The 144,179-nt window shown below is 45.7% G+C and overlaps 3 protein-coding genes across 6 annotated transcripts; 2 read left to right on the top strand and 1 right to left on the bottom strand.

The window, feature by feature from the left end:
* Nucleotides 1–1,562: 1,562 nt before the first annotated feature.
* Nucleotides 1,563–38,129, bottom strand: LOC142572581 (venom carboxylesterase-6-like). Its single transcript, XM_075681798.1, has 10 exons — nt 37,722–38,129; nt 23,390–23,548; nt 18,194–18,329; nt 16,327–16,512; nt 11,892–12,082; nt 10,468–10,615; nt 10,071–10,249; nt 8,203–8,377; nt 6,925–7,054; nt 1,563–5,665 (listed from the first exon to the last, which is right to left on the bottom strand). Exons 1-10 carry the CDS (start codon nt 37,977–37,979, stop codon nt 5,290–5,292), a joined length of 1,938 nt encoding a protein of 645 aa, XP_075537913.1. The 5' UTR covers nt 37,980–38,129; the 3' UTR covers nt 1,563–5,289.
* A 15,296-nt stretch (nt 38,130–53,425) lies between these two features.
* Nucleotides 53,426–99,762, top strand: Rpp30 (ribonuclease P protein subunit Rpp30). Of its 3 annotated transcripts, none has more exons than XM_075681796.1 (11): nt 53,426–53,444; nt 56,602–56,734; nt 57,999–58,063; nt 59,212–59,340; nt 63,562–63,630; nt 65,636–65,725; nt 69,729–69,845; nt 78,520–78,549; nt 86,672–86,709; nt 87,690–87,769; nt 97,197–99,758. In XM_075681796.1, the coding sequence occupies exons 2-11, from the start codon at nt 56,650–56,652 to the stop codon at nt 97,391–97,393; spliced, it is 900 nt and encodes a 299-aa protein (XP_075537911.1). In that variant the 5' UTR covers nt 53,426–53,444; nt 56,602–56,649; the 3' UTR covers nt 97,394–99,758. The 3 variants fall into 3 exon arrangements, with proteins under 3 accessions (XP_075537911.1, XP_075537910.1, XP_075537912.1); XM_075681795.1 differs by lacking the exon at nt 53,426–53,444 and adding an exon at nt 56,132–56,209 and having other exon boundaries at nt 97,197–99,757; XM_075681797.1 differs by lacking the exons at nt 53,426–53,444; nt 69,729–69,845 and adding an exon at nt 56,132–56,209 and having other exon boundaries at nt 97,197–99,762.
* A 6,429-nt stretch (nt 99,763–106,191) lies between these two features.
* Nucleotides 106,192–137,308, top strand: LOC142572578 (uncharacterized). Of its 2 annotated transcripts, XM_075681793.1 has the most exons (14): nt 106,192–106,567; nt 106,994–107,046; nt 110,039–110,242; nt 110,744–110,905; nt 112,667–112,758; nt 118,573–118,738; nt 120,280–120,452; nt 120,929–120,999; nt 121,727–121,843; nt 125,738–126,216; nt 126,748–126,874; nt 127,219–127,358; nt 130,614–130,961; nt 135,728–137,308. In XM_075681793.1, exons 1-14 carry the CDS (start codon nt 106,531–106,533, stop codon nt 135,983–135,985), a joined length of 2,427 nt encoding a protein of 808 aa, XP_075537908.1. In that variant the 5' UTR covers nt 106,192–106,530; the 3' UTR covers nt 135,986–137,308. The 2 variants fall into 2 exon arrangements, with proteins under 2 accessions (XP_075537908.1, XP_075537909.1); XM_075681794.1 differs by lacking the exon at nt 121,727–121,843 and having other exon boundaries at nt 106,194–106,567.
* The last annotated feature ends 6,871 nt before the right edge of the window (nt 137,309–144,179 follow it).

Below are 144,179 nucleotides of genomic sequence, written 5' to 3'. Positions count from 1 at the left end.
TCTATAATTTAGACAACAGCGTTCTATAACCAGCAGGGCACTTACATTTTCCCTAAGAATTTCGCTCTACGTGCGCAGGTGGGAGCGTGCGCACAAGTCGCATTATGAGCATCTATTCTTAAGGGCATTTAAAGGCCAGCTGCTACAAAATTTCACTCCAGCTAAATTCGTGATATATGAACAGCACGTACTACTGAAGCATTCTTGGGAAAGCTGCAGGGCTGGCATCGTCTATCCTTCTTTTTTATTTGGAGCCTGTAAGTAACACCTAAGCAGACGACGCACACACTTCGTGGGTAGTGGATATGACGTCAATCCCATACCGTCGCCTAAAAATTTATTTATGTTTTTTTTCAGTTCGCCTCGGACAGCCGGTCGCGGGCGCACCCTAAGCTCGAACGCGCACACCTTGGAGCCGCGCTCGTTCTAAACGTCCTGGGCTCTGCGCCACTTCCGTCGAGTTGCAATGATATCGTTTTCTTAATTTCCATTATGTAAATCGTCTAGCTTTGCGAGCTTCCCGTGGCACTCGTATTGAAAAAAAAGTAAAAAAGTTTGCGCCCAAGATTATATATACCCGCACAATCTGAAATTAGGCTTTTAGCGGGGTCCCGTACCCCGCTGTACCCGCCGCGGTGGCTTAGCGGATATACGGTGTTGCGCACGAGGTAGCGGAAACACATCCCTGCCGTGGCGGCCGCATTTCGACGCGGGCAAAATGCAAAAAACGCCCCGTGTCCCGTAGCTTGGGGCCACGTTAAAGAACCCCAGGGGGTCAGCATTGAGCCAGAGTCTCCCGCTACGGCCTGCCTCATAATCAGACCCTGGTTTTGGCACGTCGAACCCTAGAATACTAAACTCCGTTGCACTTGGCCTTGGGGCTTCTGGCGTTATGAAACCGAGTCATTTCACGAGCTGCCGAATGAAGCTTTTTTTTGTATAGTTATCAAGCGAACTTTCACCTTAGTCCTCGTGACTTACTATGCATGTAAACTTATGCTTCAGGAGCGAAGGAATTAGACAGCTGACCCGTATCGACGCCGAAAAGAACCGCGAGCCGGGGCTTCGCGTGCCACGACCAGGCGCCATCTTTATTTTCTTCTCATGCGGGTGGGTGCTCTCCGGGTTCTAGGCGCCGGCCAAGGGACGGCGCTACGTATACACATCGAACAAAAAACCAGGCCCGTACTCATTAAAGGAATCCGTATAACTCTGAACTCTTCCGAAGGGCGGGTAGTTGCGACGTTTGAGACACTAGCGAAGATGTCCGCAGCGTTGGTAACGTTCTCTTGGAAGTGGCGAACGAAAAGAACTCGGTGAATTCAGCCCATCATTTTTTTCCCTGCCAGAGGCCAAGCTTTACAGGTCATCATCCGCGCCATTAGGAAAGTCGAAATCACAGTGACGGCGCTGAAAGTAGCTATTAGAGAAGATAAAGAATCGTATTCAGTCTACAGCAATGCGTATCGGTGGGGGAAAAAAAAGAAATTCAGTCATTCTAGTTGGATGTGTACACCAATTATACGTTGCAGAAGCATCGCCATTAAGGAAACCACACAAAGGTAATTTGTTCTATCTGACACCGCTTTATTCTTCAATGCAGGGAAAAGAAAGCAATACCTTACACAAGGATTATAGGCTATCATGAAGACGATACGAGCGGTCCAGCCGCCAATCCCCTTTTGACTTTCAGCAGAACGCCATAATGGAGCAAAGCCGGCAGGGATCTAAACTTAGATTAGCATCCGCCAATCGGGAACCGGAACAGAAGTAACGAAGTATTGCTCTGGGCGATGTTACGATCATGAACGCGCGCACACACAAAAATAATGGCTGCCGTTTGGGAATGCTCGTATTAGGTCGTAGAAACGCTGGACCTGGCACAAACCGCATACCAGAGACTGTAGAAAAAGTAATCACAGTAGGTATTCTGGGTCTGTCTAAGACAACGAGCAAAATTACTTAAACAAACAATGGAGCTTTCAGCTTCCATTCCTTAAAAAGCTCCTCACCAGGCTCCACCGGAAATTTCGATTGTACGTCAGAAGTTGTAAAGCGCCGTATAGAGAGCGTTATGCCGCAAAAAAGAAAAGAAATTGTAAAATGATTAATTAGTAGGCGAGGTACAAACAAACGAAAAGTCATAAAGCAAAAGAAGCGAGGATGCGAATTAGCCTCTCCGCGAAAGACTCTCTCCCATTGCGTTGGCCGAGCAACCGCAAGCGAAGCTGTTCTCCTATAGCTGCCTTTTCCAGCATCGCAGCCAAGAGTACTCCTCAGTTTTTTTTCTTTGTTTTTTTAGGTGACCACCTTCGCCTCACGTAAACTCCACGGCCTCCGCTTTCTTTGTTTTCTCTCCTTTGTTTTTCTTTTTAATTTTTTTTTCCACGTGGAGCATTTCCAAGTATCCCCGAGTTCAAGCTGCTGCCGCTGATTATTTGCGCAGTGCAGAAGCCGTGGTTGTGGCGCGAAGGGCCACACGTACGAAATCACTTCGTGGGAAGGCCAAGTCGTCGATTCGAGAAGATGTGTTCTTTTTGTTTGAATTTGCAGTTGCTTTCGGTGGCATGCGTCGGTGTAACAAATGTGTACGCACGGTCTGCATCGCGTGATCTACGCCTCACGTGCTTCTGCTGCGATGTCCCAACCCTGTGAGAGGCTTTTTATTGAATAAATCGACGACAAAAACATTCCACTGTCGATCCTGAAAGTTCAGAAGAAGCACATCGTTGGATTTAAGAGAAAGCGACAGCTAGGGATCAAAATCACGTTCACGTCTTCATCTCAAATGCAGAAACTCTTTCTTGTGCAGCCGCTGAACAGGTGTTTTCAATTGTTTAGGAGGTAAAGCTGAACTAACCGACTGTCGGAAGTAGCGATTTTATTGAAGGCATCAAGATTTCGCAAGAAGCTTGACAAAAATTGATAAATTAGAATTTGAGAACCGAGTTTACAACTATAGTACTTCGCTAAATGGGATAGGTATATAGATACTATCACATTTCTACAAGCTGCAGCTATTGACTAAACCAAGTAAATACAATATATTAGTCAACAGCTTACATGAAATCGATCCGCTGCTTACATGTGCTTCGGGAAATTCATGCCAAAAATTATTGACACGTTTCAGTGCGACCAAAGGCATATATTATCCACTTTTGAAATCATAACTGATACTGTTCACTAATGTGGTTTTTGATTCCTCCCGAGTCAATAGAATTAAAAGTTGGCAGGGCATCTTTCTAGAGTTTTTTTTTTTCACCGCCATAAACTTTTGCAAGTTGGAAGCCTAAAATTAAGCATTTGCTCCCAGCAGTCAGTCGATTCTGATTTTCTCTTTCATATGTAACAAACATTAAAATGTGGCTTACTTTCTTCATTTACACTTATACAGGAAGACGCTTCTGAGCTGAAGCTCCCTCTTGTGCGCAAGTGCGAATTCCATGTCATTATTCTTGTGAGTGCTATAAGTACCACGGCTGTATGTCATATACAAGTAAAATGATATAAATACTATGTTCAGCGAAACCTTGAACGTGGGCAAAATAGCATGAAGATTAGCACTACCAAGAACACTTATAATATTTAAACACAATGCGCTTGATGACAGCAAAACATATTTTTCAAAAGAGGACACACATGATCGACGTAAAAACACGGCAGCCTATAGTTCCAACAACATTGTAATAAGTCGGCGAAAATTTATGCTGGCTCTCAGCGCTGGCACACAGGTGGATTTGAACAAAAGTTCGAATGCAAAAATATGATAACTAGCTATGAGAGCCGGTAATTCAGCCAAAGGCACTCGTTAAACAACAAACTCTTATCACTCGTCACTAACGCTTTGACGTTTGCAATAAAAACTGCTAGCTCTAACAGGACCTCTACAGAAAGGCTTCATTAGGGACAATTGTAAACAAGCGGTAATCATATATTTCGCCACAAAGCATCAACACAACCTACCGACGAATAACGACATCGAGGATGACTAGATATTGTTTCGACTGATTCAATCATTATTCAAAGAAAGAAAGTATGACACAAAAATACAGCCAGGTAGATGACGTCGCCAGCTTCTTTCAACACATCGAAAGTTTTACGACTTTTACAACGAGGATTAGTATCCCATCCACACGACGGGACAAATCTTGATTTCCGTGCCGGACGGAGTATCATTTCACTACACATCACGGATTGCTGTTGGCACCATCTAGTCCACGACGTACGCGGACGGAAAATGCGGAGGCATACCTGACATGCGGATATCAGCAGTCAAACTCCGCTAATTTGCCCTAGAAGGCCTTGTAAATGTGGCAACAAGTGCTGTTGCGTTTCCAGAAAGACCATTTTTGAGGAGACGAATACTCATCATCATCCAGTTTGGACAAAACAACATACATCGCTGTCAACAGCCCTTCCTTAGCGACATCCATGTAGACGCTACTCTCGAACCAGTCTGCCGCTAGCATTCGCGAAGAGGGGGGGGGGGGAGGTAGACAATAAAAATACGTTTCCAGCTCCGCTATCTGCTCGCCAGGGCCGTCGTACGTATGCTCTTCGAAGCCGGCCGATCTACGGAACTACTGTCTGCGGAACAGTCTGCGGAGCAGTCCGTTGTGCGGGCACAGGATGATATGGGAAGACGTCAATTTACAACGTGGTCGTCGGACAACGTCTACATAAAAGACTGGGTCATGTGCAGGCAGAGGAGTTGGGACGCTAACACAGCCCTTCTTCGCGATGGCGTCACGTTACGGCACTCAGGCGTGAAAAAAGTCACGCAGCGAAATTGCACGGCAGTTGACCGATTGGAAGTATAGGGCGATCGTGGCATTAACTGTTAGCCGTCACACTTTCGACGAAGCTGGCGTGCGAGACAGATGCTATTTAAAAAAAATGTTAATGTTTCAGCAATCTCAAACCGGCGCCCCACAGGCGTTACGCTTATGGTCTGGGCGCCTGATTGCCGCCTCTGAACGGCAGTGAAATGTGCTAAGCACGACTATGAAAACAAAGTAAGTCGCTAAATGCGTCGACTGTGAATAGCCAAGGCGATGGCTTTGCGAAAACGAGCTCACTCCTTCGTATGAAAAGAAAGTATGAAAGATGAGGGCGGTAAAGTAGCTGTGAGGGTAGTTGGCTGCTGACGCATTGCCTTAGTCAAGGCACTCTGGCCATTTCGTTGGAATTTCGCTCCTGCCCCACAGTGTTTCATTGCACGCATGTTTCTCTTTAGTATTTCGTCGGGCAGCCACGTACGTCGGCCGGAGAACAGTGGTAACCGCGGCCCTACAATTTCACGTCCTGCGTGACCGGTCGAAACTCGACGCCCTCTCGAGAGTTGAGCTTCCTCGACCTCTGCTTCTGTCTCCGGTAGACGAAGAAGGCTGCCAGCAGCCCGACGATGATGAGCACCAGCAGCACGACGAGCGTGGTGGTTCCCCAGGTGGCCGCCTTGAAGTGGGTCGCCTCGCGCGCGTTGTGGTACGACGCCCAACTGGTGCGGTTCAGCTCCAAGTGCAGGTCGGGCACGAAGTAGTTCCAGAAGTCCATCTCCTGAGGACGGTACGGCACGCCATCGGACAGGCCTCCAGGGTACGCCAGCGACATGTTGGTGTACTGGCGCAGAGCAGGGTTGATGGGCTGCAGAATTCCACCGGGCGCCCTGCGTGGCGGGCATTGTTCGTTAACGAAGCGCAAATCGAGCCGGCATTGAGAGCAGAGCGCGTAAATGCCGCGGCAGGGTGTACCGCGATGGCGCTGCTCAGTTATTTAAATAAATTTTGGGGTTTGACGTGCGAAAACCACGATCCGATTTTGAGGCACGCCATAGTGGGGAGCTCCGGATAAATTTTGACCATCTGGTGTTTTTTAATGGACACCTGATGCACAGTACACGAGCATTCTGAAGTATGAAGGTTTACATTGCCGTAAACCTAGTGAGTTTACTGATTAGCACTATGATGCTGATGGCGATTATACAGTAGGCGTAAAGTGAGAGCCGTGGAATATGTTTTTAGAGTGTAATTAGTTCTCTGCTTCACCAGGATAACTAACACCAGGATAGCATCCTAAACTTGAAGCAGGTCAGTCGGTAAACAAAAAGTATTTCATAATGGGACACTGCGATTGCGCACGCTGAACGTTGAGCGTTGCAAACAACTCGCCTGTCAAGATCATTATGACTAAACCACGAAATGTGGTTCAATTTCTGACCCAGGATAACTGAGCGAAAGGGCAATATTTGACAAAATGAGCGGCCAGAAAATGTATAGCTTCATAAATTTTTTAAACAATGCTTTCTCAGTTAGAGTGTGTTACGTTGCCTGGTCTGGATTTAACGAAAATTTCATTATGGGCTAATAAATGCCGCACGTGTTTGTATTTATGCATTACAACATGTTAAAACAAAGCTTGTTGGCAGAGTTAATGTTAAGGATTTGTCACGACAAAAGTTGGATGAACATCCCAATGACAAGGGTGCGCCTAGTTAATACGAATGAAAATGATTTTATTGCAACTTTACATTGTCTTCTGTCGAAATATATTGCTAGGGTCGACTGCATGTATATACACTGTGTTTGTCATTTCTTTCGAAGCATTCCTTGAAGAAAGTATTTCCAACCAAACAAGCCTCACAATTATGAATAACCCTAGTTCGGTAATATTTTAGCGAGGCTATTCATGCAACAGCGAAACACTGGTGTTAAAAATATATATATCACCTAATAATAGAAAATAGAATAAGGAACAAGGAAAGAAAAAAAAGCCTCGCCCTATTCCTAAACGCCACAAATTATTTTCCCATCCTTTCCAGTGCCGCATATCTTCAAGACGGATCATCGCCTAACCCGGGTTAATACGATGTCACGTCACGTTCAAACCACTCGACCCTGCATGCGACAAAGACACGACTGAACTCACTGTCCGTTGATGAAGGCCATGAAGAAAGTAGTCATGTAGCCAACAATGAGAGGGTCCCGGACGGTATCCGTCGTCAGCGCCAACCCTTCAGTGTTGACTGTGTAGAGCATGTCGTCCATGTATGTCGCCCCTGGGTGTGGAAATCGAGATGTCGCCAACGTTAATCACATATGTGAGCCTGGTAAGAATCCTGTTATCCACCAATACTGCAGATGAGCTGAATAATTTACGCCGCTGGAATAGTTAGGCCACACTTGCGAAGCAAACAGTATTGTAACTTCGAGTGTGATGAAATAATGAACGCAGGACCGGCGCTAAACACTTTACTGCGGTCTGCATACCTAACAGTCGTCTGTAATTAAGCTCCCTTGCTGAATCTTGTGTCAGAAAGTATGCCCTCTTCTTGCATCAGCTAACTGCGGTAATGTAGGACCTTTTCAGCAGCCGTCATGAATACGCGCCCACATGCAGAGGGGAAGTTGTCAGGGCCGGAAGCATTTATCTGTCACGACGCACACACGACGCACACACAGCAACAACTTCACGGTAACGTGCGCAAATGAAATAGATGTGTGCCTAAATGTATTATCACGGTGAATTAAGGGTGCTTAACCGGTATTGCAGTTGTAGGTAGGCGCCGAGCCACAAGCCGCGTCAATTTCATCCTGGAATCCCCGCCCTCCTGCATGGCACTCCCCCTTTGTATCGCTGCGCGTTCTAGCTTTTCCCGGAGAAGGTGAAGCAATGTAAGACGCTGGAGAGGACTTCGACGTTACCGTAGTTAGGATGATTCATTCGTCGAGTGTGTTTACGGTTCAAACGCAACACTGTGGCCAACACGGCGGAACACGTTCGTGGCGGCTCCAGATTAATTCCAGCAGCCTGGGGTTAGTTAATCTGCCCCTACATGCAAGCACAGCGAGCGTTCTTGCGATTCGCCTCCATCGAAATGCTGAAGCCGCAACCGGGATTTAAACCCTCGTCCTCGTGCTAAACAGCACAACACCACAGCCACTCAGCCCCCAACGGGGGTTATTTTCGTGGTGCTGACTGGGGCTGGTGCTCCTGATAATGTTTGGCGTTTCGGTGATGATTACAGGTGGAGCGCCATAATCGGGTAAAGTATCTAAAAGATGTCAACCTATAATCAAATAGATATGTTAAATAAAACGTCGCTCGTGTCCTCTAGCTCTCTAGACCAGTGTCAACGTGCTTGACCATGGCATACGCAAGCGTAAGAAAAAGGAGGAATGAGAAAGAAGGTAGGTTGTGCCTCACCGTAAAGCTCTCTGGAGCCCATCTGGAGGTTAGCGAAGGTCCTTGGAGCATTAGGTATTCCGAATATGTACAAGAAAGCAGGGTTTGGAGACGTATACGAGGTACTCTGTAGAAGCCGCAGGTGACCCGACAGAGCCATTTCGATGGGAGCACCCACAAGAAAGTCCGTGAGCATCTGTTTGGCAGAAAATAAATTGTGGAAAGGAAAGTTAATGCAATTCCGGTTGGCGAAAGGACCAGTAATTAACAAGCAGGTAGTAGTAGTAGTAGTAGCAGTAGTAGTAGTAGTAGTAGTAGTAGTAGTAGTAGTAGTAGTAGTAGTGGTAGTAGTAGTAGTAGTAGTAGTAGTATTAAGTGTTTTATTTACTGTAAGCAATATACAAAGCTCACTGCAGGGGCAGGGGCTAAAGGTAATCAAGCCTGACAAAGGTCCCTAAATATATAACCTACATGAACAGAGTGAGAGAATAATGGTAAACAATGTCCATTATGGCCAGCTTCCTAATAACACCGGTACATCGTGGGATCAGATTATTTTATAACACATTACTGTGGCTTTTGTCAGCACATAATCAGAACGCACAAGCAAAGTGGAAAATTTGTGGATTGAAAGTACAATTGTGGATTCAGAGTGGAACAAAGTGGAACAAAGTGGAACAAAGTGGACAAAGTGGATAAAGTGGACAATTTCTGGTCTAAGGCACATTCTCTTTTTTCAACACAAATGTTGCTTCACAGATTACGATACGTTGCGTCCATGTTTGTGGCGCAAAAAAGGCTGTTTCGGTCAAAAGAAATTCATAGGAAGGAATTAGTGCGTTTGTTGTTGTGTATTTCATTTTTTTCTAGTCTTCTTTGAGCTGCAAGGACGAATAGACAAATACTAGTTGAACTTAAGAGGAAGTTTTAGCTCAAGGACTCCTATATAAATACATGGGAAAGGAGAAATATTTTTTCTCGGCAGCCGCTGCACTAAATTTGATGAAGTTCGCTGCATTTCAAAGAAGTTAAAGTTTAGTGACTATTGCAAGCGGAATTTTTATTTAGGCTCTCAATTTTTTTTATAAAGGTTGTTGAAAATTGGAAGTGTTTTTCAAAACAAGACTAACAAATTTTGAATTGTGGAACTTAGTACTGAAATATGATATCTCCCTTATATACATTGCATCTAATAGTACATCTAAAGCGGACAAAATTGATGTATTATGCATGGCTCGAAAGGGCACAACTAATGTGTGCGTAGGAGTTTTGCAATACCCTTGTAAACATAATAACAAATTCTCATAAGAAATAAATTAATGCATCAAATTTGTCTGTTCTGGATGTTGTAACGGATGCACTTTACAGAACTACGATATCTCTTCCTGGTGCAGAGTTACATATATGTAAACTCTGTGTCTCTATTTCTTTTTTTTTTTTCAAACATGAATGTTCAGCAATTTCTATAAAAAAATATAAGTCCTAAATTAAAATTCAGCTTCCAAAGTTCACTAGAATTAAACTTTTATCAAATGCAACACATTTCATTGAAATCTAGTTAAGTTGTATCTAAAAAAAGCATATCTGCGTTTTACGTGTATATGAATAGGCGACATCGGAGTTGGCAACGCGTTAAAGTTAATGCAATGCTGTGCACTAACTTAGGTACAGTATTGCAAAAGCGGTGATTGTGTGCTGATGAAATGCAATGATTAGCCGGCATCCTCTCAGAATTGCAACGAAAAGAATGCTTTCCAACATGTTTTATACCGTGAAATATTTTGAATTCTAGGATGTTACGGTGTGTGCCGGTCCATACGTGCTGAGTCTGAATCAAATGCTTTGGTGGAAAGCAGTGAGAAGCAAAAAATCCGGACGAAACTACGTACGTTGATGGTGCTGATCGCGTTCCGCGTGGCGTTGGAAAGATTGCTGCGTGGCCTGTAATACTGGAACCTCACGGCTGCCGTGACGCCAACACGTGAGTCCTCGTCGTCGAAAAATTCGTTCAGGTAAGTTTGCACTATGTGGTCGACGATTTTTGGATTCTCCACTTGGTTTATCCTCTCTGAAAGATGAAATGCGAAGCCCATGTGTGCACAGATGATAAACAAATACGGGCACTCAAAACGCTTGATTACAAATTACAGTGGCTGGGTTCAGTATGGGGCCCAGTGCCCGTGAAAATTCGGAGGCCGAAATTAAGCTTATCCTAAGGGTGAAGCAAGTCACAATTGTGATTCCGTCAAATGATGGAAAACTAAACAAAACATGTGCTGCTCTCACCAAAGTAGCGCAGCGATCCAGCGTTTTTCGTGTATCCATATATTGTTGGCTTCGGCGTGAACCGACCTTGGCAGAACATCATCCGGGGGTAGTTTGTAAGGAACGCATTCGTGGTGACGTTCGCGTCCACAATAGGCAAAAATCTTATCTGGAGAGAGGAAAAAAGAAGGAGGCAGGACGGTCACGATGAACGAACTTCATGTTCCGGCAGTTTTCATGAAAACAATTGGAACATGGATGCGAGGGGCCTGTGATATCAGTCTTCGTCACTGTTACCCATCATCACCAGCATTTATTGTAATCCCCTTCCATCGGCTACACGAATTCACGTCAATTTCAAGGAAATCGAACAAGTAAAAAGAAAAAGTGTAGAAGATCAAGCATGTTTAAAAAGTCATTCCCGAGATGCGCTACGTCCATGCTGAAGAGTAAAATACTTTTTTTTAATTGGCTAATTTATCCCACAAGTGCAGAATATGCACCAACATTTATGAGAGGGGCGGCAGTTGTCGATGTACAAGCATTCAAACGTGGTTTAGGGCAAAACAGCCTGACCCACTTTAATGAGTTCGCGTTAGGAGAGTGAAAAGGAGAAAAAAAGTGTATACGTGTGAATTGAATGGGAAGCCGCTCTCGTGATGGTGGTCTGCTCCAAACCACGAAGAAGACGGACGTGCGGCGAGTGAACTACTAAGCAAGACTTTGCAATGTCGTTACGGCAGTTTAAATCATGTATCCGGGACCTCAAAGATTTGCGACGTTATCCTAATGCATTTCGCTCGCCTTTACCGCTAAATTACCACTGAAATTTTGTTATATCCTCTTTTTTTTCTTATTCTTATTTTATTATTTTTCTTATGTGCGGCTTCGTGTAAGAATTCCACGGTCAAACCGTCTCAGGCCTGCCTCTTGAACCTTGGCTCCCATGTCTGTAATGTTGAGCGTTTCTCTTTGCTTAATTTTGCTTGCTTCCGCCCTTTCGCGTCGCTTTTATGCGTTGCATATTGCAATCACTCAGTTCAGCCCTTGGGCGCGGCCGGGCAGCCACCATTGACCTTTAGGGCAACCAAGTGACGTGACGTCACGACAGCCGGAGGAAAAGCTGGGCCCCAACTCGCGCGGTCGCGCGCGGCCGCAGCCACCACGTGACTCCCGCTCCTCCCGCTAGGGGCGCTGCGCCGGCGCGTGACGTCACGGAGGAAAAGCTGGGCCCCAACTGGCGCGGTCGCGCGCGGCCGCAGCCACCACCTGACCGCGCAACATGCAACGCATTCTTGGCTTAACCAAGCTAAGCCTGGCCATTTTTTTTTACATTCTAAAGAAACAACATGCCTGTCTGGCCAAGGTTTAGTGTGTGACTCTTTAAGCGCCCCATCGCAGGCACACACACAGCAGAGCGTTGGGCGCATAACGGTCGTCCGCACCTGTTCGTAATGCGCCTTCTCGACGAGCTTGACGCCGTCGATGGCCCTGAGGCAGGCGATGAGTGACGCGCCGTCCTCCTGGCCGCAGCCGACGGCGCGTCCCAATTGACGGGCGTTCCTCCACGCGTTGGTGATCGTCGCCTCCGGGCTGGCGGCCGAGCCGCCCGACATTATTGCCCGAGAAAACAGAGCTGCGGAGGAAAGAAAAAGCGGGAAGTTTTAGCACTGTCGGCTAATTAATAAGCCAGGAGAAAAATCCCGCGAGAGAAGTGCACTACAGAGCGCATTTTCTTTCGTTGTTTATGGCGTCTTAGTCCTGGGTGTAACGCAGAAACCATGTAAAATGCATAGGCAACACATTTCTGGAGGGTACGGGGTGCGAGGGGGGGGGGCGCCACTCTTTGCTCCCTTCGCGTTGTCCCCGTGCAAAACATACGATTTGCTCTGTTCGCAAGAGCGCTTCTCAGCGTTGCACATTTGTCCAACAAACTGTGACATCTCAGAAGCTAGGAGAAAAAAAATTGGAGGACGCTTAAGCTTCGCCTTCAAGAGTGGAGCGCGACAGCGTTCCCGTCGACCCGCCAAGGGGTGTAAGACAATGGGCTACGGCGCAGCGACTGCGCGCCCCGCATCGGACGCGGTGAGCGTCGAGCAACGCAGCGTTCGGCGCGACAACGAAATGTGCGCCTGAGCAAGCGACGCACGCCTGAGCCTTAGAAACAGCTCGTTTCTAAAGCAACACCGCGTTCACTAGAGGCGCTTTTGTACCGCTTTGAAGCGTCGAACTCGTGGCTCAGTGGTAACGTCTCCGTCTCACACTCCGGAGACCCTGGTTCGATTCCCACCCAGCCCATCTTGGAAGTTGCTTTTTATTTATGAAGTGCCTGCCGTGATTTATCGCTCACGGCCAACGCCGCGGACGCCGACACCGACACCGACGCCGACGACACCGGCTTTTCTGCGACACGAGCTCCTTAACGCTATCGCGTTAAAAATTGGAGGACGCTTAAGCTTCGCCTTCAAGAGTGGAACGCGACAGCGTTCCCGTCGACCCGCCAAGGGGTGTAAGACAATGGGCTACGGCGCAGCGACTACGCGCCCCGCATCGGACGCGGTGAGCGTCGAGCAACGCAGCGTTCGGCGCGACAACGAAATGTGCGCCTGAGCAAGCGACGCACGCCTGAGCCTTAGAAACAGCTCGTTTCTAAGGCAACACCGCATTCACTAGAGGCGCTTTTGTACCGCTTTGAAGCATCGAACTCGTGGCTCAGTGCTTCCCACACTATTCTTATACCCAAGTCAGAAGATCCCGTTGCATTGCGAAGAGTAACTTCTTACCGCCCAATTTGTCTCACTAACGGAGACTATAAGATAATGATGAAAATCTTAGCAAAGAGGTTGCAGACTGTCATTGCGAAGCTTGTGGGGCCGCATCAAACGTGTGGCATTAAAGGCCGAACTATCTTCTCAAACATACACGTAGCACGCAGTATCCTCGAATGTTGCGATGCCATGGGTGCACGAGTGGCAATGCTCCAAATTGATCTCGAGAAAGCGTTTGACCGGGTGCCTCATGACATACTTTTGTGCATTCTAGATTATGTGAATTTGGGTAGAATAATTAGAGAGGGGGTTGCCATGGCGTACCGGGACTGCTCGACGCGGCTCATTGTCAACAAGGTGGTGGGAGCGCGAATCCAAGTTAAGCGGTCGGTGCGTCAGGGCTGCCCTCTCTCGCCGCTGTTGTTTTGCTTGTATATAGAGTCGTTTTGTTTGAGTGTCATGGAGAATGACTGTGTCCGCGGGTTTAAACTGCACGAGGTCGAAGTCCGCCTGTTGGCTTATGCAGACGATATTGCTGTGTTCTGCACTGATTTGGACAGTATAACACAGGCTGTCAAATGCGTTAAAAGTTTTTGTGCTGTGAGCGGCAGCGCGGTAAACTGGGGTAAGTGCCTGGGATTCTGGCATGGGGATTGGCGGGCGACCCCAGACACTTTTGCCAACATGAGTTTCGTTACGACTCCGGTGAAATACTTGGGTGTTCCCCTTCAGTGCTACAAAGACAGTGAGTCGTACTGGAGGAGTGAAGTGGATAAGCTGCGGGACACAGTAAACAAATGGAATGGCTGGAATTGGTCTATGTTTTCCAGAGCCACAATTTGCAACATATTTTTAGTCAGCAAACTTTGGTACATCCTTCAAGTCTTGCATTGCTCAAGGGTAAACATCCAAAAAATTCACCGGGTGTTCGCAGTGTTTGTGTGGACATCGTCTTGGGAGAGATCAAGTCGCACCAATTTGTTTCTTCGAGTTCGAAATGGAGGACTTGGATTGTCACATTTGTTTTTGAGACAGGTAGTCAATCGTTTTTTTTTCTTCAGGGATGCAAAAAACCCGTTTTTATACACTGTCTGCCAACTTCGCCTAGGCAAGCACTTGCCCGAAATGGTTGTCTCAGCGGGCAGTTTGCCAGGGGCTGTTTATGGTTTTCTACGTGAAGTTGTGGCTTCATGCAGGTTTTTGTCAGCGCGTTTTTCACTTCAATATTTGAGTGACGTTAACCGGAAAAAACTGTACAGGGACCTGTGTGATGTTGTTCTTCCCGTGCCTTTATATCGGTCTCTCTACAGAGCTAGCCATGGGCACAATGTTCTGAAGCGCGTTAAGGCGATGCTAGTACCGTCAGGCGCTAAGACGTTCTTTTTTGAATTGCACTCCGGAACGCTGACCGTCAAACCGTGGCTGGCTGAAAGAGGTTTCTTTGTTCCTTGGGGCACTCATTGTACAATTTGCAGGCAGGAGGAGACAATTGAACATGTTTTTCTGCATTGTTGGGATGCCGTTTTCCTCTGGGATGTGCTCCAGCGCACAATCAAAAAGGATTTCCCCCTAGATGCGTATGGGATTCGCTACTTGCCAATAGAAAGTGATGATGGTACCCCATTCGATGTGATCATGCTTATGGCCCTGCATAGCATTTGGAAATGTAGAATTGCTGTAAGGCATGCCGATCTCGATGCAAGAGCGGCTCGCCAGTATTTCAAAGAAAGCATACGGAACTTTGTAGAGGAACAAAAGTTGCTGGAGTGCATCCCAGAGTGGTTGCCACGAGTGGAATTATTATTGGCGATAAGGGAATTTTAGCACAAGCGCAGCCGCGCAAGTTCTGCGGTTGTTTTCAACATATTGTGAGTGTGCCTTTTGATTATTTGTGAATGTGAAATTTTTATCCGGGCCAACGACCGGCAATAAAGAAAAAAAAAAACTCGTGGCTCAGTGGTAACGTCTCCGTCTCACACTCCGGAGACCCTGGTTCGATTCCCACCCAGCCCATCTTGGAAGTTGCTTTTTATTTATGAAGTGCCTGCCGTGATTTATCGCTCACGGCCAACGCCGCGGACGCCGACACCGACACCGACGCCGACGACACCAGCTTTTCTGCGACACGAGCTCCTTAACGCTATCGCGTTAAAAACAGAACGCCGACAGAAGTTCCGTTGTCACATGGGTTGACATTTAAGTTTCCACAGGGAACATTCTCCACTCTGGTCCATTGTAGAAATGAAAATGAACTGCAAACTAGGCACACGTGACAACATTTCCATAGAGGGCTGTACCAGCCTGTTCTAGGCCAATCCCACTTAGTCGGTATGTGCCAGTCTTTGAGGCCGTCGTGATCATGATCATCATCGTCGTCATCTACAGCGCGGATAATGAAAAATAACACATCGGCAGGTTGGCACCCAAAGCATCTTGCCCACGGCTAGGTAAATTGCGTTGTTTAGTTACTGTGAACTAAAACCCAATCCATGAATGTCACTTTATATGCGCTCTTATGGGACGGCATCAAGGCTTCTTGATTTGTGGCAGATGATTTTCATTCTTAGGAAAATTGGGATGCATTAAATAACCTCTGAGCATGATCAATGTTCCCAATAAGCAGTACTGACGCGAAAACAAGATGCTTGCCTCAACGAGAGCCGTCCACTACTGTATCTACTACGCCAATTTCGCTGTTTCCCTTTGGAAATGTGCGGTTTTGACAATGATTTATGTGCTGGCAGAAGACGGGGCCGTAACATTCCATAAAATAATTAAACTATGCGTCACTGATGCATTCAAATGACCAGTCGACCAACCACCCACGCTCACTGACTCAGGCACTCACTCATACGCCATCCTATATAAGGTTTTTTCTGTCCGTCTGTCTGTCTCTCTCTCTCTCTCTCTGTGTGTGTGTGTGTGCGTGTGTGTGTGTGTGTGTGCGTGTGTGTGTGTGTGTGTGTGTGTGTGTGTGTGTGCGCGTGTGTGCGTGTGCGTGCGTGCGTGTGTGCGTGCGTGCGTGCGTGCGCGCGCGCGCGCGTTTGTGTGTGTGTGTGTGTGTGTGTGTGTGTGTGTGTGTTTTCAGCGCATCAGACTAGGGCTCACTTACCCGACGACGCAGCATTGAGCATGTGGAACGATACGGACATTGCTCCGGCGCCGAACCCCATGAGTGTCACCTTCTCCGGGATCCCTCCGAAGGCAGCGATGTTGGACTTGACAAAACGCAACGCCATTTGCTGATCCCAGAGTCCCATGTTTCCCTTCCCGTTCTCGTCTTCTGTGCTCAGGAAACCTAGAAAGGACGAATAAGAGGGGCTTACTGCCTCATCTGCTAAAGCACCCACGCACGGGTTTCCTGCACTCAGCACTGAAGGAATGACCAACAATGGTCGAACGAGGAATGTAGCTGGAGCAAGTGAAATAATTTTTTGTTCGATCGCCATGTGATTGCTTCAAGCCTTCACCTTACTGTGAACCTTTGTCTCTCTTGGAACGCGGAGGAATATAGTGGCACATACAGAGTGCTGCAGATAGTTAAAAAAAAACTCTTTCGCCTCCCTTTTCATTTCTCCCGGAACAGAGCGGCAAGCTAAAAATGTCTGCCTGAAGACGTCCTAGGTCGCTATGATGCATACATTCTGTTTGGTGGATTCTATTTATTTCTCATCGTGCACCATTCACGACGTGGTTGATCTGAGTGGTGACGCGGGTGGAGTGCCTCTCGCACCCTGACGAAGTGTGAAAAGTAATATCATTGGCATAGAATCGTCACGCAGGTCCCGTTCCACATGTCGGTTTCCTAAATAAAAAACTCCACTTCCTTTTTCACCGCGTAGCTATATTTTCGCCCATATTGTGGGGATAGTGAATAAAAAAAGCTTCATGACGGCACTTATCTGGCTCCTACATCGCCACAATCTCGCTGCACCGTTTCACCTGTCATGTGCGTCACTATGCTATAAAGTTCTAAAAAATTCCAAAGAGCTTTCCCAAACACATTTCCCAAAGTCTTATATTTATTCCTGCTTTGCATCACTTGCGCTCATCATAAACTTGTAAATTTCCCAGTCTCATCAGTTCGCTAGTAGCCTGCCTTTTTTAGAACGCGTCGGTCTTTGCATTGTAACCATTTTCTTGTTCTACTGAACCACTGGTTCTTGTTCTACACGTTACATAACTTTCTGACCTCAATCGTTATTCCTCGTGCCTTATGCTAGATAAACTTTCTTTATCACTTTCTTTCATGCCCCGTCTTTTTATTATATATTCGTACGGCTTTTACGTGGAGTACCATGTGGTTATATGTTGTTGTTAGAGAAAGTGGTCAGTCTACATTCTTTATTTACAGGACTTTTCACATATTTCACACTCTCTGCGAATTTTGTCCACACGTGCTTCAAACGTTGTTCTCCTTTTTTGTGATACTTCCGCTTGGGGCATAAGAAACGAAACAAATAAACTACAATGATAGCCAAAGATAGTTGTGAATCGCCGTCTCCCAAAGGAGTCCAAAGAACTCAACAAAATCACGAGATAGTGAAGTCCTCTGCACTCATAAACGTCGCACGAATTTGCCATTTCTTTCCTGCATTACTTCGGGCTTCAATTCCTTCGTCACCTGTCATTGTCGCTTTTGACATCGTGCCATTCAGTGCTGTTACTTTAAAATGCTACAGCGCGAAGCAACACGGGTAAGTAAATGTCAGGAATAGAATAAGACAAGTCGGAACTCTGTTTCTTTCTTCATCTGCGTTTCTTTCAGCTTTTCTTTTCCAGTAAGAACAAGCACCAACTGACCTGCCTGTGAATTCTACAGCACCAGTCATTAAACTGGATCCCTCTATGGGTCATTTACTCAAGCAGGAAAAGAAAGTGCAAAGCACGTGATAAAGCGACGAGTGCGGCAACAACGTTAAAGAATGAACGCCACCTTCAGCACACGGAAACGATGTGGTGGCACCTTACAGGCTTACCGAAAACACCGAGTCTGTAGTTGACGACTACGAAGATGTTTCTTGATCCAAAGTCGTAGCCTGGTTTGATTTCGTCTTTGCCACCGCTTTTGAAGTCGGGCCCCGGAAGAAAAACCACAACTGCAAGCTTTGTGGCCTGAAATTTATGTTGCAGAGAAACATAAGCTACATTGCTTGGTAGAACTGGCAAGATAAATTTGATTATATGAATATCAGTGAGTTGCTGACAGTCCAGTAAGTAATATTGTTTCTCTACAGTGTCAAACGGTCCATGCAGTTCGGCACGTAGTTGATAGAGTGACAAAGAACTATGACAAAGAAGTGAGAAGAGTCACTCCGTGAAACTGGCAATTAGCCAAGTCACTGGCAAAAGCGGCCCTTTAACGCGGCACCAGCACCAATGAACGCGCGGCGGCCGTTGAACGTGCTGAAGTGGAATAGTGTACGACTGTTTCTTGGTTCTCGGAAACCACATACAGCGGAATTGATTATTTATGAAGTAGGCCCTCATGTTAAGTGATCCTTGTATTAAAGCTAGATTTCAAGGACTACCGAAACAATAGCGCAGCAAATGGGCTTTGGTAAAGCACGTACAAATCTTTCCTGTGCAACACATCAAGCGTGTGACATATCTGTCTTGCTATACTGCAGCCACGACAATGGCATATTCGTCACCTGCTCGCCGAGTGTTCTGGGCATGCTAAGCACGTACGGCGTCTCGAGCGGCAACGTCACGAGATTGATCAAAATCGACTTTTCTAACTTGCCAAACTGTCGGGCCCATGGTCATCGAAGGTAGTACAGCGGAAAGCATTAATGTGCTTGAGCGTTTCTTTTTTATTTTTTTTGAGAAGGAGGCAGGGAGGGGAAGGGGGGGCGGAGGACAGACATACTCAAAACGTACTAGGCACTTCACTGGTGCATATTACATATCTGTTGCAGCGCCTAAATACGCAGGCAAGAACAAGAAACAAAGCACGAGCGCTGACTCTCAAGTGAAGGTTTCATTGAAAAAAAGAACGTATAGGCTAATTGCAAAACACGACAACAAAATATAAGGAAGCCGTGGTCAGATACATGAAGGCGAACAACTTCATCCTGCAGTTCGTCCGAAAAACCTCGCAGCGTTGGTCTTGCGTTTCTCGTCTGCGTCTTTTCGCGCTGCAACAAATATGTCGCCGTATCAACTCACTCAACTTTCGATCCTGCTCAATTTTACATAATGCATTGCGCCCCTAGTGAATGTGCTCTCTGACGCAGCGCGCAGCGCTGGATATATCGTCGTGTACAGTAGAGCCCACTTTCACTTCCTGTACCTGTACGCACGTATTATCTCATATGTGTGTCATCATCGCCTGTGTGTTCTCTCTACAGCGCAGCCCGTTTTCACCGTTTTATCTGTCAACGCATATTATCTCACCTGCATGTTATGCTTATCTGTGCGCCTATACACATTGCACCACATCGCAGCCTCATCTCTTTGGGACTCAGCTCATCCCGTTGTTGGACATTTCACATCATCATAAGTTCCTTTATATCTCGGACTACATCGCGATTTCATTTTCTTTAGCTGTCTTTGCGCTGATATTCTCAACCCGTAACGTTTTATTTTCTTCTTGAAGCTTGCCCCTACGGCATAGTTGCTTGAGTATAAGCGTGGAGGTCCCTCTCGTGTATCGAGTGCAGTAATGGCTTAGCGAACATATCGCGCTTGAGAGAGCACCTATAACGATCTGTATAATCCGTTCGTAGGTTGGCAGCTTTCTCGAGTAGCACTCATTTCTGGGCAGTGTCGTGACAGGCGGTGAACTTGCGCTGTAGAAAGCCTGAAGCAGCACACCACCTATACTGTCGTTTTCTTTCTCTTTCTCGCCAATATCAAAAGAAGGCGCCGTCACCGTCGTAATGGGCCCTGAACCTCGCTCTTTTCCTTCCATTTCAGTAAAAGAAAAGGGAACCCAGCGCCTTTATAGAAAGAAAGCCTTTCGCCGAGCGCAAACTTTTCGAGCTGGCATTTTACTTTTTGAAACATGTTTGATGGGGGCAACTATTCCTCAACAAATTGCACGGTCGCGTGCCGTGACACAAATCTTCAGTATTGTGTGTGTGTGGGGGGGGGGGAGTATTCTGTAAGAGCCCACCTAATGGACCTGTTATTTCGGCCGCTGCTGATTGGCTAGGGTCGCCCGTCTCCTCTTTGCTCATACAGCTGCATCCAATCAGCAGCGGCCGAAATGGACAGTCCGCTATGTGGAATCTTACAGAATACCCCTCGCCTCCACCCCCCCCCCCTTGATCCCTTGGTTTCCGTAGCTTTCCGCAAGTTGTGGCGCCTTCATACCGTGGACAAGGTGAGGTCAGCGAGAAACGCCTTTGTCGGAAGCTATCGGTCACTGTTCTGCGCAACTGCCCATGTCGTGATATCCGGGCTGCCACCTCTTGAGATAAGCGCCGCAATGCAGCCCGGACAGCTCTCGCTCCGCTCTTGTCCCTCGTGTATATATATAAGTGTGCCGCCAGAGCGATATTTGCATAAATGCTTTCGGACCGCAAGAGGGGGGGGGGGGGTATCAAAAGCAAATACAGAACAAAAGCAAACTATCGAAGGCGATATTCTCAGTAAATAGATGAGCGGAGTTATATCGACAGCACGAAATGGCTGCCACGCCGAACCTATTATCTCCTAGCAGGATAACAAAAAAGGGTTCAAGCCGTTAACGATAACGAAAGGATCCCCTTCGCGGAAGAGCGACTCCTGAAGGTGTGCCAAGAAGACGCTTACGATTCACGCGTACATTGACGAAAGCTGTCTCTATGTACAATCGCTGTCTCTTCAGGCCAATGACGTATGTCTAGAGAGGTACCAACCCAGGACATTCTTCTAGAATTGATCGACTGCTAGAAAGTTGAAGCAACAACGAATTCTTCAACAACAAAAAAAGAAAGGAAAAAGTAGGGGGGGGGGGGGGGAGTATAAAAGTAACGAACTGCACGGAAAGAGTTATCAAAGAATAAATCTCAATTTTATGCATGACCGTTGCAGGTATTCTATTTTTAACTACCTGAAGAAGGACACAAATTAGGGCGGCAAGTTTAACCACTACTACGCATGATTTGTCGTAAAACATCAATGGCAAGTATAACAAATGCCGCAATAGTGAAACTTCTTGGCCTCACACAGTACCATAGAAATGGGACGTGAGCAGAATGAAAAAAGATTTCTGATTATATTTTATGTCTCTTCTTATTCCTGCGTTTTCAACAGTGTCCTAAGTTAGGCCCCATCGCTGATGCAACCCGCTAGCACGGGAATAGATACTGCCGGAATGACATAAGGCGTTGAAAGACTTCCCTCCCTAATGGAAAATCCTATATGCTCTGTACCATAATGTTGCTTGTTCCTATATTGTTGATATAGGCAGCTGCATAGGTACATTGTACCTGGTTCTTTTTTTGTAGTTGAACCGTTTCTGTAGCTGTTTTGCGTGGAATCGTTTGGTAACATGCATGCACAGTAGTTCAGCAGAAAGTATTGTGGCTAGCAGCAACGTTGTATAAATATATATCTGCCCAGGGCACACAAATAGATGACGAAATAACATGGAAAGCATGTTCAGTTGGCTACCCTACACTTGGGAAGGAGTATCGGGGAGCGAAAGAGCGGTAAAGAGAAAATACAGGAGTGCATATAAATTACCTGCAGTAGACGAGGCGTAGTGCGCGTGTGCAAATTCGGTCGATCACGTCAGTTGGCAAGCAGTTCGCCAGTATGTGATAGTGTGGTCTTGGGTATTGTGAGGATGCGGTTGGAAGTATTCGCTTCCGGCTACTGAATTTCACATCTTAAAGGACACAGACATCTGATCGAGCCACCTACAGCTCGCCTCAAAGCTGGAGAATGTAAGCGTTGAAATGAGAAAGAGCGCATAGAAAGACAGGCGCAAGAACGATTACGAATGGCTCAAACAAGTAAAAGGATGAGCAGTGCTAGTGAAGCAATGGACGGGGCTAGTTGGTAGACGTTCATGATTGTACTGCGCTTAGTATTACACTGACGGAAGAACTAGAGAACGAACATAATAAAAAGTGGACGGGCGTACGTCTTTTTGTTCATTTATGTTCGTTCTTTAGTTCTTCTGTAAGTGTAACCCAAAGTGCAATACAATCATGTGTGTTAGTAAATGAGACGCACATACACTATTGATGCTTTGAAGCTTTGCCGGAAGTAAAAAGAAGCCTCAGAATGCACACAACACACTGTTTTCGACGTGTGTGAAGGAAACGGTCAAAAACTGGCAAAGATTAACTCAGTGGGCTGCATTTATCCGTAATATTGCTATTATAAAGTATGTAACTGTGTAACCAACTGGCACACCAGTAAACACGACTCTGTAAAGTGCTTTCATGTTTGTCAAGAAGAAATGAAGAACGAAGACATGCGCGCATAACTGCGTTCCAGTGCGGTATCATCTAAACAGCAGCACGCGAAACGCGGTAATAAAGGTCGCTGAAGTTTCAGATTACATTGACGAGCACTGAGGGAGATGGCTTGGCCACGCAATATGTCTAAGAGAAAAGTACATCGTCAAGAATGCGATGGGGAGGCAAGCTGAAGGCAATAACAGACAAGGTCGTTCATATAAGAAAACAGTAGAAGGGAATATGCGAAAACGGAGGACTTGGACCAGGAATCGATAAACCATACGGTAAAATAATAATGATAAAAGAAGCATATCGAGAACAACTGCTTCACATGAAAGAAACCATCAGGGGATGATTCTCAAAGTAAACCAATAGGTAAACATGCCAAGGTGTGCTTCCGGGGACACTTATTTCTTAGCGAGAGTTCGTTAATACTACGAGGCGTGTGGGTGCTGTGAGGTTGCAATGCCTCCAGTATCTGCTAGCGTTAACAGCCCCATTAAAGACTTTGCGAGGACGCATATAATGCACTGATATGAGAATTGGCCCACCGCAAGCCAACGCTTTTGATTGCACTGCCTCCATCACCGGCCAAGTTTGCTAGGCCAAACAGCCGTTCGAGAAAAGTGGGAGAAAGAGCACAAGAAGTCCTCCCATGAAAGGGCACAGTGTTGACGGAAACATTTTTTTTTTCGTCTCAGACTGCTATAGAGACTTTATTCTTTATTGTGCGTTTTGGTAGTTGCGCGCGCGTGCACCGCTCAGTATACTTACAGGCGTGGCGAAGTACGTGGCGGGCACGTAGATGTCCAGGTACAGGCAGTCCTCGTCCCCGACAATACGCTCCGACGGGAAGCTCGTCCATTGCAGACAACGTGGGCTCACTTGTACATTCTCGTTGAACGAGGAGCGCTGGTCCAGCGGTTCGGGGCGCTGCGCAGAAGGAAAGCAGCGCGAGGTAGTGAAGGAAAAGCGCGAAAGTCGAGACCTTGCGGGGTACTGCGCCAACACTGAAACATGCAGGATGTCGCTAGTCGATCCTGCATAAGCTTGAATGATACAGCGTAAAGTGCAACGCTGAGAAACCGCTTGACACTTTTCACATAGCGCAGTTCATTAAGTGCACCGTCAAGGGACCTTGCTATGCATGGCTAAGCGCGATTCCTTCAGTAGGAGACATTCGTCGTTGTTGGACCCGCACGAACAGTTCTTTAAACTTTTTTTTAATGAAATGGTTGGTTTGCATAGTGGCTGCCACAAGGAAGGCAAATCCCCTACGCGAATTTCCATGTATTGTCCGTCTATCAGCTCCAGCTGTGACATTCACCACAATGTGCGAATATCGAGTTTGCAACAAGGTCACAAAATTAACTCGCTTCCTTCAATGGGTTAATAATGCGTGTACACGAATAGGGCATCGGATTTGCCACTAGCCACTTACCGTGAGCTAGAACCTCTTGCTTAAGTACATGCCTTTGACGGCAGACATTTTTCGTTCTAATTACCGAATTCAGCTTCACTACCTGTGATAATTATGACAACCGACTCGCATGCACTCAACAGACGCGAAAATGAAACGTAAATGTGTGGCTCTTCGGTACACAACCCCGTCGAAAAGCAACTATACCATTGAATAAAATAAAACGTGCGCAAGCCATGTCGTCGCACAATTCTTTCCGTCTCCATGTGTTCTTGCACAGTACGTCATCTGTTATTGACTGCGTTGATAAAATGTCACATAGCAACACAAACTTCGATGTGTAAGTACTGTTTGTAAGCCTGTGCTCGGCCAGTGTGTTTCCTTCATCGGTTTCGACTGCAGATGCTGCATTTCTTTCCGCACTGCGGCGACCGAGAAAGAAAGACTTTGAGTCACTCGAAAACTTCATCTAAATTACGCAGTTCTCGCATCTAGGAGTTGCGTAAAGTTGCACCCAGATGATACAATTTGTTCTAACTAAGAGCTATACAACAATTACTCACCCCACTTCGAAGGATATATCGTAATTAAATGACTAGCTACCCGCTGCGGTTGCTTAGTGGCTTTGGCGCTAACTGACTAAGCGCGATGTCGCGCGATCAAATCCTGGTCATGGCGGCAGCATTTCAATGGGCGAAATGCAATAACACCCGTGTACTGGGCTTTGGGTGCGCGTTAAAGAACCCCGCGTAGTCGAAATTAACCCTGAGTTCCCCCTATACGGCGTGCCTCATAATCTGATCGTGGTTTTGGCACGCAAGAACCCAGAACTAAATTTAATAACCAGTTTCGAATGCGAACACGGAAAACTACTGCTCATTTTTTGATTGCACAAGAATGACGCAGGACGTGATGGCTCTTGCGCGCCACAACAAATCTTGACTACGTGGTGCCTGCTGACTTGAAAAAGCACCAACGCGAACTGCGAGAACCTTATTCTTTTTACCTACTGACGGTCCAGCTATAACCTCACCAAAATTGATTTAATCCCACGGCTCGTTATGCAAAGTTCGAAGTAGAAAGTGTCAATGCACTAGCTTTGAACACCACATCATCATCATCATTATCATCATCAGCCTGTTTTATGTAAACTGCAAGGACGAAGGCCCTGTCATCTCCAATTACCCCTGTCCTGCGCCAACCGATTCCAATTAGCGCCCGCGAATTTCCTAATTTCATCGCTCCACCTAGTCTTCTGACGTCCTCGACTGTGCTTCCCCTTCTCTTGGTACCTATTCTGTAACCCTAATGGTCCAACGGTTATCTAACAGCGCGTCACATGACATTCCCAGCTTCATTTTGTTTTTTTGTCGATGTCAATCAGAATATCGTCTATACCCGTTTGCTCTATGATCCAAACCAATCTATTTCTGTCTCTTAACGTTAAGCCCATAAATATTCGTTCCATCGCTCTTTGCACGGTCCTTAACTTGTTCTCAAGCTTCTTTGTCAGTCTCCAAGTCCCTGCCCCATATGTCAGCGCTGGTAAAATGCACTGATTGTACACCTTCATTTTCAATGATAATGGTAAGCTTCCAGTCAGGAGCTGACAATGCCTGCCGCATGCGATCCAACCCATTTTTATTCTTCTATGCATTTCCTTCTCATGATCAGGGTTCCCTGTGACTATTTAACCTAGGCTAACGTGCTCCTTCACAGACTCGAGAGGCTGACTGGCGATCTTGAAATCCTGCTCCCTTGCCCGGCTATTCATCATTATCTTTATCTTCTGCTTATTAATCTTCAACCCCACTCTTGCACTCTATCTGTTAAGGTACTCAATCGTTTGTTGTAACTCGTCTGCATTCTTGCTGAATAGAATGTCATCGGCAAACCGAAGGTAGCCGAGATATTCACCTTCAATCCTTACTCCTAAGCCTTCCCAGTTTAATAGCTTGAATACTTCTTGCAAGCACGCCGTGAATAGCATTGGAGAGATTGTGTCTCCCTGTCTGACCCCTTTCTTTATAGGTATCTTCTTGCTTTCCTTGTGGAGAATTAAGGTAGCTGTGGAACCTCTGTAGATATATTCCAAGGCATTTACGTAAGCGTTCTGTACTCCTTGATTACGTAATGCCTCTATGTCTGCTGGTATCTCTACTGAATATAATGCCTTTTCGTAATCTATGAAAGCCATATAGAGAGGCTTATTGTATTCTGCGGATTTCTCGATAACCTCATTGATGACATGGATGTGAGCTATTGTAGAGTATCCCTTCCTGAATTCAGCCTGTTCTCTTGGTTGACTAAACTCCAGTGTTGCCCTTATTCAATTGGAGGTTATTTTGGTAAATATTTTATATAATACTGGGAGTAAGTTAATGGGCCTATAATATTTCAATTCTTTAACGTCTCCTTTTTTGTGGATTCGTATAATGTTTGCATTCTTCAAGTTTTCTGGTACCCTTGCAGTCGATAGACACTTCATATAAAGAGCCGCCACTTTTCCAAGCATTATGTTTCCTCCATTTTTGAATAAATCAACTGTTATTTCATCTTCTCCTGATGCTCTTCCTCGTTTCATGTCTTGGAAGGCCCTTCTGACCTCATCGCTAGTTATAGGAGGAGTTTATGCATCCTGTTCATTACTGTTTCTAATGGAGGTATCCTGACTCCATTGGGTACTGTACAGGTCAGTATAGAACCCTCCAGCTTCTTTTACATCTTCGAGATTGCTGATGATATTACCCTGCTTATCTTTCAGTGCATACATCTTGGTTTGTCCTATGCCAAGTTTCTTTCTCACTTATTTCCGACTTGGTTCATTTTTTACGGCTTCTTCAGTCTTTCTCGGGTTATAGTTTTGAATATGACTTATTTTCGCCTTGCTGATCAGTTTTGACAGTTCCGCGAATTCTATCTTATCTCTTGAGTTGTACACTTTCATTCTTCGTCGCTTCTTTATTAGGTCCATTTTTTACTTGGGAGAGCTTGCCTACTGGTTGCATCGGTGCCTTACCTCCCACTTCAGTTGCTGCCTTTGAAGCCAGCCCAGTTACGGTTTGATTATCTCTATGTCATCTTCATCTCTCTGTTCAAAGGTAGCATATTTGTTTGCAAGTACCAGCCTGAATTTGTCTGCTTTTACCGTTACTGCCTCTAGGTTGACCTGTTTCTTCATGACCAATTTTTTCTTCTTGTCTTCAGATTGAGGTGAATTCTAGCCCTCGCTAACCTATCATCACTGCACTTTACCCTACCTATCACTTCTACACCCTGCACTATGCTGGGATCAGCAGAAAGTATGAAGTCAATTTCATTTCTTGTTTCACCGTATCGGTTGCGTTTAAATAATTTGACTGAAATCTTCTATGGCTGCAGAAGATGGGATACGGGAAAACTGAATTGGGTGTTTATGTCAAAACAAAAAGGCAGGATGCCGACAGAAAGCTGTCGTTTAATATAAGTTTAACAACCTTTAGATTCCAAATACGGGAATCTCACTCACAAAACATTGTATTATAAAAGGCTGGTTAGTATACGCTTGTCGTAGCTTCGTCAAATCGATAGCTTGGTGATATGCCGTCTTTCCGGCTGTCAAATTCATTCGAAATAACGAATCTTGCCGCTAACCACAATAGGCGGGGTTTTTATAAGTTTAAGGACGCTTCGGCTTCCGTTGGTTATCGATGCGAGCAGTTAAGTGTACACACTTGTGAGCGAGTATAGTTAGCTTTACGGAAACTTTGATGGGCAAGTCTCAAACATTGAGAAGTACGAAAAGTAAAAAATGATAACAGACTACGCGCAACAACGCCAAAGAAAACGGAAGAGCTTCTACGTGACAAAAAGAAAAAGGCAGTCCGAACGGGAAAGCTGTCTGCGGCGTTCCTTAATAGCAGCGTCCATTTGTGCTAATAAAAGTGCGCAATGTAACCCAGCGGAAATCGCACGGGTCACTCTCACGCTTCTTAATTGCCACAGTTCGTCGGAGCACCTTTGACGCGGCTTTCGGAGGAATACCGCGCGTGCCTTTCAAGGGACCTTGCGTTGTCATAAAGGAAGCAGAGCCGCTTGCTTTACGAGCGCTGTTCGCGCAGTTAGAGTGTAACTGATAACAAAGGACGGGTTAGGCAACTGCGGCAGTCGGGCTAGCTGCAACGGATAGCACGTGCTGCGTACAGGTATACACGAATGACCACAACACAGCGCGTACACAAATGTGCAGGGAAAAAAAAAGCCTTTCTCTCGGTGAAATTGCAAGCACAGTCATCTGCTCCACGTGGCGGCGTTCTAAGAGTTGAATTAAGAAGATGACAGCAAGACGCGTGCCACGTAAAATGGGCAGTAAACGAAGAATAAAGCTGAATGTGAGCTGTCCGCCCCTCCCCTATTACGAAGCCTGCCAAGGTATTGGGTCCTCGAACATGTCTTGTCACTCTCTCCTCTTTTTCTCTGGGTCTACCCGCTGCAGAGGGGAGTGAAATGAGGGTTGTTTGGGGTTTGTACACTGCGCGGACATTAGTTTCATTCATATAACTTTGCCTACTTTTGCTGCAGACAGCAGTTATTGTCCAGCAAGTGGACATATCGCGCATGCTTGTTCACGTGCATTACATCGTTCGCTCATTCAGCTCGCTTTCAACCCGGCGTGGTTGCTTTGGCTGTGGTGTTGGGCTGCTTAACACGAGGTCGCGGGATCGAATCTCGGCCACAGCGGTCACATGTCGATGGGGGCGAAATGCGAAAACGCCCCGTGTACTTACATTTAGGTGCACGTTAAAGAAACCCCAGGTGGTCCAAATTATTCGGGCGTATTCTACTACGGCGTGCCCCATAATCAGGTCGTAGTTGTGACACGTAAAACCGCATAATTAAATCTTTAATCTCGCTTTCACTCAAGTACCAGCGACGTAACGTGAAGAAAGGCTGCAGATCTGTGTGACCCTGCAGAATAAAAACACACTCTTTAAAACTGATGTTAGCGCTAAAAAGGACGGACACACGATGAAAAGACGACACGACGACGAGGAAACGCTAGCGTTTCCTCGTCGTCTTTTCATCGTGTGTCCGTCCTTTTTAGCGCTAACATCAGTTTTAAAGAATGCATCACCAACTAGCCCAGCACCAAGTTTTATTGAAATAAAAACACACTTTCCAGCGAAGCTGTTTCTTTCGAGCAGTTGCAGTAAGTATTTCAGTTGTCTGTAATAACATCCCTCACTTTAAAACATTGCCCCTATATGAGTGGTCCGTTTGCAACCTTCCAGCATATATGCATACGCCATTGCTTTGCGAAATCGTTGGCCATGTGTTATTTCCGCAGTGTTATTTCCGGGCCTTGAGAAACGTATGGCTAATAACGGCAGCTTGACATTTGGAAACACATTTTTGTGAAATGTCTTGGAAAAGCTGTATTTGATGCACGCGCATCTATCTTGGCACATACACTTTCCATAGTTTTGGGCTGCTGAGCACGAGGTCGCGGGATCGAATCCCGGCCACGGCGGCCGCATTTCGATGGGGGCGAAATGCGAAAACACCCGTGTGCTTAGATTTAGGAGCACGTTAAAGAACCCCAGGTGGTCAAAATTTCCGGAGTCCTCCACTACGGCGTGCCTCATAATCAGAAAGTGGTTTTGGCACGTAAAACCCCATATATTAATTAATTAATTAACTTTCCATAGTAGCCCGTCCGCCTGTTGTTGCTAACTTTGATCTTTCTGACATTTGTACTTATGCAATGACGGCTTGAGAAATCTTGCGCCGCTCGTAAGGGTCAATTATAAATGTACTGGAACGCTTGATTATGCCATTTATTGCAAGTGCTGCAATTAACACACATTGTGCAATTAACCAATTTGTGTACGCATTAGCCCTAACCTGCCCCCTTATTTTCACAAAGCTTAAACAAGTTTACTTCTATAATTTAACGTGGAAGCCAGAGAAACGAACTGCAAACTTTGCATGGCACGCAAAAGTAAGGAAAGGAAAAAAAAAACGAGAGTTCAGTCATTCTTAGTAACGCTTACACTTATACTATAAAAACGAAAGTTCCGTCGCACACTGCACTTAAAATGTTGATTAATTTCACCGAATTTGAAGCTGGTGTCTTATGCATTTGTTTTAGTACTACTGTAAATAGATCGAATTGCACCAGTATGAAACTCTGGAATTTTTGGATAAGTAACTTTCTACTAAGGCTGAAATTAAGCTACATGGATGAAAAGTTTATCGTTCCTCGCGCACAACATGCTTCCTACCTAAATGAAATATAAACACCGTGCTTTGCACAGTTCACCAAGGATACCGGGGAACAGCAGCTACAAGCCGTGCGTAAAGCATAAAAAATGGGAGAAGACGAGTATTCATAAGTATTTTAAAGCATATAATTACAACACGCACTTCCACATTTCGGCGCTAATTTCTCATGATATGGGCCATTTTTCCTCAAAATATCAATTATTTGCCTTTTGTGGTCCTCTCACAGAAGGGAAAGAAACATGCCGGCCTTTCATATAACGCTTCTATATGGGCCAAGAGCGCTGGTTTAACAATTTCCATTAAACCCCTAATTGACCCAGACATTTCAAGAGTTGCCTGCTTATTGCGCTTAATAACTCCTACATTTTCTCAAAATATAGGCATTGTGAGTAACTTATGTTTTAGATAATATAATGAAAACTGACAGTCACCATAACAGCTTCGCTGTAAAAGGAGGTAACCGAGCAGGCAAACCAGAGATTCGAGCCGACTATTTGGCGAATTGAAAACCAGCATTGTGTAGTCTATACGCCACGGCCACTTTGCGCATCCGAACAGATAGTAGTTCATGGACGTTAAGAAGCGCCCATGGTTTTCGGTTGGGTTCAACTCGCGTACAATACAACGGCGTTGAAGGAGACGTAGTGCCGTTAGCGTACGGTGCACTGCGCACCTTGGCGTTCGTATTGTTCTGCACGTTTTCCCTGGGCGATTTCCTGCATTCGACATGAGCGATTTTCTCAAACAAGCGAACAAGCAAGGCGTATCGAGGAGTCGGTGGCACAATCTAGCTGTTGATTGAGTGAGTGAGTGAGCGAGTGAGTGAGTGAGTGAGTGAGTGAGTGAGTGAGTGAGTGAGTGAGTGAGTGAGTGAGTGAGTGAGTGAGTGAGTGAGTGAGTGAGTGAGTGAGTGAGTGAGTGAGTGAGTTGGTGAGTGAGTGAGTGAGTGAGTGAGTGAGTGAGTGAGTGAGTGAGTGAGTGAGTGAGTGAGTGAGTGAGTGAGTGAGTGAGTGAGTGAGTGAGTGAGTGAGTGAGTGAGTGAGTGAGTGAGCGAGCGAGCGAGCGAGCGAGCGAGCAAGCTCTCATTCCCAGACACGACCAAGGAAGAAGTCGCACTCTATAACCTCTCTTGTAATTCTATTATACTGTATATTTTTGTATATTTTGTATATTATACTGTATATTTCTAAATACTGTATTCTATTTTTTTTTAATTTCCAGCCTTGTTTTGTTACTATTAATGTAACCACTCCTGCTTGGGCCCGAATAGGGCCTGCAGTATTTGTAAATAAATAAATAAAAAATATCAAATACCAGAACCGAAGTATTCGTTCTCGAAGAAAACATAATCATGAGTTTGGCGATTCCGGGATCTGAACGAATGCTTGTATGTTCCTGATGTTGGAAATAACCGCAATAATTTTCACGAACATTAAATGATTAGATTTTTCTCTCTTCATTAACACCAGCAAGGAAAAGACGGTGAGGCCTGAACTGCAACAAGGTTAAATCTTGGGCGAGCCTTTCTTAAACCTCCGTCTGGGAACGCTCGTCACTAAGGCATGTGAGCATGTCAGCGGTCAACCCCTTCCAGGGGAGCAAGAGATAAGGTGCGCGTGTACCTGCCGTATAAGCAACGACCCCACACGCGCCATTCTGGCACGCGACATGGACTAGCGAAGCCAGGCCAGCATTGCGCGGCCCACATGGGCGATAAGAGTCGAAGGAACGGAGGCTGAGCGAGAGAGAACAGGTGAGAAGAAAAAGGTGAGGAGAGAATTAAATGAAAAAGCAAGAAGACGTAAAGATAGGCCCAATATCAGTGCGACCACAAAAAAAAGAAGAAGAGATAAAGATACGGCCAATCTCAGTGCGGCCACGTTCGCACGCACGGGAACAAAGTGAAAGTGCCGTCCGGCCCTGCACAATCTCCAAAGAGCCCTGATCTGCGTGGCGGGAGCTCTATTACGCAAACATCGGCCTCGGCTCGTGTGCACGTATCGCAGACGCAGCGCCATGCGCAGCCTACAAAAGCAGTGGGGAGCCCTTCGGAACAGTGAAGTGCCGGCGCGATCCGTACTTGGAGAGGATGCGGAGGGTCATATGCTGAACCAGTGCGCATACCAAAGCCCGCATTCACTGCGCTTCACAATTATATGGCGCTGGACGGGAATCCAAGTCGTGCTGGGACAGCAGACGACTCCCTTACGCGGAGTCGCATGCGGTGCAGTGACCCATGCGTTATCGTGATAGCGTTCCTGATTGGATGACGCCACCTGAAACTATTACTGCCGTACAATATTAGTGCGAAACAGAACAGAGAAGCCCATCCTTAGCGCGATCTAATGGCGTGGAAGACATGCGATATTGGGACATCACGTTTCCCGGCCAACTAGCGCAGCTCTCGAATCCACCGCACCTATGTACATAGTTATATGTGGGTTGAGAATCGTGCGAGTGTAACTACAACGATCTTGTTACTGAGCCTTGTATTAGTGAGCAAACGTTTGTTACTTTTAAGAAAAACAATTCGCGCTTTGTGAATCAGGACAGATTGTACAAAATATGGGACGATTCCGAGCCATAGAGAAGCACTCGCCTTCGCCCCTTATCCTTGGATTCTGCGGGTAGGTAAGGTTAACTGGCGTGCCACTGCAGATGTCACAAAAAGCATGCTTCCGGCTACTCCATTTAATTTCAGCTGCTGCACTCTCCAGCAGCATCACGGTCAAGCAAGTGAAGTTGTTGTTCGTGTTCGACAGCGCAGGGCCACTCAGACTGCAAACAGCGCTCTTGCGCCGTGGAGCAACAGTGGAACACTGCGATCGAGCATTTTCTTGGACCAACAAGAGGCGTGGCAAAAACAAGGAAGCTCGTCTCAAGTTCAATGGAAGTAAAAAATCAACAGACTTAGGCCGTAGTCTGCCTTCACCAGTCTGCGAAAGCTTGCTGAACGCTAAAGCGTTTGTTGAAGCCGGCTTCTCCTCAATAACGGAACCTAGGTGGGGAAGCTCGCTTTCACGGTTGTACTTAACTTTGATTCAGCCACTTGTTCTTAGATTTAAGGCCGGCGCTCAACATAGTGCACCAACGGGTAAGATGCACGTGCCACGAGGATCTAATCCCTTGTGAATTAACTTACGGTAAACGTACCGTACGCCCTCTTGCCAATGATCTATGACATTTGACAGCGCGACCTTGGACGAAGGACAGCGAAAGAGGCGACAAATGGAGACACGCGTTTAATTGTCGCCTCTTTCGCAATCCTTAGTCCAAGTTCGTGCTGTCAAACGTCACTGAGCAACAACAACTAGCCTGGTCGCATACCTTATTACCAATGATGACAGCAACGTCCAGCTGCACACTTGTCACGCAGATAGTAGGGAGTTAACCTGCGTCTAAATTTTCGAGCGCGATTTGAACAGAAAGCGCGATTGCGCATATGAATATCAAAATCAGACGCACTGGAATTAGCCGAGCCGTCACTTTCTGTTTGCATTGATACTGATCTGCATTGACTCGAACAAGCTAAAAATTGGTGGTTTGTCAGGAGTATAAGCCATGTGAGTAACAGCTCGCGACAGCAGTCGTCAAACGAAGCAGGCGGCAGGGCTCCGACATAAATTACAGGTTACATCAATGTACACGGAACTTTTTTAATCACAGTCGTGGGCGCTCTCATCAGTCATCATATCGAGGGTTCATCGCAACAGCTTCCTTCGGAGCAGCTTTGGTCTGTCTGAAGCTTTCTTATGCTCAGCAGTTAAATATGATTAGTACAACAGGGAGAGGCCGATTACTTTCAAGCACAGGCGGTGGAGTTGGGGCCTCCTGTTAAGGCTCTACGTTTTCCTAGTTTATTTTCGGCCTAATACGGAGGGTGCTTATTTTTTTTAAGGAAATTCGTAGTTTTTCTGTGCGTTTCCATATACCATGTGGTTAGACGACCCAAAACTGAAAATTTGGGCTTTTATTCATTTCTTTGTAAAATTTGGTAACTGTTCTTTAATACAAAAGAACACTGTCAATACTAAAAAAAGACGCCTTCTTGAGCAACTGGTAGGAAGATTATTGTCTCTGGTTACAACTTGTAGTATATACAAGCATACTTTTCGGTGTTTGCACCCGCAACCTGGCACTCCCCTTCTTGTTTACGACACGGACCATAGAGAACGCCCTTTCGACGTTCTCACTAGATGCTGGGAAGGCCAGGAGATGCAGTGCGCAACACTAAAGGAGAGGCCAGTCGTGGGCACACACGTACCAGCACACCATTAGTTCAACAATTTCCTTCGCATCATATACGTGACACTGCAAAAAGTCTATGGATGGCATCCGCCAGATGACGGCCTTCTCGAAATCATGCATTAAAAACCAGTAAAAAACCAATCGGAAGATCGGTGGTGTAAAAGCAGGAATGATACATACAACGATCGAAGAAGCGTAAAAACCGAATTTGCCATAGGCTGAGAGCACAGCAAGATCTACTTCGCTTCTACTCTATCGCCTCATTTAGGAGCAAATGTTTTGTTTAGATAGCTACACAGTTTGGTGGATTAACATAAAAATTGAACTTGGCGGCGCAAGCCACAACCCCGTTACAAATGAGATGGACCTAGCATTCATCTGTGTTCATGACAAAGAAGCAAGAGCGTAGCGCGGCGAGTACCGCTCTGTCTGTCTATTCTTTCTTCTTCTCCATGTACGTGGGCTAAACTAACATTTCATTATCAAGGAAACTGGTTTTGATTGCGTTTGTGTATCTGCAGCCCGAGCTTGTTGCGCTTTTGGCGTGTGGCTTTTTCTGGAGTTGTCACGCATCGCGGGGTTCGCGGCGAAATGCATCGGCAATTACGAGAGACAAAAGGCCAAGACAATTTTAAAGGCCACGTGCCCTGAAAATTGGACTTCTTCTGATAAATCCAAATTCGCAAAATATTTATCGGCGAGTGTTCTTTCGGAACTTTTCGGATTTATCCGAAAATGGATAACCGAAGTTCCGTTGTCGGGAGGACGCCAAAACCAGGAAGCGTCATTTAGAGGATAATGTCGAGGCACGTCGGAGAGCTTACGCTATCACTTAGGCACTCTGAGCTAAAATATCTCCTAATTTTTTTTTTCTTTTTCGCTTCACCCTTTCGCTTCACCCCTTCACCTTGCCCTGTTGCACGTACGCTCAAGAAAACGCTTCAGTGGCGTTCTTAATCTTCACCCGCTATACCACCAGCCCACATCACGACGCAACGATATCGCTGATCGATTGCATAGATGCACGAGAGGGTGGTGACAAGTGCTGAGAGGCTACGTCGGCAAAATTAGGAAGCGTCGCTATCATCTATGTGAACTCGCGCCTCTCTTTCTCTCTTCGAGATTGGCCTATCTGAGACGGATTTGGACGGTCATATCTTTGACAGCGCAGCACGTGGACAGCTGCTGGCCCTGGCAGTCGTCCAGGGCCCCCCTTTTACCATTCGAACCCTACCTCAACGATATATAGCAGCTGGCTCTGTCTGGCAGTGCCACTTCACGCAACGCGTCGTCGACTCTAGAACATTTCGAAAGAGGCTGGGTGATACAGCAGCAGTGGAACTGATAGAAAAGCTAAAATGTGCAGCCTATACGCGAGAAAAATGTCGAACGAGAATATTTGGCAGAATACACACATAAAGAATGACGTGTATCGAGAAAGTAAAGCCGTGATGTACAGAACAAACTTCAGTTTTGGCAAATCTGAAATACGCACGACCACAGCCGGATCTCTACCTACTTTCTTGTATGTTAAGTCCACGTGGTCCCGACGTAGAGTAGCAAACCGGGTTTCTTGTTCTGGTTAATCCTGCATGCCTTTCACGTTTCTTTCTTCTCTTTCTCTCTCTTTCTCTCTAGGCAGTATAATTACGTTGCTTAGTTGTCGCGACCTCACGTCAAAAGCCTACGTTTACTGGTGCGTAGACTGGACGCAGCGTTGTCAGCGCCAAAGGCTCCGCGTTCTTCGCGCTTATTTGTCTATTGAGACAGTGAGAGAGATTCACCTTTACATGCACCAAGATTCAAACATACATCACCACATCAGGAGACAGGTTAACAGATATGCCTGACTATCATCCCATCTCATCAACTGTTGCACGTATTGCCGATGGTGGCCACCACTAAGCTGCCTTTTCTTTCCTGTATATATTAGATCGGAGGGGAGGGGGGAGGATGGGAGTACGGTTTTTCGTGCGTGGTAAAGCAATGAAAATAGCTACCGCCCTATGCGTTACCAATCAAAGTAACGTAATTTTAGCTTTTTGTGTTCCCGAGATGCACAGAGGTTTAGGAACGCACATTTACATACTAATCTGATGCAACGCTTTGGGACCAACTGATGAGTTTCAGATGATATACCAGGGCCGACTGCACCAGATTTCTCTTAATGTGGTAAACAAATTTTCTTAACTATAACAGAATTTCGAGGGTCTGCACGTACTTCTAGTTTCTAGTATTCTTTTATGGAAGGTGCATATTTTTCGCCGTATTTCCTTAGACTTTAGGCAGGTAAGTGAATACGGTTGCGAGGAGCAACTTTCGGCAGCAACTGATTCTAATCTCAAAAAGGAATACGCTGCACCAGAACCACTATCATCGGGTCGGTAATAATATCACCTTCGAAGCTTATACGAGTGTTTGTCACGTTATCTCGTCGACTTTGAGACAAAGAACAGACTGTACAAACTCGACCAGCATGACATATAACGTACACTTCCCGCGCCGTGAACAAGGGAGGACTTCAAATAAAAGGCAGAGCTTGCTAAAAGAAAAGATTGCAATTATTGAGAGCATTCCGTATCTAGAAGTTAGCATTCCCTTAGTACACCACGTTTGATTTTTCTAGTCGTAGCAAAAACTAGTGGGGGTATGTTCGGAGCAACGACCGGTCAACTACGGACGTTAGGGTGAATATACTCCCGGTTCATTTTAACGGGCTTCTTTTGGAAAGAAGAGAAAGTGGAGGACTTCTTTGCCCCCCGCGATGCTCCATAGTGTCGATTAAGTGACATAAAATTTTCCAGCGAACGTCCTAGTCATCGCAGGTCGCAATGACAGGGGCTTTGTGTGGCTATACTGAAGTGCTCTTGAGGCGATAGTCCGAGACTCAACTGGGTATTATTTCTTTATCTCGGTTAAATTCCATCAATGCAGTTTATCTTTTCGAGGTGGTACAAAGCTTATATCATCTGAGAGGGCCGTTCAGTGATTGCATCCTGAAACTTCAGAAGTGCACTGGAAAACAAACTCTGTCGCATCAAGCGAAAGATTTCCGCGCCCCTGCATGTCTGACCCTACGCTTGAACATCGCTTCATGCTGCATACCACGTGTGTGCGCTTTGTGGCTACGGCTGCTGCAAGCCATGAGGGCAGTCGGGTCAGCAGAACACATACCTCAAACCTGCGGCGACCGACGGGCGGCTTGGCGTAGCGTATCCCCTGGAAAGCGTACACTGGCACTTGAGTCACCAAGCCCGGCGCGGGAGCCTGCATCAGACTTCCAGTGACGATGCCGTAGTCTGTGGTGACCTGCTGAGTCTGTGGCTGCTGAGCTCCGCATCGATGCACCGTGTAAGATATCAGGAGGAGAAATGCGAGCAGTGGTAACCCGCCTTCAAACGCGAGCGGGGACTTGGAGGAGCTGGACAGCATCGTTTCGTACACGTGTCTTGTGTTAAATTATAAGCGGTCCCGGGCGCTTTAGATGGCCGCACGCCAAGAAGAGGCAGACGACGCGGAGCAGACGACGCGTGGCTTTGAGGGGACGTTGTCTGTCGGCGACTGCCCGACAAGTACCGAAGTGTCTCGTACCAAGAGGGATCTTTCTTTTTTTCTTTATCCTTTAAATACGCTCGACGACTTAGCTGGCCGGGCTAGTTATCTCGTTTACACTGTAGCGGTTTCGTCGTCCCGAGAGTGCGATCGCGGCTGATAAAACGTAGAGGAGGAATAGAGGGGAGCTGAATGCAAAAAAAGAGAGAAAAGTAAGAAAGAAGCTGAAACGTGCTGCCCCGAAGTGCGCGATGACGTCGACTTGGTAAGTGTCGCCGCTGACAACTCACTCAGATCCTATCAGGAGGCGCGTGTGTGCGCTGTGAAAAGGTGCTAAGCACTTGACTTGGCACTCTTAAACGTGCGTGGCCGAGAAGCCAAGAGAACGGGTGTGTTAGGTGCGCCCGCTTGTAGCTAGCTAAATTTTATATGAGAAGCTTGAAACATCTCAGATTTTTCTTCTGTTCCTTGATTGTGTGGATTGATTTCACATCAATTCCAATGACGAAGGATTTTGACGAGCGCAGTTATCATAACTTTAAAAAGCGTATATTTGACCTTTAAAGTTTTGTGCCCTAATTGACAAAAATCAGAAACTTCTGACTCTGCTATAACAATTGACGCATCGCGTTGGAAGCATTTTAACACTGCGACAAAACACATATCACGAGTCTTTAAAGCAGCGACTCACAACCCATACAAGGACAAAGCCAACGTATTAATTTGCATTACGGAAGTTGTGTACAGAATTCTTATTTACAAAGCGATAGTATTATCACTATATGGATCGAGGTTGTCTGCTTTAGTGGATATAGCATGTCCTTTTCAGAATAGGAGGCGCAATTCCTTTTTTTTTTTTGGGGAAGAAATACAATTACAAACTGCAAACTCCAGTCTCTTGTTCTTGTTTATTATTTTTGTCGCCCTCTTTTCACGTCTTGTAAAACAACTGCAGTCATAACCCAAACATTTGCCCCGAAGAAGCCTCCGGAACAAATGAGAGCACTTATGGGTTTCATGAGTGTTTGAACAAGCGTAATCAATCGAAGCAATAGCTTCGCCAAAGCAGTTTCATTTATCATGTTGCTGTTGTTTTTCATTTAGAGATTTGTTGATAACGTTTCCGACCTTTCTTACCCAGAGGAAAGGAGGAGTTTTTTTTTTTTCTATGTCGTAACTATAAGCATCTGAGAAAGCACTCGAATAAAAGCCACCCTCACGATGAATGAAATTGCTCTATCGTCATACTGGTTTTAAATTTATTTAATGGTGGTCCATAAAAGAGAATTGGTGCAAATTAATTTTCAATTGCATTAATTTTCCCCAGAAAAACTGGCATTTATTGTGGATATTAAAAGCGCAACTTCACTACTCGCTCAGAAAACGAGCCACGCAGTACGGGTTCTCCGTGAGGTAAGAAATATCGTATTGTATGAAATTTATAAGACTCAATACAGATTAGTGCATGACGACTATACTTCTAAAAATGTTTCCTCCTATATCGCTCTTATTTATGCTCACAATAAAAGTTCAAACGAATGAAGGTTATGTCAGCCTGACATAACTGCTGCGTATAGCCTCGTTAATGCTCGCAGAACAATGCGAAATTTTATTCTAGAGGTATGGCAGCCTCGCTAGGATATTTTTCTTCTTTCTTTCATGTTATTGTCGTTCTGTGTCTTTTCAATATGTCTTCTCTGATGCGTCAGAGGTTAGAAATAACCTTGAGCAGAATTTTTTTTTTTCTGTCGTTTCCCTCTATGCCAGGCGGACTATTAATAATTGATTCTGTCGTATCCTTTTTTTTTTATTTCCGTAGCTTCCAGTTTGTTTGTTTGTTTGTTTGTTTGTTTGTTTGTTTGTTTGTTTTTAATGACGACTACACGTGCATTTTCGCGCTTGCCGCCAACTCGTGTGCATGTGAGGCAACATTGAGTTAGCCGATCAATTGCAACCATTCAGATCTGCGAAACATTGCCTGCCCCCCCCCCCTTTCGTTTGGTCGATTCGGCGTTACTGACCGAGGACAAGAACTTTAAAGAAAATTAACGTCTTATTGTGACGCATTAATTAGGGAGAAATCGGGGTAACGGAGGGAATGATTGCGCCAGAAAATATAACATCACATTGACATTCTAAAGGGCCCCTCACCAGGTCTGCCATATTGAGCTGACAGGCGCAGAGCATACAGTGCGCGCTAACGATCGTGTTTACAAAGAATTACATGGCTACGTTCCGCGGAAATATCTGAAATTTCAAATCATACGTCTTTTTCTTTTCTCCTCGCGGGCGCCACGCTCCAAGCAAGAGGATGACGTACACGTGCTAGTGCGCCTACGTAAATGTGTTCGCGCTGTGACGTCGCTCGCGGTGACACGTGACTTTGAGAATTATTCAAGGCAATGTCTGTTATTTGTGTAGTATGTTGTTAGAATGAACGAATTAAAGCTTATAGAAATAATAAAATACACAAACCGAATGTCTGCATGTTTTTGTTTTAATTCGCACCCCAGCAAGAGAGATGTACTTCCGTTTCTTCCGCTTGTTCCCACGTCGTGGAGTCACGCGCGCAGACACCGAAACTATGTCATTTTCTACCGTGTTCCGGCGCGGGATCGTGCTCTGTGATACGCTTGTGTCTGCCTCAGTATACGTGTATCACTGACTTATACCGCTAGTCAGGTGTCCTCGTGCACAACGCGAAAAATTGCGTGCTGCGCTAAGCGAGACAATCGCAATAGCTCGCACGCGACGCCGCCAGCGGAAGTGCGCTGCGCCGCAATGAAAGCGAGGAAAAAAAGAGAAAGATGAAGGCGGGGCTCGGAACGTATGCGTCACGCAGTCCTCGAGGTCCGGTATGGGAGAACGCAGGGAAGGAATTTCGTTTGCGGAGGCTAGACGGGGGCAAATGGAGAGAGCGCCTACGTTTGCGATTAAGCTTGCCCCCTTGAAATTACCGGTTCGTGACACCAACGTATTTCTATCTCGGCTATTAATGAGCCGATTTGAAAAAAATTGTGGCAGAACGTTTTCTAGAGGACACGTAACAACTTCCAGCGTACAACCAAAATTTCCTATGGGGTCTGGTGAGGGACCCTTTAAAGTGTTAGTTTCTCTGTACTGCGCCCCCCCCCCCCCCCACCGCTGGTGCCGAGGTGGCTTGCGTAATGGGAGCCGAATACCAAAATAGTCACGCAGTACGATTTAATTACACATGAAATAGCACCAGGCGTTCCAAAAGCAAACCAGAGCCCCATATTCCTTCTCTTGTACTGCGACGTCTCTCCTATTGTCCAGGTGTTACACTGGGGATATTAACAACACAGCAATCAATCAATCAATCAATCAATTGCACAATTCCGTGTGGAGCTGGTGTGGCTGGGCCAGGACGGGAGGGTACTCCTGTAACTGGCCCAGCCTGCATGCCGTACTTTAGCATTAAGAATAAAACTTCGGTTCTTTTTTTTTTTTGCATAAGTAAACATAAACACATCGTCAAAACAAAAACAAAAGAATATGTAAGCTTTTCTTTGTGCGCTATGAAATGCTGCGTTTAGCTGTTGACGTGGCATAGCAAAACATAAAGTTAGAACGTCAGCTCTCCGACTATTCAGCAATACGAAAAAGCTAGTTTTCTTATTCGTGCAGGCTGTAGCACTTGTATTAGCATACGTTTTCCCGCTGGTGTGTCGATGTAATGGATTCCCTTCAAAACTTTCCTTTCTAATTACGTGCCGCGAGGATGTGGATTCAAACGAAGCTCCCACCATTGAAGTATTGCGAACTGAACATTTGGCGGGACAGAGAGAAATATAACATTGACTTCATGTAAATTAACTAAAATTCTAGCCAACTTAGACCTCGACATCTGTGATTCACGGTGTCTACTCCACAACCGGCTTTCTCAATGAAATTGTTCGGGACTTAGAAACAAGAATGGGTCAATTTATAGGACCGAAGCAAAAGCAGTATAACGTTGTTCTTTTCCTTTTATTGACGTGCACAAATGAGGACATGTTGACACTGGCAGATGGAGCCTTCCTACTACTTTTCACATGAGTCACATGAAAATGTATCACACAGGATCACAAATGTAAGAAAACGGCATATTATATAATGACATTTCGATAATTGCTCAAAGCACAAGATTTCACAAATAGCTTATTATGCCACAAACACTACAGGCACAGTACAATGGCGAAAATTTCACAAAACAGGAAAGTGCACACCATATATATACTCTGGGAGAATATCGCTGGGACTAGAAGGAATGGTCAGAAGACAAAGCTGATCAAATCAAGTCCAAATCGAAGATGAGCTCTTCGAATGGGATGACTCGCGTAAACGCCTATCAGCACCGTAATTAACGATTGGGCAGCTTTAACAACAGTGTTGACAATAGGCCTTTCCTTCTTTTAAGTCGCTAAAGTTATCGCATGACAGTAAAACTGTTGGAGTAAGTACGAAGAACAGGAAAGCATGATACTCATGCGAAAGACACAGTTTATAATGATATTCGAAACGTTGTTACTTTCCAACATAAGTGATGCTGAAGTTTCACCTTCGCGATCACACCATCACCATCAGCATCAAGGACAGAAATTCCCCGGGCTTGAGGTGCGTTTCGATTCTTTCTTCTTTTTCTTTTTCTTTTTTGCGAGTTGCTCCATCGTTGCTTTAGTGCCTGACGCAATTCGGGATGATTTTTTTAACAATTCGTTTAGGTTCCTATTCCTTTTTACCTTGTGTCATTGGCTCGCAAGAAGCACAACACCCGCTATTGCCACGATTTACCCCTCAGCTGTACGGGTGATAAAAAAGTTATAAGAATCAGAGGATAAGGATCCTTATATATAATGCCACCCCTGTGTTGACCGCATCGCCGGTAAATTTTACCTTAACAACTTCAGCTTGATTACTATGTTGTTCTTTTTTACCACCCACAGCGCAACGAAAAAAATATTACTTCACTCCTTCACTGAATTCTTATGCTCCATTCCTTGCGAGAAACTTCAATGCGTCGTCTATATTTGCTGGGCCGAGAAATTCCCTGAGCCTCTTTCTGCTAAACCATTACCAGACACTTGCCCGAATTCGCGAAGCCTTTCGTTGGTAAGTTTTTCTTGCCATTCGCCGGTCGCCTTCACTAATAATTAATATGTTCCGCATCAGAACTGGCTATAATTTAAGCTTAAGCAAAATTTTAGCGCAAGAGCTTTTTGTGGATTCAGGCCCTCGTCATATGTCATAAATTTCTATATTTAGTCAAAAGAACTGAGCTGTAATTACAAAGAAGTCAAGTTTGGAGCTTGTCTCATACCTGAGTGCCTGTAGTGAACGTTTACCTCAAGCTAAACTTGATGCGAAAGTCGAGTCCGTTTTAGACCTGTTGTTCCCGTCGGTACAAACGCACTTCTATAAACTCCTGGGCTCGTGTTTTCAAAAGCCTCTTACACTAGGTTCGTTCGTAAGCGAAAATTTTAGCCAACAGTGTAAAACTCCTTAAACCGGTATGGGTATAACGTCTCACAAAACATCCCTGGCGCACCATATTTCTTGCAGTTTTTTTTTTTTTTAATGGGGCGTAGCTCTGGTGAAGTTTAAGGGTGTGCGAAGGGCATATTTCGAAGGTTACACCTTATAAGTGTGTGAGAGTGTGAGAGTGTTACATTTTGGCAAAGCAATAAGGCTGACGGCAAAAATAATTTGTGCAAATATCGCATTTACGATGATGCCTAATTAACAAATATATCTTGCTCACTAACACACAAAAGCATGCAGAATATTTTCTTTTTTCAAATGTCGCCGCTAACTGTTCGTAGACGCGACCTCGATTGAACGGCTATAAATACCGATCGGTAGCTCTTGCCATACAACTCGGGAAATGGGCTACAACGTGTTAACGAGAAATAAAGTAAGAATCAACTTGCGGTAAACGTCATCTGTTTTATGTCATGCGAGTGTTATTCTTTCACATGCTGTTGGTATGTGCTATTGGTATACGTGCTATTCTGGTTACAGTATTATACATTGGGGACTGTCAGCCCCAACCCTTATGGTGAGCTCATGATCGCGCATCGGGTTGCATAAAATTCTCGATTTCGTTTGTTCAGTAAATAGTCAGTCAGGCGATAGATGGGTTCCTCACAGAGGACAGATAGTTTATTTATAATTTTGTTAATGTCACTTTCATTCCTGTATGAAGAGCGTAATTTTATAAATACATCCGTCACGATAATTAAAGTGCCAAGGGTGTCATGTCGTGAATTTCACCCTCAAAAAGGGTGTTTCTGTGTACGAAACTGTCATATCGAGGGATGTAAGCCAAGGTGCGAGTTATGGACACATAAAACACCTTTATAGGTGTAAATTGTATTAGAGTGAATCCTTATAAGGTTTGGCATATTATGGGCGAAGCCGGCCAGCAAACGGCAAAGAGCCCTTGCGAACAAAAATCATTGTGAATTCGGCCCCAACAGTGAACATTCTATACACTCTTAGACGAACGTACACCCTTTGGGGTGTATATCTGCCAAACAACAATAATCGTCATCTGCCTTGCTTGTGTTTCCTTTCTTGAAAACGCCGCACCCGCTACTTTCCTGTCGGGAATTTTATGTCATGCTGATAACGCGCATGCCGTTCGTTACTGGGAAGTACCGGGCTCCCCGCGTTAAAGAAAGGAAATGCGGACAAGACAGATGACGATTATCGTTGCCTGGCAATAGGGTGTAATTTTGCTTAAGGGTGTAGATGGTGTGTCCGATCGCAACATAACAGAAAAGTTTGTACACTCTTAAACAAAATTACACTCTTTGGGTCGTGTCTTGCCACACAACACTAATCGTCATCTGCCTCATCCGCATTTCCTTTCACTCTTAGAAAAATGTATACCCTTTGGGGCTTATCTAGTCCCACAACAATGAAGGTCATTCGTCTTGCCCGCGTTTCCTTTCTTTAACGCTGCGAGCCCGGTACTTCTAAGTCGCGAACGGCATGCGCGTTATCAGCGTGACAGAGCATTCTCGACAGGAAAGTAGCGAGCGCAGCGCTTTCAAGAAAGCAAACGCAAGCAAGACAGATGACGATTATTGTTGTGCGGCGAGATACACTCTAAAAACAGTTTGCACCCTTTGGGGTGGATATTTGTCCCACAACGATAATCGCCATCTGCCTTGCTTGCGTTTCCTTTCTTGAAAACTCGGCGCTCGCTACTTTCCTGTCGAGAATGCTGCGTCACACTGATAACGCGCATGCCGTTCGTGACTGGGAAGTACCGAGCTCGCAGCGTTAAAGAAAGGAAACGCGGGCAAGACATATGACGATTATTGTTGTGGGACCAATATACACCCCAAAGGGTGCAACTGTTTTAGAGTGTACGATCCAAAAGGGTGTATATTTAGGAGTGTACACTTTGGGGCTTATCTTGTTCCCTAACCACGGTGGAAGAACGCCCCAAACAATAATTAACGTCCGTTTTGCGGGCCTTCCTTTTGTTAAACTCTGCGCGCCCATTACTTCCAGGCCACGTAGGACATGCGCGTAATCCGCGTTACATAGCATTGTTGACAGCAATGTGTCAAGGACTCAGGAGTAAACAAAGTAGTTTCAATCAAGACAGATGACCATTATCGTTTCAGGTACGCGACAAAGGGTGTAAACGTCTCTCAGGATCAACTTATATGCTGGACTTGAATCCTGCATACGCTTTAAATAAGTTAGACAGCGCCGAAATTTTCTATTTTCTCTCGTGTGGACGACATGTGTAATTTTAAACGAACTAAATATTTCGCCTTTTGAATTCGTTTTTATATTCAAGGATATACGAGGCAGCAAGTGCCAGTCGATGGCTTGCGGCCTTCTGGGGGGATTTTATATGGCTCAAAACTAAGAAGAAGAAGGAAGAAAAAGGGGGTAGAATAGATTAATCCCTGGATCACAAAAAAAAGGTTATACGGTGGCGATAAAAAGCGAGACGGTGATTAAAAGCAGCAATAAATTTACCCTCCTCTGGTCAACGCATTCAAACTTTGCCAAATGTATACCCATAAACTAAACACAAGTTTAATCTAACTACGAAGAAATTTAGTTCGGCTCCGGCAAAACTTGGCCAGCCCTTTTTACACCTATAGCAAATATGGTTTCAACACAGTGTTTTCTATCCAAAGTGGAACAGTAGCCGGCAGATTGAGCGGTTAACAGTGTCTTTGAATAGCTATTTCTGTCTCAGTATGGGCTATATTTCGCTATCAGTGGCGACGGCATAGCACTGCTGTGCTCGAGGGCGCGGGATTGAATCCTGGCCACGGGGGCCGCATTTCAATAGCGGCAGAATGCTAAAAACGCTCGTCTACTTATATTTAGGTAGACGTTGAAGAATACCAGGTTGTCAGAATTAATTCGGAGTCTCCCTACTACGGCGTGCCTCAAAAAGAGATCGTGGTCTTGCCAGGTTAAACCCCATTATTTATTACCTATACTTCTCGCATTATAAAATGCCTATTGAATTATGAGCTTCATTAAGAGATTGCATAAGTTAGTACCATGGACAGAGGCCTATATTGTTCTTCACGCCGGTAATGTATAACATCTTATGGCGTTTGCTTGGGCGTATCAGTGGTTTATTCAGGCATCTCTGTAAGGTTATATTTGGGCCGTTGTTATCCTTGGTATTCCCAAGTGATATTATTCACTCAGCGTCCCATTATTTGCAAACGATTCCATGACTTAGCAAAAAATCAAGAATGCTAATGAACAATTTCATTTCAATAAGAGGTTATTGTTAATTAAATATAACGGAAATAATAGCAAATAAATATAACAACCTAAAAGCACTGCTACCATGACAATAACTATGAAAAGTGAAACCCAACGAAATATGCGCACGATATGAATGCAGGCTTTCTGGCCCGAATTGACAGCTATAATTATTTAGGCTTCGTATAATTAGCTACGCTACTTAAATGCGTTGTTTCACTGTGCCACGCAGAGCTTCGTGTATATGTCACTACTATATTTACAGCCTTTCTCGAGGATAGTAGTATTTTACAAATAAATAAGCACGTCGTGCCGCCCCAGTGCCGCAGTGATGACACTCTAGAATGGGCACACACATGAGATCCAAGTGCTAAACCTCACCATGCCTTCATCTTTGCATGACACTACTGCCAGTTTCCCCAATGTCGCAATTTGGGAAATATTCGATGCAGTCCGACCAGTGAGTTTCACTGAATTTCATCATTGGGCATATGAAGATGTTCTCCTTTGCCAGAATAATTAATGAAATGCGTATACCTTGCAATTAATTAGCAAGTGTGTCCTTTTATTTTTAAACATATTGAAGCAGTTGGCTGTAGAACAACGTGGTTTAACGCAACACATTTTCCTTATAACAAGCTGCGACTAGTGGAACTGTTCATTAACAGCACTTAGTCTACAGGTTGTCAAAGCGCATGACAAACGTGCAGGATATTGTCTTCGCGAACGTTTTAGAAGATTCCCTTGCCTTTGAACAAATGAGAAGATCTATCAAGCTGTACAGTTCTAGAAGTGAACCTACTGTTCCATATATCCCGGTTGGCACACTATCGCTGCTAACGACTCGCCATCGCTGACAGTGCAGTGCTACACGCGTCACACTTATCTCGTTATCTCAAGTATCTAGAGCGACAGACGAAGTTGTCCAAGAGACTGAGCCACTGAAGGAACAATGCCATCAAAACGCCAATTCTTCTCGGCTACATCCTCCGGATCCCGACGTCAGTCAAAAACCGCTCCTATCACATCGACACCTTATCGTTTTCCATAACCACGGAGGACAGGCACTCGAGGTTCCGTGAAAAACGGCACGTGGAGAAGAAGCATCTTCAAACGTGAGCGTGGACACTGGACACCGCCGCTGAGAGCGCAAGAGCCACGGCGAACAGAAGGAGACTCACCGAAAACGCACTTTCCCAGTACGGAAGCATCACCCACATTGCATTTCGGAACTTTAGCTCAGAGATCGAGATATAAAGAGATTTTGGCGGGAAGTGTGCTTCTCCTTAGTGAGACTAATCCTTCAGAAGAGAGATAAATAAAAACAAGAATTCTCCATGATGAAAAAATAGGAGGACAGCAAGAAGACGGGAGACTGGGCATATACACATGACGCATTGTTCTGTGTGACGTACATTCGTACTTCTTTTATTCAAGGCAGCTTACCAATTATCTCACCTGCGCAGCTTGCAAGGCTCTTCTGCTTTGCGCAGATGAGACTTCCATACTTAAGTGACGATCTGCCCTTGTTAAATATGCGAGTGTTTACATTTAACGGCAGCCTACACTCGTGCACATCCAAGATCCAGTGATGGTAACTCCAATAACCGAGTTCGCTTTACATGTGAAATAGGCCACTTGGACAAAACCATCGAATATACGAACGCAAACATTCATTGACACATAACTCCAGCAGACACTGAAACCAAGGAAAGCATAAGGGAAATCACCTCTGGTTTTAAAGGGTGTGAACTTGGGCGAGTTGGTAACACATTTTAACGTGCAAAGGCGTGCTGCAGCCAAGGCGCACGTAAAAAACAAACACAGCACCACATTTGTCCGTAGCTGTGTCTTTGCATGTGCCATATCTGTAGCACACTTTTGAAAGTTTATCTGTGGTTTTAATTGAAAGGTAGAAATTATAAAGAAAAGATAAATGACAGTAGACGAAATAACAACTTTCTGCCAGTTGTAGCCGAACCAGCACCATCTCACAGGACAAGGCTTCCGCACTCTGTCACATGACGTCAAGGTACCAAGCCCTACAAGCGCCACCTGGATAGCACAAGGCCTTTTCACTCCGATCCATAACGTCCTGTTCATGTTACTCGTTCGACTGCCATAGAATCTAATGGGGATGCTCCCGAGTAGGCAACAGGGATTTTGACGCCTCTGCTTTCATAGCGCCAGCCTTGTGAATCGAAATTTCGGGCCAGTAGCGTGACGTTATGGATCGGCGGGAAAAGGCCTTGTGCTATCTAAGTGGTGTTGGTCCGACTCGCATAGATTCAATGGGCATGAACGAAAAAAAGTCACGCCGATTATTGCGTCACTGATGGGTTCCACAGTGCAAACTTTGGGCCAAGTAGCACGACGCCACGAAACAGAATGGGAAGGCCTGCTATCTTGGTGGCGTTGGCCGAACCCACACCTTCCGCATTACGCATTGGTTGAGCAATGGCAACGGCTGTTCTTCGTCCACCTTCTTGGGTAATGGGTATGTACAAAAACTGGCCCTGGGAATGATAGTCAGTGCCAGACATGGTCATAGCGGCGCGAGTAGAACATCATTTTAACCCCAGGCGTCACGTAGTAAGCGATTTGATTTGATTTGTAACGCCGTTATTAGAAAAAGAAAGAACAGAAGCCCTGATTGTCTTAACCATTAGAGGCGTGTGTGGATGCTCCCTACAGGGACCTTGATTGTTCATGTCTTCGTGGGCGGTTCCCGCAGACACGAACCACCAAGCCCCCTCACTATGCAGTGAACCTCGCTATGCAGTGAGACCGTCGCTAGGTAATGAGCGGGAAGAAGGGAACGGAGGTGCTCATCCTTTTTTTTTTTATACATGCACGATCACATAAAGCCAACAGACAAATAAGCCATGAAAATGGATGCATTTGTTGTTGCTGTATCTGGTTGTGTCTATCAAGCATGCATAGAGCTGAGAGACTGGGATCGGTACCGGTCTCTGTTTCATTTCCCGTTTCTTTGTTTCCGCGCTCTTCTTTGCTACATACAGTGTAGTTGTACAACGTAGTCTAAACCTAAGATGCACCAAAACAGAATTGGCTTTTCTAAGGTTTGAACAAGACCAGTCTTGTGAATTTTACATCCAGGTTTAGGTAATAAAGTGTTACCTATGTTGCCCATTGTCATAGGCCCCACTCTCACGTGCCCCCGAATTTCCTTCAGGGAAGTGCTCCGTTACTGACTGGATCACAGCGTGACAAAAAGAAAGCTATTGAAAAAGGTTATGGGGTTTTACGTACCAGAACCACGATCTGATTATGAGGTAGTGGGGGACTGCGGAAATTTGGACCACCTGGGGTTCTTTAACGCGTACCTTAATCTAAGTATACACGGGTGTTTTCGCATTTCGTCCCCGTCGAAATGCGGTCGCGTGTCCGGTATTTGATCGGGCATCGTGCTTAACACCATAGCCACTAAGCAACCACAGCGGGTCAGCTATATTGAGGAGGCGTTTTATATTGAGACGCGTATTTTGACGCTAAATATAACGGAAACCATGCGCGAGAAGCGATATAAGTAACATCACTATAGATTCAAATATTCCTCAGTGTAGCGCTTCTCCCTCAATCCAGATTTTTTCTCTTTTCTCATTTTTTTTTCTTTTTTGCGGACACATTATTCGGCAACCCCGCATGAACTTGGTTTGGACAGATCATTAAATTATTTATTTACAAAATTGTTTGGTTGCTCATTTATTCGTTCGTTCCCTCGTTCGTTTTACGCTTTTAATCATTACAGAGACGACGGACAACAGGGACAACGGCACATGAATATTGCCCCCTCCTCTCCGCGTTACGTGGAAGTTGCTGCCTAGAACAGCCTTACAAATGGTGTACATATGGCCTCGTATAATAAATTTTATTGCGCATCTTCAGTGCGTAATATTATTGTACGTGCAGCAGCCTTTCGTGCGGGTGTTCTCTGAGAACGTAGTAATTTCCTCTTGTGTTCGGCGCAACAGTGCGATATATATAGTGAACTCAAGGTATACCAGTTGGGGTGCCTTGAGGTGACCAAGTTATTTAAATGATACTCCAAAACGTAAAAATAAAAAAAAACTAGCTATTTCATTTATCTGCTCCATTGCGAGCGATGGGGTTCCGGTTCAAGCCCGTATGCGCGCCTGACAAGCCACGACTTGCGGAACTGAGTCACATGTTTACGGGCGCGTCCCGTCACAGCGAGGACGACAACTACTCGCTTATTTCATTCCAAGCCTCTGCGAGAAGCAAACGCCTCGGAACAAAGCTAGGCGCAGTCCTCCATCATCGCCCCGTGACGCGCGCGGAGGGGGCCGGGCGCTGACGAAAATCTGTAGTGATGCGAAGAGGCACGAAGTAACGTCGGATGTCGGGAGGCGCGCGCATCCCTTTTCATCGCGCCGCTATCTGAAATAGGTTTGCTCGAGGTGCGCCAAAAGCATCGTGGCACACCACTTACGTATAATACCTATACACGCGGAACAACCAACGAGCAGATGTCTGCTGCGCGAGCCTTTCGCGCGCCTGGACAGGAAATTGTTTGTTTGAGCACCACTCCGCCGGCGCGTGTTTCCACAGCGAAGTGGCCCGTTTCACGCATGTGTCAGAGGGCACGCTTTTACGTACCGTCACGTTCGCATACCGGACGTCCGAAACGGGCACATTCTAAAGCTAAATTGCCAGAGACAAGAACTGTAAGCCAATTCAGACCTGGAATCCAGTACTTGAAAAACGGCGTGTCTCTTCCGTCTTCATCTTGGCGTCTTAAATTCCTCTGATTTTATAGCTCCTCTGATTTGCTCCTACTCACAGTTGCTAAGCAAGCAAAGATGTGTACTATACGTACTGGTCTGACAATGGTTCGCTAAAGACTTAATTTCCTTATAAGTAAATGACCAGGCACTCTCCTTGCATTTGACTCCATACTCTATAGGCCTTATCCTTTCCCCAAAACAATATTCATTACCTATCTTTATTTAGCGCATGCGCGTCCGGTACTTTCAGGTCACCATGCGCCTATCAGCGTGACGTATACAGCGTCCTTCACAAGAAATTTGCGAAAGCAGAATGTCAAAGAAAGTAAGCGCACACGCAAGATAAATGAATGTTATTGTATTAGGATAAAATGCAGGTAGTTCTACTAGAGATGTAATTTTTCTAGAGTACAATTCGGCGTGCGGTTCAATGCGTGCAATTCACGGTGCACCATTCCACGGTGTACGGCCATCTGAGACGTTAACCGTCCTCCAACGGAATATGTGTAGACAGTGAATGCAGAAATTTGCTTGTGCTTATTTCAGTTCATGGATCCGCGTGGATGCAAGTTTTGGCAGACAATTCGTTAACCACCCTTCCGTTACTGAAGGGCGGGATTCGGTAAGAATCTTTATGTAGTATAGTGGACCGCTTATCACACGGTCAACAGCCTACGAGACGAGCCCCACGTGCGATGCAAAGTTATTGGCATCCAGTTTACAGATCGCCATTAGTGGCTGAAACGTGTCATCGTAAATCGATGAATCAGTGTGCAGCGAATTAATTGTCGTGCAAGAGACAAAACACTCCGAGGAAACGCTAACACGGTGCTATAGCTTATACAACTGCGTGGCGAAGTATACTATAATAGTAGCGTGAGATATAGTGGCGGAAGTGAAAACGTAACAGGAAACGGATTGCTGGGCCATAATCGCTTGTAAGAACCCTGACACGAAGAAGGACACGCGAAAAATGAATGAGGGAAACGACATGCAACTAAAGATGAGCACTTTTCATGTCTTCTCGTTTCTGAGCACAGATTAGCATTTTGTCGTTGTGGCGCTAAAATGTTGTAAGGAAACATTTTTTTTTTTTGTCACTACTTTCAGTTCCAGTGCACCGACGTGGATGTGTCATGACGTCATGACACACGAGGACAAATAAGCTTATAGTCAGACGTGCTCAATTAGGATACACTTTTAAAGAAAGGAGAATACAGTCTTTATTGGAGCCGGAGCTGAACTAGAACCTTTCTTCGTCTTTATTATCTTTTTTTTCGATACGCGCGCTATCTGCTGCTTCTTTGTCCCGGCGTTTCGAGTTACGGCCACAAGTTTCTATTTTCTACAATCAAAAGCGCAATAGTTTTGACAGCCACCCGGTCGTCTGCTGCCAGTACACGTTGCACCTGGTCTTTCGCAACTCTTAGCGATATTTGTGGTATTTTTCCAAAGCCTGCGGAGGATGGCGCACAGCCAAAACAACAATCGTTGGAGGAGCCTGATAACATTAACCTTGCGCAACCCTGTATATCGCAGTTCGTCGCTTTGGCAAAGTACGCTAGTGCGCAGTCACCGCTTGACGATCGAGCATATAGATCTTACATCTATATATACACTCCCCGGAACAGGGAGGGGGAGGGGAAGGCCGGCCTCTTCTATACCTACCTCCTCCCTTCCCCCACCTCCTCGCCCCCCTAGCAACTACCATTAGAGTACGCTTGGCGATGAAGTGCCTTCCTGCACTGACAAAGGAAACGAGGAATCGTGCTCTACTACTTAACAGGAAAATCCTTGAGCTGCCCCTTTTTGACCGAAGGTGTGGAGTTTGCTTGCTTGCTTGCTTGCTTGCTCCTCACCCGCCCATCGCCGCAAGCCGCACCGCACGCTTGCGGTCGCGCGAAAAATTGCACGTATCTAGCACTTGTGCACGAATTACCATTTACACTGTGTACACAGAGTATACCTTCCACATTGTAAACCGAAGGTTGTGCACAAGTGCTTGATACGTGCAATCTTTCGCGCGACCGCACTCGTGCGGTGCGGCTTGCGGCGGTGGGTGGCTCGAGCGTAACACAAATTGTGATCGTCTCAAAGAAGATTGATAAAATTTTAAATACGTTTGTAGTGTTAGAATGCGGAATCGGCAGGGAAGAGTAGGCAGTCATGCTTCTTGATATAAAACATCGTTAGCTACAAATTTTGGTAAACCAAGACAATTGCGAAGAGCCTCCGCTCTAGAGGAACCAGAGGTTTAATCTTGTATGCTGTCTCACCAGAGAATAGAACGCACCCATATTCCAGTATTGGTCGAACGTACATGCCATAAATCATTATTAGAGTTTCCCTGCGTAGCCCAGAGTGATGTCGGCTAAGTTTGCTTATCATGCCAACAGCGCGTGCTGCTCTAGATTTAACAGGATCAATGCGATTTCGCCAGCTAAGTTTTGAGTCGCATATTACGTGCACCTAGATATTTTATGAAGTCAATTTGCGAAATTATTTCCTGACGCTATTGGAGAGAGATATTCGGTACATTCAATGAAAAAAACAATTAAGGAACGTTTGTAGACATTAAGTGACATTCGAATATATGCAAACCAATCTTCAAGCGTGGCTAAATATCACTGCAGTGTTCTTTCTAATGAGTGAATATCATTCGCAGGTGCAAAGAATGTTATGTCACCTGCATATTGTACACTGCATACTTGTATGGTATCGCACAGTGTAACTGAGCTTCATAAAACGTTAAACAAAGTAGATGAAAGGACAGATCCCTGGGGAACTCCTTTTGACTGATTATATTTTTGCATCAACAAGCCACTTTGGGAACAATAAAATTTCCTATCCTTTAAAAATTCATATATCCAATTTATAATATACCGATGAAAACTCATGCCATATAAAATGTTAAGGACTACGACATGCTCCGCACTGTCTTATGCTTATGCTTATGCTTATGCTGTATATATGTGTCGAGCAAGCTTAACGCGTCCCTCTAAATCCACATGTGCGCACCATATCGAGCATCCTGGTCTAAATTCAATCTGACATGGGCTCAATAACGCATTATTCGTTGAAAATTTCATGCGGAATTGTAGAAGTAGATGTAACCTGTTTGTGCCTTTTTCTCCTCTCGATCGAGTTTTGACACATGGGGCCTCTGTTAGCATGCAAAAGCTGAACCAATATTGATAAGAGATTTGAGGTCTCAGAATATGCAGCCAATGAACATTCAAGTTGATCTCACTATGAATGGTACAAAATAAGACCGGCTCGATTAATCCATTAACAAAAACTTGCCCAATCCGCTGCCCTTCTGCAGAAAGAAAGAGACAGAATAAAAAGAAATCTGGTTAACGACACCAGTGGCTTGACCTGAAATATACACACAAAGTAGTCAAAATAGCATGATCGTAACGCAGATATATTCACAGAATATTTCAGAATGCGGAAACTACGAAAATGTTTCTGTGCAAGCAAAGCGCAAGCAAGCAGTCTACGCATTTGAATGTGGTACTATAGAGAAAGACTTATGGCGTTTTTCACTGGTCGATTCGGAGCAGAATTTCTTGCTCCGTGGCAACGAATCCGAATTTCACTGGTCGATCTGGAGCGGGTTCGCGCGTTCCACTGGTCGTTTCGGATCAACTCGCTCCGCGCCGGATCGCTCTCACTTGCTCCGCCGCCGAGGCGCGGATTCGGGCGGAAATAGCGCGCGTCACTTCCGTTTTCAAGCGAAATCGGTACCCGGTTGTACGCACAACATTGTGTTGCTTCGCAAAATGGCTGCGTTCGGTGCTGCTGCAGCGCTCGCGTTTAGCGATGAGAGCGCGGACGACAGCGATTACGAAGTGACGCAGGTGCTGTACGAAGACTTCTATGCACGTTGTCCATGCACAATCCTTGCAGGCTCGACATGGAAATGACGGACTATGCGACTGCCACGGTCAAGTTACACACGGGGGACGGCGAGTTTGGTTGCCGTGGAAACGTACAGAACGGAAGTAGGGCATGGTTTTCGGAACCGGTTCGTGCGACGTGTACGCAGACTTCCTGTGTGATCCGCCGCGGAGCGTTTTTGCGCTCCGCTGGCCGATTCGGATTTGTGAAACCCGAGCGCTCGCTCGAGGATTTCGGCGGCCGCTCCAGATCGACCAGTGAAAAACGCCATTAGTGGCACGGACATTGCACGCCTGTCTTAACTTTAGGCTGGATGCTTAGTGCGAAATCTGTATTATTTGCCATCTACCGCACTTCGAAAACTTTTGTGCATAACTGCACAGGCAGTCCTCGCATACAGAAACCGAAAAAACTTGCACGCACGCAACAATTTTTAAAAACAAAACCGAAACTAACTCAAATAAAACTGCTTCGGAAGTTGACACTTCAGAAAAATTTTATTTAAAATGTAAAAAAATAACTTTATTTTTTAGATATTACTCAATACTAATTTTGTGCAGTCTTGTCAAAATCTTAAGGTTAAGCGATTTCTGATCAAAACCTTTATTGCGTTGGTAACACTGTTGTCAACAAACGGCGCGCACGGAACACATGTTCGGCGTGGGGAGTGTATCTTTATAGGTAACATTTATTGTTTCCCTTTTAATTTACTTCGCTTAAGGCCATAATTTTCCTGCATTTAGCAACTTATACATCATCTTCACCTTTTGTTGTTTAGTGTAAAAGCTGTTGCTGACGTGAAGAAATTAAAATGTAGTTGTTCTTGTAACACTGTACAGTACCTTGTAGTGCGGTTAGCTGCTGAATAGTGTCGTGTTTGGCCTCGATCGCTGAACGTGTAATGAAAATACCAGGGCGAGGAAAGTGTTGACTCCGTGAACACTTTACGACTGTGATGTAGGCGATCATGTCGCCGTGATGTATCAACATTTAAATCGGGTTTAACTGAAGATTTCTATTGTAACGTGCTTTCCAGGCAAACAGGCCTGTTATGGTATTAATCTCTTTTTCAGTGCCCTGCATACCCAAGCCGCGGAACTCAAGGGCAAGAAACTGTCGACATGGATTTGAACTTAATTGTTCAACGAGAATCGGAGAAATTGGACAAATCGAATGTGATCAAAAAGATTAAGACCGCTTTTCAGCGTAAGTCTGTCATTCTTCTTTTCTAAGGGAAATTTCTGATTTTGCACGAACTTTAAGTGACGGGACTGTACTGGTTATTTCGAACGAAAGCTTGCCTTAGGACACAGGTCCCTATGATGCTCAATGGGGTTGATACGTGGGGTAAACATACATATCGTAAGGTACCGTCTTCATAGTAATTCACTACAATAAGAATCTTCAGCCACTCTAACTCGAGAAGTACGTTTCATCTCACTTCATCCAGCTTGATTGTTTCTTGATTGCTTATTGTTATCAAATTTTGCTTACCTCCAACCACAGTGAGGAACAAGAGCTGCAAACGGCGTCCTGATTTTAAGTTATTCCAGAGATAGCATCATGAAAGCATCTTAAGGCCGTTTGTTTTGGGTAACACTACCTATGCTAATATTTGGGAAGCAATCAATAATTGTGAGATTTCATGGTTTTTAGTGACTAAACTGCTTTGTAAGTTGGATTTACTCTGTTGAGATCAGTTTTGAATGCTTTAAACAACAAGCCAACGTAATGCCTGAAGACTGCAGTGTATTCACCTTAGGCAAGTTGCACTGCATAACCTCACAGAAAAAGAAAAACAAACAAACAACAGAGTTGAATAGGAAGGCTGGATTGAATGGATGGGTGGAATGAATTTACTGAAAGGTCCTGCGAGGTATGGGGCGCAAGGCCCCCTAGAGCGGGCTACTCCCACGTTGGGACCGGGAATTTTAACTCCCTGGCCGCATTGTGGGCTCGCCTCATGGCTCAGAGCTGCTCCGCCAGGTCTTTGCTGCGTAATGCTTCTTGTAGCTTGGCGAAGTCTTGATTCTTGTTTGCGTGGGTCTGACCACATGGCCAGAGCAAGTGATGTACGTCTAGTGCGCTAAGGCAGTTTTCGCAATATGATGTTGTGTATAGCTCATGCATGTAGTGATGTAGTTTGTTCTGCGTGGGGTATGTGTTGGTTTGAAGCATTCTGAACGGGAGGGCTTGAGGCCTGGTGAGTTTGATGTGAGGTGTGCTGTATATTTTGCAGTCTAAATGATAACACCCAAATAATTGGCTGTCAGCATGCATTTATAGTACAAAACATGTGCAGTGTGATTTCAGAACGTGCATATATTGCTGCTAGTTAGCACAGTTGCTCATTTCCTGTCCCACATTCTTTTGGGCTAAATTGTCACATACTGTATCTACAAGGCAGCCTGAATAACCGCTGTATTACTTGAGCTTATTTTAACAGTTGCACTTTTCTTTTTGTTTTCAGTTGGATATGACGTTGTTGCTCTCAACGTTGTCATAGGAGCTAGTGAACTTGGCTCTAAGAACAAGGCAAGTAAAGTTGGCTGTATTGCTTGTCTATTCATTTCTGAGAGGAAGCTGTAATCTTCACGATGAGTTAAGATAAAACGAATTAAAATAAACACTTTCCATTATCCTGGACATATACCTTTTACATTGAATTAAGCCAAGAATTTTAACTCTTTATGGCCTAAAGGAATGCCACAAAATTTTCAGAATTAAATAACCCACATGTCCTTGCCAACCAGATGATACTGATGTCACATGACAACTTTTGATTGCGAACAAGCCCGATATAGATAGAAATTCACGACTGCAATTGGCTCCCTCGAGCAACTTGCACATAGGAGCCAGTCATGACCGGGAAATTTGATCCAGATTGGGCTTTATCGCAATCAGAAGTTTATCGTGTGGCACCAGTATAGAGTTCAAGTGCTACAACTTCAATAGATCTTCAGAAATGATAAAGAAGGTGATTACATAAGGACTTAAACATTAAATATAGTGCAATGATGAGAGCTTGCTCGTGGCCACAGGGAAAAACTTTACCAACCTGGTCACAGCTGATCAGCTGTATTGTTGAGGACAGAGGTTGGGCAGGCTCCAGGTAATGGGAAGCAGTGAGGGCCACCTCATCACAAATGAAGGCCTTGATTTGAGGCAGCAGAGACCTGTTATCAGTATGACCAGGAGCATTTACCAGGTTTGAAAGGCATTCGACGTGATGAGCTGTTTGGTGGGTGAGTGCTCGTGGTCGGGTTAATTTACCAAACTTTGTCAGTAGGTGCCCACGCTGACATTGGTGAAGGGTTTCCTAGCCAGGAGCATATGAAAGGCATTGTGTTTGGTTCCCTTGTAGAATTGTCTGACGTTTTCTGCTGTCATCGTTGGGCTCACATTTTTACAGTAGGAACGATAACAAGAACTGTCCATATATTAGTGCAGATTGGTGAGTCACAGCTACTATTGCAACAACTACTATTGTTGCAGTCTTGGTCAGACACAGATAGACTCAAAAATAGCTTTTATTTATTGCATTATGTTACGTGGTTTCTGCAAATACCCTTTAGCGACATCTTTTAAAGATGAATCCAGGCACAGTTTGCATGGCGTGTGTAGCAATCCCATCACAGTTTCAGCCCTTTGTATTTTGACTTATATTCTTATTTTCATGCCAGATCCCAGAACCTCCACAGTACTCATTGACTCATCCAGATCTTCAGCCATTGACACCACGAAATCGAAGGCTTAGAATTCTCACACGACTAACTGCTAATTTGACAGACAGTGCCGAGTCACATAGGCTGGTAAGTGTTTCCTGCTGTTGTAGATCGTAAAGTATGTTAGAGTTGTCGAATCTCATATGGCATTTACAGCTGCTGAAAGAAGCCTTAAAAAACAAATTAAAAGGAAATAAGAAACCTTGACAGTAGCTTGAGCATTTTATTGCATATGCCTTCAAGTTATGATACTGGCATTATTTATAATTCAACCCACCTGGCCAAACCCATCTTTAACTGCACACAGTCATGCATATTATTGTCCAATACGAAAATATTATAAGAAGTGTCAAGCAAATCTGTGTGATTGCTGCCCCTTGGACATCTTCGCTAGCATTGATGAAAAAGAATCTGTGTTGCCATGGGCAGGTATCACGCAACACAGTATATTGTGCCTAATTTCTGTAAAAAAAAGCAGATATGTGAAACATATCTGCTGCCCCCTTTTGAGACATAAGCAGCAGCCATTAGGTATCTAGTTTGCAAATGTGCCATTTCCTGTGTAATTTAATGCATAGCTGACATAGAAAGCACTGATATGCTTTATAACTCTACTAGAAATAAGTGATGGATTGTGAAAAGGGCAACCTGGGGATTTATGCATGTTGAGTGGCCATTGGACATGTCATGCTGCTCTTGTCAGCTCACCAAAGTTAAGCAGCATTGGGCTCACTCAGTGTTTGAGATAGAGACCACTTGAAAATGCTAAGTGTTTGCATTTTCCCTGTTGGTGTGGCATAGTTTAGACCTTGATGGAGGGAGATACAGCTGCGATCAAATGCTATAGACTGTTATGTGTAGTTACAACATCAAATGCCATCTCTGGGGTTGTGAGTACCATTTACAGTACCATTTACCAAACTTAAGAGGAAGCTTTGGCTCCGGGCCAACTCCGGTTTCCTTATTTAAATACATGTAAAACACAGAAATGCTCTCATGAAACAACTGTCATGTCAGTATGGAAGCTGTGATGGCCATGCTCAATGTGTAATCATGGGTGTGGTTCCAAATGCATCAGCGACCAGTCAGAATAGAAAATATCAACTGGAAGTGAGCTTACAAGTGCCCTGACAATGCTCAAAGGAATGCATATTGTCTACGTGTTGGGCTGCCGCGTCATCGTCTCGGTTGTTATCACAGACACTGTTGTGGTTATGTTGTCCTTGCAATTCACCCCGCTATTGTAAATCAACAAAATGATGGCCGCTCATTTGCAGGCCATAATAATAAAGGCTGTGCATATAAGCATGGTACTATTTAATGAGAGCTGCTAGCATTGCATGCACATCTTGCCAAAGCTCTGCTTCCCATGCAACTTCAACCACACAAACCAGCACTTTTGATGCCGTACTTGCCACTCAAGTTTTTTTATTGGGATTTGTTTATAAGTGAGTCCTGATTAGATGCTGTTGACTAAGACTGTTCTAAGAAGCTGCGAAGTAATTTCTAATGGTGAAGCATGGAAACCTTGGCTTAACAAAATGCACAATTTGACGAAACGTCTTTTTTTTCCCCTGTGAATACAACTTTCTTATAGTATTGCCTTTTAGACGGTACAGTTATTACTTTCATATTCATAATTAGCCAGCGTGCCACCTGAGTGAAAGTAAGGGAACCGCTTCATTTACTCATTGTGTGATAACAAGAGTGGCCTTGTGTGGACTTCGACGATTTTGTACAAACGTACTAAGTCGTTAGAGTAGGTTGTTCTGATCATTAATCTAAGTTCTCCACATAAAGCGTGTAATTTATTATAAGGTTTTAAAAATGTACATCGCTACCGATCGCAGCACTCCACTCGGCTGAGTGTTTAGCCGCCCCTGACCAGGCGACGCAAGGTGACCATATGACACCTGTAGGGCGAGCTATCTGATTGGCTGCCCAGGGTGCGTCATCGATAATTTTTCTAGCTTTGTAGCAAACAAATGTTGTTTGTAATACTTGTTAGTTAATTTGTTTCCATAAAAAAGAAAGTAACTGAAAGAGAATGCACAAGGAAAATTTATCACTACATTCATGACTTCTGGAACACGACAAGTGTTGTCTGCTTGTTTTACAATGTGCTCCATGTTGACAAGAGCTTCATGGTTAGTGTTGGTCTTGATCTCTCTTTTCTTCTTTTTTTTTTTGCAAGCACTATGGTTCGCCCTTGTTACGTTGTGGGCTGCAAACGTAGCGACTGGCAATATATCAAGCTGCGGCATTGTGTCCCTCTGCAAGGCAGCAGATGAGTGGGGTGGCTGCAATGCATCAGACTGTTGTAATCCAATAGGCGCCAGGATTTCTGCGTTTGTGGCCTTCACTTTACACTGGAGGATTACTACCACAATAGTGTTTCACGCGTCTGGTATTCGGGTAAATGCTAGCGCAAGCGGACTGGGCCTGGCCATTTCACCGTGCCGTTTCAAGGGATGAGCAGAAGCGCAAACGTGAACGGTCTGCACGGTGCAGCTACCTGGTGGCGCAGAGCTCAGCCAAACACAGTAGCAGTGACGAAGTGTATTCTACATTGCTTCGGGTGTAAATTTTTAGCAGGAGCGTAATTGTGAACATGGGGGTTTTTTTTTCCAAATGTTTAAAATGTTTTACACTTGGTTACAGCAACATTAGCTCTTTGTTCGGCTGGTTAAGCTCTGTTCCACCAAATGACTCAACCGTGCAGAACGATCAGGCCGCTCACGTATGTCTACACTAAAGCTCCTTCATCACAGCAATAGTAGTATTGAGAGTCTTTAGTTTATGCCTCCACTCACCCGTTGAAAAGCCCAGCTTGCCTGTGGTTGTTGGAATACTGGACATGCTTGGTGGTGTGACAGAATGCTCGCAATGCATGCTGCTTCGATAGCTCCCGCTTGGGATCGACTACCAGGGAGCTGACAGAGAGGTTGAAGAGGCCTCACGCACGCTCTCCTAGACAACCAGAAGTAGACAACATGGTGTCCCATCATGATGCATGGCTATGGAGGAGCATAACTTGTAATCGTCCACAGCTCTCTTAACATGAGACACTTGACTTAAATTGTGGCACTAATGTTTTAATGTGGCTGTACCCTACGCGTCTACAAAATTTTTCCAAACGGTTTCAGGGACCCTTTATAAAAACACGGCAGTGTCTTGTCAGAAATGTACTAAAGTCAGGCTTAGTATGGCCACGCCCACTTCTTACAATCCTGCCACTTGCAATGAATGTGCATTTACTGCAAGAACAGAACACTAGTCAAAACTTACACACACACTATGGCACATAGTCTGAGATAAAGTGAATGTGCACAGGCTAATAACTTGGTTACATCAAACATGTTATTATCCTCCCTTATCCAGTTACAGACACTCCCCTCCATTCACCTTGTCTTTCTTAGTTCTTAGTTCTTCAGGGATTTCTGTCACCAACTTACTAGATTGCTTTATATAGCATGTTATCTGTAGTGGCAAGAAACAATAGTTAGGGCATCCCATTGCACCACAATACAGGTGTCTTGAAAAGATCCATCCCTGTGAGACAGTGTAAAAGGCCTGTGACTATTTTTGCAGGAATAGTCGTATTTTCGCATTGATGAACAGAAACAGGTATCGGGTCAAGGAGGTTGGCTTGGCAGATAATGAATCTGAGAAAGTCCTAATCACATGTACACAGCCATTGCGTATGGCCTATTCATGCACATATGCTGCATTAAATGGTACATTCGAAGCATGAGGGTAACAACATTGCTAGTGCAGAAGCCACAGCAATAAAATCACGTGAAATCCAAGAAAATTCAGTGCACAAAAGATATCATGGTGAAGTAACTTGAATATATATTTCTCCATACTCCCCTTGTACTATGCAACTTTTTAAAGTACCAAAAGTTGGGGCAGTTGGTACATATTCACAATTCGATTTTTTTAATGTAGGTTGACACCTAAAAATAAATTTTATCATTATCTGTCACTCTGTGCAGATGATTAAGAAGAAAGTACAAAAATGTTAAGCTCATGAGGACAGTGAACAAAATTGAGCTGGTTTAATTTGTTCCAATTTCTTAAACACTTCGCACAGGTTACCAAGAAGCCCTGTACATATATAACTTCTCAGTCAGTTTATTCATCCACTAGACCACCCAAAAAGATAGCAAACTTATATAATGTAGGATAATAGATGCTGCACCCATTTTTTAAGTAGAAGGATTCCGTCTCTGTTGGAAACAAATGGTTGTCACCGGATGTTTGTGTTTTCTTGAAGTTGCCTTGAAAATATCTGCCCCTGTTCAGTTTCAGTCTCCTGTTGCCAAGAAGTATGACATCATTGCGGTCTCGGTTACTCAAGAAAAAATGTTTCAGGTGGGTTTTATGCACCTTTCAGTTATGTCTTGCTAAAACTTTAGCCGCGTGAATCCTAACAGACTACTGGGGCAACACAAGCTCTCTATTAAATCACCATGATTACCAGCGTACCCATCAGGAAAACTCCTGAAAATCAGAACAAATAATAAAAATTATATTTTAAACTTTAAATGCCCTCACACATATTTAAGCTAATCTTGATTAGAGCTGTGCTCTAAAATTTATTAATGGATGGACCCCTAAATGATTTTGATGGTTGTGTATTAATGGATTAATTTGGTGAGGTGCTTGTGAACATTAAAGGACAACTTGATATCCTTTGCACTAACCCCGTGTTTTATCAATCAATGTTATTTATCTCACATCCCTACTGGTCAAAGCAATGAATCTCCATTTATGCCTTCCCACCCCTGTTCATTCTATGTTGAATCGGTTGGTGGTGTCATTCGGATGTGCGATCCCATTGGTTTCCTGTCTGAAATCACCTAGAAAAAGTTATAGCCCTTTCAGAGTTAGATTTTTTCGGAGCGGACACACTCCCATGCCGAATTTTTTCTCGGATGATATTGTCAAATAAACACAGTTGTTTATTTTTGGCTATATAGCAGGGAAAAAAATGACACGGATAATGGTACATGCTTCCTTGGTATGATCATCGCATTCCTATCATCCAAAAATAATAATACATGCAGCACACTGGAGAAGAGTGTCGTATTCAGTACTTTTTTCATGATGTCAGAGTAAGAATCTGATGTCAAAGTTGCCTCTTCTGCCCGTGCATGACAGGCTGTCATCTCCTGAGTCCAAGCTTCTGAGTCAGAGTGCGAGCCAGGCTCGCACTCTGACTCATCAGATGACAGCTTGTCATCCATGCTTGGCTCATATTCAGAGTTGGTGGTGCTGCCGCTCCAATGGGCAATTAAAGGTTCTGTGCAAGCAGCCGTCTCAAAGCGATCATGCAGCCACTCTTAAGGAAGGAGCACTTTCGTTTATTCAAGCTTGACCAGATAAACCAGAGCGAACAGCCGATGAAAGAACTACAATAGAGGGCAGAGAGATCCTGGAGAAAACGCACCAATGAAAGGAGCATCCTCATCGTTCGAAAGGAGAGGTCTTTGTGAAAACAGTGAGGGATGGAAAGATGGCGATGAGGAAGGATGGCTAGCGAAGCTGTGCATGTGGACCCCTTAATGGCGAACTGCACCTCCACCACAGGTTGGCCTGGTATTGCACTATCTTCGGTATCAGCCCACGTATAGGGTGTGCTTAATGCCTGCTTCACTTCCGCCGCGGGTCGGCCTGTCATTGCACTATCTTTGGGATCGACTCCCATATGGGGAGTGCTTAACTATGGTCACTCAAATTAAAACCAGGGTTTAAAGCTGTATTGTTGCTCCATCGCGACGATCGGAATGCAGTAAAAAAGTGCGCAAATTTTGTGAATTTGTCCATGAGGAGCACATTTCCCACTGGCATGTTTATCTTATATATATATATATATATATACTGCCAGCCTAAGAACCATTTCAGGAGTTGAAAACACTAAAATGGGTACAATATGAGGGGTAACCAAAACAACACAAGCATTTCAGCAAAACAGCATGTCAGTTTTAAATGCAATGTACTGTACAAACACAAGAATAAACACCTACACCAGTAGAAAAATTAAGGTCTTCATATCATATTACGATAAAAAGAATTTCATGTAGTAAATGTTGCACAAATCCTTCAACATGAGGCTAACATTTTGGCAACTGTTTATCATCTAGCAAAGCATTAAATTGCTGTATGACAATGTCAGTTATTAAGGCTCTCACAATGGTTCTGACATGAAATTCGGTTTTATTTCGAAAGGTGTACACCTGCTCTTTTGCTATTTTACTCAACCTACTTGTTGTTCTTTCATGATGTGTCACTATTGCTGCAAGTTTAGCAAAACATTTTTACTACATTTGGCCAGTATCTATACTGTCTAATCTATGCTGTCCCTTCTTGCTCACAGCATCTCTGCAACCAGGGAGAGTTTGACATAGTCTGCCTTCCACTTGACGATCGGCTCCCATTTGTGGTGAAGCGAACACAGTATGGAGCAGTGAGTGATACATTTTGTAGGTCTCCTAAATGCATGCCACTGTCACTATCATGAACTCTTTCCTTGAGCAATATCAGTATGTAAAATTCAGATAAATAATCACAAGAGTCATTCAGGTGAAATAATAATTGTTTTAAGTTTTATTTGTTAACACTTTTCTCTTAGTACCTATTCTTATCGATAACCTGCTATCAACAGTTACAAATTTGTATTTTGCCTCTTTCTGAGCGCTCGCAGATAGCTACCGCTATTTAATAGATTATTTAAAAACTATATAGTCAGTTTTGGTTTTCGGTTTTCTTTTTCTGCAGCACATGTATTTTTAAAGTGCCTCCGGAGAAGGGGCGTGGTCGGTGCGATGAGCATTCATAGGTTCCAAGATGGCGTCGCCACTGCGCGCCGCTCATGCATGGAAACGTCACACTTCTACTTACTTCAATGCATCTGCATGCAAGCTTTTTGACTTTGAAAGCAGCATTGACGCAGAAGACAACTTCGGTTCGTCAGATTTCACTACAGAGTTTTGCTTTCTTCGCCGAACCGTTTCAAAGCTGCCGTACACTAATACAAAGATATCCTGCGTGTTCTAAAGGTCACAGTTCTTATCTGCCTGATGTTAACAGCCTTTGGTCGGTATCATTTGTCATCGTCCACGCAAGGAGTCGAGTTTCGTGCGGAAAGACTGTCGGTAGTCGACTTTGGCATCGCGCTAGGGCTAGTTACTAGAATTAATGTTCTTTTATATCTCAAGAGATTTTTTACATAAAAGGTTATATTTGCTAGAATATTACACAGATCCTTTGTATTGAAGATGTATATTCTGAAAATTTTTAGATGCCTTTCTGTGCCGAGTAACAATGTCATTCTTGTATAACTCTTCCTTCTACAAAACACTGCTTTAGATATATTTTATTCTTTTTAATACACATGTTTGGGAATAATACCAGAAGATAATTTCTTCCTCTTCTATTTGATTCAATACACTTTGGTATGAAGTGTGCTCTGTGATACAGGGTGTCTACCGATAGGGAAAACCAGGAATACTCAGGGATTTTGAATAGTTTGGAGATACTCAGGGAAAAATCTGGGAATTTGTGCTTCTATCAGGGAAAATTAGCTGTAATTTTATTGAAGGGGAACGAAAGTCACGCTAATGCTGACTTCAAGTAACAGAGGGGGACCGTAACGAATCGTCTTTGACGCCATGTCGTCAGCTGGAGGAGTTGCCAATGTGCCGTCAACGAACGGTTTTCTGGACGGCTGATCTTTGGGACATGCCCGATAATTCAGACAGCTTCATGGCACCACCACGTAACCCATAGAGTCAACATATAGGAACGCCTGAAATTTCGGATGCGAGAACCCTTCGCCGTCCGATATTACCGACTTTTTCCCGTGGCTGCAAGTCCGAAATGGCATTAATCAAAGCCACCATCGCCGCCATTTTTATTATCTCGCCACCTCGAACCGCGCTCTCGCATGCAGATCCGCTGGTAGCCGTGGCCACCACCACGGCAACACTATATGTAGGTGCTTTGACGTTTGCTATTAAGCTTCTTGTCGTTTGGTACTATATCTTTCTTTGAAAGAATTCGCCACTGTCAGCAATGGCACTGACTCCACCTTCGTAATCTTCGCGATTGGCTTCGAAACTCGGAAAGCATGGCGTGATGAATAATGCCGGTTCCCGAAAATCAGCTGCGCCTCACAGCAGTGTTACGCGATGAAGCATACGCTAAGTATTGCGGTGAAGCATACCAAGAGTGGGAAGGGGCAATTGTCACGGGACATAATTCCTTAATTATACACGCGTTCACACGCAGTCTCTTGTCACAGTACGAGAACATTGTCGGAGCACGCTATGTTCAAATTAATCGTCACAAGGGCTGGCGAGTTCGAATTACTCGGCGTTTTTTCCCATTGGAATACACAACTTTGACAGGACCACAGCATCAATTCAAATTAACCGGAAGTTCAAATTAAGCCTGTTCGAATTAATGAGATTCGACTGTACTAAGTAACACATGTGGCTGAAATAGGTGTTCTGCATCTACCGCCATGGCCATTAGTGGCACTACCTAATACTCCCAGTGCTAAATTTAGCACACACGTAGGCATACTCTAGTTTAGAAAGTTGGTGGGGCCCATCCACTGCTATAGCTCAATTGGTAGAGTGTCACATGTATCATGCAGAGGTTGTGGGCTCAACTTCCACTGGTGGCAAGCTGTCTTTTCTTCTAATTTTTCCCTTTTGCATAGGAACTATACATTTAATTTTTTTATGAAGTTTATTTCTCCTATGCTTCCCTTAGCTTCATGTGGTTGTTATTAACAAAAAAATATTATGCAGAAACTCCACTGGAGTTGTCTAAGTATGCGTAAGTATTGTGCCACAAAGCTCAGTGTCGTTATCACTGTTATCAAGCTTGATCTACCCAGTATAAACCTTTATTGACCGCTATCAACCCTTATTGGGTTGTTAGGTATCAACCTTATTGCAGTCAATTCGTGCCTTATCAACGCAGAAAGTTGGGCTAGTTGGTGTTGATGCATTTGCTGTGACATAGTTACTAGCGCTAACAAGACTAACAGAAAAAAAGTTGGGTCAGGACAGAGCATTAGTGTCCTGTCGCTTTGTCCTGTCCCAACTTTTTTTCCATTAGTTTTGTTAGCGCTAATAACTATGTCACAGCAAATGCCTTATCAACCCTTATTCATCCTTATCAACCTAATTGGACTTTATCCCACTCTTATTAACCTTATCAGAATTGCTCCAACCATTTTAAGCCCTTATCGCTCTTTGGCACGTTATCCATCTGTGTCGAACCATTATCGGCTCTGAGGAAGCTCATATAGCCCCTCATCACTCCTTATTATCCTTATGAAGTCATTGACTGCTTCATCTGTGTTGCACAATGCAAAGCCCATGAGCCTTCAGAGATTGGTGGTATTTCAGTCGATGAAGGAGCACCCCAACGGAAGGTGCATCCCCAACCACCAAACCGAATCAGGGATGTGGCCTGTTTGGCATTAAATTTTCGCAAAATCAGAATTTTTCGAATGTCTACAATGCTTCAAGTTGGCTCTATATGTAGTCCTAGAGATGGCTTTTATTCTACCATCACCAAATCTTTCAACTTTCATAGAAACTGTTCTTTTTTGAGATTTTTTTTGTACCACTGGTACAACACATTCATATGGTTCAGATATACTCACTTTCTGCAAGCGTGGGTGTTTAGCCCAGTTGGTAAGACACTTGGCTTCCGAATGTCGGCTCATACGTTGGAAACTCACCACCACCACCACCGTTTCTTCTTTTGAATTTATTGTTTTTTTCTTATGCATTAATTTCTTTGTAGCGATCAATCGTGCACGACAAACAGATTAACAGATTTCTTCATTTGGTAGTCATAGAAAAGCTTATGCATTTAAAATCAAGTCCCTTGGTTCCCCTGACCATTCATGCCCATATTATGTTTTGAGCCAGTAAAGTTCACTAGTTTCGGCAACCGTCTTGTTTTGATGTTGCAGTTATGTGGCGACGCATCTTTGTCAGGCTCTTGTAGACTAAAATTTAACCCACAGCTATAAAAACTCGTCATTTTGTTGCTTAGGCTACTTGACTTACACAACATCAGACAAAAAGCATGTTGCACAAGTTATTGTTTTCTGGAAACCAGGCACATTGTTAGCGATGCTATGGTGAGTATGCATGGAATAGACAACTTCATGTTGCTATATTAGACCATGCATCTTTCCACTTTTTATTCTGGGTTGGCACTCAGTTATTCAGCTTGTGTGTGTGGCTCCAAAACTGTCTATTTGGTGCTGGGAGGAGGAGGGGGGGGGCTGAGAACTTCTACCTTTTCTTAGATAACATCCTGCACAGTTACCTTACCATACATCTTGTGTAATGAGTAGTATAGCTGATCCTTTATAGTGTAAGACCAATTCTGTAAGGAATTGTGTTCACGATTCTTGTCTGTTTTTTTTTTTTGTGCAGGCCACAGGTCGGGGGCTCTTCTTTGAAATTCAGTATGCTCCGTGCATCCGTGATGAGTCTTCTCTGCGGAACACTATTGCTAACTGCCAGACTCTCATGCATGCAGGCAAAGGCAAGGTAAACATGCGTTCTGTTCTGCACTTGTTTTTAATAAGCTTTTTTTACAGATTGGAAATCTGAGTCAATACTGAAGGGTGCCAGATTGTGTCACTCTATAAATGCATAGTAAAATATCATACAAACAGACAAACTTTATTGTGCTCCAAGTATTTTAATCTGGGCCTTCTGCTTTTGAGCATCGGTGCCTTAGGTCACTCTTTGGCAAATTCTGACACACAAGGCCTTGTGGATTATTGGGAAGGTTTGGTGGAGTCTGCGGTGATTCCATTGAGATTTACAATTCATGAGCATCACCTTATTATGTAAAATGACTAAATTTCTAGAAACAATTATACAGAAATTGTTCGTTACTGTTTAACTAGACCTAGTCATCCTTTGTAATACAGTAAAACCTTGTTATTTTGGACTTTACGTGATGACCGAAAAAAAATGTCAAGATTAACCGAATTTCGAATTATCAAAGGTATCCAGAAAACAATAAGCAAATATTTACTGCTTCAACATGCTTTTATTTAGTGAATGAATAAGAAAATCCTGTTTCTATTTTGCACAAAAGCAATGTGGAAGCTGCAACTCTCTTCATGTCGGGACTCGTTGGCTCTCGCAGCGGCGATCAAGGCCTTGCGACTTCCTTCTCAGTATGGCCGCAGCGCACGCCTTCATTTGCGACAAGTTTTGCACTCATCCGCGTGATCATCCACATTGTTTTCTCGCCAGTGAGCTGACTGCCAACAGATTGTCCGTCCACGGCGATGTAGTTGGTGCTCTTCGTCTTCAACAGCCGTGCATGGAGTCAAAATGAAACTACTGCTTTACGCAACCGCTGCAGAAGAAACCATGGCCGCTATCAACGCGATTATGAATGGCAACTTTGCGGTGCTGAAGGCACGCGGCCAACGCATGCACTGATAACGAACCTACTGTTCAGTGCAACTGCGGACGAAACCACGGTCGCTATCGACGCGATCATGTATGGCAACTACGCCATTTTTTGTGGCACGTGGCCGACACACCGTAGCAAGTCAAAACGAAACTACCGTTTTCTGCAACCGCTGCAGAAGTAATTGTGGCTGTTATCGACTCCATCTTGGATAGCAATTACGCAGTTATGAAAGCACGTGGCCAATGCGGTGTTATGCGCGGCAGTAAACAGAAGAATAAAGGCATTGAAGGCACAAATAGGCACCAAGCGTTCTGGTGCTGCTGCCATTAAGGTATAATTTGCGCTGACTATGGCAATATGGACAATTTGCCATAGCTGTTTTGTTTCAGTTGGACGCTAGCGCCGTTTTCGCTCTTTCGCGTCACAAATTTGCGGCGCTCCTCGCTCAGTGAGCTCCGAAAGTTGTCCGAATTAATCAGTGTGTGGCCAAATCTAATTAACAAGAGTTTGATTGCATTCAATAATGCATACGCCTGCCAAGACCAGAGGACAAGTCCAAATTTTCGAATTAACGAGGGTCAAATTAACAATGTTTTACTGTATTACTGTAGTATCTTTTATGCACCTCATGTAATTGTTATGAGAACGAGGACAGAAGAGGTCCCGATCACTAGTGCTAAAAGCTCGACATGTCAGCTTTTAGTTCTTTGAAATATTGGCTATCATACGTTCTTGTGCAAAGGCTGTGTTTTTCTTTCTTACATTTAAGTCCGGCATTCTTGGATGCATCTCACACACGATTAAGGAGTAAATTATAAATGCACACGTAAACGCTCAAAAACATAAGTGTGCTTGCGCCATATATGACAACCTTGGGAAGCGTTTGTTTAGCTACAATTGCTACCTCATTCATCATAATTGCCATATACAGTGAAATCTCCTTAAACCATAGTTGGCCGGAGCTCGGAAAAAGTATGTACTAAACGGTAGTACTGTTTAACCGAAATAGCATGAGATCGCCCACTTACCTTTCGAAAACGGAACTCAAAGAGAGTGCGATGAAAGGGGGAAAAAACATGCAGTATTTATTCACTTCGCGCGACTAAAATGTTATTTTTGTTTGATGCTGCGGTAGCCTAGCACGACGACAGCGGCCTCAAACTTACTGAAGCTGCGTGCCAGCTTTTCAGCCAGCCCCCTCTTCTCAGCAAACACTCGCATGGCAGATTCCTTGTTGGCATTACGTATTCTCCGTGCACGCGCACAGTAGTGCTGCAGAAGTCCTGGGGCGCCTTTTTCATTGCCTGGTGCCGCAGTTTGGAATACTTTTCGTTTGGAATAGAGTTACGTTATCGTGCCCCTGTTCTCGTCGCGACGATTGCATTCATGAGGCTGACGTAACGCGCAGCTTCTGCCGCTGTCGGGCATAAATCGCCCGTGCTGTCGCTTTCCGTGTCGACTTCATCACTGTCGCTATCTGACACTTCGGCAACAACAGAGGCAACGATGGCGAAAAGTCGAACCTCGTAACCGACATCTCTTCGCGGTCGCGGCAGCACTGCCGAGCAACTTCGCATTCCAAATTCCACACACCGTAGTCAACAGCAGATCCCTGTTGCGTGCCAGCGCCGACTTCTTTGTGTCACGTTCGATAGCACGGACGATGTCCAGTTTTTCTTCTATGCTGAGCACCCGGTGTCTTTTTCATCCGAGCTTCAGCATGACGCGAGTCCTCCGTTGCACGACGCCACAACGCTCTCTGGCACACGATCTGGCACGGCGTCGGAATGATGTTGATGTTGATGTGGCTCCAGGTGCAAATGCACAGGGCGCTTGGAGGCCGTTGTTCCGATCTCTGAGGCTTGTTCTGCCAGGCCGCCCGATGGAGACAACGCACCGTGTTTGAGCGACGAAATGTAGAAACGCTACGTTTTAACCGATGCGTACGTAATAAGCTGGTACAGTTTATGCGGATACAAAGCACATTATGTTCAATGGCCGCTGAGTCGTGGATTTGACTTTACTACTTTTAAAACGAAACTAATGCTTAAGCGGGTACGGCTTAACGAGGTTTTACTGTAACCATGTAGCTCAGGCAGATCTGAAGTTCAGTTCACAAGAACTGTGCTTTTCAAAAGTTATGGCCAACTGGGATGTGAGCTCAGAAGTCATGCCACACACAAAATTGTACACTGAAAAAAAGGGCAAAAGTATTCACTTAAAATGTTAACAGTATGTACAGGAATGTGACAGTGAACAGAAGCTGCGTACATTGGAGGGGGCATGAGAGTAGAGGAAGTTCACTGCGCAGACACATTCTCTAAGACTTGTGAACCCTGGTGTTCATGTATGCAGTTCAGTGTGCAGTGGCTCACCTGTATGCTATTCACACTGCGCATAACAGTGGATCATAAGCACGATGGCAAAAGCTGTGGTACATCGGGATATTGATTACCTATACGACGATTTTGATGCTTAGTCTATGTGGTTGGCCCAACAGTCTATCAAACGTTAAAACAAACAGATTGGAGAGGAGCATAGTATGCTGCCCCAGTATAAGTATATACATCTTAGGTTCTGTTGTGATACCACATGGAGATAGTGCAGCCAAGGTAAGGCTGATGATGTGCATGCTTAGGAGTTAGGGTACACATGATGTGCAAATAATTTCAAAATTATATATACAGTCCATCCCAGATATATTGAACTTGAAGGAGGCAGCAAAATAGTTCAATATATAGATAATTCGAAAGACACAATATGCCTCTCTGAAGCTTATCTAAAAACTCCTCACGTCTCGAACAAGACTCCTGAAATCTTGATAAGCCGGAATTTAATGATTTGTTACTCCAAGGCCACGTCAAATGCAAAAGTTTACTTATTTTTTTATTTTGCAGATGAATGTTGCAAGTCACTCACACTGCAGAACATTATTTGATTAACTGATCATAGTGCTAACCCTAAAAGCATGTGTCGCAGCAGTAAGCCTTGACGCAGTGCGCCTTGCATGCGTCAAATTGCTTGTTGCACATTTTTATTGAGGATAAGGTAGAAATGAATGCAGCGCAGAAGCAAACCAGCCTACGTGCGCCATGCTGCCATCAACGCACCTGCACTGTGAATAGCGCACGGGCATACCCAGCCACATCTCTTCTACAATGCACCTTCTCAATGGCTGATCATTACAAATCAGTGACGAGTTAATCAGGCAGATGCTGTTAGATTCGAAAGTGGCTTTCAGCCTGCAGAACGGCAGGACACCCGAATCCATTCCCACGGATGCATCTCTGTGAAGACAAATGAATTGTTTTCAGCACGAACTCTGTGACCACAAAGGGCACAGCGATGATCCTTGCGCACCGTTGCTGTGGTAGTCTTTCCATGAAGGCCAGAAGGGGCATTCGGGGGTTTTGTTAAATCCAAACTAATGTAAAAATTTGTACAAATAGGGGTTGGAGTCAGATTCATTCTGGCCGCTCGCAGAAACCTAAAATGCCGCTCATGGAAACTTTACAAGACTAATTCAGTGGTGAAGACATCTCCAGTTTGGCATACCATGCCTGGAGCCACTCCGTGAAAAGAGTGGGTACCATCCACGCTTTCATGTGAAGCACATGTATCAGACAGGGGGGCATCTTTTGGGTTCTTAAAGCAGTGTGGCGATCCTGTTTCCAATAACGAACAGGCCGCAGGTAGTACACTTCACTGCACAGCGGTCCTTTTTGCTATCAGTATGCTCCACTGTATTATGTGGCTGGGTTGCGGTTAAACCTACTAAAGCAAATCCACCAATATGGAGCGCAAATAAGACCGTTGCTACATGAGCCATTCACATACTGACACGCACCTTGCTCATTTTTGCTGTTGCCCTTCAGAATTTGGCAAAACAGTACCATTTCGTTGGCATGAATAATTCTGGTGATGTGAGAAGTGACTGTGATCCCATTAACAGAACCGCACTTTCAGGGGCTTAGCATTCAGTATATTGAATGTGGTGGTTAATGGAAGTTCGATATGCACGTAGTACAGTGCTTTTACAACTGTTCAACTCTTACAATTGTCCAGTATAGGCTATAATTTGATATATCCGAGATTAATATATCTGAGAATGATTGTATATTTGTTAACTTTATATAGACTCAATATTAAAATTTGGCCCTTGGACAGCTATGGTCGACGTGAGGTGAAGCGCAAGAGAGCACGTAGGACAACAGAAGAGGACGAAGACACACGTTGAATTGCATGTGGTTGCTTGCGAATGCACGCAAGCGCTGTGTTTTCGTTTTGTTCTGTTGTCCTACATTCTCTCTTTTGCTGCACCTCAAGTGGTGAAATACCAACTAGCCCACCAGTCTGTTCTTTAGCAGCGTGTCTACCAACCGGGAAAACCAGGAATTCTCAGGGATTTTGAATAGTCTGGAACTATTCAGGGAAAACTCAGGGAATTTGTACTTTTATCAGAGAAAATTAGCTGTAAATTTATTGAAAAGGAATGAAAGTCGCGGTAATTCTGGCTCGCATAAGAGAAAGGGATTCTAACAAATAGGTATTTTGACGCCTTGTCGTCGGCTGAAGGAGTTGGCAGTGTACAGTCAAAGACCGACTTTCCGGGTGCCTGATAATTTGGACGGCTTCGCGGCACCACCACGTACCCCATAGAGTCAATCTATAGGAATGTCTGAAATTTCGGATGCGCAAACCGTTCGTCGTCTGATTTTTTGCACCTTTTGCTGTGACCGCGGGTCCGAAACGGCATTAATAAAGCCACCACTGCCGCTGTTTTTATTACCTTGCTGCCGCAGTAAACGCTAGGCCTAGCTGCTTCAACATTCGCTATTAAGCTTCTTGCCGTTCGGCACCTTGTTCTTCATTGAAAGGATTCGCCGCTGTAAGCAATGGCACCGACTCCATCTTTGTGGTCCTCGTGATTGGCTTCGAAGCTCGGTAAGCATGGCGCATTGCATAATGCTGGTTCTCGAAAGTCAGCTTCGGTTCAATACAGAAATGTTACGTGGTGAAGCATAACAAGTGTGAGAAGGGGCAATTATCATGGGACACAGTATCTATTCCTTAATTATACATGCGTCCACCCGCCATCTCCTGTCACAGTACGGGCACTGATATGCCTAATGAGTGTACTGGTAGGCCTTTTCAGATGTGCTTGTGGCAGTTTGAGCCCTTAATGCCAGTAAAATACATGCATTCATTTTTTCGAACTGCACGATCTTACGGACGTTTTTGCTGCCCATTTAGAGTCCGAAAAATCAGACGTTGTCTGTACAACTGATGAATAGGATGCTTCAAATTGTCCGTAGGGCAAACGCGTGGTAGAAGGAGAATGAGAACAGAAAGGACCTATGCATTGAGGAATGAACAGGAAAGGACGCGTGCCGCCACTTCTTTCAAGGAGCTTGAGCTCAAAAAACAAAGTGTTTGCTGATGCCGAAATGCAGGTATCCTTCATCCAAACCAAGATAAACACTTTAAAGCAGTGAAACACAACACTGAGGCATTGTGTGCGGGCTGAGAGTATGTCAGGACAGTTGAAGTTGACACACCAGCTGTTGAGAGAGAATCTCACTTGTGACAAAGTTCAGGCCTCATACCAATGAGCTTGCTATCAATCGACAAAAATAGCTCATATTTGAAAACATTTGTTTCTGTATGGATCTCTTTTTTATTCGTATTTGAGGATGTTTGACTTGATTTGCAATTAGTGTTACCATTTTTTTTTTCAAATATATTTTATTCATTGTGCATTTTTCTAACCCCTCCCTTCTGATTTAATTTTGAATATATAATAAATGCTACTCCTTACTATTTACACTGGGTTAAGTCGCCTTTTTATTCGTGTTTATTAGAGAGTGACAGCATTGGGCGACATGGTGTCAGCTCGTCTAGACATAAAACAAAGTTCTGCGTCACTCGAAGAATTTTGCAAAGGCAGTCAGGGAAAACCTAGAAAACTCAGGGAATTTGGAAATGTCAACTAGGTAGACACCCAATTTTCCTCAGGTATGGTCTTTACAAAAGATATACAGTAACTGGTTGGAATAACACTTTAGAAAAGGATCCAAATTAGTAAAAAAATAGCCAACTTATTCAAGTATTATGGGCAGCAGTTGCTCAATAAAACACCACCTGCTTTATACGCTGTTGTACTGGCACTGTTTATGAAGTTCGACTGTCTTTTGGTAAGACCTAACATTGTCCAGACTGTTGCACTAGTGTTTATGTCAAAGGACATATTAATTCAGTGGTAGTTGCACATAGCTCCCATTTATCATGTCACTGTTGCTTGCGCGGTTGGGTGAGAAATTTTGCCAACACATCCATTCTTATGAGGCACCTAGGTCGGTGGGCTTGTGCGATAAGTGTTTTATGTCAGAAAGTGTGTGTGTCCATGTGCGAGTCGGCCGTCGGTCTAACATCTGTCGATATAACAAACGGTGAATTTGGCCATCATGATTTCACCTAACTATGCATGTTCCAGTTTGCCTTTCAGACTTCCTGTTATCATTTTAGTTGCTTCATCGTATTGTTTTTTGTGTGCTTCATGCTGTACATAACCATCACATGTTTTCAGTAGACCATTTGAAGGGCAATGCTCATTTCTACAAGGTCTAATGTAAACTACTTGGTTGAGGCATCTGCAGCCTGTGAATTGCTTTGCACTGAGACCATAGCTGCAGTGGCAAGAGAAACAGAAGTGCCTAAGTGCTACAGCTTTTACTTTAGTACAATTTCCTTTATTTGTATACTTGTAGCTCTCCAAGAAGTTATAGTACATACATTTGAGAATTGGTGCATGCAGTTGTCATTTTACGCCACCCGGATTCCAACAGCTGTGATCTATCTATCTATCTATCTATCTATCTATCTATCTATCTATCTATCTATCTATCTATCTATCTATCTATCTATCTATCTCTATCTATCTATCTATCTATCTATCTATCTATCTATCTATCTATCTATCTCTATCTATCTATCTATTCATTTATTCATTCATTCATTCATTCATTCATTACCTCAAATACCCCATTTGGGGTTTTACATGAGGGGTGGGCATATCTCGGTTATATTTTCAATGAATGCCTTGAACGATGAATTACTGGAGTGGTGCACTGCTTCAGCAGGTAGATGATTCCACTCTTTCGCTGTTTGAACGAAGAAAGAGTTAAGATGAGTGGTGGTGCGAGCTGGAGGGGGACAAACAGCCTTTGAATGGCTATGATGAGATGAAGTGTGATGCGCAGGCATCGTGATGTCGGTCTGGTGAAGCAGCGAGCAATAAAACATGTAAAAGAGACACAGTCTTGCTGTTTTGTGGTTGTGCTTGAGGGTTGGAAGGTTCAGAGATGATATAAGTGTAGCGCCGCTAGCGTGGTAAGAGTAGTCAGAGTGAATGAACATTGCTGTGTGATTCTGTATGGATTCCAGTGCTGTTGCCAGGTTAGATTGGTATGGGCCCCACACTGAGCATGCGTATTCCAGTTTGGGTCGAACAGGTGTTAAATGTGCGAGTAGTTTTACTGAAGGGGGAACAAGACGTAGATTATGGCGCAAGTAGCATAGTACACGATTGGCATCCTTGCTAATGCTGCAAATGTTTGAGGACCAACCGAGGTTACTAGACAAGTTAATACCTAAGTACTTATAAGAAGTCACAACATATATTTCAAATAACTTCATATTCTTTGTAATTGTACGTTGTTGTAGTTTGCTTTCCTGGTTTTACTTTGCTGTTTGTGACATGGTACTTTATGTGAGTTCTTACTTCTGCAGGGGATCATCATAACAAGTGGAGCATGGATGGTAAGTGGCAAATACTGTATTTACTCGAATCTAACGCGCACCTTTTTTCCAGTAAACTGAGTCCAAAAATTGCATCCTCATTAGAATCGAGTACGACCCTAAATCTGCATTACCATATCGCCACCGGCATTCAAAAAATGGCTGCTTCGTACGCGCTTCTCTCTAGCTGTCGTAGCTTCCTCCATATGCATACCTCCATGTTGCACGTGTAACCAGGCGCTGGTGTAACCTAGACTACCACCTATCTTCCTGTTTTCTGCGTTTATTCAATCAGCATGAAAGTGCCGACTGCGAAGACACGCTGAGTCCACCATGATGCCACATTTAAAAGGAAAGTTATCATGTGCACGGAGACGGACGAAAATCGGGCCGCATCACGGGCGTTCGGAGTTCCCGAAACTTGCGTGTGGGACTGGCGCAAACAGAAGAATATTTATGCCAGCAAAGCAACAAGGAAGGGTTTTAGTGGACCGAAGCATTGCCACTTCGCCGAAACAGAAGAGCTGCTCACGGAATGCATGCAAGAGCAGCAAGCGGCACAGCAGCCTATGACGACCGATCTGCTCAAAGTACAGGCAATGCAGTTAGCCCTACAGAAAGGGCTAATGAGGAGTGACTTCAAAGTGAGCAGGTGCTGGCTGTCAAATTTTATGAAAAGAAAAGGCTTTTCTCTTCGAAGACAGGCAGGGGTATGCCAAAAATTGCCCGAAGGATATGAAGAGAAATTGCACAGTTTTCAGCGGTATGTTTTGAAGTTGCACCATAGAAGTGGCTACCACTTCAGACAGACTGGAAATGCCAATCAGATGCTGCTCTGCTTTGACGTGCCTGCCACTACAACCTTTGAAGAGAAGGGGGTGAAGCAAGTGCGTGTTTTGTCTTCCGGCCACGAAAAAACTAGTCATTGCAATGCTTTGTTGCACTGTGGATGGGCACAAGCCACCCCTGTATCTTATCTTCAGACGGAAGACGCTGCCGAAAGGAATCGTGTTTCCGAGTGCAATTTCATGCAATTTTAAAGCGAAGCTTTCTTTGCAGCGTCTGACAGGTTTTGACGCTGCATTGGTCAGACTGTGTGGATAGCAGCCTGCTGATAGTGTCGTCCCACTATGGATGACACTATCTTCTGCAGCGGTGGAGTGGATGCAAAAGCTTTGCAGGCTTTGCTTAGTACCGTCGATGTGAAGATATTGCAAGATTTCATGAAACCTTATCTTTGGCCGCCAACTTGCAAAAGCAAAAAATACAATTTTTTGTCATTAAAATTTGTTTTTTCAATAGCCTGATACATAATTTGAACATTCTTACAGCCTGTTTCGTGTAAGAAAAGTCTAACAGTAACATTACTTATTTGTATAAAAGGTGAAATTTCAATGTATTGAAATTTTGATATAACAAAGTAAGGTGCTGATTTTACTGACTTCGTTATATTGAGCTTTACCTGTATGTGCTTATTTAGCCTGTTTTCAAATCATGATCAGCAGCAACATTAAAGCATTGTCAGTGTAATTGTCAGGGCTCATTGTTATTATCAATTGCAGTGTTTTCACTTAGTAGTAAAAACATCGCTGCGCCAGTCACTGCGTAACTGGCACAGCATAGCCTTAGTCGCTTTTGCGCCATTAAACCGAATCTAACTTTCACTTAATCCATAAGAAGCATAGGTGAAATTTTAATTTCGATTCTGCAATATATATATTGCCACAATTCGATGTCACATGCTAGGCATGTTGAGGGGCTCCCAGAAGAAGACAACGACGAAGGTGCCAAGACAGCTATATAAACGATATAGCTTCGACCGAAGTCTTTTATGGCTTTGTCTGTGACACACTGGTGGAGTTGCTAGGTACACGTCTATGGTACTCTGACCCCCAGGAACTGGAAGCGGACAACCTATGCAAAAGCCGACAGCTTCAAAGACTGCCTCCGGAATACGGCCTGCAAGATCTACCGAGGATGTGCACCAAGACAGCAAGCCAGACACAGGAGACATATGGTACGGGACAGCCTTCTGCGTCGCTGGTTCTCCACACGCCACGCGGGCCCCGGCCGTTCCATGGTGAGCCTTTTGAGGACGTGTAAGACTGGCTCGATGACTTCGATCGTGTGGCTGACGTCAATTATTGGGATGAACAGAAAAAGTTAAGGAACGTGTACTTCGCCCTAGAGGACTCTGCCCAAACATGGTTCGCTAACCATGAGCCATCCGTCACCACCTGGCAAGAATTTCAACGGCAGATACACGATACGTACAGCAGTCCCGCAAGAAAAGAGCAAGCAGAGCAAGCCCTTCAGAGTAGGGTTCAAAAGCCGAACGAAAGCATAGCCATGTTCGTAGAGGATATGTCACGGCTTTTCAAGCATGCTGACCCTGGCATGACAGAAGTGAAGAAGGTCTGTCTGCTGATGCGTGCAGTGAAAGAGCAGCTGTATGCTGGACTGATGCGAAGGCCTCCAGCTACAGTAGCTGGCTTGTCAGTGAGGCGACAACAATGGAGCGAGCCCTTCAACAACGCTCCGCGGTCTACGATCGCCAAATCAGCCTGGGATCAGCACCTCCTCTCTCGTTGCCCTGTGACACCGATGCGCTTCGAGAGCTTGTGCGTAGTGTCGTGCATGAGGAGCTCGATCGACTACAGGGAGTGTGATTTCAACCGGCCGTAACATGCCTCACAGATATCGTCCGTGAAGAAGTCTGCCAGGCGGCACAGCCATTCGTGCAAACCAGACCTGAAGCCTCCCCCGTACTGACTTATGCGCAAGCAATGAGGCTACCTGCACAACCCGTGAACCACCGTAACCCGCCTTCTTCTGAAGAACCGCTGTGCCACTTCCAGGGCCAAGCTTCACATACAAATGTGTACGGGTCCACGAGCGCCCGAATCAATACGTGAAAGTCAGACGTGTGGCGTACACCTGACTATCAGCCACTCTGCTTCCACTGTGGCGAAGCGGGCCACTTGTACCGTACCTGCTACTACCGAAGCATAGGACTCCAGGGCTATCACCCCGGCGCTCATCGTCCACGTGAGGGAGAGCGCCCGACAGAAATCCGGCAATATCTGGCCAGTCAACCTTCGTCACCGTACACGCAGTTCCCACCAGTTGAACAGTCCCTGCCAACCACCCGTTCTCCGTCTTCGCAGAGGCACCAGTCATGATCACCACCTCCTCGACGATCGGTGTCACCTGACCGCTACACTACGTTCTCCACTTCCGTAGGCAACCGGCCCATGAGCCCAAGTCGGGGAAACTAAGAACAGCGACCTCCGGAGGTGGGGCCGCTGTCCAACGCACTTCGAAAGATCCTCCGCTGCAACACCCCGACGACGATGGCGATAACGACGACGACAACGATGACTGCGTACCTTCAGCACCTTCCTTCGAAAACCGTGAACCTGTTTCAGCCGACACATTCGTTTCCGTAGATAACCACCCAGTAACTTCTTTTGTCGATACTGGTGCTGATTATTCTGTCATGAGCATACAACTGGTTACTGCACTTCGCAAGGTGACGACACCGTGGCCAGGACCTCAGCTCCATACAGCTGGCGGTCATGTTCTCACACCGATTGGCAAATGCACTGCGAGGGTACAAATCCGTGAGGCCACATTTGTCGGTTCATTTATTATACTGGCAGAGTGCTCTAGGCAGGTCATACTCGGCATGGACTTTCTTCGGGAGTACGGCGCAATCATAAACCTTCACGAGTTGCTTGTCACTTTTTTGGCGAACATGCAACTCATTTGGACGACTATCACCCACAGTCCACGGTGGTATGCATTTCGGGTGACTGCGCTACTTTACCACCCCGGAGTACTGCGTTGATTACCGTAGGAACAGACGATGATCTTCCCCATCTCAGAATCGCTGAAGGCAATCTGTCAGTCTTGTTGGCTCGACAGGTTTGCGTAGCCCGCAGCATCTTGCAGCTGTCGTCACGGACTGCTCAGATTTTAGTGACCAATTTCAATCGTGAATACCAGCACTTCGCCCCACAAAGTGCCATTGCCTATTTGGAGCCAGTCAGTGACTCTCCTTATTTAACTGTAGGACACAATGATGGGGATTCTAACTGTGACGTACCAGCCAACAGCAATATTGATGTGAATTTTAAATTATCAGGTGAACAACAAGCTAGGATTCGAAGACTTTTACAGTCTTTTGCGGACTGTTTCGCTTCAACATCGAAGGTCAACCAAACCCCTATTGCCAAACACAGAATTATTACAAATCCCAATGAAAGACCCGTGCGCCAACGTGCCTACCGTGTTTCTCATAAAGAGCAAGACGCCAACCGAAATCAAGTCCAACAAACGCTTACCAACGACATCATACAGCCCTCCACCAGTCCATGGGCATCACCTGTGGTTCTGGTAAAAAAGAAAGACTGTACACTGCGTTTTTGCGTTGACTATCACAAGCTTAACAATGTTATGAAGAAGGACGTTTATCCCCTTCCCCGCATTGACGACTCTTTGGACCGCCTTCGACATGCTCGATACTTGTCATCGATGGACTTTCGCAGTGGCTACTGGCAAATAGAGGTTGATGACCGTGACCATGAGAAAACTGAATTTTACGCCTGACGGACTCTACGAATTCAAGGTCCTTCCTTTCGGACTGTGCTCTGCGCCTGCTACTTTTCAGCGCATGATGGACACGGTTCTATCAGTGGCAGTCATGCCTTGTCTATTTAGATGATATCGTTGTGTTTTCAGAAACTTTTGAGCAGCCCCTCCAGCGCTTACAAGCAGTTCTTGATGCAATTCGTACTGCTGACCTGTTTTAAAGCCTGAAAAATGCCATTTCGGGTATGACAAACCCAAATGTTTAGGCCATGTCGTCAGCTACGAAGGCATTCGACCAGCCCCCAACAAAAGCACTGCTGTTGCTTCATTTCCAATGCCTTCGAACAAACAAGAACTCTGCCGTTTTCTAGGGCTTTGTGCATATTATTGACGATTCATGGCTAACTTTTCATGTATAGCCGAACCTTTGCAATGGTTAACAAAGGATAATGTTTCGTTTGTCTGGGAGCAGGACCAACAAGAGGCCTTCTGTGAACTCCAGAAACGTCCGCACACACCTCCAGTTCTAGGACACTTTGACGAAGACAGTGACACCAAGTTGCGCACGGATGCCAGCAATGTTGGCCTTGGTGCCATCCGCGTACAGTGGCAAGATGGAGCCGAGCACGTCATTGTGCACTTTGTCCGCACTTTGTCTCCAGCTGAAAGAAACTATTCCACTACGGCGAAGGAATGCTTGGCCGTTGTGTGGGCAATTGCTAAGTTCCAACTATATTTGTACGGCCGATCGTTTCGAGTTGTGACAGATCACCATTCATTGTGCTGGCTCGCCAATCTGAAGGATCTATCTGGCTGTCTTGCACGCTGGAGTCTTCGCTTGCAAGAATACGATATGATGATAGTGTTCAAGTCCGGGTGTAAACACACCGGCGCCGACTGCCTGTCACGTGCTCCACTTCAACTGTCGCCATTCGACGTTGATGAAGAGAACGCATTTCTTTCCATTATCTCAGTATCAGACATCAGCAAGCAATAGCGCGATGATTCAGAACTCTGGCCTCTCATCGACTACCTTGAGAACCGTCTACCAGAGCCGCCTCGTATGTTTGTGTACAAGTTATCCTCGTTTTTTCTCCGCGATGGCGTCCTCTACAAATTGGGTTTGCACTCGACCGCAACCGCCTGCCTTCTTGTAGTGCCGTCTTCACTACGTGACGACATCCTGCGGGCCTCTCACGACGAGCCATCTTCGGGCCACTTGGGATTCACACGGACGTTTCCCGCATACGCCAAAAGTACTTCTGGCCTAACCTTCACTGTGACGTAAAGCAATACATGAAGACATGCCACGACTGCCAGAGGCGCAAGACACCACCCGTGTGTCCCGCTGGACTTCTCCATCCCATGGATCCTCTGTGGATCTCTTTTCAGCAGGTTGGCATAGATTTGCTTGGACCATTCCCCACGTCAAGGGCTGGTAACTGTTGGATCGCTGTTGGAGCTGATCATATTGCCATGTGTTCTTTGTTTGTGATGCTTTTACAGCAGAGCTGTATATCTCAGCCCTTCCATGCATTTTTCAATGTCCGTGCCTCAAAACTCCTGCGCTCTCCATAAGGAGGCAAAGCAAACCAGTGAGGCATGTGCTGACACCTGGTGTAACAAGAGGAAAGCTAGTAAACCACCCAATACATAATTTCATACAATACCGTATGTACCTGCGCAATGAACACTTCTTTTTCCAATAAATCGAAGCAAAATTGGGGGCTGCGTTCATTATGCAGGTAAATTTCATGGAGACACTTTCGAAACAGCATAAATAGAAAAGTAAGACGGTAATGATTTGGAACATGCATAAGATAACTTATCTTGGCATTAAAATACATGCATACCATTTGCAAACCGTAACTTCACTCTGCATCGGAACCACCAGACCTGCCGTTCAGGTCGCTGGCCACTTCAGCCACATCACAGTTCTACCGTAGAATAAAGAACGAACGCGTCAGCCATGCGAAGTCGGTGCAGCCTAGGCCAATCACGTGGGACGAAATTGAATGCGCACTCTGAACAACGACCTCCGATTGCGCCCTAGCTCATCCTCGCAGCTGCTTCTGTCCGGCTGCCGTTATCACAAGCATCACATTGAAGCGCACACCTGTTTTGACAAGCAGGCTGTGTGCATCTCTTTCCTGCACCGTCCTGCTCATCGGCATGTCGGAGTTTATCGGTGCCTGATCAGCATTTCTGTTTGGTGAGAGGATAAGCTCTATGTCCCACAACAGGCATATAACTCGACTTAAGGCCCATTGCCCACATCGAAACCCAAGGTGGGCAGAAATGCAAGCCACAGCCACATGAATTCGACACTATGCCCGACTATGACCACTATGCCGATCAAGTGCCGGCCGCCTCTTCTTCACTTCGGCTCTCCCATGCGCTGCGCCCGGCTGCGCATCCTGCATGTGCACTCTCCTATTACGTCAGCGTAAAGTACGTAAACAGGATGTGCTGCAGAGAGCCACTTATGTCTTTCTCTCTCTCAAATCTGCAAGGTGGCTCTGTGCCAGCACTGGCGTTTTACTGCACAGTAGTAAAGTTGGGGGTGCGTTCATTATTCAAGTGCATTCACTACGCAAGTAAATATGGTAATTACTAGATGGAAGTCTGGTGCTACTGTCTACAGAAGCTGCAGTTGGGACGGTTCAGCCATCATGGAAATTATGGGAAGTACATGGATTTGCCTAAACTTCGTCTGTCTGTCTTTAAATGTCTCTTGACTTTGTAAATTCATCATTTCCAACAAAGTGCTGTGTAATGAATAATTATATAAGCATGGTTTAAATCGTCCAAATCCTTCGCCGACAGGATTCAAACACAGGACCCCTAGCACAGAAGCCTGACATTGAAATCATAATGCCATGGACGCATGCATCGACAAGCGGCTTAGAACACCTTTATGAATTTCTTGCAGGCAGGCCAGTGTCTTGAGATGCTTAGCGCATTTCAATTTGGACACCTCGACAGGTTGAGCCACTATTAGTAGTGATTGTGCATGTTCGCAGAGTATTCTACAGATGTGGCAGGAAAAAGCCCCTAAATAAGTAAACCTTTACACTCAGTGGTGTGCTTTGTCTTTTTTATAGCTCTGCTGGTAGCCCACATTCACAGAGTGGAATGGCTGTGAAACTTTTTCTTGTTCTTGTCTGATTCTGTGTGTTATCAATTTTATAAATACCGATTTCACTTGTGTGCTAGAGGAGGTCACGGTACAAAGCTGTTATTGCATTGTAAGTGTAAGCCCATCACAATTATATATGTGCAATATCAACACAACTCGACTGCCGTAGCGGCAATACTGATGCTAATGTTGGCAAAATGAGTGATATTGCTGGCAATCTGCCCCTTATTTGAAGGGCTTCAGTGGAGATTCTGCGACCAACTGGCAATCCTCGCAATGATATAAAAACATGCTACACAATAATCAAATTTTGTAGTAAATGGGTCCCGTCAATTGTTTTCACTTTTGTTGTCATCTGCCTTCTGGCCCAACCCTTCCCCTTTTCCTTTTTGACATTTTTTTCTGCTCCAGCCTCAGGAACTGAGAGGACCAAATGATGCTGCCAACCTGTATCCTTCGATTGCTCATTGGATCACATGCAGTCCTATTGTTTGGTTTTTAATTATGTGGTTAAAACCCCTGTCGTACAGCAAATGAAACGTCATTTCCATTGAATGAATTTAAGTGGACTTAATGTCATTTTCCCTCTGTGGATGTCACATGGTGAAAACAAATGTTATTTGAAAATGATCGTCATGATCTTGGGGGGAAAGAAGAATCTAACAAAACTTGCATTTAATATGGGTTTATCTTTGAAATAATATTTTTAATAATAAAAAGTTGCTCTAAAATATATGCTTAGCCAGTTTAGGCAAGCTGTCACAGCTGCACAGCAGTAACTGAGCCAAGTCAAGCTTAGCCACGCCAAATGAAAAACATTGCCGATTGCATAGCGCTCCCACATGGTATTGCCATACTTTTATCAAAGCGTGCGTTTCTGCTTCAGTCTATTGCGTGCAACTTTGTGGCTCTGCGCATGCGATCCCCAGCATATGTGCGCAAGGAAGGACCGAACCACCGGACCAAACCAAGTACAGCTCCTGGTCATGGCAGGCATACTCTGAAGGTGTTGGAATGCAAAAACACATGTACCATGTGTGTGCTCATTAAAAAGCTCAGGGCAGTAAATATTATGGAACCTCCCGCTGTGGCATTTCTCATAACTTGTACATTGCTTTGGGGAATTAAATGCAATAACTTAATCTTAATTTAAGACATTGAAAAGGGTACTTTTTCCCATTCTGCTACTGTTAAGTGGATGGCAGTTTTTTGCATATTATCACACTTTCAATTCTAAGAAATTGAGTTGTAGCACCTGTAGCTTATGGTGCTCTTGCTCATGATACATTCCATTGTTACAGCAGTAGTGGCTCATTTATTTTAGGCTTAAGGCAGATGTCTGACCTTTTGCTGGACTTTTTTGAGAGCAGTGTTCTTTGATGAGGCTTTATCTGTGCTTTCAAGAGTGGGGCCTTGACATCATTCACAGTGGTTTCCTGTATGGGCTTTCTGAGTGCACAACACGAGAGGCTGTCTTCGGCAACTGCCGAAGTGTCATCATGCATGCAGGTAAATACTGTTCTTGTCACAGTGAAAATAACTTGGCTTGTCCATCTTTTTAACATGAAACCCATTGTACTGGGAAACTTGGTTGTGATACAGCAGGCTTTGTTCAATTTGACTTCGGTGAATAATTCGACCCCAACGAAAGGTGCGGGTTAGTTCTCCCAGTATGAGCCATCAGTACTTTGATCCAGAAACTGGCCCTCGGCATATAATGCATACTTCACTGGTCGACATGCAAGTGCCTGGCCTGAATCGTAACCCCATTGAGTGCAACATCTGTCTCGGCAGCAGTAGACAACAGCGAATGCATTGAAGGCACGTTGTCTCTAACTGAAACACTGATTATGGGGGCACTTTGAAGCAGATATGGCATTTTGTAATAAGTGATTGTCATATTCATCCAATGCAAATGCCCACCTTTCTTCCCTGGAAAATGCCTAGAAAATTGGTGCAAAAATTTTCTGCTAATTAAAATGGGATATGAAACTGAAACTGCATTCACAATTTTGGCAACACTTTACCATGACAGCTGGAATCATCGCTATTGTCCTCGCAAGATGGCTGCAAGACAGGTTTTTGCATCGGATGTTGATGACTACATGCCACTTTCAGGCTTTGGTGACACAAGCTCATTCAAAAGATAAAAGTTACTTTACATGCTAAGCTAGCAGAAACAAAGTCGTGTCACGTGTCACAGGGCTAACTGGAGAACTGTCAGCCTAAAAATTGGCCACTGTCCAGTTTGCTATTATAGCATAGTGGTTTGAAAAACACGGGCTATCAAAGTCAATAGATTGCAAGGAGGGCAGCTCGTTGTGGCCCACATCGATAAACAGCTGTTAAGATTGACAATGGTGAAGATTAAGTAAAGATAAATTTGCATTCCCTGAAGGTAAACTGCAGATTTCATTGTTCATCTGATTGCCAGATTCAAAAGCCTGTTATCTTTGGTGTTGCGCTGCTGAGCTCAAAGTTGCGAGTTTTATCCCGGCCATGGTGACCATATCCTTATGGAAACAGAATTAACAATACTCATGTACAGTGCATTGCGTGAGCTTTAATGTACCTTACATGGTCAAATATAATTCAGAGCCCCCCACTATGATGTGCCTGATATACAGATCATATCATGAGAAGCCAACAAAGACACCAACATCAACATAGGGGAAATTACTTGTACTTACCAATTGAATCAAAGAAATGATAAATTAATGGCAATGAAGTGGATGAGGTAACAACTTGTCACAGGTGGGGAACGATCCCACGTCTTCGCATTACGCGTGCGATGCTCTAACCAATTGAGCTACAGCAGCACCATTTCTCCATCCACTTTCTTGGGTATTTATGTGTTACTACTAGAACTAACCTTGGGAGTGTTAGCCAGCGCCACCACCCACAAACCTTGGCGACGAATGTGGAACATCCTTTCTGCCACAGGCGTCATGAGTACGTGATCTTTATGGGTAAAGGCAACTGGTCAATAAACCTGCACATGCTACCTGAAGGCATCAGTGTTGCCAGATTCGAGACCCCCGTTATGTAAGAACGAGAAGAAAGGGGGTTAACTGAGGGGCCCGATCTAGCAGCCAGGAAATGTATCGTATGATCACAGTTTCATAATGTGCTAAACATTGATGCCGAAAGATTGTGTTTTCCAAAAACGTATGAACCGGTACAATCTCTATTAGGTCTTTTTTTGTGTTCTCGATTACGAACGTTGGCGTTGGGAAATCGTACATGACAGGATCATATCAACGAGGTTCCACTCTGCATTGTTGTGCAACTCAAACAGAATTTGTATAGATAAAATGTCCAATTATGCTTGCTCATTTCTGTGGCGTCATGGCAGACATTCCCTGATGGTCAAAATTAATCTGGAGTCCTCCACTACGGTGCGCTTCATAAAAATCGTGGTTTTGGCATGTAAAACCCCAGCATTCAAAGTCATGGCAGATGTGAAGTTGTGTAAATATCAGCATCTTTCGGGGCCCGCGCTTGGAGCGTGGAGGTACAGAGGGCAGGTACATTGCTGTTTTCTAGGTGGAGCTCAAAGAGAATTCTTATGTTGTTACCATGTGATTTGTATGACTGATGTGAATTGCAGTCTCATACGAAGTACTCTGTTGTCATTGCCATCGCACATTGTCGTATGCTGCCACCTTCATGCGGCTGTCAGATGGTGTGAAGGCTGTGAAGCTTATGAGAAAATTAGACCTTTGAACTTAAGCCAGCCCCATAATTTCATATTCAAGACTTAACCTTTTCAGGGTCAAGACTTAACCTTTTCAGGGTCAAGACTTAACCTTTTCAGGGTTGATATTTATAGTGCGTCTCTTAGGCACCCATTCATGCTTTGAGCGTTGGCATTGTTCCTCAGCCTAACCAAGTGAAAAAGCACAGCAAAAGATGAAAGTGAACGTTCAATGCAGCACGAAACGAAAGAAGAGCATGTGAGGAGGGAAGTGGAGGAGGAGGGTACAGGGAAAGCATGAGGCGGAAAGTGGAGGAGGAGCTGAGGGGTAATAGCCTGAGCTTACGCTGAGTTGCTGGTGGCGAAGGCATCTGCAGCTGCGATCTCATCTGCACCTCTTTCCTGAAGGGGGGGGGGAGGCGTGAGGTGGGGAGTGCTATGCTCGCTGGCGGTCTCATTGGCTAAGGTCAGTCCACGGTACCAGCGTGTGTGACGGGGACCACTGTGTCATAATATATGGTACGCGGGAGTGGAAAGTATAAACATACGAAGACAGTGCGCCGTGCGGTGGCGAAGATGACAGCGACTCTGTGCGAATACCCGCAAGAGAGCCATCATCATCATCATCCTCATCATCATCATCGACACCAATTTGGGAACGTCGGCAGTGGCGCTTCGAAAAGCGTGGCGCGAGAGTGTGTGGCCCGTGGCGTGAGCAGTGCGCGAGGTTCGGCGGTCGACGGAAAACAGCTTCCTCGCTGGGCGTCTGGCCCAGAGGAGCTATCGCCGCCCGCGCCAATACGCCATACCCGAAGCAACACTGTCGCCTGCTGGGAGGTTACCTCGCCCCGCTCTTCCGCTGGGCACTGGTCCAGGAGGCTGGCGGTCCTGAACCGGGGCGGTCGAGCGTTCGGGTGAGCGGCCACAGGGCTACCCCGTCAGCTGTGGACGCGACCCGGTGACTGCAGCCAGCTACCTGAGCCCCGCGACACGGTCCGACCCGGCCGTCCAACCCGACTGTCCGACCCAGCCATCCGTCCCGGCCGTCCGACCCAGCTGTCCGACCCGGACGTCCTACACGGCTGTCCGACCCGCCGGCCGACACTGCTGTCCGAACCCGCTGGCCAGCATCAGTTCCACGAGGTCTCAGACAAGGCGACACACGCTTCCGCCGGAACTGTAGGCCAATCATAATCCACCAATCCATAGAGATAGTGCATGTCGCCTATGAGGCATTGTCACGTGTGTGCAGTTATCTGTGTCGTGTACGTCAATACAAGTCCGATGTGTGTTTGTGCTTTCGCGTGCTGCTTCTCCCTTTTTCTGGAGTGATCCGGCCACAATAACATCACAAACTGGCGAGCCTGCCAGGATTCACTCGTATATACAGTGAAAGGGGGCAGTTTCGCTTGAGCGCAGACGCACATTAGTAGACGGCACCATGGATTTAGAGAAAATCACGGCGATAGGACTCCAAATAGGATTGTCAGGTGCAGAACTTCGCAGATGGATTGAAGCCGAACAGGCAAAACAAAGGGACGAGAGAGCTGCGGAGCGAGAGGCAATCAAGGAAGCTGACGAGAGGCAGCGCGAGATCCTCCAACTAAAGCTTCAGCTTCAGGAAGGAGCTCGGAATATGCCGGCAGCGGCTTCTGAAATTTTGACTGCGCCCAGCACCTCCTCGTCAACCCTCAATCCACAGAAGTTACTTCCTTTGTTCGACGAGAAACGCGATGACTTACACGCGTATTTACAGCGATTTGAGCGCTTAGCAACAGGGCAGGACTGGCCACAAGAAAAATGGGCTCTTGCTGTGAGCATGTGTCTAACTGGTGAAGCATTAACTGTGATCGGTCGGATGACTGCCGCCGATGCATTAGATTACCCGAAGGTAAAGAAAGCTTTGCTGCAGAGGTTTCAATTCACGGCTCAAGGCTACCAAGAGAAGTTTCGGAAGGCACGAGCAGTAGAGGGCGAAACTGGAAGACAGTTAGCAGCAAGAATTTCAGCCTATTTTGACCATTGGATTGAGATGGCTAATGTGCCTAAAACATATGAAGGTCTACGAGATCACATGATCTCTGAACAGTTTCTGCGTTGTTGTGAGCCAAAGCTAGTCATTTTCCTGAAGGAGCGAGAGTGCAAATCCCTTGACGAACTTGCTAGCTTGACGGATCGCTTTCTTGACGCGCAGAACTGGACAAACTTAGGAAAAGGTACCGATAACGCAAAGGATTCTGGTGGGGAAAACTTTGAAGCTCCCAGGAAACCGCAACTTATGTGCACCCTCTGTCACCGGTTTGGACACTTGGCTCCTGACTGGCGTAACCCACCTAAGCGTATGCTGAAGTGCGAGTTGTGCGACAGAACGGGACATACAGCTGAAAATTGCCGAACTCGGTACGGGGACAACAAACCAAGTTCTGCGTGTGCCTTCACCGAATCTCGACCAGTCCGGACTCGTCCAGTGAAAGAATCAAAGCGTCCAGGAAAGAAGACTCGCCGATCAAGTGACAGCGACGACGAGAAACCTGATAATGCTGTAACTTTCCTCATCGACGGGATGCCAGTGGTTGAAGGCCGGCTGATGGGAAGAAGTGTTCGTGTATTACGAGACACCGGTTGTAATACCGCAATTGCCAGACGGGAACTCGTTCCAGAGGTGTATATGACGGGAAGAAAGAGGAACGTTGTTCTTCTGGACGGCTCAACAAGCTACCTGCCTGAAGCTGTCGTGCAAGTGAACACGCCATATTTTACAGGCAAGTTAACAGTGGCATGTATGGACGAGCCCCTCTACGACCTTGTTCTGGGAAATCTTCCAGGCGTCAGAGGACCATACGATCCGGATTCTGACTGGAAGCACCCCGCTGCTCCCAACGCTGAGTCGTCGCCGATAGAAATGAAGCTGAATAAGGCGCCTAGGAAGCCTCAGCATGTATCGAGCGTGGCTGAAGCCAGAACTGAAGAACAAGGCAAGATTCGACCCTTGTGCGTTCCGGCAAACGTTCTACGTGACGTGACAAAAGGACAACTCATTAAGGAACAGCGGAAAGACCCCACGCTGAAACATAGTTTTGCCAAAGTGAGCAAGTTGTTTAACTCGGGAAAGGGTCACAGTTATGAATTCGTTGAAGAAAAAGGATTGTTGTATCGCCTTTACCACCAGGCCACTGGCAGAACCTTTAAGCAGGTGGTCATACCAAAAGCATTTAGACATGGCGTATTAGAAGTGGCTCATGAAAACATCATTGCAGGACATAAAGGTATCAGGAGAACAACCGATCGTGTCCTACAAGAATTTCATTGGCCTGATGTGCACAGAGACGTAAAACGCTTCGTGAAGTCGTGCGACAAGTGCCAAAAGACAACCGCTAAAGGGAAAGTACAGGCCGCTCCACTTCCTCGTCAGTGCGTGCTTGTGTGTGCCTGCAAAAATACGACCAGTTCGTTCGGTCCTGAAAATTTAGAAGCGCCGACACAAGATCCTCCGAAGTCGAGAAAGCGCCGGGGACCAGGACAGCGGAAACAAGCCCACAGAGGAGCGTGCCAGGCACGTCAACAGAGTGTTGCGTTGGAGTCTCCTTTTGCAGGAGTATTCTTTTACTATTAACTATATAAAAGATTGTGACAATGTCGGAGCTGACAACCTGAGTCGCGCGTAATCACATGCTCATTTAGCAAAATGCGATTGGACAATGCGACCACTCAAGTATTTAATCTTTATTTGAAAGCGAACAGACTTGTGCATTAGTCCTTTAACTGGGCGCAACGCCCTGTGAACAATGTGTGTCGTGTGCGTACATGAACAAGTGGACAAAAGTACACGACAATTTTCCTTTTTCTCTTTTTTTTCCATCCCGCGTCCTTGTCTTAGAATAGTTGTGAACAACTTTCTCGAGAAGGGGGGTATTGTCATAATATATGGTACGCGGGAGTGGAAAGTATAAACATACGAAGACAGTGTGCCGTGCGGTGGCGAAGATGACAGCGACTCTGTGCGAATACCCGCAAGAGAGCCATCATCATCATCATCCTCATCATCATCGACACCAATTTGGGAACGTCGGCAGTGGCGCTTCGAAAAGCGTGGCGCGAGAGTGTGTGGCCCGTGGCGTGAGCAGTGCGCGAGGTTCGGCGGTCGACGGAAAAGAGCTTCCTCGCTGGGCGTCTGGCCCAGAGGAGCTATCGCCGCCCGCGCCAATACGCCATACCCGAAGCAACACTGTCGCCTGCTGGGAGGTTACCTCGCCCCGCTCTTCCGCTGGGCACTGGTCCAGGAGGCTGGCGGTCCTGAACCGGGGCGGTCGAGCGTTCGGGTGAGCGGCCACAGGGCTACCCCGTCAGCTGTGGACGCGACCCGGTGACTGCGGCCGGCTACCTGAGCCCCGCGACGCGGTCCGACCCGGCCGTCCAACCCGGCTGTCCGACCCAGCCGTCCGTCCCGGCCGTCCGACCCAGCTGTCCGACCCGGACGTCCTACACGGCTGTCCGACCCGCCGGCCGACACTGCTGTCCGACCCCGCTGGCCAGCATCAGTTCCACGAGGTCTCAGACAAGGCGACACACGCTTCCGCCGGAACTGTAGGCCAATCATAATCCACCAATCCATAGAGATAGTGCATGTCGCCTATGAGGCATTGTCACGTGTGTGCCGTTATCTGTGTCGTGTACGTCAATACAAGTCCGATGTGTGTTTGTGCTTTCGCATGCTGCTTCTCCCTTTTTCTGGAGTGATCCGGCCACAATAACATCACACACTGCTCCCGCAAGGGGCGATGGCGAGCACGTATGAGCCAGGCTTAATGTGACGCTCCCTTCGGTGTTCCATGTGGCGCTCCCTTGCGCTCCACTGGTGGCACGATTTCCCCGCAAAGAAGGGCCACTCTCATCATTGGTGGAAAAGCATAGTGCCGCGCAAGACGAGCTGTGTGGCAGCGATGGCTATGATACGGCGCCAGAGTAGCGCACATTGTCTGTATGGAAACAAAGCACGCTCTCTTCGTAATATAAACCGTGTACCTATATAATCACAATACAAAATATTGACATGCAAAATGAAAATACGTATAGAGCTGCGCTCAAATTTTGCATTAGGGAGTATCTTAATTGTAGATTTATTTTTATTGCAGATTTAAAATCTTCAGAGTGACCTATTCAGAAAAAAATTTACCACAATTCTTTTAGAGTGAGCATAAAGTGACAAAAAGATATTTTTTGTTGGGAAACATGCATTCTTTACTAATAGATACAGATGGGCTTGCATAAATACTTTGAATAAAAAGGAGATGCACTGGAATGGATATATTCTGATTCAGCACTTGGACTGTAGTAGTCCACATCGAAGGAATCATTGTTCCACTCAATTGCACAAGAGCAACTGACACACACATCCATAGCATAATTGAACTGTTTAGGTGAGCGCACTCGAGAGAACTCTATCATTGTGCACCCATCAGAAAAACCAAACAAGTCAGAAACTTGCTGTAATCCTTCGCCCCATTGCCATCGAGGGACAAGCAGTTTTCAAGAGTCTCAAGAAAAGAAACGCAGGCATGACAGCGTCGTCCGCATATGGCAGCATCGTTGGTAATACCAGCGCCTGTCTGGGAACAAATGTAATCGCATCCCTGTGAAAAGTAAACGAGCGAGCACCTATTGGTGACCCTTTAAGAGATAAGAAAGCAGGTGGACATCAGTCATTGCGAGTATGACAAAAGGAAACAGCCTACAAGACAAAACCAAAACTAACCACAGAGCTTGGGTAAGCAAGCCGTGGAATTAAAACCAAGAGACTACTGAGCTAAAAAAAGAATGTCTTGTATCTACACAAGGTGACAACACTTGCTAGGCAACACAGCATTGAAAAATTGTGGCATTTTTCAAACATGCAGATAGCATTGTAAATATACGGCAGCGACCATTTGGGATTTGTTTGCGGTGCCGTATATTTACGTCTTTGACCCTCGAACGGCCTAAACGCTATATACTTGTTCAGGGTTGCCCTTAAGGTGGTGGCCACTAAATTTTTACCCAGAAATAAAAACAAATGCACTGCACTGTAATTGAAGAGCTTTATTTATGGGCATGCCTTCTAATCACTCTGTCAAAACCAAAAAGCAAATCAAGGTATTCTGTGTACATTATCATGAATTTGGATGCCAGAGTGCCAGAGTTAGGGAGCTGGTCTTGTAGCTCAACATGCTCAGTAGTATTGAGAATGTGCGAGATGGCAGAACCTTTAAACGAGTGTGCAGTTGTCTCGTCTATAACAGCAGCCACAAAGTCGAGGGCTTCTTGCCAAGACAGGCTCTTTGTATGTCCCCACACGAATCTTCTTCCTTTTATTGTTGAAGTGATGACACTTTGCATGCACATCGTTTCTTTTTTTTTGTGGGCCAGCTAGTGCATTTCACAGCTTCAGTTATTTTTTACCATTGTTTAGGAACACATTTTGCAACATCACCATCGTTTGCCATAAAGAGTTCTCTCTCGTGGAGAGCAGGTGATGAGTCTAGTTCAGTGAGCATTGAGGTTTGTCCTCTTTATCATTACGCTTATGTGTTCATTATGCAAAAAGGTGAGGCGTGCAGACAGGACACAAGAGAAGTGGAGAACATGAATGCATAATCAATCCTTACCAACTAGCTCAGCTTTCTGTCGTTCTACGCTTATGTGTCGTGAATTATACTCAAGATGACATGTGCTCTACTGCATGTAGCAATGGGGAGGTTCACTTGCACTTATTCTGTGTAAAATTGGGTGTTGTGAGGGTCTGCATCAGTCAGCTTTAATGGCCTCTTTGTGAATCCCAACCGCAGAAGTGAAGTGCATGCAAATAGAAGCTTTAAAAGTTATCATCACATCTGTTGTGTGGAAAACGCTTCACATTAACTCAGCTTCCTTCAGTGTGTGGGATCTGTGTGATGTTTTACGGTATGTCGATCTACATTTGAGTAAGAGTAGTGTGTTTTTTAGGAGGGAAGATAACCGATGGTCATTAAGGGTTACAGACTGGATTCCAAGGGAAGGGAAGCATAGCAGGGGTTGGCAGAAAGTTAGGTGGGTGGATGAGATTAAGAAGTTTGCAGTGACGACATGGCCACAATTAGCACATGACCAGGGTAGTTGGAGAAGTATGGGAGAGGCCTTTGCCCTGCAGTGGGCGTAACTAGGCTGATGATGATGATGAGTGTGTTTATGTCTTTTTTTACTGGTTTCCTTTTATTCATTGTACAGAAACCAGGCGAAAGGTGGATCGAGCCATTGTGTTCTCGAAGTCTGTTGATGAATTGCCTGAGAAAGACAAGTGGCTCGTGGAGGCCTGCAAAGCACCTGGAGTGGAAGAGGCAGCAGCAAAGGCTGCTGGCGTTGGTGACTCTCAGAAGCATGGAGGGCCTCCACCAAAGAAAAAGAAAAAGAAGGGCCACTCTTGAAGGCTGTAATATTGTCTTATAAAGAAAAAGAAAACAAGATCAGTTTTTCAAATGTGTATAACGGGCTAAATGTAAATGTTCTCTACTCTTTCAGTGTAATTGAATAAACAAAATAAAAGGTACTGATGAAAAAGAAACTAAAGATAGACAAAGTGCCTCAGAGTAGATGTAAAGCTGTAAGGACAAAAATAAATTGCAGGCAAGATGAAAAGGAAGAAATGCAAGTACAAACATATACTACAACTTTGGTGTTCATTTAACTATACAGTATTCTGCATTTGAGTTACAATCAGAAGTCGGTAGGCACTGACAAGCTATCAGTTCTTCAGGGTCGGCGGCCTCCTAGAGGGACACTAAAGGCAAATATTAAGACACGCAAAATTGATAGATTGATGCTCGAGAATGTCTAAGGCATCAATATTATTGCGAACAGAGTTTTAGTAATAAAAAACTTCAGGTAAACACAGCACACGATTCACAACTCATCTGGGACATTCAAGTACTAGCCCAATGACGTAGCCACTCATAATAATTCTGTCACTAGTACTCAACCTCTCAATAAAAAAAATAATTGTATTGCATTATAAGACGGAAGAAAATGCTACTTGTCCAGTTCTGCTCTATGTTTAGAAAAAGTCGCAGTTTCACCCGGAAGATGAAGCATAGATTTCGATTGCAAATTATTGGAATGCTATAAGAAGTAGGATAGTAGCTTTATCGGCCGTATAAATGTGTAAATATTTGCTTACTCACTAAATTAACAAGCATGGTGTCATCCATGTGCAAGCGAACATGAACACACCTAACTCGATCATCATGGAAACTCGCTGTCAAAACGCTGAAGTGAGGAAGCGCAACAGCAGCAGCGAGTGACTTGACCTTCATGCTGCCTCTCGCTTCAACGCGAACTAAGTGGTGAAAACACAGCGCACACGCAGAGTGTCTACCAACTGGGAAAACCGGGAATTCTCGGGGATTTTGAAAGTCTGGAAATACTCGGTAAAAACTCGGGGAACTTGTGCTTCTATCAGAGAAAATTAGCTGTAACTTTATTGAAAGGGAACGAAAGTCGCGCTGGTGCTGGCTCGAGTAACAGGGAAGACTCGTAACGAATCGTCTTTGACGCCATGTCGTCGGCTGAAGGAGTTGCCATTGTTCAGTGAATGACCGATTTTCCGGACGCCCTATTTTTCGGACATGCCCGATAATTCGGACGGCTTGACGGCGCCACCACGTACGCCATAGAGGCAATGTATAAGAACGTCTGAAATTTCGGACGCAAGAACCCTTCGCCGTCTGATTTTCCGGACTTCTTGCCTTGATCGCAGGCCCGAAACGACATTAATCAAAGCCACCACGGCCGCCATTTTGACTATCTCGCCGCATCGAACCGGCGCTCACGCACGCAAATGGCAGCCGTAACCACCACCGCGGCAACTAAGCTTCTTGCTGTTCGGTGCTGTGTTTTTCATTGAAAGAATTCGCCGCTGTCAGCAGTGGCGCCGACTCCGCCTTTGTAATCCACGCGATTGGCTTCGAAGCTCGAAAAGCACAACGCGTTGCATACTACTGATTCCTGAAAGTCGGCTTCACCTCAGTACAGACATTTTACGCGGTGAAGCCTCACAAGTGTAGCAAGGGGCAATTGTCACGGGACACGGTATGTATTCCCTAATTATACACGCGTACACAATGGCCGTCTCCCGTCACAGTACAAGCACCGATATGCCTAATAAGTCTACTGGCAAACCTTCAGAGCTTTTCCGAACGTGCCTGTGACGATTTCAGCTCCTAAGGCCACTAAAATACTTGCATTCATACTTTTCGGACGCTTTTGCCCCCCATAGGGAGACCGAAAAGTCGGATGTTGACTACAACTGACCAAGAGGATGCTTTAAATAGTCCGTGGGGCAAACGCGTGGCGCAAGGAGGACAATATTAGGACTGGCGCATTGAGGAATGAATGGGAAAGGAAGCGTGCCGGCGCTTCTTTGAAGGAGCTCGAGCTCAAAAAACAATGTTGGCTGACGCCGAGATGCAGGTGTCCCCCAGCCAAACGAAAATAAGCTCTTTAAAGCAGTGAAACGCAAAACTGAGGTGTTGTGCGCGGACTGAGAGTATGTCAGGACAGTTGTTGATTTTCCAGCTGCTGAGAGAATCCCACTAAAGTTCGGACCTCATATCAATGAGCTTGCTATCAGTTGATAGAAATATTTGCTTCTGTATGCATCTTCTTTTTATTCGTATTTGAAAATGTTCAACTCGATTTGCAATGGGTTTTGCCGTTTTTTTTAGAAGATATTCGCTGTGCATTTTCCTAACCCCTCAATTGTTTTCTTTTTCAATAAAGTAAGTGCCACTCTTCACTATTCAAGCTGGACTAAGTCGTTTTTTTTAACATGCTTACTAGAGAGAGACAGCATTGGGCAACATGATGTCAGCCCGTCTGGACATAAAACGAAGTTCTGTGTAACTCGGGGAATTTTGCAAGGGCACTCAGGGAAAATCCGGAAAACTTGGGAAATTTGGAAATTTCAATTTGATAGACACCCTGACAAGAAATTCTCAGCACTCCGCACATTGTGTCCCCATCGCAGATCGCTTTCTGGCCCGCGCGGCCGCGCCATACGCAGCAGCCACCGGAGTGGGACCCCTCCCCCCGGTGCCTTGCGCCCGTCGGAAGACTGCGCGTGCGAGATTGAGCCGCTGTCGTCGGCTCTTACTCACACATCAGCATACGGCGCGCGGTGACAATGGTATCGCCCTTGGTTTTTATACGGAACATCACGGCGACGGCAGAAATGTGCCTGGATTGTCCATAATTGTCGTTACCCTTGACAACAATGCGGGTGCTCGAAATGTTTCGTATTCTCTCGACTCTGCACCGCCCACGCTTTCGCGTTTTAATTCCGTTAAATATGTGGTGCTGCCCTGGTTTTACTGTCTCGTGAAACTTAAACTGCAAGTGGCAGAGAATTGCATGTCCATGTGATATCGCGGGGAGCCAAACGGTTCACGCCACTTGACCTAAAAAGGCTAAAGCAACTGTGAAAGCAACTTTGAAAGTTATCTCGAAGCTAGTGTAGTCCTGAGAATTCGTTCCAAATAAATACGTCTTATGAGTTCACCGGCTACAATTCGTACATTGAAACATGTGCCGAGAAGTAATTAAGAGCTTAATTAGAGGAATTATATTAATCGCTAAGTTAAGCATCTTTATTTTTGTAGAAGTAATGGCCGTCTCATCGGGTAATTTAGCTCAGTGGTGAGACTTGTGCTATCTGCCGTAAGGAATCTTTTAAAAATTTGGTGCAGCAAAAAAAAATCTGATCTATCGCCGACACGGTATGACTAAAAAGTTTCCAACTTTTTCACACGTACAATATGGCGGATCCTGGCTCTGAAACGGTCGGTCGCCGCCACGGACACCACAGCGCATCGGGATCCTGTGCTGAGGGAACACAGGGGTCATTGAGTAGGTGGCAATGTGTACATATGTGCCACTCTTTAGTGAACCTCTTACACGCCGACATGGGTCACTGTAGATGCAGGACTGGGTACGTACTGCTGTTCGAAGAAACACTTCGACGCCGACTAGGAGCACTGGGTATATACCACTGGGTCTGTGCTGGTCTTCATTGAACCTGTTGGTGCCAACTTAATTGGGTCACTGGGTATGTGCCAGTAGGAGTGTGCCACTCTACAATGACAAGAATGGTCATTTAAAGGGGCCCTGAACCACTTTTTATCGAAGTGAAGGAAGGCATTTGATGTGAAAATAGGTGATTTCAGAAACATTTATGTAACCGTAAAGTTCACCGGGAAACGCTGGCGGAGGGCACAATGCACGAAGACATGCTTTCTGGTGGAAACACGGCTTCTTGCGGGGGTCGATCTCCTGTTGTTGTTTCGCACTTTTAATATTTTAGTCTGAGAAGAGCTAACATAAAGGATTTGTGCTGTCGGTGTTCTTTCTTTTTTCATTATATTTGTTTGTAGGCTGCCGTTGACAAAATTCTGAGGAACAACTTTGTGAAGAATGAAAGACAAGGTATGAGCAACTTTGGTGGTAGAAGAGTGGTTGGGTATGCGATGGTTCGGAATTATGTCCGCCTTTTTTGTCGGAGCGACGTTTGACGCCTGACGGGGGATGCCGACGCCAGATTTTCTGCGACATGGGGCCCTTAACGCCATCGCATTAATACCTTAGAGAAAGAAATGTTAATACCTTGCCGCATAAAGTACTTGAATGCCTTCAGCAGAAGAGGATTTATTGGCAATTAAACACGTCATCCGCTGTGCTCTCGTTCCTTGTTCAATGCCTTGCACTGCGAAGGCTATGGCGGAGTGGAGTGCGCCCACAACGCTCCGCCATGCTCCGCCTTCTAAATGTCACCGTGGCGCGCAGTTCAAATTTAATTTTGGGTGCTAACGTAGACGCCACGACTTCCGATTTCGGTGCCTACGACGCACTAAACGTAAGCCAAACGCGATTGTCCTCAGCGAGCCGCAGTAAGCTTAGACAGTTAGTGTTCCTGTATATGCTACCAAAGGTAGCGTATACAGGCTTTGGTAGTATATACAGTAACTCTATAGCCAGTGGACTAATGGCGATACCCCGCGGCGGCCGCGGCGTTTACGCTAGTAGCAGACCGCAGCTACCAATAGCGGCCGCATATGAGAATCCGCTTCACTAAGAAATAAAAGCGTCCAGAAGAGAATGCGTTGAAAAGAGAGCCTTTGATGCAAAAGTGACTTCGTGCTCTTGCGAGCTCCGCGCACCGCGGTCGACAGCAAAACTTGGCTGAGATGTTCACAGCAGCGCATGCTACCCGCGGACTATGTTATTTCACCAAGCCCGAATGGCGGTTCAGGGCCCCTTCAAGTTTCACCTGCGCTGGGCTGAATAGAAACCGCGTCACACGGGTTCCTGAAGAATAGCAACCCGACGTTAAAAAGGCAGTTCCATAAATTCACTCGGTATATGTGTCGCTCTTCAATGAACCTCTCGTGAACGTGGGTCACAGTGTGTATGTCGCTGGGTGTGCGGAAAACGAGGGAACAATTCTCAGCGTTCGCACGCATGGAGCCTTGTCACGCATCTTGTCTCGGAGGTCACGCGCGGACATCTCGGCAGTGCCACTAGAAGACGCAGCGGTTGAAATCCCAATACAGCTAATCAAAAAACCTAGCTCGGTCCGACGAGCAAGGTACTGCTAATGCCATTGAGCAAGTGATTAAAACGAAGAAAATTCCGGTTGGATGACGCGGATGCAAGATGAACCTCATCTACAAATGCGAAGGTGATAAGGATAGGACCAGCCGGTATTGGCCTGTTACAGCAACGTCGGTGATATATAGAACGACAATGCAAGCCATAAAATTTGAACTGTCGAAGTGGGTGGAAACAAATGATGTACTGAGGGAACTACAGAATGTGTTCAGACCAGGCAAACGCTTAGACGATAAGATGTTTGTACCAATACATTCCATAGAGACTTCAGTAGCTCCGAATAGACCTTCATGGATAACATTTCTAGGTATTGAGGGAGCCTATACAGGGAATTGTTATGGGATATGCTCAAACACGAAGGCATAGGTGACAATTTCGTAAAACTGCTGAGGGAAATATATAGAGAGAACACAAATTGTATGGGAAGGCCGAAAATGTGATCAATTGGCGGAAATTCATTAAGAACTGAAGCAAGGATCTCCTCTGTCTCCATTGTGGTTAACGCTTTATGTCAAGGGCATGGAAAGCCGTCTGCAAAACAGTGAATTAGGGTTGGATTTACTATGCATGGGTAATGGACAAATGGGGCAACAGATGGTCCCCAGACTGATGTATGCGAGTGACAAGTGCTACTAGCGGACAATGCAATAGATTCACAGACACTTGCGAATATTTGTGGCAACGCAGCGACAGTTCTAGGCCTTAAGCTTAGCACAGAGAAATCGGGAATTACGATCTTCAATGAAGAGGCGAGTCAATTCGACAGCATAACCATAGTCAAGCAATATGAATACCTCGGCGTATACATAAACGACGGAAACATTTGCTCAAGCACCCACCAAGAGAGAAAGAAATTTATTTACAGAAAGGCAGAGAGGTCGGCCTGAGCTATAACTTGCTCTGGCCTGCTATTCTACACTGGGGAAGAGGGACCGGGAGGGAAAGGGCTGATGAATGATGATGGAATAAGGAAAAGATGCGTATATACAAATTCACAGAGTTGTGGCCTCTCTAAAGCCGTGCGTCCAGCCCAGTGGCTTGGAGAAAAGCTATAGCGGCTCTTGTTACCAGGGCTGCGCTGTTTGCATTAGGCCAAGGACCTAAAAGAAAGTCGTCCGATAGCGGTCTCTCATGGATCTTTGCAACGGAAGAGACAAGTTGCTGTCGTTCTTGCGCGCAGGCGGAACACACACAAAATATATGATCGTGTTTCTGGCACCTCACAGCATTCACAGTTTGGGCTAGTATCACTGGCACCTATCATATGTCTATAACGGTTGGTGAATGCGACACCAAGGCGAATCCGGTGCAACATGCTCGTGTGGCTTCTTTTGAGCTTGTGAGGCATACGAAATTTCATTTCTTGGTCCCATTTGTGTAATCGCTTGTGTCGTCGATCTGGTTGGGTCCAGTGTTCTAACGTAGAGTTGCGGTTTAAGCGACGAAGTAGGGCGTTTGTGTCTGTAAGTGAGAACGGAATGCGTACTTCACAAGCATTATCTAAAGCAGTTTTCGCTTCAGCATCTGCCTGTTCGTTCCCGATCAGGCCACAGTGTGATGGTATCCACTGAAAGGTGACATTGTGGCCATTTCTTGTTGCGTGGTCGAGATACTCTGTAATTTCTATAGCCATAGAATAATACGGGCCCCGTCTGAGGACACAGTCAATCGTTTGAAGAGCTGGCTTGCAATCGCAGAATATCGTCCATGCGTGAGGAGGCTCCTCGGAGAGAAATCGAAGTGCCTCCCGGATAGCAACAAGTTCTGCGGAAACAAAAAATATAATTTGAAAATAAAGGGGAAGCGGAATGCGGCAATAATGAAACATAGAGCACTTTGGGGCCGCAATATATATGAAGTGGCGCGTGGAATCTGGAAAGGAGTAAAGGTGGTAATGGTGCCAGCGCTAACGTTCGCAAATGCCATTCTCTTCTTAACATCTAATCTTGTCGCGGCTGGAAATTAGCCAAAGATCGGTAGGCCGGTTGGCTTTGGCGGCCCACGGCAAATCCTCAAATGTGGCAGTACGTGTAGGGTGACACAGTTTGGGCGTCGTTTGAAGTCAGAGAAGCGCGGAACAAAATTTGTTTTGAAGAAAGACTCAGAAACATGGATCAAAGTAAATGGGCGGCCCAAGTGTGCAAGTATCTGTACCTGAAAAGCGTGGACGCAGAATGGAGGAAGAGGTCAAGAAAGTTGGCAGCCAAGTACAGGGTAAATGAAAGTGTAAATAGAGAACCAGGAGTCAGTTAATTGGATGCAAAGAACGGAAACAAGAAGGCCATGTAGACTTACAAGAATGAAGAAATAAATTAGGAGGGAAAATCTGTACTATAACACGAATGGAAGAGGCTCAACTGCTCTCTGAGGCTCGAGCTGGTGGCCTAAGGACAAAACATACCGGAGCAAATATTCGCAAATAGATGAGGCATGTGTCATCATCATCATCAGCCTGGTTATGCCCACTGCAGTGCAAAGGCCTCTCCCATACTTCTCCAACTACCCCGGTCACGTTCTAATTGTGGCCATGTTGTCCCTGCAAACTTCTTAATCTCATCCACCCACCTAACTTTCTGCCGCCCCTTGCTACGCTTCCCTTCCCTTGGAATCCAGTCCATAACCTTTAATGACCATCGGTTATCTTCCCTCCTCATTACATGTCCTGCCCATGCCCATTTCTGTTTCTTGATTTCAACAAAGATGTCATTAGCTCGCGTTTGTTCCCTCACCCAATCTGTTCTTTTCTCATCCCTTAACGTTACACCTATCATTCTTCTTTTTATAGCTCGTTGCGTCGTCCTCAACATGGGGCATGTGTATGTTGCAGCAAAAATCCGGAGACCACTCGGCACATTCTAATAAAATGCGAAGGGATTCACCCAGTGAGACCCATTGGTATAATGCACACCTTCAAGAAGCGCTTGGATTTAAAGTGGACGGAAGCATCAACCGGTCAGCAGTCGAGGTAAGCAAGAGACGTCCAGAGTATTCGTGGAAAAGAGCAGGGACGAGATTGATACGACCGGACCCGTTACAGGCACAGGTAACGGTACAAGGTAGATGGATAAGTTTTGAGGAAGAAAAAGAAAAGATTAAAGACGTGCACAAAAAATGTTAGAATGAAAAGCATGCATAGCATAACTGATTAACTCAATCAGTCTAGGTGACTATTTGTCACCGCTCCTTTCAAAGGGGATGCCAATTAATCATCATCATGAGCGCGAGGGAGGAACCGAGCAGCCGCATGGCGCGTTTCTCAGCGTTCGCGCGCGCCAGCGTGCCATGCATTTCGTAGGTCATGCGCAGAATTCGCAGTGGCGCCGCTATATGCCGCCGGGTGTACATAAGGTAGCGCGAAAGAGGAGCACAGCTGCAGTACACGCCCCATGCATAACTCATTTCGACGTCAGCAATACGTTGTGTCGCTGTATTGGTTCAACGCTATATACTAAGCGCACTACCGTGGACAGTCATCGAGAAATTCGATCTGCCGTTTTTTTTTTTTTCGCATGGCTGACTATACTGTAGTATGCATTACTTAATTTATATTCCGTTTCTTTCCAATTTTCGTTACATCTTTTTGTTGGCGTAATACAACCCGTTTGGCGGCCTATTCTGCACAATGTGTTCGTGTCAATTTAGAAGAAGATCGTCATCATCGTCAGGGAAAGGGTGCCTCCACGTGGGGGCTTGCCTGTTCCCTCAAAGAAGCGGAAGAAGATCGAGGTGGTCGCGTGCCTTCCAGCCTCCGCGTGGCAGCACAGCGTAGTAGCACCGCTTCTGAAATGACGGCGACTTCCCTGCGACCTGGCCGGAGTGAGTGCTGACCCCCGAATCTTGGACGCCAGCATCGCACACGCTTCCACCACGTATTCAAGAGCCGAGCGCACGCAGAACAAGCGACATGGCCGTTGCTGCTGCTTCGTCGACCGACAAGCTCGGTACGTTCATTGACCTTATGAGCGGCGCTGACACAGGTATACAGCGGTACTGATTCCATGCTTAATGGCAAACGTTAGTCTTTGTCCAAAGCAGTATAATTTCTTAGCAGACGAAACTAATGCCGAACTGAGGAACACCGTGTACTCTCTAGGGCCCATCACCATATTTGGGCATTGCAAACAAGCAAATGCGACGCGTACAGGGAAGAGTGTTTCCATCTTCATTGCAAAGCTGCACAGAAGTGATCGCTCATGATATTTTTGTAGGACGGTTTGTACTGCCTTACTTCCTCTTGGTAATATTTTAGATCAACTTAACATGAGATAGTTGAATTGCACATATAAAGGCATACTAGTTTATTCTAACATCGAGATGATTTGTGAAGTAATATAATCTGCCCGTATTGATTTCCTTATATATTGCAGGTGTGGACAAGCGAAAAGTGTCGGCGAAGATGCTCGTCTCGCTTTACCCCAGGGTGAGGAACTTGGATTTGCAGCACTATACTTTTACCTTTCTCACACTTGTGTACTTCATGTCTTAATACAACCATGCGGGCTGAATATAGGTAGAACATCTTACTGCATGTTATAGAGGGCGTAGTTATTCATTGCGCGACAGTTCTGCCGAAAAACCAATTGCGTGAACTCGATCGTATCTGCTTGCCGAGAAGGGCAGACTCATGTTGACAGCATATATAGTTTTAACATAATCTTTTTCAGCATAACTTCACAAGCGTGTCACCACTAATTACTAATAATTTTAGCTATGCCCCACCACTCGACCCTCAGCTCTCCCACCAGCCCTCCTATAGAGCAATACTGCAGGCGGTTTATTCACACGTTACACCTTTATAAGAGTGTAAAGAGAAGACACCGGTAGCGCTGCATTTCGCAGCCGTGGAGTGCGTTAATAGAACCACACGAGAAGTTCGATATTGCGTCCGATTTTGTGCTGGCACGTACAAGAAGCGTAATGCCCAAGTGCAACGAATCTGTAGTTGGCAGGCCATTACTGGTTTCCCGTCTAGTAAAGTGGGCTTATGCCTACATTATTATAGATGGAATTCAGATAGAATTTTCCTATCGATTGTCCTTTCTCGGGCAAAAGCCGGTACTACGTGCGCTTGCTACACGAAAAGGTCCGTAAAGTCGCCGGTAACGTTAATCATCATGTTGTCATCGCGACGATTAGGTATCACAATGAACAAACACATTTAAGTTCTGCGAGAAAAGAGTGCTATTCAGCCGCCTTGATGGCTTAGCGGCTACAGGGTTGCGCTGCTAAGCACGAGGTTGCGGGATCAAATCCCGGCCGCGACGATCTCATTTCGATGGGGGCGAACTGCAAGAACGCCCGTGTCCCGTGCTTTGGGGGTGTGTTAAAGATCCCAAGGTGGTCAACATTAATCCGTGATTCCTCAACTACGGCGTGCCTCGTAAGCAAATCGTGGTTTAGTCACGTAATACCTCAGAATTCAATTAAAAGCCGATTGCTATCCTGCGGTTTATCACCTCGAGAAGGGATGCTGTCGCGCCATCGTCACCTCGGCGAGCTGTGATATCTAAGAGGCTTATATGTAGCCTCGAGATAAGAGTCCATTGCGGGGCGTGCTTCGGTGCGGGAGACCGGCGTAACGAGCACGTAGGGCAAATTAAGAAGCATGCATAAGCGAAGCCAGTGGCTTGGATTTAAACACTTCAACACGGGAACCAGAGACAGCTACAGAAAATCTGAGAATTGTCTGCTGATGCGTAAGCATTTTGTTTGGCTCGGCTGAGACTTCGCTTTTGCTTACTTGCTTCTCATAGCTTGTGCGCGTCTAACCACGGCCTTTGCGGTGGCAAAGAATGCTTAGGCTTTAGTGGACAATTGTCAGATGTTATCGCCGCGTCCGGTCCCTTCAAGGCGATCCTCCCAATTGAGCCTGAACGCCGGGCTCAAGCGTGCCTCGACGCAGCAGAGCGAGCCAAAGGGAACACCAGCTGCAGCTGTAGCGCGTGAGAAGTTGCGTGAGTGGAGAGGGCATCGCCGCGCTGCCATGCCACCCGCGCTGTCACTCTCGCAAGCCTGTGCTGTGCGCGCGTGCCTCGTCCGCTCAAGCTCCCGCCTGCATTCTAACTGCGCCTCGGTAAGGCCCAATATATACGTGCCAAGCGTCCGAACGCGCTCGCTTGCCTGCGAGGAGTTCATAACTCGAAGGGCGCTCAGCAGCGTTCAATTGAGCATTGGGCCGCCCCAAATCTCAGTTTGGCCGACATCCTAACTTCAAGTTGACCCACGTCTAAATTTCCAAATTTCATTTCATTTCATCCACCCCAACCCCAAACTGCAAGTTGACCGTCTCACAGATTCAAGTTGCCTTACATGCAAATTCAAAGTTGGTCCAGCCTCAAAGTTCTATTTGGCCTACCCTCAAATGTAGTTTGCCCATGTCCAAATTTCAAGTTAGCCTACCAGCAAATTTAAAAGTTAGCCCGCACTCAAATTTGAAAGTTGGACCACCCCCAAATTTCCAGTTTTCCCACCCCGAAATTTCTGTTGGCCCTACTCCGTAGTTCAAGTTGACCAAGCCCCAAATTTCAAGTTGGGCCACCCCCTTCATTTAAGTTGGCCCGCCCCTAAATTTCAGTTAGCCCACCCGTAAATATTAATTGGCCCACCGCGAAATTTCAAGTTATCCCACTTGCAAATTTCAGCTGGCCCACCCCGAAATTTCAAGTTATCCCACTTGCAAATTTCAGCTGGCCCACCCCGAAATTTCAAGTTATCCCACTTGCAAATTTCAAGTTGGCCTAGCCCAATTTAGGTTGGGCTAACCCAAATTTCAAGTTGACCCACCCCCAAGTTTCAGTTGGCCCACCTCCGAATTTCCAGTTGCCCCACCCCTAAATTTCCATTGGCCCACCCCTACTATAAGCATCCCCACGCATTTTCTATGGAACCCTATGTATCTCTATGGACATATTGTGAATTTTTGGCGGGTTCAAACTCTTCCTTATCGCTTACAACGCTGCCAATCATCTACATTTACACTGTTATAACGATTAAATGCCTTAAGTTTCTAAATTACGCATTTTTGTGCAGATACGAGGCATTGCACGTTTCGCGTGACAGGGCTGGGGAGCTCGTCAGAGGATGCTGACGCATTAAAAGGGGAACAAGATCGCAAGCATTCGTAACACTGAGTTGCTAAAGAAGAATTGTTGCTGTGGAGAAACAACGCAAAAAGCACAAGCTGTATAGCGATTGAAGGTGGCATTAGTTCACAGCTGTTGGCTTGTAGTAGCGTCTATGAGGCTACATAGGCACGCACATAGCCCTTAGTGCAATGTTTGGCTGACCGCATACTCTGAAATGTTACCGCCGTGCAAGCGACGCTATAGGGATGCATCTTGTGGTCGGGTGGTCTCAGCTAAAAAAGAACAGCAATATATAGCAACGCGCTATGTGCATCTGTTCGTTTTCAGATTCCAAAGACGGCCTCTGTGCTGCTGGACTTCTTCATCAAGCGCGAGAGCAAGGTGTCCCTGATGCGTGAGCCGCTGTCGCACTTCTGCCAGGAAGAGGTGGTTCTCCACGCGCAAGAGTGCCTCCTCAAGCTCAACAAGCAGGTCATCACGTACCAGGACATCCGCGATATGGTCGAGAATTTGGTCGGCCTCCACAACATGGTAACGACACGTACCGCATCTCTGCCGATATGCCGCGTCTAAAACATTTTACCTATAGCGATAAACGACAACCGTAACTTCCTGATTTTGTTTCATTTGTGAACTGCCTTGAAGCTTAACTCCAAAGCTTTTCCAAGGAAACCTGCAGCTGATTCACAAAAGAAAATTACGCAGGCTGTCTTGTTCGCCAAGGTGTCAGCAGTTTACGTATATATTTCATGAAGTTGCAATTTGTGAAAATTTCATGCAATTCAATAACATCAAATGAATCAGTTAATTGACGCTTTCTTAAAGTAATTTTTATTTGCATAACGAAGAACTGAACGAGATTGTGGGTCGTCGCAGATAAACAGATATTTTAGTCAACTACGCAGCTGCCTTCAGTATAATGCAATGCGGGGCGCCGTACTTTCTCAGGTGTTCTTTATTATGAAGTGAATAAACAAGGTATATTTTCTGTACGAACGCTATCTACTGTCTTCGACATCGTTTGTCACGCAGTGTATAAAGAAAAACACGGAAGTTGCGAAAGAACTCGGTGTCACCGTACGCAAGCTGACTATCATCGTGGGCGAGGTTGCGACATCCTTGGAGAAGATTGCCGAAGTGCCCGTCACGGACTGGATGGCCATCGGTGACGCTATTGTCAACAAGCTTGAACGGGTGGGCGTTGTATACAAGTTTTACTCGGAACGATGAGCGCATTGTTTTACGCGCGGTTTGAAAAAAGGGTTTTGCATAGAAACATGCGCACGTGTTGCTTAAAAGAATCCGCTGAGAAGCGTGTAAGGAAGGTTAGACCTCACGCAAATTCCAAATCAAGCACTTGATCGTTTAAGGCTGAGTTCGCCGATTTTAATCAGATTAGCGACATTAATTGTGCTTGGCCAGTACGTGGAAGAAGGAAGGCGCCATAGTACTTAACAATGATGGCTGTACAGTTGCCGTGGAATGGTTCAGGTGTTCGCCTTGACGCCTTGAGCGAAAGAGCCTCGGCGTCCGTGGCAGTGTAGGAGCACCCCTCTCTTAACGATAACTGTCATTTTTGTTATCGAGCGAACGCAAACATTATCTGCTTCATCATCATCGGCTGCCTGAGTCGGCAATCCGTTTCGTAGTGCGAATCCCGCTTAAGCAGATGGGCATAATATTCGGATATAAACGATCACAGAACATAGCAACCGCGAGATGGAAACAGTCGGCAAAATGCCGTTTTTACAAATATTTAATGATGGAGCAACTGGCGTATAAATTTTCAGGCCAATGAAATGAAAAGCTTGTATGGTGAGTGGATATCGTGGAAAAAAAGTAACAAGGCGACGCTGACTGCATAAAGGATGATGACAAAAATTCCGCCTCTCTTTACTGGAGCCTTGTTCATATATGGCGCGAATAAGCATGGGGTGAGGGAATTAAGCATTCACTCATAACTAAGGCATCGCACATATACGGGAAGATATATTTCTCGCGTCGCTGTGCAACGTGGGAGCAGTTGTCTGTATTAGTGAACATCCAAGGTTAAGACGCGGGGGTTCATATTTCGTTCAGTGTTTATACCACGGGCATTCAGCCGCAGTCGATCGTGGTCTGTCGAAGAAGAATCTTCGGCTATGACGCTGGCAGAACACTGTTATGCTGAAAAAGAAAAAAAAGGAAAGAACACGGGCCTTCTAGCAGTAAGACCGGACATTCCGCAACGGCAATACATGACATCGGTCTTAGTGGTGCCCAACGAAAACGAAACAATTATTTTCCTTTGATTACATGCACTTCTTGTCACCCGTTGCAGCGGCGTGTTGATACCGGTGATAATCAAGGCGTTCAGTTATGCTAGTCAATGTTGACAGGCAAATATAATGAAAAATGAGAATTTTTACTCAACATGACCCGTGGGCCCGTTTAACGGAACGTACCCTAAATCACATAGAACATCGCCAGGCTTGTACAATATTAGGTCCATTCTTTAATAGAAGAGTAATGTTGTTTATGATTGTGATTCAATTATTCCTAATAACCTCTTAGCCGGATTCTGCTGGCTCTTCCTAACGTTAAACTGTACACGGACTCCATCAAAGATCTTCGCGTTCTCACAACACGGGCTGGAGAAATTGAGAGCAAACAGACTAAGTGGTGCCTTTAGACTTCACAATATCGAATATGCTAAACACCGCAAACTTGTTTTGATAATGATTATATTTTGTCCGGCATGAGATGTTAAATTTGAATTGAAAAGAAAGGCATAGACATGAACAAGAAAGCCGATACGACTGGGCAGCATTTACGATGCCGTCGTTATCTTTTAACGCGAGGCTTATTTTTATCGCAATTCTCAAGAAGCACGTGTACGAACGTCACAGAGCCTCGTAGCAGATTCTGTCCATCTTAGCCTTTGTCATAACCTTGCGCCTGTTGTTTGCTTCGCAGATGAATCCACCTAAACCACTTCCATTCGCTATGTTTATTCCACGGATGCGTGACTTCAAGAACATGAAGATGCTCGGGGCCGGCGGCTTTGGGTAGGTTTGCATACAACACTGCTGCGTTTTTGTCCTTGGCTTTATTCCCGTGAACACTGTGGGGGCATGTCCGAGATACGATTTTGTCAGCAAGAGAACCACGCATGCGCGAGCACGCACGGGCGCACGTGCGTAATGGTGACAGTCTGCGACATGCAAATGTGCTCGTGCGCTAACGATATGTCACTAATGAGACGTGTTCTGTGACAGCAGTTTCTGTTATAAGGGAGGAGAATCACCGGGGCAGGCGAGGGGCTTACTGTTTTGTTGGAAAATTAACAGACAATGAAGCCAAGCAAATGTAGGGGTAAGTTAACTCTGCTTTATCAACGAATTATCTATAATTTAGTGATTCTGTTTAGGACATAGGTTCTATTGGTAAATGTTGCCAGGCGTTCTTAGAATTGCTAGATGCAGTTGTTTCCGCCAAGTTCTCTTTGCATGGTTCTCTTTGAAATAGGGGTGTGCAAAAATTCGAAACTTTCTAATTACGAATCGAACAGTCACCATTCGTAAATATGAATATTTTTCGAATACTTTTCAAATATTTCAAAATTTCAAGTGCGCCCTAAGAAACATTTAATTTGAGCAAAAATACAGTAAACTATCATGTGCACCCCGTGGGCATAGTATAGACATAAAAGAGCGGAACTTGCGCCGTGGAGCAGGCTACGTCACTTCAATAGCCACACTTTAAAAGCTTACAGCGATCATTCGCGCTCTCTGAAAGTCCTTTTCTTGCGAAGAAACTATGCTTGATTGCTTCTAATGCTTCGCTTGTGATTTTAATAAACAACACTTCATAACGTACTATGCAATGACAGAAACTTGCTACTGGGATGTCAACTTGTTTCATATTAATTGTGGCAACGGCTGTTCATTATTTGATAACTATTCGAGAAGTACTAGGCTTGATTCGCTTCTGGCACTATTCAATTCGTATTCTGTCTTAAATGTCACTGTTCGCACACCCCCACTTTAAAATGCTTGGGTTAATTTTTGACATTTTTAGAATTTTGGGAACCAACAATGCAGCTATACAAGACAACCAGTGGCGTGCTCCGGATTAATCTTGACAACCCGGAGTTGTCTAATTCATGCACATATTACTATAAACACACAAGTGCTTTCGTTTCGCCTACGTAAAGATTAGGCCTTTCCAGCCGGGAATCGAATCAAAGGTCATGCGTGATCGTTCTTGATTTTCAAAAGTGCCCGGCACTTGAAATTGCGAAAACATTTTAGTAAATTCACTTCGCCTTTGCTAGCCCGACTCATGGCATTCTGCGTAAACCACACATCTAATCAGTATCGTTCTGAATATTAACAGTTGCAACTGATACGTTCAAGTTTGTTGTGGTTTATTACACGTACATAAACGAGCATGCATATTTCCGCACGCATAATTTATGTGAAGGATCAGTGCCATCAGTCGAATAAAATACTCATGTTATCTGCTTGATAGACCAAGCTAGTTAGACACTTTAGAGTCGCTAATTTCGGTGCGTCGGGCACAAAAATATAGTGCTGTCATTTTTGTGACATCAGTTAATTTACGGCGTTACGTGCTTTAGCTCAAACAGCGTATCACATGCAATTATTTACACGTTGTGGCATACTATGAAGTTGTGCCCTCAACCACTGAAGTTAAACCGGCGCGTAGATTTGCTACACTGTCGTCAGAAATTGGTATAGCCAATGACTCCGAAAGTATGTTCTAAGTTGGGGGGCTGATCGAGACACGGGCAGTGCAGGGGAGGAAACTGCAGCATTTTTGTTAAGCTTTCTGATTATTTTCTTTTGTTGAAAGGAAAAAGGTAACATGGTGCTTTCTATCTTGTTTTTGTAAAAGAATCATGATATGTTACGCTCAATTATTCATGGAACGTTTTGTTGCAGTGCATCTCTTGCACTGCAGTGCGTTTAGCCTAAACGGCTACTGGATCCCATTTCTCTCAGCTTATATAAACAGTAATTATGTGCGCGTACACAAGAAAAAATAAATAGAGACGCCTGAAGCTGAATGTTGAGCAAATCACATGGATTACTATCCCCATATCAGCATATTTTAATTCACAAAAGTATCCATGATTCAGGTTCTCTTTAAAAGCGCGTGCAAACAAATAACATGATTAAGAGTATAGCATAAACACAAACAAAACATCACCTTTATTCTGTCCATCTTATTTAGCCTAAGCTGCAGATTCAGAGTAGAAGAAAGAGGGAAAACAATCTAAGAAGAATCGCACAAGCATACCCACACGAAATTCATGTTACCTGCTCATGGAGTCTGTTTCTAATTCAGTATCACATGAAAACTGAGCCGTTTATCATCAAGGCGGTGTACACGGAATTAGTAAAGTCGGAGTTTCTCCCGAAAGGCGAACCATCGATTGCGATAGCAAACTAGGTATACGAAGTGACTGGATTGCACTTTTATCGGCTGCATAAACTTGTAAACATTCGCTTGCTAACTAAATTAGCAAGCATGGTGTCAGCGCGCACAGCAAACATGAACACATCACCCTTTATGACCGTGGACACTCGCTGTCAAAGCGCTGGTGCTAGGAAGGGCGGCATCAACAGGGAGTGAAGTGACCTTCGTGTTGTCTATCACTTCAACGCAAACTGAGCGCCGAGAACACAGCACGCACAGAGTTACGAGCCCTCGACGCAGCTAGACTCTGCCCCCAACGCAGATCGCTCTCTAGGCACGGCCGCACGACCGCGCGCAGCCGCCACATAGGCATTTGCAGCCGGAGTACAACGCCGCCCTCCCTCCCTCCTCTACCCCCGGTGCCTCGCAACGTTCGGTGCCTCGCGCGCGACGGAAGACGGCGCGCTCCCTTCCCGCTTTCCTCCCTTTCGCGTGGGCGATATGCAGCTGCGATCGTCGTCTCCACTCGCAAGGTTTCCCTCGCACATAACAGCGTAGGGAGCGCAGCGGCGGTGTTATCGCCCTTCGACGTTATACGGAATATCATGGCGATGCCGACGGCAGAAATGCGTCTGGAGTTTCCATATACTTGCTGTCGCAATAAAAAGTTAATAAGTTTTATTTTATACTACACACATGCACAATAGACATGCATATGAACAGCTCGACACATTTGAGGGAGGTATGAAGATCCATGCTCCGCAGATGTAATTACATTTGCAATATATTCATGTATTGATGAAGCAGTGTATCGGTTTATAAGCGAAAGCTCGGGGTTATCAGTCCTCCTCGTCAAGCGAAGTTCAATGAAAAACCCAGTCTTTTTAGTTTCTGCTTGACAGCGGGTTAGGAGCTCGCATTCCGATCTGCTGTTCACGTGAAAACAAACAGCGTTCGAAGGGGGACGGGGAAAAGCTGTGCGCGGAACACCGTGGTATGCATTGCTCGCAGCAGAATGATTATTATGCGAACAAGCTTATTCATGCAAGGCAGTGTCGCTTTATCATACACCTCTAAAGGGTCTCTTTATGGACTCACGTCCGATAATTCAAGGTAAGGTAACTAGCGGAGAGAGAGTAAAGGCGAGCAATGGATAGGTGCACATATTTAGTGCACGAAGTCTGCTCCAGATTTAAAAGGTATGTCAGACGCAAGCCTTACTGATCACCTCAAAGGTCAAAAGTGGCAGCTCGCTCAGCAGTCCTGGTGACAAATTATTTGCTATCTTCTAAGTTTAGCGTGGCGGTCCTTTCCTTGTGAATGTGCAGAGTAAAAAGATGTTTCAGCCTCCTCCGCGTCATGCGGTTTCGCGAACAACATTTAATTCGGCGTAAAGCGCTGAATGAGCGTTCTGCCGAAGCTACAGATGCAGCTAGAGAAAGAAGTTGCCTGTATTCGACGACTTGCGTCCAGCAGCTTATGGAATTGTTCAGATTTTGTCTGCAGAGTCTTCTAAATACTTTTTGTTGATAAAGACTCGGCGTTGGACAAAATAGAAGGAAAAGGTAAGAACTGCGCCGAAAGACTGGCTTAGGTCAAAATCAGCTGCATGCATGTCTAAGGTCCCGTCTAGGTCGTTAGCCGACAATTGTCTTCCTCTGGAGGCGTCGATCACCGTGACTTCTAATTTCACTAGCTGTTCCATCCCAGGCTGACCATAGCGGCGCCGCATTTCGATTGTAATACGGTCCATCACCTCAAGGTATTCTCAAGGTATGCTTTGGTATCGAGCACAACTGGCAGGAGAGTCGTGCTGGACATCTCAAACCTCCTCGGCGGCTTTGTTAGCCTTCCAGTGCGAAGCTCCTTAAGACTTAGCTGAGTTGCAACTGGGACAACTGATGAAACGTGGTTTCATATACCAGGTGGGACAATGCTTCGCACAGAGTCTCTGCAGCTCCTTTCACACCTGCAGGAGGAATCGTTGAGCGCTTGAGGACTCTTGCTAGTTTTGGTGCTGGCAGATAGAAACTGCCTATTTTCTCTTTAGAAGCCGGCATCGTGGTGCGCATACGACTCGCGTGCGCCACGATCCCTCCGAGACTGAGGCGGAGCAGCACGGATTGATACAAACTAGGCGCTGTACAGAAACCCTGACAGAACGTTGCACGGTTGTCGCTGCCAATAAATTATGTAAAGATGATTGTTTAACGTAAGTTTGTAGCCTTGATGAGCGTTTACGTAATAACACCTTAAAAATTTGTCCTTTTGCTGATTACTTTTTAAGTTTTATTGGAGCTAAGACAACGCGACGCGAAGTGTGCGACGGCGACATGTCCGTGTAGCGGCGTCAAGTGCGCGCAATGAAAGTGGCCGGCTGACGCAAGATTGCGCAAGACTCTCTTCGCCGGCGTACCCTAACCGCTTGACCTTTAAGCGTGCGACGAATGTGCCGGTAAACCTGTTGACATACACGTGACTCGATTGGCGTATATAGGCACGGTGTTTCACGGAGCACATGGTGCGCACATATGTATAGTACGCGATCGAAGTCACGAAAGAGTGCGAATAAAATGCGAGAAGGAAGGTAATCGTCGTGATATCACATTTCTTAAAGTAATTAAGGTTGCTCGTTTCAGTGGAGGTCTGATCAGCTAGACCGTCGTGTCGACGCCGCTGTCTGCTGTTATATACTGCGCCGATCGAGCAAATGGATTCTTTCATTTTACACGTCTACTCTAGTTATTTGCACGATTTGGTCGTCGGTGCATGCCAGATATTAGGCGTTAAAATACTTTTCATGCCAGTATTTCCTCAGCCGAGCTTCGTGGAGTTGGGTGCGGTGCGGTGGTTGTACATTACTCGGCTTGTTACTTGTTTGCGTCGCAGTTAGTGCTATCCTGTAATCGCATCGCACGTGTGCTCGACAGCACAGACACACCGAGAAGAAAGGTGCTCGTGTTTCAGGAACCGACCGGTATTGCTCACTGAAAACTTGGGTTGGGCAGCTCAACAGATGTGGTCTTTGCCAAAATTATCCCCTGAAATGTCTGAAAGTAGATAAAACACCATTTATTGCCCATACATTTGACCTTGACCTGCCGGCATCATCAGAGAGGAGGGGCAGATAACAAGAGAGATACGAAGCGGGATAAATTGATGACTAGCATTTTGTTTATTCGACATGCAGGCGACAAGCAGTAGACGGGGACATAACAGTCTAGGGGAAACAGGGCAAAAAGAAAAAGGCGGGAGGGGGGAGGGCTCGAGCTCCCCTCCTCCTTGCCCCCCGGTTCCAGAGTCCCTCGTTATGACATTGTTGGCAGCACACTTTTCCTCTAAAGTAACGCGTTTTTTTTTTGCATATTACGAACTTAGTAAGCAGCTTTCAGAATGTGGAGGCAGCAATGTCTCCAAGCCGGATTCTCACTCCGCAGGGCCGTGTACCTGGTGACCTACCGTCCTGCCAACTTCGTGGTGACGGTGAAGCTTGTGAACATGGACCGCTTCAGCCGACACAAGCAGGCCGCCATGGACAAAGTTGTCGCGTCCGTCATTAGGAACCCTTTCCTTGTCAAGTACTACTGCTGCTTCTGCGTCAAGGTGAATCCAGACGGCCGCATCACTCTTTGGTAGATCGCTGGGAACGAAAATAGAAGAAATAATAAAATAACTCTGCCTCCGCAAGCTGCTTTGCAAACGAACATTGATGACATTTCTGCACACACGCGCCACGTGCTTCACTGGTGACAGTAATCTCGGGGTATCGCTGCATGGTCAAGTACAAGCTCTTTCACTAGCACATGCACGTGACTGATGCACGTGCCCACTAAATCAATATTGCGGCGCTCTCAGATATGCCTGCATGAGAACTAATCTTCAACAGCTTGGCTCACCACACTGGCCTCTGCGCCGTATTGCGTGGATATACAGGTCTGTAGTCGACCACATACGCTCCTTTCATCGCCTATATTTTTCCACTGCGTCCCTTCGGCTCACTGGTCATCCTTAGTCCCCACTCTTTCCATTCGTCTTGTGTGATCCGCTTGTTTACATGCTGCTCCACGTTGTGTGGCCGACGCACTATAGTTGAGCAGCTGGCAGCTTTTGTCTTGTACACTTCTCACGCAGACGTAGCTCTACTAATCTCAGCGTACTACCGTTTACCACTAACTTATCGTTGGGCACGTAGCCCAGGCTTCCGTATCTTACGTATAACAAGAACTGCCTCATCAGAACGAGACCCTTTACTGAGGACACGTCTGCTAAGACGTGAAGTTTTGACTGGTTTTGCCGTCATCATTCTGATCACCTTCGTAAGCATGCGTGCGCACTCCACATAATTAGCACATCTTCCTGTAGCTTATGCTGCTATGATAGCGCCCATGCTCGCTTTCCTTGAGGTTTTTGGCGCGTTACCGTGGCATCGTGCACGGTGAGCTGTTTAACTAGCCATAAACAAATGTGGTTGTTAAGGAACATTTCTGAGCACGTTTTAAGCCAAAATAGGTTGTTGTGATCGCTGTACGGAATTACGGTAGCTCAGTGTTTCTTTTACTTGCGTTACCTGCATGGTGTCATGGTGATGTCGCAGACGTTTGGTATACTTGTGATTCCCGGACTACTCGTATATTCGCTCTATTCAAAAATGGTACACTGGCACTCGTGTGTCTGATTTTAAAGCTATGAGGAAATATTATTGAGTAAGAATAATTTACTCACCAGTTTATTCATACATGATACGGTATTGTAATACACTTACTACGATTTTTTTTAACAGTCGAACGCAAGAACATTTCATATTGGCACTTTGCTAACTTTGCATGACACGCAACTGTTCACATTCAGCATGCTGTCTGTCTAATCCAAGATAATCAACGTCTGAGGGAGCTTACACATTTAAAAGAAACTATCCGCTGTAGATGCTGTTCTACAGACTTGTATTTTTTTTCTCCAGGTCGCTCTAAATAGAAACTTCTTTTTTTGCCAGAGGTCGTTTATTTGCTTGCTTTTCTTTTTAGAATAAATGTTGCTGGCAAGCAAATCGTAAAATTATTAGAAGGCAGCCATCAAAAAAGGAGCAGTGACTCACGCGACCGTGACGCACCGTTGCCATGCTAACGCTCGAGCGTGCATCGTGGCAGGAAGCGTACGTGACCATCATGGAGTACATCGCCGGCTTAGACCTGATGCGCGTTGTCACCAAGGAGGAGTACTTGGAGATCGAGGCCGTGCGCATCATCATGGCGCAACTGATCCTCGCGCTTGAGCACATGCACTTGCGCGGATTTCTCCACCGGGATATCAAGGTGTCCAAGTGAGTGGCTGCTCGTTAATGCAGGCCAATGTATCGTACCGCCGACGGTGGGGCGGACCTACGACTTGGCGAGCACAGTGCAAGATTTTCTCTACTCGGCCGTATATATATTTCGGATGCGTACTACATATCCGCGCGGGTGTGCTGTGCTTTCAACGTGACACTTGCGCGTGACACCGACAAATAAACGATCGTGGAGGTCGTGAACCCACGTTGCAATGACAATTTGCGGCAAATGCTTGGAGACATTCCGACTACTGTGATGGTGCAGCACTTCTTACACCTGTTCGTAATTTTTCGGGCTGTGAGTGACAGTGCTGCTTTAAAACGAGGCATGCTGCAAACAGTATCATCACGTAATGATAGTATCATAACAGTAAGGTTCTCTTAGCGGTTTTGATTTTCGAAACATACTTTATTTCATGCAACTGCATATAAAGACTGAGTGAACGCATACACTAAACTGCCTTTTCCAGCATGCTCATTTTGCCGGGTGGGCGAGTGAAAGTCATCGACTTCGACACAACTAAAGTGTGCAACGGTCACTGTGAGTGCAGCCTGTTTTCTTTTGACTTACGTAAACGCTTTTAGAAAACGTTGGAGTTCTCGCGTTTGCTGGCCTTCTGTACTATTAGAAAAAAGAAACACTACCAAAGTTTGCTTTCAGATGGCCAGATAATTGGGTCTACTACTAGTAGGCCATGTAACATGCCATAACGAGTACCCCGACCCATTTTCTCTCTTTAAATCTCACAGGTCTTATGTTATGCTTTACCGACTATAATTTTGTAAGGTAATGATGGGACCTCTTGGTCATATCGTTCGTTCGATATAGTAACTTTCGATTATCTGTCAATGTCCACATGAACGTTCTCCCTCTCTCGTAGTTATACCTGTAATAGCAGGACCTTATTATCTGATATTGCTATCAACCCCTTATGACATTGATCTGCTGACGCCGACTTTTTGTTTTTGTTTAATGAAGAAAGGACGGCATTGGCGTAAGACGCCGCGAAAGCTATCAATTATTTCTTTCACCCATCTGTCTCTCTAAACCACGGAAGAAAATTACAGTATTCTCACATGTCCTAATTGTAGCCAATAGAACGGTGCGTAAGTTCCACCGTTGATAAATTTTCTGCACTCGAGCAGCAGTCACATGACCGGTGCTTACGTCTGTGGTGTCAGGTTTTGCGTATTAACTTTACACGCACGATCCCGAGATCTGCATGACTGATACCCCTGCAATGATGAATGCATGCGCAATCACGCAGTCACCAAGCGTTTCCTGAGGGGCTACTTTCGGAGAACTCCTTTCGAGTTCCACGACGGTGAGTCGGCTGGCACCATACCGTACATGGCTCCGGAAATTCTCAAAAGGAGGCCGTATGGTACGTCCTACGCTTTGCAGCGAAAAACGAAGCAGGAATTGGCCTCCCTGGTGCAGTATTCGGCCATTACCTCTCTCATGATTCCTACAATTAAGCCATGGCACTCAGTACCCAGCAGCTGCGGAGCATCTGGCCAAGGCGGCGGTCAGACCTGTAACGCAGCGCAAAGGGTGCTAAAGATGTCTGGACCCGGACAGGCCGCCAACGGAAACTGACCCTGGCAACCTTTAACGCCCGAACTCTGTCGAGAGAGGCTAGCTTAGCAGGATTGTTTGAGGAACTATCAGGCATTGTTTAGGATATCATTGGCCTTAATGAGGCTAGAAGAACTGGTGAGGCTTATACATTGCTGAATAACGGACATGTCCTCTGCTATAGAGGTCTCCTAGATAAGAAGCAATACGAGGTAGGATTCCTAATACATAAGGACATAGCTGGCAACATTTACGAGTTCTAGAGCAAAAATGAGAGGGTAGCAGCAGTCTTAATCAAATTTAATAAGAGGTATAGATTAAAGGCAATACAAGCTCACGCTCCAACATCCAGTCACGATGATGATGAATTAGATCAGTTTTATGAAGATGTTGAATTAGCGATGAGAAAAGCGCGAACTTAGTATACTGTAATAATGGGCGACTTCAATGCAAAAGTGGGCTGATGAACAAGCAGTTGGCAACTACGGCATCGATTCTAAGAACGTTAGAGGAGTGATGCCGGTAGAATTCGCAGAAAAGAATAAGCTGCGAATAATGAGCATCTTTTTCAGGAAGCGTGGCAACAGAAAGTGGACCTGCAAAAGCCCTAATGGTGAAACAAGAAATGAAATTGACTTCATATTTTCCACTTATCCCAGCATAGTGCAGGATGTAGAAGTGATAGGTAGGGTAAAGTGCAGTGATCATAGGTTAGTGAGGGCTAGGATTCACCTCAATTTGAAGAGAGAAGGAGCTAAATTGTTCAAGAAGAAAAAGGTCAACCTAGAGGCAGTAAGGGTATAAGCAAACAAATATGAAGCCTTAGAACAGAGAGGTGATGATGACATAGAGCTAATGAATGAAACCGTAACTAGGTTGGCTTCAGAGGCAGCAAGTGGGAGGCAAGGCGCCAAGGCAACCAGTAGACAAGCTGTCCCAAGTAACAAAGGATCTAATAAAGAAATGACAAAGAATGAAAGTGTCCAACTCAAGAGATAAGATAGAATTTGCGGAACTGTCAAAACTGATTAACAAGGCGAAAATATGTGATATTCGAAATTGTGAAAAAGAGTGAAGGGGTCGTAAAACATGAACGCAGCCTGAAATAAGTGAGAAGGAAACTTGGCATAGGACAAACCAAAATGTATGCACTGAAAGATAAGCAAGGTAATATCATCAGCAACCTCGAGGTTTTGTAAAAGCAGCGGAAGAATTCTAGACTGCCCTGTACTGTACCCAGAGTGAGCCACGATACCTCCATTCAAAGAAGTAATGAACAGGTTGCAGAGACTCCTCCTATAACTAAGATGAGTTGAGAAGGGCTTTGCAAGACATGAAACGAGGAAGAGCATCAGGAGAAGATGAAATAACAGTCGATTTAATCAAAGATGGAGGAGACATAATGCCTGAAGAACTGGCGGCTCTTTATACGAAGTGTATATCGACTTCGAGGGTCCCAGAAAACTGGAAGAATGCAAACATTATACTAATCCACAAAAAGGGAGACGTTAATTGAAAAAATAGGCCCATTAGCTTGCACCCAGTATTATATAAAATATTCACCAAGACAATTTGCAATAGAATAAGGGAAACTCTGGACTTTAGTCAACCAAGGTAACAGGCTGGCTTCAGGAAGGGACACTATAATGTTGCACATCTATGTCATTAATCAGGTTATTCAGAAATCCGCAGAGTACAATCAGCGTCTCTATATGGTTTTCATTCGATTACGAAAATGCATTTGATTCAGTAGAGATACCAGCAGTCATAGAGGCATTACGTAACGAAGAAGTACAGACCGCTTAGATAAATATCTTGGAAATATCTACAGAGATTCCATAGCTACCTTAATTCCACGCAAGAAAAGTAGGAAGATACCTATGAAGGATGGGGCCAGAAAAGGAGACACAATCTCTCCAATGCTATTCACTGCGTGCTTGGAATAAATATTCAAACTATTAAACTGGGAAGGCCTAGGAGTAACGACTGACGGCGAATATCTTAGCAACCTTCGGTTCGCCGATGACATTGTTCTTATCAGCAACAATGCAGACGAGTTACAACAAATGATTGAGTACCTTAAGAGAGAGAGCATAAGAGTGGGGTTGAAGATAAATATGCAGAAGACAAAGATGATGATGAAATAGCCGGGCAAGGGAACAACTGTTCAGGATCGCCAGACAGCCTCTAGAGTCTGTGAAGAAGTACATTTACCTAGGTCAATTAATCACAGGGAACATGCTTTATGAGAAGGAAACTCACAGAAGAACAAAATTGGGTTGGAGTGCATACGGCAGGCATTGTCAGCTCCTGAATGGAAGTTTACCATTATCATTGAAAAGGAAAGTGTACAATCAGTGCATTTTACCGGTGCTGACATAAAGGGCGGAAACTTGGAGACTGACAAAGAAGCTTGAGAACAAGTTAAGGACCGCGCAAAGAGCGATGGAACGAAGAATGCTAGGCATAACGTTAAGAGACGGAAACAGAGCTGTTTGGATCGGAGAGCAAACGGGTATAGCCGATATTCTAGTTGACATTAAGAAAAAGAATTACAAGATCTCTTGAGACCTCTTAAGAGGTGAACGACGAAAGCCTACTCTTGCTCCTCTTATCATTCCCCTCATTAGTAAGCATTCTTAGTCATTTGCAATCAATTGTAGTCGTTACAATTCGTCGTAAGACATATTTGTGATTAGTAGTCGTTACTAGTAATTACAAGTCATTTCAGTCATTATTAGGATTACTGGTCATTTCTAAGCACTTTTAGTCATTTCTAATCAATTGTAGGCGTTACAATTCGTCGTTAGACATGTTGGTCATATCAATGCCATCAGTAGTCATTACAAGTTATTTCAGCCATTATTATTCATTACTACTCATTACTAGCGATCTCTAGTTATTTCTAATCAATTGTGGTCATTACAAGCAGTCGTTAGACATATTTGTCATTTCGGAGTCATTAGTAGTTATTTTTTTTAAACAGAACAGCGCGGTTTTGACGGGGACATCAGGGAGAAAGGACATGGACGAGCGCTATTCGTCATTATTAGTCATTATTAGTCATTATTACCCTCTACCAATCTCTATAAGAACGTTATCATTTACTAACTGTCACTATCAATAATTTTTCATTCTTTAATATGTCTAATCTGTATTGATACGGCGTGATGACGCTTCGGCGGACACTTCGCGGTCAGCTCTGCTGACACAAACTTCAATGTGAGCCTAGAAAGGCTTTCGCCTTGAAAAATGGAGCTGACCGGGTCATGTAATGCGCAGGTTAGATAACCGTTGGACCATTAGGGTCACAGAATGGCTACCAAGTGTAGGGAAGCGCAGTCAAGGATGGCAAAAGACTAGGTGGGGCGACGAAATTAGGAAATTCGCAGGCGCCAGTTGAAATTAGTTGGCGCAGGACAGGGGTAATTAGAGATCGCAGGGAAGAAGCCTTCGTCCTGCAGTGGACATAAAATAGGCTGCTGCTGCTGCTGCTGAAATTAATAGTTATTGTGCTCACTACTTGTCTACCACAAAGCACGTTACCCTGCGTTGTTCTCCTTTCTTTCGCGTGGTTGGCGATGCGTGGTTTCGGGTCTTCGCCCTCCGTCTGCATAAGAGCCAGTCACAGGCTGGAAAATGTTCTTGTGGGTGTTATTCGCGCAACATGCGCAGTCCGTGGTCCTTCATTTTCGCGCAGGTCGCGCTGCCGACTGGTGGTCGACGGGCGTCGTCATGTACAAGCTGATGACCGGCCGGGTGCCGTTCAGAGGAAAGTCCAAGCAGCTGCTTCGCGAACGCATCATCACGTCGCCGCTGAAGTGGCCGCGCGCCGACGAGCATCCCCACTCGGCCACGACGCCGGCCAAGGACATGACGTACCGACTGCTCAAGAAGAACCCCGTGGAACGGCTCGGCTCGCGCAACTACAGCGACTTGAAGACGCACCCGTTCTTTGACAAGTTCAACTGGCAGGTGCTTTACGGCAAGACGAACTTGTGCGACATAGCGAGCATCGCCGAAATCATGAACAGCGACGCCGAAAAAGACCGCAAGACTGGGGACCCCGAGGACAAGCGCAAGCACCAGCAGATCGAGGAGATGACCGACGTCAGCGCCGAAAGCCAGAAACCGTTGCTGTGCTACGCTTCGCCTAGCTTCAAGAAACTCATGGTCAAGGTACGTAAACATATCAATGGTCAATCCCAAGTGAGCCATGTTGAACATAATTTCCTCTTGAGTATAATATGTAACCGTTGTGTATACGCTATGTATGTATATATTTAATGGCGTGCGCGGTAGTTTGCTGTTTGCTCCACGCCACCCTCATCCAAACACATGCATTCTTCCCCGCGTGCAATAATACCTTCGGGCGCTGCAGATTTCAAACAAATAAAATAAATAAACTATAATTTTGGACAACTTGCATTTGTGCATGCGCAAATGCTTTTCGCAAGCGTGGCTCTCGTGAAGTCGGCCCTTCTCACTTTTGTAGTTATAGCGCTTTGTTACACTGTCGCAACTCGGAGAATAGCTTTTTATTAGACGTTTTCTAAAATGCATGAGGTTGTGGAAGGAAGATGTAGTCGTTCTCAGTGTGTGTTGCCTGACTTATAACGTTGGTAACCATGACCAGAAGGGGAAATCGCCGACAAAATAGGCACTGTTCGGCGAACCGAGAAGTGACAGCGAATTCCTGTTCCCATCCAGGTAAAGTCAAGCAAGAGCCCTATCAAGTTATCTGATTCCTTCATGGAGACCAGCAGTCAGAGCTCCGAAGCCATCGACTATCAGGCGAACTCCCCCGTGTCCTTAAGCCGAACCGCAGCCCTGAGCAGTAAGTGCGCTCACGAAACATCTTCAACAAGAGGAGACGATTTGAGGAGTGGAACTGTGGACATGTTGAGGGTGGTCATCCGTTTTTATCCATAGTTGCCTGGCGCGCGAATAACATTAATTTTGGAACGTCACAATGTGCTACGGGATTACCTCACGGTTACTGATGAAAATAAGTAGTAACTGCGAGACACCAACGGATAAGCAGCACCACTTTTATAACCGCGCGCATGTCGCTGATGCATGCCATATAGTATGGAGATCATGGGCGAAATGTATAGCATGACTTTGCCGACTGGACTGGACATGGCGAAGATCTTGAAAAGCAGCGCTCGTGTGTCGCAGGCGTGGATGGCAAAGACGGCGCGTCCACCGAGAAGGTGGATCTCATGCTTTACCGGAAGAAGAAGTACACGAAGTTCTGGGGCTTCGGCTTCTCGCTGCGTCGGGTCCAGGGAGAGGAAGCGAGCTTCACCTACGTGGACGTGAGTCTCAATGTACCTGTTAATCTGAGCATTAATCTGGCACGGTAGTTTGTATAGACGGTCATGACAGCACGGGCGCAGGCGTTTCGCACCTGAACACGTGCGCTGGTGGTTCTTAAAACGACGACAGGTATGCCGTGTGCTCCATACGTCAAAAATCAAAGCGAAACTAATGTTGCGACGGGAAAGTTGCAAGACCGTTCTATGGTGTCGCCGTTGTTCCATAGCTCTAGACAGTAGAGAGACCTATCCTTCATTTTTGTACTAGTGCGCTCCGACATGTTGATCGATCATGCAGAGTGACTTTCCTGCCCCACGTGCTCAAGCATAAAGTATCGCTTTCTTTCCTTCTTGTGTATTTTTGTATGTTTGCGTTTTCTCTTTAACAAAGAATAAAATGTAACATTACTTTAGCCAGAAAGTAAGAGTCAATTTACGGTTTTCTTAGGATGAATGATTGTACAAAAGTCCTTGCTTTCTTGACGGCCATTATGACGTAATGAATTAGTAGACCCTTTCGTCTCTGCTGTGGCGGCTGTTCCGGCGATCCAGGAACAATTATCGTCGCATTTCTGACAGCCAGTTCTGCCGCAAGAATGAAGTTTTTTTATTTTGTCTCGCCCACTCAGTTAGAGATATGTTTTTCGTATGTCCTGTTATAAGCAACACATCTCGTGAGTCCCGCTCATTCGTTAGGTATTTCGGAAAATGTACTAAAAAATCTCAAAGAATAAGGACGACGAGGCGGTTTCCTTCAATAATGCCCTCGAGGTTGCTTTTATCATCGCGGTATGCTTTGTAACATGGCTCGAAGTAGTGATTAGGCAAACGTTAATAAAGATAACTAACAAACCGGAACTTATTACTTAGACGAAATAACAACGTCAGCTTTTTCATAGTTTGGGCTTATGAACTGTTCAAATGACGGGAAGTTCAACACTCGCATTAGAATCGATGCATGGTCTGGCTCTTTAAGTTAAACTTCTGTTAGTCTATTATATTTACCTGTCGAACTACATGAGGCCATTTCATTGTGACTGCTGCTCTATTAAATTAAACCTTAGAAAATCGCTTAGATATATGACGTTTCCTGTACAGTTTTTTTTAACTGGAACGGGCAAACAAAGCACGCAAGATTTATAATAAATTATCTGACCAGGCGGACATCATCATCCATCCAAAGTAATCAATTCAGTAAGTAAACTGCAATGAATAACTTCCTAGCTGCACAATTTGAAGAGGATCGCAAAAATAAGTTGTAGGGAAATCAGAATCCTCTTGCGCTAGAATGGTTCGTACGAAAGAAATCCCCCCAATCCTGATTCTGGACATAATATTAAAGAAGGCGAGCGACCAAATGCGGAGAGCACTCGCGAAAGAAAAGCTTACTGAATACGAGCCCAGTGCCTTGCGCTAGAATTGTCCGTGAGAGTGCATTCCAGCCAATCATATATTGGACATATGTTTAGCGAAGGCAGCCGGCCAATACCGGACAGCACTTGGGAATGAGAAGCTTTGTGAATTCGGCACCAGGTGTACGTGTTCCGGGCGTTATGTAGTAGAGCAGGAAAAATGAGCAGGCACCGAAGGCCTGCGCGAAATCTTCCCGTGTGCACTGTTGTACTTTTGCGCGTGTGATTCTTGATTACGTGCTTTGCCCATCCCTTGTCTGCTTTTGCAATGATGTGAGCAATAAGAGCTCGTTCTGAGGCAATATTCCGGGCAAGATATTGCATTGCGCGTATTTTTACAGCGAACCTGTATATGGCTAGCCGATTCGTCCGTCCGTCCGTCTGTTCGTCGCCTGTACGCCGAAAACTCCTTCTTCGCAACCTCATGCGCATGCGCGAAAAAAAAAAGAGAGAGGAAGAGATGCGCCCGATTAGTCAACACTATATACCTAAATAGCACAAAGTCTGTTGACTCCGATCCATGACGTCGTGCTACCTGGCCCGAAATTTCCATTGACAAGGTTGGCGTGATGAAAGTGGCGGCGTCAAAACCACTGTTACCTACTTGGGAGCATCCCCATTAGATTCTAGGGTAGTCGGGCCAGATAACATGATGTCACGGATCGGAGTGAAAGCTCTTTACGACATCTTGGTGGTGTTGGATTGGCTGCACCAGTAGTGACGTCGTTCCTCTCCGTTGCAGCCGAGCGCGCGCACAGCAGTTTCTCTCCGACTACGAAATGAGTTGGCCACGCGTCATAAGTACTCCTTAGGAGCAAGCAGCTTTCGATGAGCAACGCCGCGAGCAGAACCAGAAACGAACTCATCTACGCCGTGCCAATGCTGCGCCCCGAGCACAAGAACAGGCTCGTGCAGCCGAGCGCAAGCAGCAACTGCGTATACCGAGGATCCGGCAGCCTACCAAGCCGTCGTTTAATGAACTGTCGGGATTGACCCAGTGATAAACACCGGGGCCACGCGTTTCAAGTTTGCTGGTTAACCATCTGCACGGAGTGCTTGGGCGATGATTTTTTGTAAATTATCGGTTATCACAGCAGTGAAACTTTTGGCAGGCCCGTGGGAATGTGCTGCAAGTTTAGCACATGCAAGACCTAACTGCAGGGGAAATGTATGCGCATCAAAGGGCGGGCTGACTCGTATCCAGGCCCTTAAGAGTTGTGTGATTTTCATTGATGAGGCGTTGGGTCCTTTGAGGACAGCAATACAAGCGACAGCAAACAAGGAGTACACGAACAGTAACGGCTGAAAGTAAATAATATTGAAGTAACTTCTAGTTCCTGTACCACTGAGTACAGACCGGCACTCAGACGAAATTAATAATCGGCATTCAGTCGCGCAACAATAATTTCGCCGGTGCCGATAAGTGCACTTGGAGGTGTAAAACACTGCACATCTGCGCGGAAGGGCTTTATGTGTTTTACTTGCGTAAGCGAACGCAGGAGCGTTCGGGCTGAAAGCTTGTACTTTAGAAATCTGTGGCTGTGAAGGCATGCCTTTCGTGAGCCGACTCAAATACTAGAAAACCGAGAAAGGTACTCGATAGGATACGGTATTGTTTAACGATAGTGCTTCGTCTATCCTTAGCCGTAGCTCCTATATCTTAGGAATGTGGGCACCGATTTGACCATACTAGCAGCTTTCTGGGCTAGTGTCCCATCTGAACTGCCTATGCGTAAATGGACTCTGTAGAAACGGCCTTCTGGCTGTCACATCGCTGCTCCACGCTTTGGGCCGCGCGAAGGCTGACGTGTGCCGCTGCCTCTATCTGCATACCGGCGGCTAGACGGTGACCAAGGGCTCGCCTGCCGACATGTCCAAGGTGCTGCCGCTGGACTTCATTCTTCACGTGAACGGTATCGCGGTGACAGATGCGCCGCTGGCTCGGATCAAGAAGATCATCAGCGATGCCGGCGACCAGATGGTGCTGTCGGTGATGTCGTTGAGTCCCTACCGGCTGCTCACGAGCCGTCGAGACATGCTGGGCATCATGCGCAGCTTACCCCGGGAATCCGCCGTCGTTAAGGCCGCGACGCCCGGCTGCTTCGGTGGGAGGCCGTACGGCATCGATGTCCTCGACGTCGACGTCGCAGACGACAAGCTGAAGCAGTTGGCCAAGTGCTTCGTGCTACTGGTGAGGCTGGAAGGGTGCGTCCCGCATCGAATAGCTGTGGAGCATTGCACGGCGTGCTTAGTGTGTAGGCTTTGAAGCGACGTTGAGTTGAAGTACAAGTTGTAGTTGCAAGTGGCGTGGTTGCCGTCTTACTTCATCGGTATATACGGCGTGTTTTCATGCAGTACACCAGTGGCGTTGCCAGAAACTTCGTTCGGGGGGGGGGGAGGGCGGGGGGGGGGGTCTTAGGTTGCAGCTCGGCATCTTCCTTAAGAGGAATCTTTAGCTCGGGTGCTCCTATCTCAATACATGTAGAACGGGAATTCGTTTTCTCGACAACCACTGCACCAAATTTGACGAAGTTTGTTACATTTAAAAGAAAAACTTGGGGGGGGGGGCAGTTCTAGTGACTGCTGATTTCGAATTTTTCATTTAGGTCGTCAAGGTTTTATCAAAAATTGGCCAAAATCGCAACTTTTCAGAAAACGAAACAATCAAGTTTAAAACTCTGTAGCTGAACAATGAAAAATGATATCACAATTCTGTGAATTTCACCTATCGCACATTGGTTTGTAAACGTCGTGCGCCTATTTCTTTCGAACTTTCAAAATTTTCGAAATATCTTAAACAGAATTCCGGCCCTAAATCGAAATTCCGTGTCGAACAGACACTACAATTCAACTTTCTCTCTCAAATGAAACAAATTTCATTAAAAGTGATCCAGAGGTTATCTCAGAAAAGCGTTTTTGCGTTTTACATGTATTTGGATAGGCCGCGTCGGAGTGGGGCCCGAGCTAAAGATTCCTCTTAAACAAATTGTCGAGGGATCAAATACATGAATAATAATTACATTGCCATTGCAAAGATGCTGCAAACGGATTCTTGAACGCTACGTACCGTAAAAACAGGTAAGATATATCATTCTTCATAAAAGAATATACTCGTAAGTGCCAAGAATTGTGTCCAAAATAACTGATATCAATGCTTCCATGTTTTTTGTCTGTTTAATAAGTAAAGAAAATATCATACGAACTTTATAACTATATCAGTTCAAAACCACAAAGCAGTGCATGCCGCTGATATGAAAAATGTAAAGGCCATGAAATGAACAAGTTGAGGACAAATATGTTAATGAAACTTTGTCATTCAAAAACCGTGTTTATATTCATGTACGTATGCAACGGCCAGTCCAAAATATCAATGACGCTGACATTTGTTCCAATATATTACGCAGGAGCAGCTGTCACCGGTCGTGTATCGTGAGTAATTGCACCAAATTTATAGTCGCAAAAGAGAGCACGTATAAAAAGCAGGAGTTCTGCAAAATATGCGAGGGCGAGACAAATGAAAGTGAGCCAATGCGAATATTTGACAAACGGGGTCCTTTTTTAAAAGTAATCTCCATGAGCATTTAGCCATTGTCCCATTGACTAAGGAGTCGCGTGATTCCGGTCTCATAAGATTCCTTGGGTTGCTGCTTCAGAAAGTCTGCAACTGTCTCTTTCACGTCATCGTCCGACACGAATGCGGTTCCCTCGAGCTGTTTTTTTTGTTTTCGGTTGTCCCAAAATGTGGTATCGCAAGGCGACAGGTCTGGGCTGTGTGACGGATGTTGCAGCGTTTCTCACTTGAACGTTGCCAGTTTTGTATTAAATACATCAGCGATTTGGGGACGGGCATTGTCGTGGAACAAGGTGACCCCATTCGTCAATTTTCCACATCGTTTCTTCTTGATTGCAACACGCAGCCGTTCCGGCGTTTCACAGTATCGGAAACAACTGATAGTCTCTCAAGACTTAGCAAATTCTATCCGTAATGGCCCCTGACGATCGAAAAAAAAAGGTCAACAACACCTTTCCGGCGGAAATGATGGCCTCTGCTTTCTTTGGGCGTGGTGAATTCGAATGTTTCCACTGTAAGCTTTGCCGTCGTGTTTCAGGCTCGTAGTAGTGGCACCATGGTTCGTCCCCGATCACAGTTGCAGACAAGAAGTCGTCACCCTGATTGTGATACCGGATCAGAACAGTCAAGGCAGCGCCGAACTTCTCCGTGTTCTGGCGGTGGTTCAAAATCTTGGGCATCCATTGCACACAAAAGCTGATGACAGAGATGTTCATGAATTATGGCGTGAACCGAATCGTTACTGATGTTCAAAGGCTCTGCCAGCTCATCGATGCTTATCCTCCGTTATTGTCTCATCACGTCATCAACTTTTGCAATTTTGTTAAGGGTGATTTCACGACGGCTTTAGTCCCGTCTTGGATCGTCTTTGCAACTTTCACGTCCTAGTTTGAACCGTTTGCTCCAACGCTTCACAGTGGCCAATGAAATGCGATGTTCAACGTACACGGCAGCCATACGGCGACTAATTTTTTTTTACGAAAGACCTTCAGCAGTCAAAAACTTCACGGCACCACGCTGTTCAACTTTTGGAGTTTCCAACATGTCAGCCAACCATGTTCAACCGAATGTATGAGAGCATTACAGAACCTTTATCCTCACACCTGCGTGTCACTTTTGTAAATGAGACATCCCTCTCTTCTACGCACATGCCTCGCAGATAATGAACAGAACCATTATTGCGCGGGTTGGGTAGGCTCACTTTCATTTGACTGGCCCTCGTACATTAGAAATGCGATGATACAATGGGATACACAAAAGCGAAGATAGAGCTTGATAAGGGGCAAAAAAGTGTCACTGGAAACAAATTTCACTGCACGTATACACAAAATCTGCCAACAAGATATTTGAATATACGTATAAGTATCCAATGAATGTACGTATCTAAGAAAAAGTCACTGTGCATAATGCGTCAAATGAAGCAAATAAACATGTTGCGCAATCACAGATTCACAGAATCCTAGATATCGCCCCCGTTCGATCTACTCCCCCAGATGTATCGCGCGCGACGGAAGATAACTAGCTTGCTCACCGCTTTTATCTTTTGCGCACACAAGACTGAGTCACCATCGTCGGCTCACCCATTCCAGCCCCCCCTTCCCGTACGCTTTCACTCGCACATACAGCATGTGGCGCTCGGTAACGATGTTATCGCCCTTGGACTTTATACGAAACATGAGGGCGACGATGACGGCAGGAATGCGCTTGGAGTGTCCATATAATTGCTATCGCAATAATATAATAAGAGTGTCCGGCAACTGAAGCGTCCCGTGGCCCATTACTTTCCGCAAAGGAAGAAGTAACAAAATCAAACTTTCACCATGCAACAATTCGCTGCGCCGCAACAATGTATTTTTTTTCCTTTTGTGTCACGGGGGTACCGAAATTAAAAAAAAAAAACAAGGAAAATATGTTGGCCACAATTGAATGCCTACTTTGCGCACCTAATGTGGCTACCGAAGGAATATAAAAAAAATAAGAAAAACGTGAGACGCTTGGTCCACACAGAACTATACGCATACTGCTCGGTATCCTACACCGGCGAGCCAGGACTTTCCGGAGAGGTTATCCTCAGGTGAATGCGGTGCAATCCGTTGTGTCCCCACAGAGATGGCGGCGCGCGACCATTGTTTCTTTTTCTCGTCTGCTAGCCAGACAGCGTCTGAAACTCTGCCAGGTGAAAATCCACTCGGCCAGAGCCAACCGAACACGCACCAAAGTGCGCCGCGCGGTGGTCAGGGCAACACAAGAAAAACGAAACGTATGCACTCTGGCTGGCTCTGGCAGCCAGCGGGTAGAGGGTAGCAAGTCCAAAAAAATTGAAGACGCTCAATGTGTCCTCGCGAATAAAAGACAAAGTAGGAAAAATAAATAAGAACGTAGTTACTTTGGCTGGCTTTAGTGGCTTAACATAGATGCTTTGGCGTATGTGAAAAAAATATTTTATATTTTTTTTATGTGACATGACGGCACAAATTAACCACCACAATGCTTCGTCTCATTGGACCTCGCTGCTTCCTTTGTCAACTTGTCTAATAGTGTGTTGATTTGGCTTGTCCCGTTGTATGTTCCAATGCAAGACTTTAGAAAAGTCAATGCACCTCTCTAGTCAAATGTTTATAACGACATTAGACCCACAAAGTTCCGCAATTGAAAATCTAAAGCACTACTTTGGAAATGTCAGTGCACCTTTCACATCAAAAGTTTATTAGATCTATACCCATAAAGTTTCGGAATTCATATCGATGCGCTCCATAGATTCCGCAGCCTCCGCGAGATGCCGCGGTGAGCCCGTTTGTCATCAAAACGCCATTGAAACTTTGTGCTCGGATGGGGCTGTTTACGTTATGTGACTTCCGGTGCATGGGCGTTGCCACGAAATCCAGCCTGAGTTTCCGATTTTCGCGGTGAAATGTCCTTTTGAGCATGAAAAAGACCCATTCTAGACAAAATCCAGAATGATTTCCGGCGCCGGGGGTTGCTTTGGTCGGCAGTGCATTGACAGCACGAAAAAATTTCGGCTCTCAATGCATTCGCGTCGCAGTTACTTTTGTGCTTCAATGTATAAAACGACGATTCTTTCAAAGAAAGTAAGAGGAACGAAAGCGCCTATTTACCGCAAGTTCGACAGCGCATATCTCGTAAATGGTGTCATCCACACAATTCTTTTCGAGTCGCATACGCCTTGCAATCTCACCCACTAAAATTTCTAATTTTTTTTAGCTAGTCCATTATGCATTTCAATTTTTCTGTGAAAGCAATGTCGACATCTTCGAGTAGACCAACTCATGGACTAGAATTGTGCTATCGGGCACAGGCAACTAAAAAAAAACTTTTTGAAAGTGTTTGTGGAAACGCCTTGTATATGTGTCTGATTCGTCATCTAGTATGCAGACGTGGTCAGTTCCAACAACAAGGCGGTCTTCCCGGGTGATGTGCTGTTCGAAATCGACGGCACATCTGTGGACGGCATGTCGCGGCCACAGGTTGATCACCTGCTCAGCGTCGGCAAACCCGAAGTCACGCTGTCGGTGGTTCCTCTCTCACCAATGCGCAAGAAGCGGTGCCTGATCTCGAAGATCAACGAGACAGGCATGTCCGACACCAACGTTCTGTCCAAGTCTACAGCTGCCGATATAGACTGATTGCTTCACTACTGCCCCTGCCGTCCGGCAGTTCAGTTCCCGTAACGCTTTGACGCCTGCAATGTTGTGCTTGCCAGAAAGTGCATATATAGGCTGCGAGAACTTGTTTTACGCTGTTTTACACAAACTTCCATCCATAACGTGTTTGTTATTTTTGCAAGATCTGGCCATCGCACTTTTGTGTTAGGTGAAGGTATACGTTTAGAATGCCTGCCGTAATTATGTCGCATTTGAACGGAACGTTTTTTTTCAATGGACTATACCAGAATAGTTGTCGACATCGCGAATTTAGCGTGTATTCAAATATTGTTCTGCAATGTCGCAGAGCAGAACATCGTTTGCGTCCAACGTTATTGAAAAAAAAGATGCGTATACATGTGCGAAGTTTGAACTGGCTGTTACGCAAGAGTGCAACTTTGTGTGATGAAATGCTTGCTGGAGACGACTGTGGTAACGACAACGCTCTTCAATGATTATTGTGAAGCTGTGTCATCGGCGGAATTTCATAGCCTGGCAGTAACACTGCGAATCCTGCGGCACTGATTTCAGTCTTTGCCATTTGTCTCGTTTTCTATGTTGTAGAGTGAAATTATAGCAACTGCTCCCATTAACGAGCGCCTCAGACACGTTGGCGTCATGTTTAGTAGGAGGGTGTACCAAATGCGTTTCTATATACGGTTTTCTCACCGATACGAGCGTTCTTGTTTAGAGAATGAATGACTCTTTTGTGCGCATCTACCAATTGTGCACGCTGATATATTGGCCTATTGCTTCCTATTGCTTTGCAGAACTTTTTTTTTTAGTTTCAAGGACGCTCTCGTCTGAGGCAACTTGCCCGGTTAGTGGTGACGTAGTCCGTGTTACAATGAACGTGTACGTGTTGTGAACATGTTTGTTCTACGAAATTGAAGGCATAAACGGTGCCTTCCTGATGAAGCACCAGCAAGCGCCTACAGGCACATTTCATACTTCATTTGTATTTGAATGATGATGGTTGATGCCATTTGTTGGCAAATTGTGCTGTGCAGAGAAGCGCACTTTCAGCGCAGGAAAAGAATGTGGCGAGGTTCCACCCACACCAAAACGAATTTCTTGACAAGTGCATGCCATGTGATTACCCCGTAAAACTTTGGAACCGCCTACGTACGGTTTCTCCTTATGGGTTACTACGAGGTGCAAGCACGTATGTTTAAACTGGCTTGGGGCTCTCAGATAGTCGGAAGAAAAATTGAAATAAAAGCGACGTCGTGTAATTTGGTGACAGTGGTACACGGGTTGCTGAATTCCGCCCTGCTGTATGAAAACATTTGTCGCAGTGTTACAAGTACGCCTGTTCCGAGATTAGCACACGGTACAGTGTCCGGACTTGAAAATATATAGCATTTAGGAAAGCCGGTAGGCTGAATGATAAGCGAAGTAAATATATCATCGCGAAGTGTTAAATATCATCACGGCAGGGAGATTACGATGTGCGGCATGGAAAAAAAATACATGTTCATAGGTTTGGGTCGGGGCCTTGCAACTCCGGTTACATGGGCCTGATCATCACGTACAACGCCTGAAGACCACGTGAACTGTCTAAAGTGTGTTTATTCTTCTTCATCAGTGGACATTCACTGCATGCTGTGGCTTTGCTCAGAAACAAAGGCTAGCTACCCGAGAGAGGGTTCTAAGAGTTGCCTGACTATACGATTGGATCAGACAGTCACACGGTCAAGTTTGCTAAGCCACCACTGCAATTCCTGCACGAGGAGGGCCTACATGCTTTTATTGAAGGGCACATGCATGCCGCAGGTAAGGCGCTCTTAAAAAGTAATGGCAAAAACAACGCTGTAAGGCGCTCTTAAAAAGTAATGGCAAAAACAACGCTCGTATATACGTTAGGCACTGACTCAAGAGGTGGTCTTCCGTGCGGTAAACATATCTCAACTGTTGATTTGTGTGCCTCCATTCATACGATTAAGCTGAGTGACGTTGGGGTGTATTTTTATTGCTATAGCAATTATATTGACACTCCAGGCGCACTCCTGCCGTCGCCGTCGCCGTCGTCGTCGCCATAAGGTTGCGTATAGAGCCCAAGGGTGCGAGTGAAAGCTCGCGAGGGTGAGCCGGTGACTGCGGCTCAATCTCGCGCACACAAGGCAGAAAAGTGGGGAGGAAGCACGCCATGTTCCGTCGCGCACAAGGCTACGGGGGTAGGGTAGGGTGAGAGGGGTCGTTCTACTCCGGGCAACCTCTCCCCCCCTCCGGACCACTGTATCTTGAAAGCCATCTGCGACTGGGATAGGGTGCGCAGTGCGCTGTGTTTTCGCGGCTTAGTTCGCGTTGATGCGAGAGGCAGCACGAAGGTCAATTCGCTCGTTCATTGCTGCTGCCACGCTTCCTCGCTCCAGCGTTTGACAGCGAGTTTCTGCGGTCATCGAGTGAGATGTGTTCATGTTTGGTTGTGCGCGTTGCACCATGATTGTTAATTTAGTTAGTTTGCCTACGTTTACAAGCTTATAGGGCCGATAAAAGTCGCTACTTCGTATAGCTGTCTATTAATTTGCTATCGCAATCGATGCTTCGTCTTTCGGGCTCAACAGCGTCTCTTCTTCTTTTCCATTCGAGAAGCTTTGAACCCCCAACTTCTAAACTTAGCGGGCGTTTTATCGCGTGACCTCCAACATTAGGAATTCGGGCAAACCGCACACATCAAGCCACCATGCTTCTCGGCTCACCCTCGCAGGCTTTTCTCCGCACACACAGCAAACGGAGCGCGAGCCGCGATCTTGTCGCACTTGGACTTTATACGGAACCTCGCGGCTGACGCCGATGTCGAGAACGCGCTCCCAGTGTCCATATAATCGCTATCCCAACAAAAATTACTTTTCACGTTTAGTATCACCTTTACAGCTCTGTTGCCTTGCACACAGACTTCACACAAACATCTTGCATGATATGAAGAACCCCAAACTGTGCTGGTAGCCACATCCACATCATTTTAGAGCAAAGTCGTATATGGCTAGTTTCCGTGCATGTTTGTTCTACAGATGCACAGACAGCCAGCAATATTTAGACTACAACAGTCATCACCCGCGATATTGCAAGCAAGGAATTTTTGTCGGACAAGCGAAACGTATAAGAAGAATCTGTAGCGAAGACCACAATTATATCCACCACCTAAATGACCTTAAATCAACGCTAGCAGAAAGGAACTATCCCCAAGTTGCTCTCGATAGAGCTTATGATGCCGCGTCAAGATTGGAGACACAGTCGGAATCGGCGAAGAGACAGCCCACATTAGAATCTGACAGACCGCCGGCCTTTATAACAAAATATTCTAATGCACTCCCAAACATAAACAACATCCTAAGAAAATACCACCCAATATTATTAAGCAACGAGCGTCCGGGAAAAGCGTTTCCGGATGTACCCAGGGTTACCTATCGCCGAAACAAGAACTTTAAAGACATGTTAGTGCACGCAAAAGTCAGCCAACAGCATTCCCCCGTAATAAAAGCATGTTGTCGCCCTAGGTGCAAAACCTGCAGGCAACTTCAAAGTGACATTAAAATTCAAAGCACCGCAAATAGTTATACACATGAAGTCAAATCTAGCTTGTTTGGATCCCACCGATGGCATCGGTTGTTGGGAACTCGGCGCTGACGCCCGTGGTTGTACCTGGGTCGCAAGCCCCAAGGGTAGCGTTGGCCTGGCGGCCTGGGGTACAACTGGAAGCATCCGAAGGTCCCGGCAAAGCATGAGTCGACTGGTAACAACAAAACAACTTGTTTATTTTAACATTGCAAAGAGTTGGCGGTCAGGTTGACCGAAGTAGAGAGACGGGAGAGCACTTTACTCAACAGAAGAAATCGGAGCCCTCCTCTTGGCGTCCGGGGGCAGCTGTTTTTATACTCTCGCAGTTGAGGGCAAGAAGGAACCCCTCAATAGACGAGCACGTGATTGTACAATGGGCTAATGGTGACGCACACTGTCGTAGCGCCGCCGGTCGGGCACAAAGACTGGGAGGAGAAGGTAACTTCGGCTCTCGTAGCGCCTCTGGTCGGGCACAATGACTGGAAGGAGAGGGTGACCCCCTGCTGTCGCATCGCCGCCGTTCGGGCACAATGGCACATACACTCACACACGCACATGAAGACAGGTGGCATCGGAACATGCCTGGAAACGCCTGGAAACGCCTGGCGGGGAGCGTTGCGGCGACGCCGAACGGGCCAAAATGTCTGCCGCCCCGCCGCAGTCGCGCCTGGAAACGCCTGGAAACGCCTGGCGGGGAGCGTTGCGGCGACGCCGAACGGGCCAAAATGTCTGCCGCCCCGCCGCAGTCGCGCCGGCAAAACCGCGCGTCACAGGCGAAACGCAACAGACCGCCCCGCCGGGGGAAGGAGATCCCGATGGACAGGGGACTGCATCCGCTGTCCGGAGGGATGTCGCTCGATGATGCTCATAACCGAAGTCGGGCGTCCCTCGACGTTTCTTGAGCGCAGCGCACAGAGAAGGCCTGGTTCTCTCGTTCAGGTTCGCACGGGACACTGCAAAGCGACTTCGGGAGAGTTCACATTTTTGTTCTCGTTCCCGGCAAGCGTTAGAACTACGCTGAAACTCAACCGCTCAGTCAGCAAGCACGGCACAACCCTCACTAAGCCCTGCCAGGCTCTTTCCCCTTTTTATACCACTGCCTAGTTCCTTACAGTAATCTAGCATCACTCAGAACGCGTCCACAAATTGGAAAATTGCACTAGAAAGCATATCATCACTTTGAAACACTAAACAAAAGCAATATGTTAAAAAAAATCCTGCCTCAGGAAGAAAAACATCAGTAACAAACAATTTTGAGGCTGATTCCTACGTTAGGGGCTTCGACTTAAGCCATCGGCGTTACCGTTGAGACTCCCCTTTTTGTAACGCACCTCAAAGGAATATTGTTGTAAAGCGAGGCTCCAGCGCAGGAGGCGGCCATTTTTGGGAGAGATGGTCTGCAGCCATTGGAGAGGGCAGTGATCCGTCTCAATGATAAACCTCGAGCCGGCTAGATAGCATGACAATTTCTGAACGGCCCACACGAGACATGCACACTCTTTCTCGGTGGCGCTATACGCCTGCTCACGACTGGTCAGCTTACGACTAGCATACAGGACGGGGTGTTCTACTTCTCCCTTTTCCCGTTGGCACAGTACAACGCCCATGCCTCGCTCACTAGCATCGCACTGAACAATGAACCCTTCTGTATAGTCTGGCGATCGTAGCACAGGCTGGTTTGTTAGGGCACTCTTTAGGGCGCTAAAAGCTCTTTCCTTTGTCTCGTCCCAGACGACTGTTTGAGGCTCTGACTTTCTTAGAGCATCCGTCAGGGGAGCCGCGATATCAGAGTACCTAGGGATGTACCTCTGATAGTAGCCGGCGACACCTAAGAACGACCGAGTATCGGTCTTTGTGCGCGGTTGCGGAAAGTCTCGCACAGCGGCCACTTTTATTTCAGAGGGGCGGCGACGACCCTGACCAATCACGTGACCGAGGTAGACAACCTCGGCCTGTGCTAACTGGCACTTAGGAGCCTTTACTGTCAAGCCCGCTTCGCGCAGGCGGGTTAGCACTGCCCGCAAGTGTGCCATATGCTCAGACCAGGATGCGGAGAATATCGCTACGTCGTCTAGATACGGTAAAGCGAATTCTTGCTGTCCCCGCAACACCTTATCCATGAGGCTTGAAGAACAGTATGGCGCGTTCTTCAAACCAAAACTCAACACTTTAGGACGGAATGTTCCCATTGGTGAAATGAACGCCGCATACCTACTAGCCTCTTCTGTAAGTGGAACCTGCCAATAACCCCTGACAAGATCTAGGGTGGAAATAAACTGAGCGCTACTAACTTTCTCAAGGCGCTCCTCGATGTTAGGGATCGGATAAATTTGATCCTTAGTGATGGAATTAAGCCTGCGGTAGTCGACGCAAGGGCGAGGTTCCTTGCCCGGTACCTCAACTAAAATCAAAGGGGAGGTATAATCACTCTCACCTGCCTCAATAACACCGAGCTGTAGCATTTTCTTTACCTCAGCCTCCATAATATCGCTCTGGCGGGGTGACACCCGATACGCCTTGGATCGTACTGGCTCTGGGGAGGTAAGTTCTATATCATGAGTAAGTACAGAAGTCCTACCAGGCCTCTCAGAGAACAGACCTTGAAACTCTTGTAAGAGCTGGTGTAGTTCGGTTTTCTGCTCAGGCGACAGCGGTGCTTTACTGATAAGGTCACTAATGACTTGACCGGTGTCTTCCCTGTTCGTCACTGAGCCTAGTCCCGGAAGCTCGACCGGAAGCTCTTCAGGAACGTTTACCATCATGCACACCACTGCTTCCCTTTGTCTATAAGGTTTGAGCAGATTACAGTGGTAAACTTGCTGTGCTTTCCGCTTTCCTGGCAGACTTACCACGTAGTTAACGTCCGACAGTTTCTGAACAATTCGTGCTGGGCCCTCCCACTGCACGTCTAGTTTGTTGTTTAGCGATGTGCGCAATATCATGACCTCATCGCCCACCTCAAAACGACGGGCCCTGGCTGTCCGATCATAATAAACCTTGGCCCTCTGCTGGGCCTTTGTCATTGCTTCACCTGACAACTCCTGTGCCCTTCTTAAGCGTTCGAGGAGCTTAAGTACGTACTCCACCACGACTGGGTCGTCGCCCCTGCCTTCCCACGATTCTCGAAGCATGCGAAGCGGAGACCGAAGCGAGCGACCGTACACCAGCTCAGCTGGCGAAAACCCCGTAGCTGCATGCGGCGCGGTTCTTAATGCAAACATCACCCCAGGCAGACACAGCTCCCAGTCAGTTTGATGTTCAAAACACAAGGCTCTCAACACGCGCTTCATGACGGAGTGGAGCTTCTCAACGGAATTCGACTGTGGGTGGTACACTGAGCTGTGTAGCAGCTTTACCCCACACCTTTCGAGAAAAGTTGTCGTCAAAGCGCTAGTAAACACTGTGCCCTGATCTGATTGGATTTCTGCAGGAAAACCAACTCGCGCAAATATGGACAGTAGTGCATTGACTATCTCAACTGAGCTGAGTTCTTTAAGCGGCACTGCTTCAGGGAACTTTGTCGCTGGGCAGATCACAGTCAAAATGTGTCTGTACCCCGTGGCTGTTACCGGCAGAGGTCCCACTGTATCAATAACGAGCCGTCTAAAAGGCTCCGTAATGATAGGTACCAATTTCAACGGCGCCCTCGATTTGTCCCCTGGTTTGCCTACCCGCTGACAGGTGTCACATGTCCTCACGAAATGGTCTGCGTCCCGAAAACACCCTGGCCAATAGTACTCTTGCAAGAGACGGTCCTTAGTTTTCTTAACTCCTAGGTGTCCGGACCATGAACCCCCGTGCGACAAGCGCAACAGATCCTGACGATAGCATTGAGGCACGATCAGCTGATCGAACTCCACTCCTCTTTGGTCTAGATACTTCCGGTACAGGACTCCACCTCTTTCCACAAAACGCGCATTTTTCCTGGCGATACCTTCCTTGACATTGCAGCGTATGTTTTCTAGGCTACCATCCTTCCTTTGCTCGGCTATCAAAGCCGACCGGCTGACTTTTAGCAACCTATCAAGTCCGTCTGACGTAGGCGCGATGAGCAAATCAGTAGATAGCTCTTCTAACTTTCCCGCATCGGGATTTTCCTCTCCAGTATCTGGTGCCTTTAACGTTACAGACTCAAGTTTATTCAGTTCGGGCGTGCTCGGAATATCAGCTTGCTGCGCCTCTGACCCTTTTTCGTTGTTTGATAACGTCGGCCCCGCAACTACCGCCTTTGCAGCGAGCTCCCGAACCTTCGATCTGGTTAAGGCCTGAACACTAGCTTCACCAAACAAAAGCCCCTTCTCGCGCAGGAGGTGATCGGACCTGTTTGAAAATAGGTACGGGTACTGGGGGGGCAGCATAGATGACACTGCCGCCTCCGTCTCAAGCGCTCCGAAAGGTCCTTCAATAAGCACTTTTGCTACCGGCAGACACACGCTATGAGCTTCCACGGCTTGCTTGATCCACGCGCACTCGCCCGTGAACATATGGGGTTCTACGTAAGACGGGTGAACTACATCCATCGTAGCTGCGGAATCGCGAAGCACTCGGCACTCTTTCCCGTTCACGAGGAGGTCTCGCATGTAAGGCTCGAGAAGCTTCATGTTCTCGTCAGTGC

This window comes from Dermacentor variabilis, chromosome 2 (genome assembly GCF_050947875.1).
Source record: "Dermacentor variabilis isolate Ectoservices chromosome 2, ASM5094787v1, whole genome shotgun sequence".
Taxonomy (NCBI): domain Eukaryota; kingdom Metazoa; phylum Arthropoda; class Arachnida; order Ixodida; family Ixodidae; genus Dermacentor; species Dermacentor variabilis.
Note: the sequence above shows the minus strand (reverse complement) of the source record. Positions and strands in the feature narration are given on the sequence as shown.

Bases quoted from the DNA above. Each gene is read 5' to 3' on its own strand.
- LOC142572581 (XM_075681798.1), bottom strand. From the start codon at position 37,979: ATGCTGTCCAGCTCCTCCAAGTCCCCGCTCGCGTTTGAAGGCGGGTTA. The intron at 16,513-18,193 runs GTAAGCCTGTAA...CGTCCTTTCTAG, and splicing joins CTACAGACTCGGTGTTTTCG to GTTTCCTGAGCACAGAAGAC. The intron at 8,378-10,070 runs GTACGTAGTTTC...TCTGCCAAACAG, and splicing joins ACGCGATCAGCACCATCAAC to ATGCTCACGGACTTTCTTGT.
- Rpp30 (XM_075681796.1), top strand. From the start codon at position 56,650: ATGGATTTGAACTTAATTGTTCAACGAGAATCGGAGAAATTGGACAAA. The intron at 59,341-63,561 runs GTAAGTGTTTCC...GCCCCTGTTCAG, and splicing joins GTGCCGAGTCACATAGGCTG to TTTCAGTCTCCTGTTGCCAA. The intron at 86,710-87,689 runs GTATCCTTCGAT...CATCATTCACAG, and splicing joins CCAAATGATGCTGCCAACCT to TGGTTTCCTGTATGGGCTTT.
- LOC142572578 (XM_075681793.1), top strand. From the start codon at position 106,531: ATGGCCGTTGCTGCTGCTTCGTCGACCGACAAGCTCG. The intron at 126,217-126,747 runs GTACGTAAACAT...GTTCCCATCCAG, and splicing joins TCAAGAAACTCATGGTCAAG to GTAAAGTCAAGCAAGAGCCC. The intron at 126,875-127,218 runs GTAAGTGCGCTC...CGTGTGTCGCAG, and splicing joins CCGAACCGCAGCCCTGAGCA to GCGTGGATGGCAAAGACGGC.